Source organism: Heptranchias perlo, chromosome 43 (genome assembly GCF_035084215.1).
Source record: "Heptranchias perlo isolate sHepPer1 chromosome 43, sHepPer1.hap1, whole genome shotgun sequence".
NCBI lineage: Eukaryota > Metazoa > Chordata > Chondrichthyes > Hexanchiformes > Hexanchidae > Heptranchias > Heptranchias perlo.
This window is the reverse complement of record NC_090367.1, coordinates 8,257,388-8,372,569: the sequence shown is the minus strand read 5'-3', so window position 1 is coordinate 8,372,569 and position 115,182 is coordinate 8,257,388. Positions and strand designations below refer to the sequence as shown.

The following is a 115,182-nucleotide window of genomic DNA, read 5'->3' as shown; positions in this document are numbered from 1 at the left end:
TCCCACCTCCTGATCGTTGTCCAGTGTTACTGGTGTGGGTGGGTGTGTGTGTGTGTGTGGATAGGATCGGGCTCAGATGTGAGACCCCCCCCCCCCCCCCCAGTAGTCAAACAGCCTCAGACGTGAAGGAGGGGTGGGAAGAACGGGAAGGGAAGGCTAAGTGGGATGAGGGGAGATTGGAGGAAGCGAGGGGGAGGAGGAGGAGAGAAAATTTGGCAGGGGGAGGGGCACCAGGATTAGAGAGGAGAAACAAGGTTCACAAAGGACTGGGAAAGATGAACAGCATTCGTATAAAGAGTAGTTCAGAAATAGGAGGGATCAGAGAGAGGGGGAAATGCGAGGCAGACGAGGATGGGTTTGGAGTGCTTGCACGTAGCGCGGTAAATAAGGTTGGTGAGCTGCAGGCACAAATTGCCACATGGGATTATGATATGGTCGGAATAACGGAGACCTGGCTCATACAAGGAGGATTGGGCACATAATATTCCTGGCTACAAGGTATTCAGGAAGGGTAGGGAAGGAAGAAAAGAAGAGGGATGGCAGTATTGATCAAAGATACTGTTACATTACTGAAAAGGGATGATTTAGTTGGTTAGAATTAAGAAACAATACAGGAGCTATTACTCTGCTGGGTGTATACTATAGGCCACTAAATAGTGGGAAGGAGATAGAGGAGCAGATTTGGAGGCAAATTTCAGAAAGGTGCAAAAACTATAGCGTGTAGTGATAATGATACAGACTGGGAAGATAACCGTGTTAGGGACAAAGAGAGGGAGAAGTTCATGAAATGTGTACAAGAGAACTTTCCCGATCAGTGTGTTTCCAGCCCAATGAGGAAGGAAGCAGTGCTGGATCTGGTTCTGGAGAATGAAAAGTAGGGCAAGTGGAGTGTGTTTCAATGGGGGGGGGGGAGCATTTGGGAAACAGTGATCACAATATTATTAGGTTTAGAGTAGCTACGGAATAGGATAAGAAACAGTCGAATGAGAAAATACTCAATTAGAAGAGAGCTAATTTCATTGAGTTGGAAGGGGACCTGGCCCAGGTGGATTGGAATCAAAGACTGGCAGGTAAAACAGTAAATGAGCAATGGGAGGCCTTCATGGAGGACATGGTTCGGGTACAAAGTAGACACATTCCTATGAGGGGGGGGAAAGGAAAGGGCATCCAAAGCCAGAGCTCCCTGGATGACTAAAGATATAGAGATTAAAATGAAACAGAAAAAGGAGACTTATAATTAATGTCAAGCTCATAACACAGTAGAGAATGCAGAAAGTACAGAGGACAACTGAAAAAAAGGGAATGAAAGGGGCAAAGGGAGTGTATCAGACTAGATAACTGGGTAACATAAAAGGGAACCCAAAAGCCTTCTATAAACATATAAATAGTAAAGGGATAGTCAAAAGAAGGGTGGGGCTGATTAGGGACATAAAGGGAGATCTTCCTGTGGAGGCAGAGGGCATGGCTGAGGTACTAAATGAATACTTTGCATCTGTCTTCACTAAAGAAGAGGATGCTACCAATGTCACAGGAGGAGGTAGTAGCGATATTGGCTAGGATAAAAATATATAAAGAGGGGGTACTTAAAAGATTGGCAGTGCTCAAAGCGGAAAAGTGACCCGGTCCGGATGGGATGCATCCGAGGTTACCGAGGGAAGTAAGGGTGGGAATTGCGGAGGCTCTGGCCACAATCTTCCAATCCTCCTTAGATATAGGGGAGTGCCAGAAGACTGGAGGATTGCAAATGTTACACCCCTGTTCAAAAAAGGGGAGAGGGATAAACCTGGCAATTACAGGCCAGTCAGTCTAACGTCGGTGGTGGGGAAACTTTTGGAGACAATAATCAGAGACAAAATTAATTGTCACTTGGAAACATATGAGTTAATAAATGACAGCCAGCACGAAATTGTTATAGAAAAATTGTGTTTGACTAACTTGATTGAGTTCTTTGGAGTAACAGAGAGGGTTGATGAGGGTAGTGTGGTTAATGTGCACATGAACCTTCAAAAGGCGTTTGATAAAGTGCCACATAATAGACTTATTAGCAAAAGTAAAGCCCATGGGATTAAAGGGACAGTGGCAGCGTGGATACAAAATTGGCTAAGAGTCAGAAAGCAGAGAGTAGTGGTGAAGGGTTGTTTTTCAGACTGGAGGGAAGTTTACAGTGGTGTTCCCCAGTGGTCAGTATTAGGACCACTGCTCTTTCTGATATACATTAATGACCTGCCTGAAAGGGCGGTGGAAGCAGATTCAATCGTGGCTTTCAAAAAGGAATCGGATAAATACTTGGAGGGAAAAACATTTGCAGGGCTACGGGGAAAGAGCCGGGGAATGGGACTATCTGGATTGCTCTTACAATGAGCCGGCACGGGCTCGATGGGCCAAATGGTCGTCTTCCGTGCTGTAACCATTCTATGATTCTGTGACCTGGACTTAGGAATGCAAGGCATAATTTTGCAGATAACACGAAACTCGGAAATGTAGTAAAGTGAGGATAGTTACAAACTTCAGGAGGACATAGACAGGCTGGTGAAATGGGCAGACACGTGGCAGATGCAATTTAACGCAGAGAAGTGTGAAGTGATGCATTTTGGTAGGAAGAATGAGGAGAGGCAAAATAAACTAAATGGTAAATTTTAAAGGGGGTGCAGGAACAGAGAGACCTGGGGGTGTATGTACACAAATCTTTGAAGGTGGCAGGACAAGTGGAGAAGGCTGTTTAAAAAAGCTTATGGGATCCTGGGTTTTATAAACAGAGGCATAGAGTACAAAAGCAAGGAAGTTATGCTAAACTTTTATAAAACACCGATTAGGCCTCAGCTGGGGTATTGTATCTAATTCTGGGCACCAAACTTTAGGAAGGATGTCAAGGCCTTGGAGACGGTCCAGAGGAGATTTACTAGAATGATCCCAGGGATGAGGGACTTCAGTTATGTGGAGAGACTGGAGAAGCTGGGATTGTTCTCCTTAGAGCAGAGAAGATTAAGGGGAGATTTAATCGAGGTGTTCAAAATCATGAGGGGTTTTGACAGAGTAGATAGGGAGAAACTGTTTCCAGTGGCAGGAGGGTCAGTGACCAGAGATTTAAGGTGATCGGAAAAAGAACCAGAGGGGAGAGATGAGGAGAATTTTTTTTACTCAGCAAGTTGTGATGATCTGGAATGCGCTGCCTGAAAGGGCGGTGGAAGCAGATTCAATAATAACTTTCAAAAGCGAATTGGATAAATACTTGAAGGGGAAAGAATTGCAGGGCTACGGGGAAAGAGCAGGGTAATGGGATTAATTGGAGAGCTCTTTCAGAGAGCCAGCACAGGCACGATGGGCCGAATGGCCTCCTGTGGTGTATCATCCTATGATTCGATGAACATCAGAAGGAAAAAATATCGAGGAGCCCAGCTGGTGTTTCAGGATGTGTTTTATCCAGTAAATCCCGGCCTCGGGGAAGCTGTAAGGGGGCTGTCGGGAGCTGAAAGGTGATGGATGTGCTGTGCGGGTTGACGCAGATCGTGGCTCCAGCAGCTCCGAAGTATCAGAGAAGCAGAGAATCGCGGGCAGTGAGATTTTTTTAAAAATCGATTTACAGAGAGATACTGAGCTACAGCTTTTCTTCTGCTTAAACTAAGAATCTTTCCTCATTTTCTTCGGCCTTTTCTCACTGTAGGAAGCATCCTGTTGGTCCGTTTTCCTCTTTGAATCAGTTCTGCCGGTGACCGTTGCCATCGACTCCCAGATTTCATCCTCTTCCTCATCTTTCATGCTCCCCTCGGCTCTGATTTCTGCATCCTCCTCCTTTTAAAAAGGACAACGGTTTCACAATAAGTATTTAATGCTAAAGAACGAATGAACTCACATTTATAAAATGCCTTTCACTCCCTCACGACATCCCAGAGCTCTTCACGTACACTGAATTACCTTTGAAGTGTCGTCACTGTTGTAATGTCGGAAACGCGGCAGCCAATTGGTGCACAGCAAGATCCCACAAACAGCAATGTGATAATGACCAGATCGTGTGTTTTTTTTTAGTGATGTTGGTTGAGGGATAAATATTGGCCCCAGGACACCGGGGAGAACTCCCCCCCCTGCTCTTCTTCCAATAGTGGCCGTGGGATCTTTTACGTCCACCTGAGAGGGGCAGACGGGGCCTCGGTTTAACGTCTCATCCGAAAGACGGCACCTCCGACAGTGCGGCGCTCCCTCAGCACTGGCACTGGGAGTGTCGGCCTGGATTATGGGGCTCGAGTCTCTGGAATGGGGCTCGAACCCAAGACGCAGGTTAACTTCTTTTTATTCCCCCCCCCCCCCCCCCCCCCCCCCCATCCCTGAACTCCCTATTTCAGACGGGAAGATGCCGACCGGAGGATGTGCTCCTTTGGGAAAGGGGTAGAATTCCCACCCCAGATCTCCCACCCACTCACACTAACGCCACAGTACTCGGTCTCCCGGATACTGCCGATTTAGGTGGGGGGGGGGGGGCTATCCGGGGAGAGGTAACTGCAGGCAGATGGGAGCCAGCTAAACACGCCACCGAACGAGGGGCACAGAGCTCTCAGCGGAGTTCGTGGGTTCAAATCCCACCAGGGCAAGTCGCGAAACTAAATTCAGTCAATCGGGTAATGGCGACGATGAAGCTGTCGGATTGTCGTCAAGACCCAACTACATCGCCAACGTCCTTCGGGGAGGGGAACCTGTCGTCCTTACCCGGGGTCTGGGCCTACACGGGACTCCAGCGGTGGGTCCTGAGGTCTATCAGTGAGGGGATGGGTTCCTCAGGGGTCCAGCAGTACTCTCAGGTGGGCTCCCAATATCGAAGACTAGGAGGGGGCTCCCAACGATCTCGGGTCACGGAGAGAGAGAGAGATCGATCGCAAGGTCTGTAGTTTGGACCCTAGTGCCGGTATCGGACTCCGATATCTGCAGCCGACCCCCCCCGCCACGGCCAGTTTGTCCCCCCACGCCCGGTCCTGTTTTTCCCCCTCCTCCCCCCCCCCCCCCACGCCCAGTTAATACCCTGCGTCGGCTCCTTCAGTTGGTGGGCTTCTTTGCTTTCCTTGTCTTCGAGCGTGTCTTTTTCTTCACTTTCCTGATGATTTTGCATATGCGGGGACGCTTGGTTGTGTCTAGACTTGCGGCCGAGAAATCAGAGGCTCCGGGATCCTCTGCGGGCTGGGCCTCGGTCGGTATGGACGCTTGCGAAGGTGTGGGGGTGACGGGCACGTTTTCGGCCGGTGCGGGCTTGCTTTCCGGGCTCGTTTCGCCAGCGGGCTCTGCAATCAGGGGCAAAGGATGAATTATAACCTAGACGAGCCCTGCACCCATCACCGAGGGGTTTATCCACCCCCCACCCCTCTCCTTCCGCTTGCTGGGTGAGACACGAACCCCCTCTCTTCTCCCCCACCCCCCCCCCCCCCCCCCCGACTCCACGTGTGAGCCCAAGCGGTGAGTGTCGCCTGCTATTCGACTGCGTAGGGCCTCGCAGCTGAGCCTGATCAGCGAGGGAGTCAAAGGATGTGGGGGGGGAAAAGGCGGGAAAGCGGAGTTGAGGTAAAAATCAGATCAGCCGTGATCTCGTTGAATGGCAGAGCAGGCTCGAGGGGCCGAATGGCCTACTCCTGCTCCTATCTCTTATGGTTTTATGGTCTTATGATTCCCCCTCCATGCACTCGCAAGAGTCGGAAACGGGAACCCTGAGCTTGCTCCTTATTCCAGGGGCTTCTCCCCCATCCCGCAACACACTCCCTCCCCTCCTGCTGCCTCCACCCCCCTCCCCCCCCCCCCCCCCCCCCCCACAAATCTTGCTGCCCCTGGCAGAGATCGAGGGGCAGTCTTGGCGCCATTACGTGTGGCTCAGGACCCCATTCACCCATTGAGCTCTCGGGCATCTCACAATGGTCGCTCCCGTCAGCAGTGGGGATTCTAGATAAGGTGGGGGTGGGAGCTTTGCTTTTGAACTTTGGCACCTGTTAAATTCGGGTACTCGTGACCCGGAGCGATGGAGAGTGAGCTAAGTGGGGGTGGTGGGGGGGGCCAGACTGTTGGACTTCACAGCAACCCAGCCTCTGCCCTGCACTCTAAGAATGGAAGACCCTTGCACTCCGCCATTCTAGGGCACAGTCCGAGTGTTCGTCTCTGTCAATCTGCTGGGAACTTCCTTGAGACGCAGTGCTGGCTGCTGTCTCCCTGCCCCTCCGCCAACCGTGGCTCAGTGGGTATCTCTCTCTCTCTCTCGCCTCTGAGTCAGAAGGTCGTGGGTTCGAGCCCCACTCCAGAGACTCGAGCTCCATAATCCAGGCCGACACTCCCAGCGCCGGTACTGAGGGAGTGCTGCACTGTCGGAGGTGCTGCCTTTCGGATGAGACGTTAAACCGAGGCCCCGTCTGCCCCTCTCAAGTGGACATAAAAGATCCCACAGCCACTATTGGAAGAGCAGGGGGGAGTTCTCCCCGGTGTCCTGGCCAATATTTATCCCTCAACCAACATCACTGAAAACAGATTATCTGCTCATTATCACATTGCCGTTCGTGGCACTTTGCTGTGTGCAATTTGGCTGCCGTGTTTTCGACATTATAACGGTGAGTTCTAGGATTTTGACCCAGGGTTGATGAAGGAACGGCCGATATATTTCCAAGTCGGGATGGTGTGTGACTTGGAGGGGAACGTGCAGGTGGTGTTGTTCCCATGTACCTGCTGCTCTTGTCCTTCTAGGTGGTAGAGGTCGCGGGTTTGGGAGGTGCTGTCGAAGAAGCCTTGGCGAGTTGCTGCAGTGCATCCTGTGGACGGTACACACTGCAGCCACTGTGCGCCGGTGGTGAAGGGAGTGAATGTTTAGGGTGGTGGATGGGGTGCCAATCAAGCGGGCTGCTTTGTCCTGGATGGTGTCGAGCTTCTTGAGTGTTGTTGGAGCTGCACTCATCCAGGCAAGTGGAGAGTATTCCATCACACTCCTGACTTGTGCCTTGTAGATGTTGGAGAGGCTTTGGGGAGTCAGGAGGTGAGTCACTCGCCGCAGAATACCCAGCCTCTGACCTGCTCTCGTAGCCACGGCATTTATGTGGCTGGTCCAGCCTGTTACCTAGACTGGGGCTTCAGCCTGGATTGGGGGGAGGTCCAGTGTAAGGTATGGGGTCTTGGTGCTCAGATTGGGGAGTTTAATGCCCAGTTCGGGGGTTTGCGACTCTGATTTGGGGGTTCGATGCATGGTTTTGGGGATTAATACCCGGATTAGGGGTTCAATGCACAGTTTTGGGATTCAATACCTGAATTGGGAGGTTCAGTGAATGGTTTTGGGGGGTCCATACCTGATTTGGGGGTTCAGTGAATGTTTTGGGGGGGTCCATACCTGGTTTGGGGGTTCAGTGAATGTTTTGGAGGGGTCCATACCCGGTTTGGGGGTTCAGTATACAGATTGGGGTTTATTGCTCTGTTTTGGGTTTTGCCTCTGGGTTTGGGGGTTCAGTTGGGACTGGTGGTGCAGGGCACAGTTTGGGGGTTCAGTTGGGACTGGTGGTGCAGGGCACAGTTTGGGGGTTCAGTTGGGACTGGTGGTGCAGGGCACAGTTTGGGGGTTCAGTTGGGACTGGTGGTGCAGGGCACAGTTTGGGGTTCAGTTGGGACTGGTGGTGCAGGGCACAGTTTGGGGGTTCAGTTGGGACTGGTGGTGCAGGGCACAGTTTGGGGGTTCAGTTGGGACTGGTGGTGCAGGGCACAGTTTGGGGGTTCAGTTGGGACTGGTGGTGCAGGGCACAGTTTGGGGGTTCAGTTGGGACTGGTGGTGCAGGGCACAGTTTGGGGGTTCAGTTGGGACTGGTGGTGCAGGGCACAGTTTGGGGGTTCAGTTGGGACTGGTGGTGCAGGGCACAGTTTGGGGGTTCAGTTGGGACTGGTGGTGCAGGGCACAGTTTGGGGGTTCAGTTGGGACTGGTGGTGCAGGGCACAGTTTGGGGGTTCAGTTGGGACTGGTGGTGCAGGGCACAGTTTGGGGGTTCCGTGCCCGGATTTGGGGGTTGAGTACCGGTGTCGGGGTTCGGAGCGGCCGCACCCACCTGGACCCTCAGTCAGCACCTCCTTCTTTGACGCTCCGCAGCCCATCCTCGGTCCGGCCGGAGCGGGTTGTTGAGCCGCTGGTTTGCATTTGAAATGCGGCTCCGGCCGCTGAGCCCGGCCCGGCTCTTGTGACGGGGCAGCGCCGGGAGACGTAACAAACGGAGCGGTGGGAGGACAGGGGGGAACGGGGGAGGGAGAGAGAGAGAGGGAAGGGAGAACTGGGAGAGGGAGAGAGAAGGAAGGGAGAACTGGGAGAGGGAGGGAAGGGAGAACTGGGAGAGGGAGAGAGAAGGAAGGGAGAACTGGGAGAGGGAGAGAGAAGGAAGGGAGAACTGGGAGAGGGAGAGAGAGAGGGAAGGGAGAACTGAGGGAGAGGGAAGGGAGAACGGGAAGGGAGAACTGAGGGAGAGGGAAGGGAGAACTGGGAGAGGGAGGGGGAGAGAAGGGAGAACTGGGAGAGGGAGAGAGAGAGAAAGGAGAACTGGGAGAGGGAAGGGATAACTGGGAGAGAGAGAGGGGAGGGAGAACTGGGAGAGGGGGGAGAGAGAGAGAGGGGAGGGAGAACTGGGAGAGGGGGAGAGAGAGGGAAGGGCGAACTGGGAGGGAGAGAGAGGGAAGGGCGAACTGGGAGGGAGAGAGAGGGAAGGGCGAACTGGGAGGGAGAGAGAGGGAAGGGAGAACTGGGAGGGAGAGAGAGGGAAGGGAGAACTGGGAGATGGAGGGAGAGAGAGGGAAGGGAGAACTGGGAGGGAGAGAGAGAGGGAAGGGAGAACTGGGAGGGAGAGAGAGAGGGAAGGGAGAACTGGGAGGGAGAGAGAGAGGGAAGGGAGAACTGGGAGGGAGAGAGAGAGGGAAGGGAGAACTGGGAGAGAGAGAGGGAGGGAAGGGAGAACTGGGAGAGAGGGAAGGGAGAACTGGGAGAGAGAGGGAGAGAAGGGAGAACTGGGGGGGAGAGAGAGAGAGAGGGAGAGAAGGGAGAACTGGGGGAGAGAGAGAGAGAGGGAGAGAAGGGAGAACTGGGGGAGAGAGAGAGAGAGGGAAGGGAGAACTGGGGGGGAGAGAGAGAGAGGGAAGGGAGAACTGGGGGTGAGAGAGAGAGAGAGAGAAGGGAGAACTGGGAGAGAGAGAGAGGGAAGGGAGAACTGGGAGAGAAAAAGAGGGAAGGGATGGGGCGACAGGGGGAGGGGACGAGGAAGGGAGAGGAAACAAAGACGATTGGAGAGGGGACAGGGCGAGGGGGGAATGGGGACAAGGGGGTGGAGAGAAGGAGGGATAGCCACCATCCTGCTGCCCAAACCATGGACTCACATATAGCAACCCCTGGGGCAGAGGCGCAGAATTTCAGCACCAACCATGGTGGGCACCGCACCCTGGACCTACGAGGCGTGGTCCCATAACCCAGCCTCCAGAGAACACCTTCCACCAGCTGTCACCCCAAGTCTCTGAGTATCCTCTCCAGCTGTTGGACTGACCTTCAGTGTGATGGACAGACCTGCACAGAGCAGCTTGTGCGATGCCAACCATCTAGCAGTCTTTTTTTTTATTCATTCTCGAGATGTGGGCATCACTGGCAAGGCCGTCCTTTATTGCCCATCCCTAGTGTCCCCTTGAGAAGGCGGTGGTGAGCTGCCTTCTCCCTGAACCGCTGCAGTCCAGGTGGTGAAGGTGCTCCCACAGTGCTGTTAGGTCGGGAGTTCCAGGATTTTGACCCAGGGACGATGAAGGATCAGGATATTTCCAAGTCGGGATGGTGTGTGACTTGGAGGGGAACTTGGAGTTGGTGTTGTTCCCATGCACCTTCTAGGTGGTAGAGGTCGCGGGTTTGGGAGGTGCTGTCGAAGAAGCCTTGGCGAGTTGCTGCAGTGCATCCTGTGGATGGTACACACTGCAGCCACTGTACGCCGGTGGTGAAGGGAGTGAATGTTTAGGGTGGTGGATGGGGTGCCAATCAAGCGGGCTGCTTTGTCCTGGATGCTGTCGAGCTTCTTGAGTGTTGTTGGAGCTGCACTCATCCAGGCAAGTGGAGAGTATTCCATCACATTCCTGACTTGTGCCTTGTAGATGTTGGAGAGGCTTTGGGGAGTCAGGAGGTGAGTCACTCGCCGCAGAATACCCAGCCTCTGACCTGCTGTTTTTTTTATTTTTTTATTCGTTCACGGGATGTGGGCGTCGCTGGCAAGGCCGGCATTTATTGCCCATCCCTAATTGCCCTCGAGAAGGTGGTGGTGAGCCGCCTTCTTGAACCGCTGCAGTCCGTGTGGTGACGGTTCTCCCACAGTGCTGTTAGGAAGGGAGTTCCAGGATTTTGACCCAGCGACAATGAAGGAACGGCGATATATTTCCAAGTCGGGATGGTGTGTGACTTGGAGGGAAACGTGCAGGTGGTGTTGTTCCCATACGCCTGCTGCCCTTGTCCTTCTAGGTGGTAGAGGTCGCGGGTTTGGGAGGTGCTGTCGAAGAAGCCTTGGCGAGTTGCTGCAGTGCATCCTGTGGATGGTGCACACTGCAGCCACAGTGCGCCGGTGGTGAAGGGAGTGAATGTTTAGGGTGGTGGATGGGGTGTCAATCAAGCGGGCTGCTTTATCTTGGATGGTGTCGAGCTTCTTGAGTGTTGTTGGAGCTGCACTCATCCAGGCAAGTGGAGAGTATTCCATCACACTCCTGACTTGTGCCTTGTAGATGTTGGAGAGGCTTTGGGGAGTCAGGAGGTGAGTCACTCGCCGCAGAATACCCAGCCTCCGACCTGCTCTTGTAGCCACAGTATTTATATGGCTGGTCCAGTTAAGTTTCTGGTCAATGGTGACCCCCAGGATGTTGATGGTGGGGGATTCGGCGATGGTAATGCCGTTGAATGTCATGGGGAGGTGGTTAGACTCTCTCTTGTTGGAGATGGTCATTGCCTGGCACTTATCTGGCGCGAATGTTACTTACCCCTTATCAGCCCAAGCCTGGGGTGAGGCGGGGGGGTGGGGGTGAAGGGAGAGGATGGAACACTTGGGTGAGGTACTGGAGGGCCGTGAACACCACTGGGGTCAGGAGAGGCTGGAGAGTGGAGGGTGAAAGACTAGGAGCCCCTGCAGGCACTCGAGATAGTTTGTCAGACCCTGAACCCCAAACCCAGCCCACTCTTCTGCGGAGCGCTGGTGAATCACCACCCAGTCTACTGTCCATCGTCCTGCAATAGGTGTCAGCCGTGGCGCCTGAGTCAGAAGGTCATGGGTTCGAGCCCCACTCCAGAGACTCGAGCCCCATAATCCAGGCCACCACTCCCAATGCCGGTACAGAGGGAGTGCCGCACTGTCGGAGGTGCCGTCCTTGCGATGAGACGTTAAACCGAGGCCCCGTCTGCCCCTCTCAGGTGGATGTAAAAGATCCCACGGCCACTATTGGAAGAAGAGCAGGGGGGGGAGTTCTCCCCGGGTGTCCTGGGCCAATATTTATCCCTCAACCAACATCACTAAATGCAGACGATCTGGTCATTATCACATTTCTGTTTGTGGGATCTTGCTGTGCGCAAATCGGCTGCTGCGTTTCCAACAGTGACTACACTTCAAAAGTACTTCATTGGGTCTAAAGCAGTTTGGGACGTCCTACGTCCGTGAAAGGCGCGGCAGAAATGCAAGTTTTTTCTTCAATATTACACACCATTTGATTGCCTTATTAAATATGAACGATTAATTTGAATGAACTGCTCTGGATGGTTTTAAAAACAGTTACAAAGATAGCCATGTATTGACTGAGTCTGGGACCCTTTAAGACATGAAATAAGTCATTTAATACACAAAGAAAACATTAGTTTAAATACGGACACTGAGTTCTAAAAGCTAATGCTGATAGGGTGAGATGAAGTAGGGAGGGAGGAGGCTCGTGTGGAGCATAAACACCAGCACGGACCAGTTGGGCCGAATGGCCTGTTTCTGTGGTGTAAAATTCTATGTAATATGTAACTCTCCACACCTAGGGCCCTCCCTCGCTGGCTAGGGTACAGAGCCTTGCGACTCTCTAATTACAAAGGAGAACAGTGAAAACACACACACATTAGCTGGCTGCCCCTCCTGATTTGATTCAGGGATCGATGCCCTTCTTCACGAGGCTCTAAAGGGTGAATCGTCCTCCCTGAGTTCGAACTCGACGCGTGTTCCTCGCCCTGCGGCCCACCATCAGTCCCGGCCCCGCTTCTCGTTGCGGAAAGGGTTAATCCTCAGCCGCGATCCCGTTGAATGGAACAGGCCTATAATCTCTGGAGTTTAGAAGAATGAGAGGTGATCTCATTGAAACACATAAGATTCTGGGCAGATGCCGAGAGGCTGTTTCCCCTGGCTGGAGAGTCTAGAACTAGGGGGCATAGTCTCAGGATAAGGGGTCAGACATTTAAGACTGAGATGAGGAGGAATTTCTTCACTCAGAGGGTTGTGAATCTTTGGAATTCTCTACCCCAGAGGGCTGTGGATGCTCAGTCGTTGAGTATATTCAAGACTGAGATCAATAGATTTTTGGACTCGAGGGGAATCGAGGGATATGGGGATCGGGCAGGAAAGTGGAGTTGAGGTCAAAGATCAGCCATTATCTGATTGAATGGCGGAGCAGGCTCGAGTGGCCGTATGGCCTACTCCTGCTCCAATTTCTTATGTTCTTATGTTTTTATCTCCTGGTGAACAGTGAGAGACTGCGTCCCCGTTTGCTCCCCAGCCGCTGCCTCAGGACCCACCCCGCCTCCTGCCCCTTCTCCCGCTCGATGAAGTCCAGCATATTCGGGAAACCTCGTGGACTTCAGGCTCCAACTCTCGGACCAGCTTCCGAAACCTGACAGAAAATCCCCAGAAACAAAATATCAATAAATCTCCTTACAACCTGACCGAACACTGTATCTAACCCGTGCTGTACCTTCCCTGGGAGTGTTTGATGGGACAGTGTAGAGGGAGCTTTACTCTGTATCTAACCCGTGCTGTACCTTCCCTGGGAGTGTTTGATGGGACAGTGTAGAGGGAGCTTTACTCTGTATCTAACCCTGTACCTGCCCCGGGAGTGTTTGATGGGACAGTGTAGATGGAGCTTTGCTCTGTATCTAACCCGTGCTGTACCTTCCCTGGGAGTGTTTGATGGGACAGTGTAGAGGGAGCTTTACTCTGTATCTAACCCTGTACCTGCCCTGGGAGTGTTTGATGGGACAGTGTAGAGGGAGCTTTACTCTGTATCTAACCCGTGCTGTACCTGCCCTGGGAGTGTTTGATGGGACGGTGTAGAGGGAGCTTTACTCTGTATCTAACCCGTGCTGTACCTGCCCTGGGAGTGTTTGATGGGACAGTGTAGGGGGAGCTTTGCTCTGTATCTAACCCGTGCTGTACCTGCCCTGGGAGTGTTTGATGGGACGGTGTAGAGGGAACTTTACTCTGTATCTAACCCGTGCTGTACCTGCCCTGGGAGTGTTTGATGGGGACGGTGTAGAGGGAGCTTTACTCTGTATCTAACCCGTGCTGTACCTGCCCTGGGAGTGTTTGATGGGACGGTGTAGAGGGAACTTTACTCTGTATCTAACCCGTGCTGTACCTGCCCTGGGAGTGTTTGATGGGACAGTGTAGAGGGAGCTTTACTCTGTATCTAACCCGTGCTGTACCTGCCCTGGGAGTGTTTGATGGGACAGTGTAGAGGGAACTTTACTCTGTATCTAACCCGTGCTGTACCTGCCCCGGGAGTGTTTGATGGGACAGTGTAGAGGGAGCTTTACTCTGTATCTAACCCGTGCTGTACCTGCCCTGGGAGTGTTTGATGGGGACAGTGTAGAGGGAGCTTCACTCTGTATATAACCATTAAACACTCCTACAGTTTGGTCAGTTATCTCACTGCTGTTTGTGGGATCTTGCTGTGTTCAAATTGGCTGCAGTTGTATCAAACTGTTACCCATCAGTTCAAGGGGAAGTCCCATCACCTTCTCAGGGCAGCAAGTTTTACCTTAGTTACTCAGAAAGGCTTAAAGAGTTGGGTCCATTTACTTTAGAGTAGACATAGAGGCAACCTGATAGATGAAAGGGCTGGATAGCATGCCCATTGGTAGATTATTCCAGTTTAACAGATTGGGGAGGACCAGGTGACAGGAGTTTAGACCAGGAATGGGCTGGACGTTGGGCGGTTCTTCTTTTCCCAGAGAATAGTGAGCCTCTGGAATGTGTTGCCGGCTGGTGTGATGGTTGCTGACTCTCTGCCTTCGAGAGGGAGCTGGACCGGTCCCTGACTGGGGCAGAGATCGCATCGTATAGAAGGCAAGTGTCTTTCTCGATAACACTTGGTCCGTGGACTGGTTTTGATCGCCTGCTGGGGTCAGAGAGGAATTTTTTTCAGGGTATTTTTATTTCTTCTTCTGCCCCTCCCAGGAGGTCACATTGCTGAGGGCGGTGGGATAGGGAGCGTCTCGTCATGATGCTCCAACCTGACTTGATGGATCCGCTGGTCTTTTCATGGCCGTTAGAAGCTCTCCATCACCAAGACCACCTATTTCTACCCCTGTAACATAAATATCTCCGCGCCCCCCCCCCCCCCCCGCCTCAGCTTATCTGCTGCTGAAACCCCCATCCGTGCCTTTGTTACCGCCAGACTCCACTATTCCAATGCTCTCCTGGCCGGCCTCCCATCTCCCACCCTCCGCAAACTCCAGCTCATCCAAAACTCTGCTGCCCCCGTAACCTAACTCGCACCAAGTCCCGTTCACCCATCACCCCCTGTGCTCGCTGACCTACATCAGCTCCCGGTCCAGGAACGCCTCGATTTTAAAATTCTCATCCTTGTTTTCAAATCCCTCCATGGCCCTCGCCCCCCTCCCTATCTCTGTAACCTCCTCCGGCCCCTACAACCCTCCGAGATCTCGGCGCTCCTCCAATTCTGGCCTCTTGTCCATCCCCGATTTTAATCGCTCCCCCATCGGCGGCCGTGCCTTCAGCTGCCTGGGCCCTAAGCTCTGGAATTCCCTCCCTAAACCTCTCCGCCTCTCTCTCCTCCTTTAAGACGCTCCTTAAAACCTACCTCTTTGACCAAGCTTTTGGTCACCTGTCCTAATATCTCCTTATGTGGCTTGGTGTCAAATTTTGTTTGATAATCGCTCCTGTGAAGCACCTTGGGACGTTTTACTACGTTAAAGGTGCTATATAAATGCAAGTAGTTGTTTTCAATGTTGTATGTTTCGTAACCAGGGACAGGCATAACATCTGGCCTTGCCAGCGACACCCACATCTGGAGAATGAATTTAAATATAAAGGGTCAGGGTTGGAGGACGGTTCCGTACCTGAGTGTGACAGGCCCTACATTTGATCTTGGAGCAACATGTCCACCAGTTCCAGTTGCTCCCCCGCTGGGACTGGTACCCAGGCCGGGACTGTGCCCTGAGCAAGGAGTAGTCCACGCCCTGCTCCACCCGCTTGGCGCTGGCTGCGCAGCTTCTCGGCCCGCTTGCGCGGTGCGCTGAGCTCCAGTGTGAGGGTGTCGGTGACTAGCTCACCCCGGGTGCGCGCAATGGTCGTTCCAGCCAAAGGTGGGCGAGAGGAACATAATGAGGGGAAGAGGAGGACTTCAGGACCGAAAAGAAAAGACTTGCATTTATATAGCGCCTTTCAGCACCTCAGGACGTCCCAAAGCGCTTTACAGCCAATGAAGTACTTTTTGAAGCGTAGTCACTTGTAATCATGGAATGATGCAGCACAAAGGAGGCCGTTCAGCCCATCGTGTCTGTGCTGGCTCTTTGAAAGAGCTCTCCAATTAGTCCCACTCCCCTATTCTTTCCCCACAGCCCTGCAAATTTCTCCTTTTTTGTAGGGATATAGGAAACATGGCGGCCAATTTGCACACAGCAAGATCCCACAGACAGCAATGTGAGAATGACCCGATAATCTATTTTTAGATGTTGGTTGAGGAATAAATATTGGCCCAGGACACTGGGGAGAACGCCCCCTGCTCTTCTCACATCCACCTGGGAGGGCAGACGGGGGCCTCGGTTTAACGTCTCATCCGAAAGACGGCACCTCCGACAGTGCAGCACTCCCTCAGTGCTGGCACTGGGAGTGTGGGCCTGGATTATGGGCTCAAGTCTCTGGAGTGGGGCTCGAACCCACAGTCAGAGGTGAGAGAGAGAGACACCCACTGAGCCACGACCGATACCTTTGAATCAGGACAAGGCAAGCGTCAATCGGAGGGGTGCAGACTGGTGTCTGTAACACACACACAAAATTATCCTTTTCAGGTATTTATCCGATGCCCTTTTGAAAGTTATTATTGAATCTGCTTCCACCGCCCTTTCAGGCAGCGCATTCCAGATCATCACAACTCGCTGCGTAATTACCTTAAATCTTAACGGGGGGAGGTGAGGGTATTAAGGGATACGGAAAATGGACGGGGTGTTGGGTTAAAAGAGACAATGGGGTATCAGGCTCGATGGGGCCTACCCTGGTTCCTGTGCAGATAATGTGGGAATGAGGGGATTTGATAGAGTAAATAAGGAGAAATTGTTTCCGCTGGCAGGGGGGTTCGGTAAGCAGAGGACAGTATACAAAATCTCTGACAGAAGCCGGACGAAGTGCCTCTAAAGAGTGAACTGATCGGTTCAGGCATGGCCCTGGGGGAAGTGGTGACTGTTTAATGGCAGGGATTTAATCCAGGAGTCCTTCTCAATCACGCAGCTCTCCGTTTGGTCCTTGGAGCCTTTCTTAACCCAGCTCCTCGGCTCACTGGAGACACCGCCTCAAATTGGAGTACAGTCCACTGATGCTAAATGCCCGACAGCACCTCATTAAATTCACCCACCCGCAGTATAAGGCTCTCAGTTATAACACACTCTCTGTTACACACCCACCCGCAGTATAAGGCTCTCAGTTATAACACACTCTCTGTTACACACCCACTCTCAGTATAATGCTCTCAGTTATAACACACTCTCTGTTACACACCCACTCTCAGTATAATGCTCTCAGTTATAACACACTCTCTGTTACACACCCACTCTCAGTATAATGCTCTGTTATAACACACTCTCTGTTACACACCCACACTCAGTATAAGGCTCTCAGTTATAACACACTCTCTGTTACACAACCACCCTCAGTATAAGGCTCTCAGTTATAACACACTCTCTGTTACACACCCACTCTCAGTATAATGCTCTCAGTTATAACACACTCTCTGTTACACACCCACTCTCAGTATAATGCTCTCAGTTATAACACACTCTCTGTTACACACCCACTCTCAGTATAATGCTCTCAGTTATAACACACTCTCTGTTACACACCCACTCTCAGTATAATGCTCTCAGTTATAACACACTCTCTGTTACACACCCACACTCAGTATAAGGCTCTCAGTTATAACACACTCTCTGTTACACACCCACTCTCAGTATAAGGCTCTCAGTTATAACACACTCTCTCTGTAACACACCCACCCTCAGTATAATGCTCTCAGTTATAACACTCTCTCTCTGTTGCACACCCATCCTCAGTATAATGCTCTCAGTTATAACACACTCTCTGTTACACACCCACACTCAGTATAATGCTCTCAGTTATAACACACTCTCTGTTACACACCCACTCTCAGTATAATGCTCTCAGTTATAACACACTCTCTGTTACACACCCACACTCAGTATAAGGCTCTCAGTTATAACACACTCTCTGTTACACACCCACTCTCAGTATAAGGCTCTCAGTTATAACACACTCTCTCTGTAACACACCAACCCTCAGTATAATGCTCTCAGTTATAACACTCTCTCTCTGTTGCACACCCATCCTCAGTATAATGCTCTCAGTTATAACACACTCTCTGTTACACACCCACCCTCAGTATAATGCTCTCAGTTATAACACACTCTCTCTTACACACCTACCCTCAGTATAAGGCTCTCAGTTATAACACTCTCTCTCTTACACACCCACCCGCAGTATAAGGCTCTCAGTTATAACACTCTCTCTCTTACACACCCACCCGCAGTATAAGGCTCTCAGTTATAACACTCTCTCTCTTACACACCCACCCTCAGTATAAGGCTCTCAGTTATAACACACTCTCTCTGTTACACACCTATCCTAAGTATAAGGCTCTCAGTTATAACACTCTCTCTCTCTCTCTCTCTCTTTCACACCCACCCTCAGTACAGCTACAACACTGGCATCTACCCGACAATGTGGAAAATTGCCCAGATATGTCCTGTCCACAAAAAGCAGGACAAATCCAATCCAGCCAATTACCGTCCCATCAGTCTGCTCTCAATCATCAGCAAAGTGATGGAAGGTGTCATCGACAGTGCTATCAAGCGGCACTTACTCACCAATAACCTGCTCACCGATGCTCAGTTTGGGTTCCGCCAGGACCACTCGGCTCCAGACCTCATTACAGCCTTGGTCCAAACATGGACAAAAGAGCTGAATTCCAGAGGTGAGGTGAGAGTGACTGCCCTTGACACCAAGGCAGCATTTGACCGAGTGTGGCACCAAGGAGCCCAAGTAAAATTGAAGTCAATGGGAATCAGGGGGAAAACTCTCCAGTGGCTGGAGTCATACCTAGCACAGAGGAAGATGGTAGTGGTTGTTGGAGGCCAATCATCTCAGCCCCAGGACATTGCTGCAGGAGTTCCTCAGGGCAGTGTCCTAGGCCCAACCATCTTCAGCTGCTTCATCAATGACCTTCCCTCCATCATAAGGTCAGAAATGGGGATGTTCGCTGATGACTGCACAGTGTTCAGTTCCATTCGCAACCCCTCAAATAATGAAGCAGTCCGAGCCTGGACAACATCCAGGCTTGGGCTCATAAGTGGCAAGTAACATTCGCGCCAGATAAGTGCCTGGCAATGACCATCTCCAACAAGAGAGAGTCTAACCACCTCCCCTTGACATTCAACGGCATTACCATCGCCGAATCCCCCACCATCAACATCCTGGGGGTCACCATTGACCAGAAACTTAACTGGACCAGCCATATCAATACTATGGCTACAAGAGCAGGTCGGAGGCTGGGTATTCTGCGGCGAGTGACTCACCTCCTGACTCCCCAAAGCCTTTCCACCATCTACAAGGCACAAGTCAGGAGTGTGATGGAATACTCTCCACTTGCTTGGATGAGTGCAGCTCCAACAACACTCAAGAAGCTCGACACCATCCAAGATAAAGCAGCCCGCTTGATTGGCACCCCATCCACCACCCTAAACATTCACTCCCTTCACCACCGGTGCACAGTGGCTGCAGAGTGTACCATCCACAGGATGCACTGCAGCAACTCGCCAAGGCTTCTTCGACAGCACCTCCCAAACCCGCGACCTCGACCACCAAGAAGGACAAGAGCAGCAGGCACATGGCAACAACACCACCTGTACGTTCCCCTCCAAGTCACACACCATCCCAACTTGGAAATATATCGCCGTTTCTTCATCGTCGCTGGGTCAAAATCCTGGAACTCCCTTCCTAACAGCACTGTGGGAGAACCGTCACCACACGGACTGCAGCGGTTCAAGAAGGCGGCTCACCACCACCTTCTCAAGGGCAATTAGGGATGGGCAATAAATGCTGGCCTCGCCAACAACGCCCATATCCTGTGAACGAATAAAAAAAAAATAATGCTCTCAGTTATAACACTCTCTCTCTTTCACACCCATCCTCAGTATAAGGCTCTCAGTTATAACACACTCTCTTACACACCTACCCTCAGTATCAGGTTCACAGTTATAACACACTCTCTCTTACACACCCACCCTCAGTATAAGACTCTCAGTTATCACACTCCCTCTGTGACATATCCCACCCTCAGTATAAGACACTCAGTTATAACACACTCTCTCTGTTGCACACCCACTCTCAGTATAATGCTCTCAGTTATAACACTCTCTCTCTGTTACACACCCACTCTCAGTATAATGCTCTCAGTTATAACACACTCTCTCTATTACACACCCACTCTCAGTATAATGCTCTCAGTTATAACACACTCTCTCTGTTACACACCCACTCTCAGTATAATGCTCTCAGTTATAACACTCCCTGTCTTACACACCCACCCTCAGTATAATGCTCTCAGTTATAACACTCCCTCTCTTACACACCCACCCGCAGTATAATGCTCTCAGTTATTCCAGAGCGTAGGGTCCAGGGAGCTGAAGGCACGGCCGCCAATGGTGGAGCGATGGAAATCGGGGATGTGCAAGAGGCCAGACTTGGAGGAGCGCAGAGATCTCGGAGGGTTGTAGGGCTGGTGGAGGTTACAGAGATAGGGAGGGGGGCTAGGGCCATGGAGGGATTTGAAAACAAAGATGAGAATTTTAAAATCGAGGCGTTCCTGGACCGGGAGCCAATGTAGGTCAGCGAGCGCAGGGGGTGATGGGTGAACGGGACTTGGTGCGAGTTAGGATACGGGGGCAGCAGAGTTTTGGATGATCTCAAGGTTACGGAGGGTGGGAGATGGGAGGCCGGGCCAGGACAGCATTGGAATAGTCGAGTCTAGTGGTAACAAAGGCATGGACGAGGGTTTCAGCAGCAGATGAGTGCCATTGTCCTCGTGATAAAATTGCAAGAGCAATTATTTCCTCAAATCTGCAGCTCTATTTACACAATGCTGATGTGGAGACAGCTGGATTCTGCAAACTGTAGATTCAATGTCCCCCCTGCCCCTGGAATTCCACATCTGGCCAGTGCCCTGTCGACATCTCCCCCCACCCCGCTTTCCTACGTACTCCAACATCTGCAGCCCCCTGTGCGAACCCCAATTCCTGAAGACTCACAACTTATACAACCTCACGGAGGTGCGTTCCCCAAAACCAACAAGGGTTCAGGGGGAACTTGAAAACCGGGCCAGGTCGATCGGCAACCGCCGGTGAAGGTCGGCCACAGTGTCGGCACGAACGTTGGTGCCACCGTTTTATTGCCTATCCGTATTGGTGCATGTGTGGTTTTTTTATTCGTTCATGGGATGTGGGCGTCGCTGGCGAGGCCAGCATTTATTGCCCATCGCTAATTGCCCTTGAGAAGGTGGTGGTGAGCCGCCTTCTTGAACCGCTGCAGTCCGTGTGGTGACGGTTCTCCCACAGTGCTGTTAGGAAGGGAGTTCCAGGATTTTGACCCAGCGACGATGAAGGAACGGCCGATATATTTCCAAGTCGGGATGGTGTGTGACTTGGAGGGGAACGTGCAGGTGGTGTTGTTCCCATGTGCCTGCTGCTCTTGTCCTTCTAGGTGGTAGAGGTCGCGGGTTTGGGAGGTGCTGTCGAAGAAGCCTTGGTGAGTTGCTGCAGTGCATCCTGTGGATGGTACACACTGCAGCTATGGTGCGCCAGTGTTGAAGGGAGTGAATGTTTATTGTGGTGGATGGGGTGCCAATCAAGTGGGCTGCTTTGTCCTGGATGGTGTCGAGCTTCTTGAGTGTTGTTGGAGCTGCACTCATCCAGGCAAGTGGAGAGTATTCCATCACACTCCTGACTTGTGCCTTGTAGATGGTGGAAAGGCTTTGGGGAGTCAGGAGGTGAGTCACTCGCTGCAGAATACCCAGCCTCTGACCTGCTCTTGTAGCCACAGTATTTATATGGCTAGTCCAGTTAAGTTTCTGGTCAATAGTGACCCCCAGGATGTTGATGGTGGGGGATTCGGCGATGGTAATGCCGTTGAATGTCAAGGGGAGGTGGTTAGACACTCTCTTGTTGAAGACAGTCATTGCCTGGCACTTGTGCTGGTGCGAATGTTACTTGCCACTTATGAGCCCAAGCCTGGATGTTGTCCAGGTCTTGCTGCATGCGGGCACGGACTGCTTCATTATCTGAGTTTCCTACATTACAACAGTGACTACACTTCAAAAAAGTACTTCATTGGCTGTGAGGCGCTTTGGGACGCCCTCAGGACGAGAAAGGCGCTATATAAATGCAAGCTCTTTTTTTTAAACCTACTCCCAGGTTCAGGGCACGGGTGGGGGCTCGAACCCACGACCTTCTGACAGAGGCGAAAGAGGGAATGCTACCCACTCAGCCACGGCCAAGGTAAGTGGGCTGACACTTTGCATAATGTAACACTGCCGTCTGATAAGGCAGCAAGATCAATGTAAACTCAGTGCTCCGTTACAGAGGGACAAACACCTCTCCACCTACTGTTCATCTACTCTCAGAAATGCACAGAACGCTCCCAACATCACCGGTGCACTCCACACTGCTGCTATCACCATGCGCCCGCCCATGGCCCGCAGAATGTACCAAGCAACACCCTGCCCGCACAAGATACTGCGTGTGCGCCTCTCACCGCCTCAGGACGCCCCAAAGCACTTCACCCAACCAATTAATTACTTTTTTTGAAGCGTACTCACTGTTGTTATGTAGGAAACGCAGCGGCCGATTTGCGCACAGCAAGATCCCACAAACAGCAATGTGAGAATGAGCAGATCATCTGTTTTTTAGTGATGTTGGTTGAGGGATAAATATCGGCCCCCAGGACGCCGGGGAGAACTCCCCCCGCCTGCTCTTCTTCCAATAGCGGCCGTGGGATCTTTTACGTCCACCTGAGAGGGGCAGACGGGGCCTCGGTTTAACGTCTCATCCGAAAGACGGCACCTCCGACATTGCGGCACTCCCTCAGTGCTGGCGCTGGGAGTGTCGAGCCTGGATTACGGGGCTCGAGTCTCTGGAGTGGGGCTCGAACCCACGACCACCTGCCTCAGAGGAAAGAGGGTGAGCCACTGCTGACACCTGGGCGTAAGCTCATGGATACTGGACTCTGAACGACAAGACTAGAAGCCCTCAGCTCTCCTCCATTTGCCATCAGTGATCTCCATCCCCGCAGATAAAAAAAAATGAACATAAACAGCAAACCAAGACTTGACCAGAGTCTTTTATTGAAGAGGAGTAAAAGCACAATGATACAGGAGACAGAGTCTGACATGGGTGTGTACCGAGTCCATTTGACAACATGGTCGATCAAACCAGCATAACAGGTGGGATTGTCTGAGGTCAGACTGTACTAGATATTGCCTCATTACTGATCGCTCCCCTCCCCAACCCTAACCAGCCTTTCCCCAGCACAATCCCATCGCCCCTGCTCTCCCACCGGCTTATCTCTGTCTCGACTTTCGGGAGGCAAACACTGAGAGGCCGGTGACTCGCGGGGATGCGACTGCTCCTCGGATGTTCCTAACCTCTTACTGTCTGCCTCTGTTAGGACGCGAGCTAAATCGGGGTCAAATGCCTAGCTGCCTTTTTGGGTGATTCTCCCCGGGAGGGGGGAGGGGCGGTGCCTGGTCTCCGCTCGCTGTCTCCCTCGTGGCGACCTGACCGAGATAGGGAACTCTCTCTGTGGAGCACGGCGGACTGAAGCCCACGCCCCAGTGCTCTGAGGGGCATGCTCCCTACAGCTCTGTGGCGTTTATACAAGCCCCTCCGTGCTTCATCTGTTATCTCTCGTGGGATGCTGACAGCACAGGAGGAGGCCATTCAGCCCATCGAGCCCGTGCCGGCTCTTTGTAAGAGCAATCCAGTTAGTCCCGTAGCCCTGCAAATTTCTTCCCTTCAAGTATTTATCCAATTCCTTTTTGAAAGCCACAATTAAATCTGTTTCCACCGCCCTTTCAGGCAGCGCATTCCAGATCATCACAACTCGCTGCGTAAAAAAGTTTTCCCTCATGTCGCCTCGGGCTCTTTTGCCAATTGCCTTAAATCTGGCTGCCTCTTTCTGGAGTGAGCCTGGCCAGTGAGTGGGATCAAGGGGCAGCAACCCCGGCGAATATTCCGCCCTCCCTTAGCCCAGCTGAGCAGCTTCACGAATCGTAGCGCCGCCCAGGCCGAGATCAGGCACTCGGCACGGACCTTAGGGCCTTCCCCGGTCCATGAGAACCACACTGGTTGGTGCACCTCCACATTTGTAATAGCCACTGACTCACCTCTCACTCATTCACCCCCCCCCCTCCCACCCCCAATCCCGTCCTGTTCCCCACCCCCCCGAAACACCGAGATCGAACTCCCAACATCTCGACCTCAAGGGGGAATTCACCACTGGGGTCCGCGCCCGGGTGACCCTGGAGAGGGAGCGCGCGGCGTCTGCCGGTACGCTTGAGGCTTTCCGCGACCGGTGGGCACCGCAGGGGCTGGACCGAGATAATAAAATTATAATTTGACACTTATTTTGCGGGGGAATAAAAGAGAAAACCACTTGGGGAACCACAGGTGGGTAACACACGTCCTGTAGCGCCATTAAACAGCATCCCCCAGCTCTTAGCTTCTAATGCCAGTAATTCTGTTCCCACTTCTGATTTATAATGATATGATGTGACAAACTACCTCATATAATTAGCTCCTAAGTATAGTAAATCTTGTATATCAAATGCAATGTAAACATACAACATGCAATGTAAACATACAACATTGCTGCTAAATACTAATGGGTATTTCCTTTTAAAAACCCGCCTTCAGGGCAAAACGCCCACCAGCTTCTAAAAAGCTCGTTTTCAACCCGAGGGGCGCTGGGGTATGGGGGTGCTGCAGGCTGCCAGAGCCCTCCTCTCCCCTCACCAAAGTGGCCGTTCTTTGTACGGGTGGCTAGGCGGTGGGCATCGGCAGGCTGCTCAACCACGGAGGGCGCCACAGCCGAGCCCGATCCTGTCCACACACAGTTTCCGGCCGGTAGGCGGGATCGAGGTGGGGGGCCCACCGGATGGCGATCAGGAACGGGAGCCCCGGTTGAATATCCCTGCCCTCCCACAGCAGTTACGGGTGATTGTAGCAGCGTCTCCCCCCCAGTAGATGGGAGCCAAGGGTCTCACTTGTAGCACCTCCACACCAGGCGGTTTATTTAGGCTCTGAGTCATCGAGGGGGGTGGGGGGCCGTCTTTTGACTCCCACGTCGAATTCCGATTTCGACCCCAGACTGTCACGTATATGACTTCACGGGGAGCTTGGTGCCACTCAGTTATGGGGGGGGGTGTGTGGAGATTGAGCTGAGAAGCTCCAATCAGTGGAGTCGTTCCCCCTCGTCCTGGGATCCGGATTTCTGCTCCCACCTTCTCGTGTGTTGTCGGGATTATCGAGGGAACTGGGTATTTTTTTTTAACCGATCTTCCTCCAGCTCCATCTCCGAGTAAGGTGGCCAGTGTTCGTTTGGACATAAATGCTTAATTACGATTAGTTTTAAGGTCCTTTGTTTCTCCCCCTCCCGTTCTTCCCTTCAGGAAGGCAGCGAGTCTCCGAGTTTCCGTCCGGCTGCGCGCTCTTCATTCCTCAGCCTGGACGCTGAATGTCGACGGGCTGTTCGACTGTGGAAGCCGTCATCGTCTATCACCGAGGGGGAGGAGGGCAATTTTTCTCAGCCCTAGTCCAGGGGTCCTGAAGTTGACTGCAGTATCCTCATTGGTCTCCCCACCCCCCGCCCGAGCTGAGACTGTGTCATTCGGCTGAGAGTGACCCAGGCCAGGGATTGAAGCTGGGGCCTTAATAAGAATTTTTTGTAATTAGTAAAAGGTCCAGAGAGCTCACTGTGTTTGGTAGATGGACCCCCTCACCCACCAACTCACCACATCCCCCAACCCTCACCCACCAACTCACCACATCCCCCAACCCTCACCCACCAACTCACCTCATCTCCTCAACCCCTCACCCACCGACTCACCACATCCCTCAACCCCTCACCCACCAACTCACCACATCCCCCAACCCTCACCCACCAACTCACCTCATCTCCTCAACCCCTCACCCACCGACTCACCACATCTCCTCAACCCTCACCCACCAACTCACCACATCCCCCAACCCTCACCCACCAACTCACCACATCCCCCAACCCTCACCCACCAACTCACCACATCCCCCAACCCCTCACCCACCAACTCACCACATCCCCCAACCCTCACCCACCGACTCACCACATCCCCCAACCCCTCACCCACCAACTCACCACATCCCCCAACCCTCACCCACCAACTCACCACATCTCCTCAACCCCTCACCCACCAACTCACCACATCCCCCAACCCTCACCCACCAACTCACCACATCCCCCAACCCCTCACCCACCAACTCACCACATCCCCCAACCCTCACCCACCGACTCATCACATCCCCCAACCCTCACCCACCGACTCACCACATCCCCCAACCCCTCACCCACCAACTCACCACATCCCCCAACCCTCACCCACCAACTCACCACATCCCCCAACCCTCACCCACCAACTCACCACATCTCCTCAACCCCTCACCCACCAACTCACCTCATCTCCTCAACCCCTCACCCACCAACTCACCACATCCCCCAACCCTCACCCACCGACTCACCACATCCCCCAACCCCTCACCCACCAACTCACCACATCCCCCAACCCTCACCCACCAACTCACCACATCTCCTCAACCCCTCACCCACCAACTCACCTCATCTCCTCAACCCCTCACCCACCAACTCACCACATCCCTCAACCCCTCACCCACCAACTCACCACATCCCCCAACCCTCACCCACCAACTCACCACATCCCCCAACCCTCACCCACCGACTCACCACATCCCCCAACCCTCACCCACCGACTCACCACATCCCCCAACCCCTCACCCACCAACTCACCTCATCTCCTCAACCCTCACCCACCGACTCACCACATCCCCCAACCCCTCACCCACCAACTCACCACATCTCCTCAACCCCTCACCCACCGACTCACCACATCTCCTCAACCCCTCACCCACCGACTCACCACATCCCCCAACCCTCACCCACCAACTCACCACATCCCCCAACCCTCACCCACCAACTCACCACATCCCCCAACCCTCACCCACCAACTCACCACATCCCCCAACCCTCACCCACCAACTCACCACATCCCCCAACCCTCACCCACCAACTCACCACATCCCCCAACCCCTCACCCACCAACTCACCACATCCCCCAACCCTCACCCACCGACTCACCACATCCCCCAACCCTCACCCACCGACTCACCACATCCCCCAACCCCTCACCCACCAACTCACCTCATCTCCTCAACCCTCACCCACCGACTCACCACATCCCCCAACCCCTCACCCACCAACTCACCACATCCCCCAACCCTCACCCACCGACTCACCACATCTCCTCAACCCCTCACCCACCGACTCACCACATCTCCTCAACCCCTCACCCACCAACTCACCACATCCCCCAACCCCTCACCCACCAACTCACCACATCTCCTCAACCCTCACCCACCGACTCACCACATCCCCCAACCCTCACCCACCGACTCACCACATCCCCCAACCCTCACCCACCGACTCACCACATCTCCTCAACCCCTCACCCACCAACTCACCACATCCCCCAACCCTCACCCACCGACTCACCACATCCCCCAACCCTCACCCACCGACTCACCACATCTCCTCAACCCCTCACCCACCAACTCACCACATCCCCCAACCCTCACCCACCGACTCACCACACCCCCCAACCCTCACCCACCGACTCACCACATCCCCCAACCCTCACCCACCGACTCACCACATCTCCTCAACCCCTCACCCACCGACTCACCACATCCCCCAACCCTCAGCCACCGACTCACCACATCTCCTCAACCCCTCACCCACCAACTCACCACATCCCCCAACCCTCACCCACCGACTCACCACATCCCCCAACCCTCACCCACCGACTCACCACATCCCCCAACCCTCACCCACCGACTCACCACATCTCCTCAACCCTCACCCACCGACTCACCACATCCCCCAACCCTCACCCACCGACTCACCACATCCCCCAACCCTCACCCACCGACTCACCACATCTCCTCAACCCCTCACCCACCAACTCACCACATCCCCCAACCCTCACCCACCAACTCACCACATCCCCCAACCCTCACCCACCAACTCACCACATCCCCCAACCCTCACCCACCAACTCACCACATCTCCTCAACCCCTCACCCACCAACTCACCACATCCCCCAACCCCTCACCCACCAACTCACCACATCTCCTCAACCCTCACCCACCGACTCACCACATCCCCCAACCCTCACCCACCGACTCACCACATCCCTCAACCCTCACCCACCAACTCACCACATCTCCTCAACCCCTCACCCACCAACTCACCACATCTCCTCATCCCTCACCCACCGACTCACCACATCTCCTCAACCCCTCACCCACCGACTCACCACATCCCTCAACCCTCACCCACCGACTCACCACATCCCCCAACCCTCACCCACCAACTCACCACATCCCCCAACCCTCACCCACCAACTCACCACATCCCTCAACCCCCTTACCCACCCTCTCACCATAACCCTCAATCCCACCTACCCACCATGTCCCTCAACCCCACCTACCCACCTTCTCTCCACATCCCCCAACCCCACCATAACCCTCAAACCCACCAACCTCCGTCTCACCATATAGGAACAGGAGTGGGCCATTCGGCCCCTCGAGGCTGTTCCGCCATTCAATTAGATCAAGGCCGATCTGTATCCCTACATCCCTCAACCCCTTTCACCTTATCCTTCCTGTGACGAGGTGCCCAGAACTGTACCCAATCCTCGGGATGGGATATATATCTGGGTTTATATCCCTCAGTCACTGTGCTGATGATTCCATAAATCACTTGCTGCAATCCTTTGCTGATTAGCACACTGCACCCCTGTTCCATTTGACATACGTGTCCTCTTTTGCTCTCCGCACCTGCACAAACGATGTTACTCTCACCCATCTGCCACTTGTTCTGCCAGTCAGCCAAAGGATCCAAATCAGATGGCATTAATTAGCCCACATTTATTTTGCGGTCCCCCGCTGGAGACCTTGTGTACGGTCCCTCTTTCCTGACCCGCCTCCCTGGTTTGTGTCCCTCGGTACTGGGGAAAGGGGGGAGAGGCTCAATTTTTTTTCTTCCGATGTTGAGTACTGGTGACTTAACGGGGGAAACTGGTTCGGAGGAGTGACTGAGCCCAGCAGTGTGAGGGGACTGATTTAACACACGCACACCCGGTGACACTATCACCCTCTTGAATGAATCACCGCATCTATAGAGAAAGAGAGAGAGGGGGTAAAACTCCAGGATTCCCTTCTGACGTGAGCGATGACAATACAAGCAGCAGTATAAACGTCACTGCACCGTCGACTCTGGTACCGAGCGTGGTGAGCGTCGGCTGGCTATTTGACTGCAAGAGGCGCCACCGCCACGCTCGACCCTGCCCCTTGCACGAACTGGCCGGGGCATCTGATCAGGGGGGAACCCCGGGTTAATTCATCCCCTTCCTTCGAGCCCGGGGTGCCCTGGATTTACCCACTGGGCCACCAGGAAGGGGGGGGGGGATCGAAACACCTCCCTAACTCTCTCCATCACATGAGGTGGCTCAGTGACTCCCACCCCCTCCTCACGCCCCGGGTCCCCTAGCCAACAGTACTCACCATCATTGTCCGAAGGTCAACAGGGAGGGATGGGGGAGACGGAGGGCGGGGTGCGGGAGAATGTTGCAATTAATCATAATTCCCATTGATGCTTAAAAGGGGTCCTGATTGTGGGGCCCACTGGTCAATGAGCGATTGATGTCCCCTTTTAAGTGATCCATCTTCCACTGGATTCCGCTAGACAGGAATGGCACAGGGAATCTCAGACGTCTTGCTCCACTCATTGATATAACTGAACATGCAGTAGTCTTTCTTCCGCTGCTGCTCCAGGTCCCCTTCCCCGAGTGCTGGAGGGTAGCACAGGGGGTCGGAGGCACACCTCAAGCCCCCTCCGTGTCTCCACCGCCGTTTCTCGCAAGGGTCGTTCTGGTCGGTGAGCCTGGGCGTGTGGAATGCCCAGAAGATAGCGCAGAAGTAGAGGAAGAAGGCGGAAAGGACGACAAACATCAAGGCGAAGGACTGCACGGTGGCCTGGGTCACTATGCTCGGCAGGGTCATTCTGCCTGCCCGAAGGATGGTGCAGAGGTTGGGGGGGGAAGAGACCTTTGTTTGAGCCCCTCCTTCATCCCACCCTCAGCCCTGCATCTGGAAGATTGAAGGCTGGTTCCAGTCCTATTGGATGCTAATACTGGTGCCAATCACTGCAGCCCAAACTGGCATTAACATATGTCAGTCTCTCCCCTCCTACAAACACACACACACACACGCCCATTACACTCCGACTGGGGTTTTAATCTTTAATCTTTTTAAAACCACCCCCTTTTATAAACACAACAGGATTTTTAGAGTGAGGAGGATTTGCAAATCGGCTTGGTTGTTTGAAAATACTCGACATGCCAGTCAAAGGGGCATCTCACTACAATTAAACCCCCCCCCCCCTGTGCAGATACTGACGAGTAGCTCCAGCAATTTCCACCCTTAAAAGAAAGGCATATCTTGAGATGCTCAGTGCTGGCGCGCTCGCCTCTGCATTTATATAGCGCCTTTCACGACCTCAGGGCGTTCCCAAAGCTCTTTGCAGCCGACGGCCTGTTTTCTGACTCCGGAGGCGAGGATGATACCACGGAGCCACGTCAGGAGGTCGTGGGTTCGAGCCCCCGCTCCAGAGACTTGAGCCCCGCATTCCAAGCCGACGCTGCCAGTGCCAGTACCGAGGGAGGTGCCGTCTTTCGGGTGAGACGTTAAACCGAGGCCCCCGTCTGCCCCTCTCAGGTGGATGTAAAAGACCCCACGGCCGCTATTGCAAGAAGAGCAGGGGGGAGTTCTCCCCGGTGTCCTGAGACCAATATTTATCCCTCAACCAACATCACTAAAAAAAACAGATGGCCTGGTCATTATCGCATTGCTGTTTGTGGGATCTTGCTGTGCGCAAATTGGCTGCTGCGTTTTCCCACGTTACATAGGAACAGAAGGAGGCCATTCAGCCCCTTGAGCCTTTTCTGCCATTCAATTAGATCATGGCTGATCTGTACCTCAACTCTATTTACCTGCCTTTGCTCCATATCCCAACAAAAATCTATCTGGGAGAGCAATTGAAAATTTCGGTTGGTCCCCAGCATCCACAGCTTTTTGGGGGAAGAGAGTTCCAGATTCCCACTCCCCTCTGTGTGAAGAAGTGCTTCCTGACATCACCCCTGAACGGCCTGGCTCTAATTTTAAGGTTATGCCCCCTTGTTCTGGACTCCCCCCAACCAGAGGAAATAGTTGTTTTTTTTTTATTCGTTCACGGGATGTGGGCGTCACTGGCGAGGCCGGCATTTATTGCCCATCCCTAATTGCCCTCGAGAAGGTGGTGGTGAGCCGCCTTCTTGAACCGCTGCAGTCCGTGTGGTGACGGTTCTCCCACAGTGCTGTTAGGAAGGGAGTTCCAGGATTTTGACCCAGCGACGATGAAGGAACGGCGATATATTTCCAAGTCGGGATGGTGTGTGACTTGGAGGGGAACGTGCAGGTGGTGTTGTTCCCATGCGCCTGCTGCCCTTGTCCTTCTAGGTGGTAGAGGTCGCGGGTTTGGGAGGTGCTGTCGAAGAAGCCTTGGCGAGTTGCTGCAGTTCATCCTGTGGATGGTACACACTGCTGGCACAGTGCGCCGGTGGTGAAGGGAGTGAATGTTTAGGGTGGTGGATGGGGTGCCAATCAAGCGGGCTGCTTTATCTTGGATGGTGTCGAGCTTCTTGAGTGTTGTTGGAGCTGCACTCATCCAGGCAAGTGGAGAGTATTCCATCACACTCCTGACTTGTGCCTTGTAGATGGTGGAAAGGCTTTGGGGAGTCAGGAGGTGAGTCACTCGCTGCAGAATACCCAGCCTCTGACCTGCTCTTGTAGCCACAGTATTTATATGGCTGGTCCAGTTAAGTTTCTGGTCAATGGTGACCCCCAGGATGTTGATGGTGGGGGATTTGGCGATGGTAATGCCGTTGAATGTCAAGGGGAGGTGGTTAGACTCTCTCTTGTTGGAGATGGTCATTGCCTGGCACTTATCTGGCGCGAATGTTACTTGCCACTTATGAGCCCAAGCCTGGTTGTTGTCCAGGTCTTGCTGCATGCAGGCTCGGACTGCTTCATTATCTGAGGGGTTGAGAATGGAACTGAACACTGCAGTCATCAGCGAACATCCCCATTTCTGACCTTATGATGGAGGGAAGGTCTATCTACCCTATCAAATCCTTTAATCATCTTAAACACCTCGATTAGATCACCCCTTAATCTTCTAAACTCGAGGGAATACAAGACAAGTTTCTGCAAGCTGGCCTCACAATTTAACTCTTTGAGACCTGGTATAATTCTGGTGGGTTTTAAACCGCCCCCAGTCTGGTATGTGATAAATTCTAATACGGAATGACTACTGGCAACAACGACCTGCATTTATATAGCGCCTTTTAACGTAGTAGAAACGTCCCGAGGCGCTTCACAGCAGCGATTATCAAACGCCGAGCCACATAGGGAGATATTAGGACAGAAGCTTGGTCAAAGAGGTGGGTTTTAAGGAGCGTCTTAAAGGAGCAGACGGAGGCGGCGAGGTTTAGGGAGGGAATTCCAGAGCTAGGGGCCCGCCAATGGTGGAGCGATGGAAATCGGGGGACGCGCAAGAGGCATCCCTTTGGATTCAGGGTTCTCAAACTTTTATTCTTAAAATTAACATCACAACTATTATTGCCACGGTCGTTGTGGCGGGACGCGTCCTTCCCAATAAGGGGGAACGCTTTCTGCAGACTGGCATCCGCGGTCCCTTTAAGCAAAGACGTCACAAGAAGGGCATTGTGACCGGGGGGGGGGGGGGGGGGGGGTGAAGCAACGACGTCATCCGCGGGCGGGGAAAGGAGAGAGAGAAAAAAAAACACGTGTAACTCCTCCCCCCTCTCACATTGGCGGGCGCGTTACCCGGCAGATGCGGGATACGCGCGGCCGAGCGGTGGTGGTTACGCGCACGGCACGGTTGACGTCGGGCGACGCGCACGCACGGCACGGCACGCAGGCTAGGCTGGGCGGGCGGATTGTGAGGGAGTGAAGAGCGCGCGCGCGCGAGCGAGCGATCACCTCACGCACTTGAATAGATTTATTATATAAAAAAAATTAAATTTTTATTTTTAATTTTTTTTTGATCGAAAGATATTTAGGAGGGAGGGAGGGGGGGGGGGGGAAGAAATTAGGGCCTGGATCGTATTTAAAGATTGTGGACGATGTCGGAGGACGGGCGACACTACAGCGGTAAGGACGGTTTAACGGTCGTTAAATGGAACGAATTTAAATATTTAAAAGCTTTTTTTTAATTAAAAAAATGGGCGGTTAACGGTCTGGGGGCTGTGAGGGGGTCCCGGGTGGGGAGAAAGAGAGAGAGAGAGAGAGAGGGGGGGGGGGGGAATAAGGCCTTGGGCCTCTTGCAGTCCCCGCCCTCCCTTTTGAATTGTTCCCCATTTAACACTCCCCCCTCCGGGTCGAGAAGCTTCCCGAGGCCGGGGGGGGGGGGGAGGGGAGACGAGACGAGACGAGACGAGGCCTGTGTGCGGCGGGAAGGCCCAGTCTTTGTGTGTGTGTGTGTGTGTGTGTGAGCGCGGTCTGTGTCGCTGTTTTTCCCCCCGGTGTTTAAGGTAGCCTCACTGCCCCCCCCCCCCCCCGGCGCTCGGAATTCGCTCCTCACCTCCTGCCAAACGTGGCTGCCGTCACCCGGGGGGGTTGTAGTTGGTGTTTTTTCCACTGCCCCCCCACCCGGAGTGTGCCGGTGACGGGCCTAGTTGGGCAGGCTTCAGGGCCACAACAATAAAGCTGGTCTGTGAGGGCAGGGTGGGCGGCTCTTCCACTTCAAAGATTCATCTCCCCCTTTCTCAATCTCCCCCTTTCCCATATTCTCTCCTTTCCTTTTCCCTTCTCTCTCTCTTTCCCCCCCCCTCCTTCCTTCCTTCTTTCCTTTCTCTCTCCTTCCTTCCTTTCATCTTCTCTCTCCCCTTTCCTTCTTTTCCCCTTCTCTCACTCTCCCTTTCCCCTCTCTATCTCTCCACCTCCCTCTACCCTTTCCTTCCTTTCCCCTTTTTTCTCTCCCTCCCTCTACCCTTTCCATCCTTTCCCCTTTTTTCTTTCTCTCTCCCTCTACCCTTTCCCCTTTTTCCTCTCTCTCGCCCCTTCCTTTCCCCTTTCCTTTTCCGCTTCTCTCTCTCTCTCCCTTTCCTTCCTTTGCCCTTCTCTCTTTTTTCCTTCCTTTCTCTCTTCCTTTCCCCTTCTTGCTTTCTCGCTCTCTCCTTCCTTTCCCCTTCTTGCTTTCTCGCTCTCTCTTTCCTTCCTTTCCCCTTCTTGCTTTCTCGCTCTCTCTTTCCTTCCTTCCTTTCCCCTTCTTGCTTTCTCGCTCTCTCTTTCCTTCCTTCCTTTCCCCTTCTTGCTTTCTCGCTCTCTCTTTCCTTCCTTCCTTTCCCCTTCTTGCTTTCTCGCTCTCTCTTTCCTTCCTTCCTTTCCCCTTCTTGCTTTCTCGCTCTCTCTTTCCTTCCTTCCTTTCCCCTTCTTGCTTTCTCGCTCTCTCTTTCCTTCCTTCCTTTCCCCTTCTTGCTTTCTCGCTCTCTCTCTCTTTCCTTCCTTCCTTTCCCCTTCTTGCTTTCTCGCTCTCTCTTTCTTTCCTTCCTTCCTTTCCCCTTCTTGCTTTCTCGCTCTCTTTCTTTCCTTCCTTCCTTTCCCCTTCTTGCTTTCTCGCTCTCTTTCTTTCCTTCCTTCCTTTCCCCTTCTTGCTTTCTCGCTCTCTTTCTTTCCTTCCTTCCTTTCCCCTTCTTGCTTTCTCGCTCTCTCTTTCTTTCCTTCCTTCCTTTCCCCTTCTTGCTTTCTCGCTCTCTTTCTTTCTTTCCTTCCTTCCTTTCCCCTTCTTGCTTTCTCGCTCTCTTTCTTTCTTTCCTTCCTTCCTTTCCCCTTCTTGCTTTCTCGCTTTCTTTCTTTCCTTCCTTCCTTTCCCCTTCTTGCTTTCTCGCTCTCTCTCTCTTTCCTTCCTTCCTTTCCCCTTCTTGCTTTCTCGCTCTCTCTTTCTTTCCTTCCTTCCTTTCCCCTTCTTGCTTTCTCGCTCTCTTTCTTTCCTTCCTTCCTTTCCCCTTCTTGCTTTCTCGCTCTCTTTCTTTCCTTCCTTCCTTTCCCCTTCTTGCTTTCTCGCTCTCTTTCTTTCCTTCCTTCCTTTCCCCTTCTTGCTTTCTCGCTCTCTCTTTCTTTCCTTCCTTCCTTTCCCCTTCTTGCTTTCTCGCTCTCTTTCTTTCTTTCCTTCCTTCCTTTCCCCTTCTTGCTTTCTCGCTCTCTTTCTTTCTTTCCTTCCTTCCTTTCCCCTTCTTGCTTTCTCGCTTTCTTTCTTTCCTTCCTTCCTTTCCCCTTCTTGCTTTCTCGCTCTCTCTTTCTTTCCTTCCTTCCTTTCCCCTTCTTGCTTTCTCGCTCTCTCTTTCTTTCCTTCCTTCCTTCCTTTCCCCTTCTTGCTTTCTCGCTCTCTCTTTCTTTCCTTCCTTCCTTTCCCCTTCTTGCTTTCTCGCTCTCTCTTTCTTTCCTTCCTTCCTTCCTTTCCCCTTCTTGCTTTCTCGCTCTCTCTTTCTTTCCTTCCTTCCTTCCTTTCCCCTTCTTGCTTTCTCGCTCTCTCTTTCTTTCCTTCCTTCCTTCCTTTCCCCTTCTTGCTTTCTCGCTCTCTCTTTCCTTCCTTCCTTCCTTTCCCCTTCTTGCTTTCTCGCTCTCTCTTTCTTTCCTTCCTTCCTTTCCCCTTCTTGCTTTCTCGCTCTCTCTTTCTTTCCTTCCTTCCTTCCTTTCCCCTTCTTGCTTTCTCGCTCTCTCTTTCCTTCCTTTCCCCTTCTTGCTTTCTCGCTCTCTCTTTCCTTCCTTTCCCCTTCTTGCTTTCTCGCTCTCTCTTTCCTTCCTTTCCCCTTCTTGCTTTCTCTCCATTCCCCCCCCCTCCAGCTTTCTCTCCATTCCCCCCCCCCCCCCACTCCAGCCAAACAGGTTTTCCTACGGCCACAGTTGGCTGCTTACTTTCATCTAACTTTGTCTCAGCACATTGGAAGTGGCTAGCAGGTTCTGACAATGAAGAGTTTTTAATGTTATTTATATTTAAGAATTAAATATCTGTATATAAGTCTTACAGGAAGTCTACCATCTGCAAGTGTTGCAGTTACTGACCTCCCAAAGCAAAAATCTTGTCAATGCAAGATCATGTTGTCCCTGTCTCACGTTGATAACACTTGTTATGTCCTCTATCTCACAAGCAAAATACTAAACATGCTGGAAATCAGAAATAAAAACAGAAAATGATGTAAATACTCAGCAGGTCAGGCAGCCTCTGTGGCGATAGAAACAGAGTTAATGTTCTTCCATGAGCAATGTGACCAGAGATCTGCTAGTGTTTTTTTTAAATTGACTTAATTAGGGAACTGCATCCAGCAGCATATATCTACACAAGTTTCTGCAACACGTGTTTGAGCCTAACGTGTGTTTAAATAATTTTATACGTTGAAATAATTAGCAAATCAATTCTTTCGAGTCTGTCGTGTCTTATCTGTATCCTTTGATGCCTGCAAAATGGTTGGGGCGAGAATCAAGGCCGGCCAACCTGCAAAATGGTGACCCTGGGGATAGCAAGAGAGCCAGTCGACTTCAAACTTATTTGTCATGTTGGTGATGGAATTGCAGTATTAGTAATTTCACCACCAAAGATGCAAAGTGCAGACATTAATTTTCTGGGGTTGGTGTTGTATGCATCCATATAGTTCAAAATTTGTGAATTCCAATACACTGCAAAGCTCAGTATTTCACATACACAGGAAGTGGGTTAAACCTGTTGATTTTGACAGATTGGAATAATGCATGGAATAGTAGGATGTGCCTGGCAATGCTCAGTTTAGGCCAGTGTGAATGGTAATCAGTCAGGCTGAATATTGGTACAGCGATGCAGTTTAAACTTGTCACCAGTTGTGTGCCCGGAATAAACTAATCTACGTTTTATATCCGAGTATTCCTGCAACTTGCCGTGGGGAAATAAGCATTTATTTACTGTGTGTAGAACTTCCTTGTGAACAACTAAAGGTTATTTTTCTCTTAGAGTACAGTAATGTTTAAGTGGTAGGGTTAACCATTGTGATGTGGATGCATTGTGACGTTTGACACCAAATAAATGCCAGGAAGTGATTTTAAAGCTGCATTGTAATCCGAGGGGTCGAATGACAATTATAACAACACTTTTGGTGACAATTGAACCGTGAGCTCAATTGTTGCCTAATACCTTCTGCCTAAGCCATCCTATGTAAATATACACAGGTGAATTTAGATATGTAATTTACTATCATTTTATTAGGTGGCAAAACATGTTGGAGCTGTGCTGTGAGTGGTGGAATGAAGGATAGTGATTCCAGGCAGTGTGCCCCAAGTCAGGATAGTATTTTTGTGATATTGCTGCTCTTGTCAATCCCAGCAGTAGAGGTTGTGGTCTGGGACGTGCTGTGTATCCTGCAGCCGCTCTGCGCTGGTGGTGGGGGAAGTCCAGAGTCCAGTGACAGTGGTGCTGATCAAGCAGACTGCCTTGTGTTGGATAGTGTTGAACTTTTTGAGTGTTGTAACTGCATCTAAATTGGTGAGTGAAGGCCTGCTGGCCCTTGTTCATAAGGTGGGAGAGAAAATCATTCCAAGACTGCTCAAGTGCTTTCTGATGCTAACCTCTGATCAGTTTGATTGCAGATGATGTGTGAGATGGGAAGAAGAATGAGGATAGAGAGACCTCATTCTAAAATTGGTACCAGAATTCTGCCATGTGATGTAATGTACCTTCAGGTTGTATCATAAAGTTGGTAATTCCCTTTGTTTCCTTCATTTAAATAGTTAAAACATTCTTACGGCATTGTTCCAGGCTTCTTGGTAGTCCTGTGCACTTTATCACTGATGTTTTTTATCCCTGCCCAAAATGTTCATAACTCAAATAACTGTCCAGTATAATCAGTACACTTAATCAGTGTTCTATAATCTAATACACAGCACAGGAATACTGTTCACTGCAGTACAGTATTTTCTACAGTTGTAATTAAATGTCAGAGGTTGGCAACACTTCAAAATTTCTACACTGAGTACAGTGTAATCTTTACAATCTTATGCAACCTGTACTGATTCTACAGAACTCTCACCAGTGTAATTTTTATTAGGCATTTCCTAACTTTTTACAGATTACGTCCACTATAAAGCATTTCATTCTTGTGTCTCACTTTTCTTTCAGCCTCTGTTTTAAACTTTATATCTATACACATATTTTGTTCTTTCTAATGCATCATAAGATGAAACTGTTGAAGCTTCCTGATAACTTCTGGTAAATAATTCATATAAACCATGCAAAGCAGGAAGGATAGTCCTGGTCCGTGATGTAAACCTACCTCGGTTGGAAAGGCAGTGGCCTCAGCAACGGTGGACCAGGAAAGGGACAGTCGAGGTTCCTACTCCTGATCGCTGTCTGATGACCTCTGCTGCAAAGTGCATGTGTGTGGATATGGGTGAGAGCAGGACCGAACCTGACTGATGCATCTTGTAGTCAAATAGCCAATTAGCCCTCACTGTCAAGCTCTCGAGTGTTGAATGACAACATACCAGAGGACTGACAAGCGGCAGGTAACAATTGTGCCATACAAGTGCCAGGTAATGACCATCTCATTGTAACCTACACTGGCACCACTGGGACTAAAAGCTTAACCAGATCAGCCATATTAACCTTGGCTGCAAAAGAAAGGCAGAGGCTGGGACTAAAAGCTTAACCAGATCAGCCATATTAACCTTGGCTACAAAAGAAAGGCAGAGGCTGGATACTCTGCAATCTCTTGACCCACTCCTCCACCTAAAAACCTCTTGGTCATCTACAAAGCTTGAGTTAGAAGAGTGATGGAATTTGCACCACTCACATGGATGGGTGCAGCTTCAATAACAATCTCGAAGCTTGACACTATCCGGGACTAGGCAGTCCACTCAATTGGCAGCACTGCCACTGGACTGTCCAGTTCCTCCACCGCCACTACATTGTGGCTGCATGATATACTCCAAGAACTTGCCAAACTTATTTCAGCAGCATCTCCCAGCCCGGAACTTCTACCACTGAGAATGACGAGCGGCACTATCGTGAGGACGCCATCGTTTCCAAGTTGCACAACATCTTGACTTGCACGTACATTGCCATCAGTTCATTATCATTGGGTCAAAATCCTGGAATTGCCGATCTAGCACCATCGCCAAAAGGACAGTAGCAGTTTGAGGAGAAGGGCCACCACCACGACCACCTCAGGGCAAGTAGGGATGGGCAATAAAGCATTCAGTGTTATCCACATCCCAAGAACAAATTTAAAAAATGTTGATTATGAAACTATTGCCAGCATGAGAGGAGGTTTAAAAAAATAGTTGTATATATGCTACAAAAGATAAGATTGGCAAATTATATGAAGTGCAGTGATCACCTCCAGATAAGTCACAAAGTCATTGGAGGAATGTAGATTATATGAGCCCCAAATAAAGCTCAAAAAATGTATGTACCTTCAGATTGAATTGCAGCATAAATTCACTGGTGTGGGGATATATATCGCACATCTTCACCATTAAAGGAATAGCCTTTCCGATTTAAGGTGTTATATGATGGACTTGAAGCAGCATTGGATTTGTGACGCATCTGCATGGAATGATACTAATCCAGTATTTGTAAATTAAAACATTGAAGGGATATTCCAGGATAGACTCCCAAAAATCAGATTGTATTCTTTTCGAAGAAATGTGTTGCTCAGGATCTACAACTGTGTTCAACACAGACCAGAGATGAAATCTGGGAGCTTTCTTGTCTGTATGGCTCAGTTTCACATTGGCCACTGCATTTACCAACTGGGGCAACCCATTTGTGTGTTCCATGTTATGAATTACAGATGACAGAAAAGTAAATGAAAGGTTCCTTTGTACAGCCCAAGCAAGATATTTAACTGAAGCGGATATGTTTAGATGATGTCAGCCAGGAGGTTGCTGGCAGAATCTGCTGCCTGTGGCTGACTTGAGCATAATTAATCTCTTTCCAGATTGGATGGGAGCTCTGGTTTTATTTGTATTATTTCTGTGGTTAGCAAAAACTCTTAAATTCTCAGCTGAAAAAACACCTGCAAATTTCAGACAATGCTAGCAATACATGGAAAATCTGTAAAGAGAAAAGGCAGGTTAATGTTTGAAGCATAGCCCCCTTCATCCAAACTGATGGTTTCTGTTTGCCTGTTAGAATAAGGGGGCCATATACTGCTTGGAAAATAAGAGTCTAAATGGGATAGAGGAGCAGAGGAATCTGGGGGTACAGATACACAAATCACTAAAAGTAATGACGCAGGTTAATAAGGCCATTTTTTATAAACAAAAGGAAACCAAGCACCGGGGTTCATTTCTAGAGGGATAGAATTGAAAAGCAGAGAAGTTACATTAAACTTGTATAGAACCTTGGTTAGAGCACACTTGGAGTATTGTGCACAGTTCTGGTCTCCATATTCTGCCCTCCAAGGAGCAATCTAGAGTAAAAATACTTAATTGGTGGAGGGCCAATTTCAGTGGGTTGAGAATGGATGTAGCCCAGGTAAATTGGAATCAAAGATTGGCAGGCAAAACTAATCGAACAATGGGCGGCCTTTAAAAAGATGATGGTTTGGGTACAGTCTAGGTACATTCCCACGAAGGGGAAAGGTAGGGTAACCAAAGCCAGAGCTCCCTGGATGACGGAAAAGTACGGACTTGGTTAGGAAGTTGGCTGAGCGAAAGGCGACAGAGAGTGGGGATAATGGGTAGGTATTCACATTGGCAGGATGTGACCAGTGGAGTCCCGCAGGGATCTGTCTTGGGGCCTCAATTATTCACAATATTTATTAACGACTTAAATGAAGGCATAGAAAGTCTCATATCTAAGTTTGCCGACGACACAAAGATTGGTGGCATTGTAAGCAGTGTCGATGGAAACATAAAATTACAAAGCGATAATGATAGATTAGGTGAATGGGCAAAACTGTGGCAAATGGAATTCAATGTAGAGAAATGTGAGGTCATCCACTTTGGATCAAAAAAGGATAGAACAGGGTACTTTCTAAATGGTAAAAAGTTAAAAACAGTGGATGTCCAAAGGGACTTAGGGATTCAGATACATCGATCATTGAAGCGTCATGAACAGGTGCAGAAAATAATCAAGAAGGCTAATGGAATGCTGGCCTTTATATTTAGAGTACAAGCGGGCAGAAGTTATGCTGCAGCTATACAAAACCATGGTTAGACCGCACCTGAAGTACTGTGAGCAGTTCTGGGCACCGCACCTTCGGAAGGACATATTGGCCTTGGAGTGCAGCGTAGGTTTACTAGAATGATACCTGGACTTCAAGGATTAAGTTACAAGGAGAGATTACACAAATTGGGGTTATATTCTCTAGAGTTTTGAAGGTTAAGGGGTGATCTGATCGAAGTTTATAAGATATTAAGGGGAACAGGTAGGGTGGATAGAGAGAAACTATTTCCGCTGGTTGGGGATTCTAGGAGTAGGGGGCACAGTCTAAAAATTAGAGCCAGACCTTTCAGGAGTGAGATTAGAAAACATTTCTACACACAAAGGGTGGTAGAAGTTTGGAACTCTCTTCCACAAACGGCAATTGATACTAGCTCAATTGCTAAATTTAAATGTGAGATAGATAGCTTTTTGGCAACCAAAGGTATTAAGGGATATGGAGCTAGATCACAGATCAGCCATGATCTTATCAAATGGCGGAGCAAGCATGAGGGGCTGAATGGCCTACTCCTGTTCCTATGTTTCCTAGGAGATTAGAGAGTAAGATTAAGCAGAAAAAGGGGGCGTATGACAGTCAAACTGACAGTAAAAGCTTCTACAAGTATATAAAAAGGAAGAGGATAGCTAAAGTAACCATTAGTCCCTTAGAGCATGAGACTGGGGAAATAATAATGGAAAGCAAGGAAATGACAGAGGAATTGAACAGTTATGTTGTATCTGTCTTCACAGTAGAAAACACCAATAACATACCAATAATAGTAGATAATCAAGGGGCAAAGGGGAGGGAGGAACTAAAACTATCACTAGAGGAAAAAGTACTAGGTAAACTGATGGGTCTGAAGGCTGACAAGACCCCTGGACCTGATGGCTTGCATCCGAGGGTCTTAAACAAAGTGGCTGCAGAGATAGGGGATGCATTGGTTGTAGAATTCACTAGATTGGAAAACCGCAAACGTAACACCCCTATTCAAGAAGGGAGTGAGACAGAAAGCAGGTAACAATAGACCAGTTAGCCTAACATCTGTCATTGGGAAAATGCTAGAATCCATTATTAAGGAAGCAGCAGCAGGACATTTGGAGACTCATAATACAATCGAGGAGAGTCAACATGGTTTTATGAAGGGGCAGTCGTGTCTGACAAATTTATTCGAGTTCTTTGAGGAAGTAACGGGCAGGGTGGATAAAGGGGAACCAATTGATGCAGTATATTTGGATTTCCAAAAGGCATTCGATAAGGTGCCACATAAAAGGTTACTGCACAAGATAAGAGCTCATAGTGTTGGGAGTAATATACTGCATGGATAGAGGATTGGCTAACTAACAAAACAAAGAGTCGGGATAAAAGGGTCATTTTCAAAATGGTAATCTGTAACTAGTGGGGTGCCTCAACTATTTCCAATATATATCAATGACTTGGATGAAGGAACAGAGTGTATTTGGCCAAATTTGCTGCTGATACGAAGATAGGTGGAAAAGCAAGTTGTGAGGACGACACAAAGTGTCTGCAAAGGGATATTGACCGGTTAAGCGAATGGGCAAAAATTTGGCAGATGGAATATAATGTGGGAAAATGTGAAGTCATCCACTTTGGGAGGATAAAAAAGCAAAATATTATTTGAATGGAGAAATAGTACAAAATACTGCAGTACAGAGGGATCTGGGTGTCCTCGTACATGAAAAACAAAAAGTCAACATAAAGGTGCAACAGGTAATCCAGAAGGCAAATGGAATATTGGCCTTTATTTCTAGGGGGAGGGAGTATAAAAGCAGGGAAGTCAATGCTACAACTGTTTCTGGGTGCTGGTGAGACCACACCTGGAGTACTGCCCTTATTTAAGGAAGGATATACTTGCATTGGAGGCAGTTCAGAGAAGGAAGGGTTGTCTTATGAGGAACGATTGAACAGGTTGGGTCTATACTCATTGGAGTTTAGAAGAATGAGCGGAGACCTTATTGAAACATACAAGATTCTGAGGGGACTCAATAGGGTAGATGCTGAGAGGATGTTACCCCTGATGGGGGAATCTAAAACTAGGGGGTATAGTCTCAGAATAAGGGGTCGCCCGTTTAAGATGGAAATGAGGTGGAATTTCTTCTCCCAGAGGGTCGTGAATCTTTGGAATTCTTTACCCCAAAAAGCTGTGGAGGCTGAGTCATTGAATACATTCAAGACAAATTTTTGATCAGCAAGGGAGTCAAAGGATATGGGGAAAAATCAGATCAGCCGTGATCTAATTAAATGGCGGAGCAGGCTCGCAGGGCCAAATGGCCTATTCCTGCTCCTATCTCTTTTATGGTCTTATGACAGGTTGATAATACAAGTGAGAACCAAGCTGAATATAGAAAGTACAGAGGAGAAGTGAAAAAGGAAATAAGAGGGAGTATGAGAATAGACTGGCAGCTAACAAAAGGGAATCCAAAAGTCTCCTATAGGCACATAGATAGTAAACATGTAGTAAGAGGAGGGGTGGGGCCAATTGGGACCAAAAAGGAGATTATGCATGGAGGCAGAGGACATGGCTGAGGTAATAAATGAGTACTTTGAATCTGTCTTTACCAAGGAAGAAGAGGCTGCCAAAGTCACAGTAAAAGGAGAGGTAGTTGAGATACTAGATGGGGTGAAAACTGATAGAAAGGCTGGCTGTGCTTAAAGTAGATGTGAGACCTGGTCCGGATGGGATGCATCCTAGATTGCTGAGGGAAGTAAGGGTGGAAATTGCAGAGGTGCTGGCCTTCATCTTCCAATCATCCTTAGATACGGGGGTGGTGCCAGAGGACTGGAGAATTGCAAATGTTACACCCTTGTTCAAAAAAGGGTGTAAGGATAAACCTGGCAACTACAGGCCAATCAGTTTAATCTTGATGGTGGGGAAGCTTTTAGAAATGATAATCTGGGACAAAATTAATAGTCACTTGGACAAGTGTGGATTGATTAGGGAAAGCCAGCACAGATTTGTTAAAGGCAAATCGTGTTTAACTAACCTGATTGAGTTTTTTGATATAGAGGGTTGATGAGGGCAATACAGTTGATGTGTATATAGACTTTCAAAAGGCGTTTGATAAAGTGCCGCATAATAGGATTGTCAACAAAGTTGAAGCCCATGGAATAAAAGGGGCAGTGGCAGCAATAATACGAAATTGGCTAATTGACAGGAAACAGGGTGAACAGTTGTTTTTTATACTGGAGGAAGGTATACAGTGGTGTTCTTCAGGGGTCGGTACTAGCACCACTGCTTTTATGGTACATATTAATGACTTGGACTTGAATGTACAGGGCACAATTTCAAAATTTGCAGATGACATAAAACTTGGAAGTGTAGCAAACAGTGAGGAGGATAGTAATAGACTTCAAGAGGATATGGACAGGCTGATGGAATGGGCAGACACATGGCAGATGAAATTTAATGCAGAGAAATGCGAAATGATACATTTTGGTAGGAAGAACGAGGGGAGGCAATATAAACTAAATGGTACAATTCTAAAGGGGGTGCAGGAATAGAGAGACCTGGGGGTATATGTGCACAAGTCTTGGAAGGTGGCAGGACTGGTTGAGAAAGTGGTTAAAAAAGCATACGGGATCCTGGGCTTTATAAATAGAGGCTTAGAGTGCAAAAGCAAGGAAGTTATGATGAACCTTTATAAAACACTGGTTCGGCCACAAATGGTGTATTGTGTCCAATTCTGGGCACTGCACTTTAGGAAGGATGTGAAGGCCTTGGAGAGGGTGCAGAAAAGATTTACTGGAATGATTCCAGGGACGAGGGACTTCAATTACGCGGATAGACTGGAGAAGCTGGGGTTATTCTCCTTAGAGCAGAGAAGGTTGAGAGGAGATTTGATAGTGTTCAAAATCATGACTGGTTTAGATAAAGTAAATAAATAAAGAGAAACAGTTCCAATTGGCAGAAGGGTTGATAGCCAGAGGACTCAGATTTAAGTTGATTGGCAAAAGAACCAAAGGCAACATGAGGAAATTTTTTTAATGCAGCAAGTAGTTATGATCTGGAATTCGCTGCCTGAAAGGGTGGTGGATGCAGATTCAATCATGGCTTTCAAAAAGGAATTGGATAAATACTTGAAGGGAAAAAATTTGCAGGGCTACAGGGAGATGGGGGAGACCAGACTAGGGGCCATAAATATAAAACTTGGAAGTGTAGCAAACAGTGAGGAGGATAGTAATAGACTTCAAGAGGATATGGACAGGCTGATGGGAATCCAATAGGGAATTCAGGAGAAACTTATAAATCCGGAGAGTGGTGAGAATGTGGAACTTGCAACCACATGAAGTAGTTGAGGTGACTAGTATAGATGCATTTAAGGGGAAGCTAGATAAACACACGAGGGAGAAAGGAATAGAAGGATATGCTGATAGGTGAAGGAGGAGGCTCGTGTGAAGCATAAACACCAGCCTTGACCTGTTGGGCTGAATGGCCTGTTTCTGTGCTGTACGTTCTATGTAATGTAAAACACCCTACTTAATCCCTGAGAGCTTTGGTGTGGGTTGGCAGGGCCAAGTCTTCGGGGCCCTCAAGTGTGTATATGGCTGCTGCTGGAGTTCAACCAGCTAAACCGTATAGTGTGCCAGTACAGTGCACCAGTTAGCTTCTTGTCCAGCCAGGGCACTCCTACCCGTTAATGTTATTTGGAGTCCTACCTAATACAGGAAGGATGAACAATTCTTCTGTAATTCACCATCCAAGGCAAGTCAGAATGCTTGAGATCCCACGTTGCAGCACAATATTCTTCAAAGCTCTAACTGACTATGTCAAAGCGTTTTTAAAAAAAATTGTACTATATTTATTTAAAAAAAAACACTGGCCCTATATTGTATTCTGTAACTGGTGCTCTATATTTGTGTTTTGTTTGGGCTTAGCTGATTCACTTTTTTTACAAGGGGTTGCAGGGTGTCGTGGGAGGTTGGGATTCCCTGGTCTCAATTGTAGTCAGTTACCAATTCGAGACTATCAGAGGAAAATCACCCCAAACCAGGGAAGATTAGTTTTTTTTATATATGGTTTTGCCCATGGATAATCTGGTCTGCAGTTCGGTTGTGATGTTTAGCATGTCCCTTTTAAGGCCACTGATCAGGTGCTTCTGTGGGGATAATTGCTGTGAAAATGTCTATAAAATGGCAGCTACTTGCTGCTCTCCTGTGGACGGGATTGCTTGTTCAAGGTCGGGAATAAAAGCAGGAAAGGGCTGGTCAATTGTGATTTGTTGGTGTTTCATACAAAGTGTGATGGGTACATTAGCTGCAATATGTAGAGATTAAATGTCCCCGTAACCTTCAAATTCAACCAAGCATGATGAAATCATTACCAGGCAGCTACATACTCCCCATCTTAACATGTTCCCTTGATGGTCATTTTATTTTTATATTCCCTACAGATTTATATTCATGCATTTATTCTAAGCAGGATTTTCTACACTTGATTTGAATAGAGAAATCTAACAAACTTCTTGTAGCTGCTTAGGAACAGAAAGATCTTCCTAATTTATACAACATAAACATTATGAAGATGTTTCCCACAGTTTGTTGCTGACATTGGGTGACAAAAATTGAGGGGAAAGTGTTCTATTGCGCAGCACTGACATCTTACAGCGTGAAGAAATGTCTCTGAACTGAGGAATACAGAACTCGCTTAGGTTGGCTAAATCAGACTTGATTTACAAATTGGATTTTATTTCCAATAATGGTCACTTAGTAAACGGGGTAGGCTTGAATTGTGATCTAGTGTTGGTGGCCATACAGGGTGAGTCTTATCAGTACCTTTTTTCTTTTCAAATTGATTTAAAAGTTTTTAAACTTGCCCCAATTTAAAAAGAACGATTATGTTTCTGCACATGGAAATCTTTTTATCTTAAGTTGGATTCTGTCTTGTCAGAGTTGATCTTAAGTGGGTTTCACTGTAATGTGCATCCAGCGTGTACTGCAAGGTCAAAGATGGTTATTTCAATACACGTATCTCAACTCTGAATCGGATTGCATGTTTTAAAATAAGCTCATGGTCAGTTTGCAGGAGGTCTGCATTAAAGCCTTCCTTCATAGTAGGTAGGTCCCATTCAAGCCTGAACCGAACCTGAACTATTTGACACTAAATTGCTTCCCTGACTCTGTTCAGCCCCCCAGAGATCAGGGATCGTGCATAATGGATTCCGGGGGGAAGGAAGGAAGAAATGGAGACGGAAATGGAGACTGAAAAAAAGAGACAGCTATGGAGGTAAGAGGGAGAGAAAGGCAGAAAATCAAATGAAAGAGGTTAGGAGGGGTTATAAACCCTGTTGGTTTACACAGCTTGCCACCTCCACCACACTCATCCTGTAATGGACTGATTTCTTGTTCTTCCCTTGAGACTTGAACTATGGGGCTGAAAATTTCCACTCACTGGTTAGGATGAGCGATATGCCCACTTTCTGAGAGCTGAAAAGCAAAATAGCTTGAATTTGTTCCTCTAACTCCATACTTAACTCTGCATCTTCTGCATCAAAGTCTGTTGGTCTATTATAACTCTATCTACCAAACTGACTCACTTCTTGTCTACACTAAAAGTGTATTTTATTTTGTTCACAAATTTCCTCAAGCGACTTTTTTTGATCCAGAAAACTTGATTGATTTTTTTTTAAAGTGCTACTCGGCAAGGGATATAAAACCTTTATAGTGCCATGTGACAAAATTTGGTCTTGACCTAGCAGTTAAATAATGCATTTCATTGTGATGAACCTCCAATTACCACAGAATCTTACATATTGCCTAATTCAGTCTAAAGCATTTTTAAACTCAGTTGGGCTCTGTCCTCCATCTTGCTCATGCCTCCTCAGTTTGGAGCAGCTTTATTGATGAGCAGTGTTGTTGGCTGTCTTCCTGCCCCTCCAACAACCACTCCTGGCACCTTGCCAAAGTCGTGTCTCAACTTTATCAATCCTTTCCAGCCTTCTAAAGTCCAATGGTACATTTGAAAAAATGAGTAGAATGGGCCTATACTGTCTGGAGTTTAGAAGAATGAGAGATGATCTCGTTGAAACATATAAGATTCTGAGGAGGCTTGACAGGGTAGATGCTGAAAGGATGTTTCCCCTGGCTGGAGAGTTTAGAACGAGGAGACATAGTCTCAGGATAAGGGGTCGGACATTTAGGACTGAGATGAGGAGGAATTTCTTCACTGAGGGTTGTGAATATTTGGAATTCTCTACCCCAGAGGGCTGTGCATGCTCAGTCGTTGAGTATATTCAAGGCTGAGATCGATAGATTTTTAGACTCTAGGGGAATCAAGGGATATGGGAAAGTGGAGTTGAGGTCGATGATCAGCCATGATCTTAATGAATGGTGGAGCAGGCTCGAGTGGCCGTATGGCCTACTCCTGCTCCTATTTCTTATGTTTCTTATTTACTAGCTCCCCCAAAAGGAAAAGACCTTTCTTGTTCACTTTTCTTTCTAAACTCTTGATCTTGATCTGAAAGGATGAGATTAAATAGTGTGAAGAGCCTATCTTCTGATCATGATAACCTTCATCTGTTGCTCAGTTCTATTCTACCATTATGACTGAGATCGTGTTTTATTCCTGCTATGTGTATTGGATCCTGGGCTCAAATAAAATCTCTGGTCCCAAAGGTATCCCTCATCGCACTTTTAGGTATGGGTCGCTGAACTTATTCCCTGTATTTCTTGCACCAGTCCACCTTTTCTTTTTGGATATATGAAAGTTGTGGGAGCTGGGATTCAACAGTTGCTGATCATCATAGCAGAGAGTTAAAGTAACTCTTGTTACCATTGGCAACAAACAGAATTCTGGGCTCCCCCAATGGCTCAGTTGGTAAAGGCAACATGCAGCTAGGCCACACACAGCAAAAGTTCCCTGATTGCATCACTGCTGTCTACTTATCTGAGCCAAAGTAGCAGTAGAACCAGTCCAATGGTTAAGGATGAGGAAAATCAGCACTGTTCCTGACTGCAGTCCAGTAATCTCTGCTGGGAAGCCACGTTTATGGATGTCGGATGAAGTCAGGACTGGACTTGGTTGTGGTGTTGCCCACAGCCAAATAGCCCACCAACATGGACTCACAGACTTACGGTAATTGTCAAAAGAACCAAGAGGAGACATTTTTTTACTCAACGAGTTATGATGCTCTGAAATGCGCTGCCTGAGAGGGCGGTGGAGGCAGATTCAATAGTAACTTTCAAAAGGCAATTGGATAAATACTTGGAAAGGAAAAAGTTGCAGGGCTATGGCGAAAGGGCAGGAGAGTGGAGGAATAGCTCTTTCAAAGAGCTGGCACAGGCACAATGGTCCGAATGGCCTCCTTCTGTGCTGTTCTATGATTCTATGAAGAAAGGCTACTTGGGGAAGAGCAACTGGTGGTTGTGGATCAGTACTCGAGCAAGGGAGGAGGAGAGAAGAAAATTGTCCAGAATAAATAAAACCTAAAGCTCTAATTCGAATCGAATCAAACCACACCTCTCAACTTTGCATAGCCTGGCTTCTAACCAGCAGAGAAATACTTTTATATATATATTTTGCCAGCTGGGCTTTAAACAAAACACACAGAGGAGGCAAGGTAAAATGGCACTGCTGCCCTCAAGCTGATGAGCTTGCCCTTTCCACACAGACCAGTAATTCAGTTTTATAGTAGGTAGCCACTTAAAAATAACTGGACGTGTGGTATAATAGAGCAAATTCCAATTCTACAACACCTGTTCCATATTATGGGAAACCAGAGTCTTTTTGCTCCAGTTTTGACCCTTGCTCCAACTCCCTTGAAGGTGCTAAGTCATGCTGGAGCGCTGATCCTTAAGCACTGGCAACTCATTACTGCATTGCCCAGTAAGCTGTTCTTCCTCTCTGGACTCTAGACTGTGAGTGTTGGCGGTTATTCAGCTGTAAGGGACAGCACACAAACATACTCACCATCCTTGCCTAGTGCCCACAAACATTTCCTTCCAGCATGGTCCATTGGGTAGTAATAAGGACCCTTTGTTGTTTTGTTCTAATTCCCCCCGGCCCCAACTCATTATAGACCAGGCATTGAATCTAACCACCTCCCCTTGACATTCAACGGCATTACCATCGTCGAATCCCCCACCATCAACATCCTGGGGGTCACCATTGACCAGAAACTCAACTGGACCAGCCATATAAATACTGTGGCTACAACAGCAGGTCAGAGGCTGGGTATTCTGCTGCGAGTGACTCACCTCCTGACTCCCCAAAGCCTTTCCACCATCTACAAGGCACAAGTCAGGAGTGTGATGGAATACTCTCCAATTGCCTGGATGAGTGCAGCTCCAACAACACAAGACGCTTGATTGGCACCCTATCCACCATCCTAAACGTTCACTCCCTTCACCACTGGCACACTGTGTGGCTGCAGTGTGTACCATCCACAGGATGCACTGCAGCAACTCACCAAAGCTTCTTCAACAGCACCTCCCAAACCCACGACCTCTACCACCTAGTAGGACAAGAGCAGCAGGTACATGGGAATAACACCACCTGCACAGTCTCCCTCCAAGTCACACACCATCCCAACTTCGAAATATATCGGCCGTTCCTTCATCGTCGCTGGGTCAAAATCCTGGAACTCCCTGCCTAACAGCACTGTGGGAGAACCTTCACACAGACTGCAGCAGTTCAAGAAGGCGGCTCACCACCACCGTCTCGAGGGCAATTAGGGATGGGCAATAAATGCTGGCCTTGCCAGTGACACCCACAACCCATGAACGAATAAAAAAAAGAACCTGGTGTATTGCTGTTTTCAATAGCTTGATGTCATGCTGAGTAGCGCATTTACACATTGAGCCATTAAGGGAGGATGGGGATATTTCTAATTTTAAAAATATGGCCCTACTTTCTCTCTTGTCTGCATGTGTTGTGATTCTATTCTGAGCCAATACTGACCGCAACAATGATACGTCAGGTTAGAGGTGTCCCTCTTCTAACCCCTCCCCCATATCTCAGGCCTGGCTCCACTTTCTTTCACACCTCTGTGTTGCAACCTCTTCCACATGACCTGTCTGACCCCAATTACCAACCCTGACCCTGCACATGATTGGTGTCATCTTACGTCATCTGAGCTTAAAAAGGGAGAAGTTACAAGTTAAATAAATCAGTAAAGGAATATCTGTGAGAAGCGTAGAGACGGTGGAAAGTTTGCAGGGATAACGGAAACAAGGCAGGAGATGTTTACAGAAAGAGAGAAGGGGTGGGATCATTCAGACAAACCGAGTAAACAAGAGAAAGTAGGTGAGTTGCATGCAGAGAAAGAGGGAAACAGGAGGAATTACAACATGGGAGAGAAACGGAAACAGTTACAGGAAGTGAGAATTTTTTTTTGTCTAAACAATATTGTGGCTGATCTAGTTTTTATGCCTGTTTTACTGTATGTACAGTATCTGTACGCCCTTCTGAATCTCTAAACTGCCCACGGTATGGCAAAATAACCAAAAGATCTTGGCGTAGTGTAGTGTGTATGATTTGCTTCAGAGTGAGTACAAGCTACAGAAGTAGGTTATTAGTAAGTATGGCATTGAAGCTGGTAGAACCTTTTCATATGGTTTAACCAGACTGCAGTGCCTTCCTACGTGGTCCAGTTCTGTTTCTGTCCCAGTACTTCGCTCTTCCTTCTCCCCCCTCAAGGGGCTGCTGCCACTGTCACTGTCCTGCAAATTGCAATTGGTAATAAGTCAGCTCTTTCAAAGCACCAGACTTGAAACCTATCTTTTAGTAAAGAAAGAACAAACTTGCATTTATATAGCACCTTTTCACATCCTCAGGACTACCCAAAGCTCTTCACAGCCAATTAAGTACTTTTGAAGTGTAGCCACTATTGCACTGTAGGGAAATGCAACAGCCAATTTGCAAACAGCAGTGAGTTAAATGACTAGATGGTGTTGGTTGAGGGATAAATATTGTCTGGAACTCCAGGAGAAATCCCCTGCTTCTCATCGTATAGTATTAAGGGATCCTTTTATGTCTACCTGATGAAGGTGGACAGGGCCTTGGTTTAACGTGTCATCCGAAAGACGGCACGTCCAACAGTGCAGTACTCCCTCAGTACAGTACCGCACTGAACTGACAGCCCAGATAATGTGTCCTAATCTCTGGAGTGAGGCTTGAACCCACAACCTTGTGATTCAGCGGGGAGAGTGCAACGTCTAAGCCCAGGCTGACTCTCCCACCTAAAAAGTGCAGTCCTCTGAATAAACCTTGCTGATGTGTATTTGAAAAGAATGAAGGTGTATGGTGTTAATTTTGAGGATTGACTTTTACAGTATATAGACATCTGTTCACTTCAGTCAGCTCCATAATTGTTCAAGTAAAGTTTTTACCCTGTTTAATTTTCTTTACTGTGACCGACTTGTGACGTCACAATGAAAATGCCATATATGGTTTGCAGATTTTCTTTGTCGGAATTGGTAGCTCCCCCAAACGTAAAATATTGACCCTAAATGTCTGTTTTGCTCTTTAAATCTCCCCACACAAAATCTTTCTTTGACTGCAAGTGTGGTGTGGAGAACTCCCTGCAGGCCTCAATAATACCCTGTGGCTGCTTTTATATTGTGCTAAGACCCATGCTAGTTTTTCCAGGTCTTTCCAGCCACTGGTCTTGAATCCAAACAGGTTTTATTTTTTGGCTGCAGCCTTTGCACCAGATCCAGGTGTTGATGGCTGCTGGTACTAGCACTGGTCTTAGCACAATTTAAAAACAGTGTATAACTAGTTGGTGGAATGCATAAGAACTGCTGGGAGTGACTGACCTCTGCTGGGCACTTCTGCAGGAATCGGGATCACAAAACTGGCTGTGCGCATAAACCGATGTCTCCCATCCCCTGATGCAGCATGTTGGCTAATCAAAATGCTATGCCACTGTATTTATAACATTTTTGCAATCAATTATACTTCACCACTGGTGTCACTCGACCTGTTTAGTGTATCGGTACTTAAACTAATATGATTTAATGTGTGTTGCACTTTTTGTGTGCTAGTCTTCCTGAACCACATTCACCTCTTCCTCTCATGAAAGCTTTCTAACTCCTGACTGGATTTTAGTTCCATGAATACTTTCTAGTACCAAGTGGCTATTTTTCATATGTAAACCCAGACAGGGTCGCACTGATCACAGCCAAGCTCGTTCCTAATGTCCACACTAATGTCCACACAAAATGCATTTTCTAGCAGTCGTTGGCTAACGATCAGGAGCAGGAACCTGCTTGATTTTCCCCTCCTTAACCTAAAGAGAGACACTGATGCCAGTTGTAGAATCTGGTACACTGCCCCAGCCGAGATCAGCTATTCAACACAGACTAGGAACTGAGCCTGTGACTTTTGGGGTCTGTACGGCCTTTAATCAGTGGGCCATCAGGGGAGCTGCAATTAACTTTTTTTTAATGTTATATTATACTTGAGGGTGTTGAGTGCTGACTTTTCGGAGTGACTATTGCCACCGACTAGTGCATGTGCACTCAGGCCCCTGCCTTTCAGGAGAAATTTTATTAAATGAGCACTGAAATGGTTACTCCTAAAGTGACTTGATTAGAAATAATTCTTCCTAATTAGTGGAACCTAAACTTCCTGAGACTAATGATTTTTCGTGGTCCTCTCGTCTGATTCTTATTTAAATGTTTAACGCGGACCCTGGTGTGTGTGTTTTCTTTCAGAACACGATGACCGAGTTGGGGGTGGTTTTCCCATTCGAAAAAAGAAAGGGCGTGGTCCATTCCGGGGGAAGATGTACAGTGAGGGAAATCACAAATCGAGGAATCGAGGCAGTGGAGGGCCCAATCCACGCACAAGGTTTGAGGATGAAGATGGCGACGTGGCTATGAATGATCACGAGTCACCGAGACCACGATTGTAAGTAGCAACCTGCCGACTGTTACGCAGTTAATGATCCATGGGAGAAAAAGAATTGTCTTCGGCTTAGTATTAACGCTGGAAGCGTTTTACTTTGTAGAATTTCACTAGACTTTGTTTTTTGTCCGTGTGAGGACTAAGAAGCTGTGGTTTATTTGTGGTGATTTATCTTTGTACTGGGATTATTTTGAGGTTCATGTATTAACAGACATTCCTCACAACTTCTGGTACCGTAATGAAATGAAATCTAAAATTCCAATCCTACCAAAATCTCTCTCATAAATTAGTGGTACACCTTTGTTCCATTCCCTCTGTGTTTCATTCTTTGTCTCTTGCTCTCCTGCCTTACATCAATCTCTGCACAGCGCAAATGTAGCACAGTTTTGGGGGGTGGTTTTTGTCCCAATTTTCTTCCTGTCTCTTCTCCCCTGCAGGTGTTCACTCTTGCTAGAATATGGTTCCACAAATCCTGGCAGTTCTCCAGTGTCCCACCCAAGTAGCCAGCCTTCATGAGGGGCCTAGACAGGCTATATGATAGGTTGGGGGTGGAGGCATCAAATGAAGCCCAACCCTGTCCTTGCCTGCCGTCCACATGTGCCTACTTTCCAGAGACCATCACTGGGGACATCCGGACTGATTTTGTTCCTTCCGTGGCCAAGCCATGAAGAAGCCAATTAACACACCCCTACTGACACCTCAGCACAGTCTGAGGATCGCACTTGGGACCATCCTTAATGGCACTAGGCTACTTAGGAGTGAAAACAGGAAGCACTTTTTCACACGCAGGCTGTGGATGCTGGCAGACAATTGAAATTTTCAAGACTGACATCGATGGATTTTTGTCGGTTAAAGGTATCAAGGGATGTGGAACAAAGGCTGGCAAACTGAATTGAGGTACAGATCAGCCATGATCTGATTAAATGGGGCAACAAGTTCAAGGGGCTGAATGGTCTACCCCAGTTCCTATGCTCCTGATCTGTATGCTTCAGTTCTAACATTGGGCAGTACTGTCAGGGTAGTAGTGCCTGCAGAAACCATTTATTCTGGTGGATTTCAAAACCAAATACTTTGTTTACCTTGCTGCCACCAAACTCAGGCTGTTGTTGATGCCACTGCAGGAAAGGAAATGTAGGATCAAGTCTCTACATTGTTTACTTGTAGATTGTCCATCTAAATGCCAACTGTTTGTATATTCACTGATCTTGATAGTTTTGAGCCAAGTTACATGTATAACAGAAATGTACTCTGCTATGTAAAGGCAATACGATTCAGAAATCTTTCTGACTTCTAGACTATTGTGTTAATGGTAATAATTGGGAACAATGGCTGATTTAAATAGCATGAGATTGCAGGAAACGAGGTGTTAATGTGAACAGATTGCATTTTAAATGGGATGATTTTAAAGAACAATAGAAGATTCGGTAAGTACGGAGGGTCTGATCTTCATGAGTCATGGGTGACTCGTCAGTGCATCACGGCCCTTGGAGATTGCTGATTTTGACAGAAAAATGAACAATTTAACAGCAGCTAGAACTTAAAGGATACACTTTGCTATGCTGCTTAATTCGCCACATCAGTGACTGCACTTCAAATGTAATGCATTGGCTAACAATGCTTCAGGGTGACCTGAGGTGCTAAATAAATCCCAAGTTTTTTTTTCTCTCTTGCAACAAACTGTTACTATTTAAGTGGTGAAGAAACGGTACACAAATGGGAATGGTGCCGGAGGACTGGAGGACTGCAAATGTTACACCCCTGTTCAAAAAAGGGAGAGAGGGATAAACCCGGCAGTGGGGAAACTTTTAGAGACAATAATCGGTCAAAATTAATTGGCGCTTGGAAAGGTATATGCGAATAACTGAAAGTCAGTGCGGATTTGTTAAAGGAAAATCATGTTTGACTAACTTGATTGAGTACTTCGATGAAGTAATGGAGAGGGTTGATGAGGGTAGTGCGGTTGACGTTGTGTATATGGACTTTCAAAAGGCATTTGATAAAGTACCACATAATAGACTTGTAAGGAAAATTTAAGGACTAAAGATAAAGGATTAAAGGGACAGTGGCAGCGTGGTACAAAATTGGCTAGGGAACAGAAAGCAGAGAGTAGTGGTGAACGGTTGTTTTTCAGACTGAAGGAAAATCTACATTGGTGTTCCCCAGGGGTCAGTATTAGGACCACTGCTCTTTTTGATATATAGTAACAACCTGGACTTGGGTATAGAGGGCATAATTTCAAAGTTTGCAGATGACACAAAACTCTGACATGTAGTAAACAATGTGGAGGATAGTAACAGACTTCAGAAGAACGTAGACAGACTGGTGAAATGGGCAGACGCTTGGCAGATGTAATTCAACGCAGAGAAGTGTGAAGTGATACATTTTGATAGGAAAAATGAGGAGAGGCAAAATAAACTAAATGGTAAATTTTAAAGGGGGTGCAGGAACAGAGAGACCTGGGGGTGTATGTACACAAATCTTTGAAAGTGGCAGGACAAGTTGAGAAGGCTATTAAAAAAGCATATGCATTCCTGGGCTTTATTAATAGAGGCATAGAGTACAACAGCAAGGAAGTTATGCTAAACCTTTATAAATCACTGGTTAGGCGTCAGCTGGAGTATTGTGTCCAATTCTGGGCTTTAGGAAGGATATCAAGGCCTTGTATAGGCTAGAGAAGAGATTTACTAGAATGAAGTCCCTCATCCCTGGCTCCAGTTATGTGGAGAAGCTGGGGTTGTTCTCCTTAGAGCAGAGAAGGTTAAGGGGAGATTTTGACAATAAATAAGGAGAAACTGTTTCCAGTGACCGAAGGGTCGGTAACCAGAGGACACAGATTTAGGGTGATCATCAAAAGAGCCAGAAGCGACATGAGGAAGCTTTTTTTACGCAGCGAGTTGTAATGATCTAGAATGCACTGCCTGAAAGGGTGGTGGAAACAAATTCAATAGTAACTTTCAAATGGGCATTTGATAAATACTTGAAGGGAAAGAGCGGGGAATGGGACTAATTGGATAGCTCTTTCAGCACAGGCACGATGGGCCGAATGGCTTCCTCCTGTGCTGTACTTACTATGATACTGTGATCTTCACTCACAGTCTCTTTTGTCCAAATTGGATGGGGACATGGTAAGATAGAATTGATATCCTTAAAACATTGATTTATTATTAAATAGAAATTCTTTTGATTTTTAAAAAAAATCTTACTTTTAAGCCTTTGGGCCTCAGAAGGCACTGTGTCTTTTTGCAAAAAATTTGCATGGGTAAACGGAGTGCTAGAGGCGCAGCTAGTTCTGGAGCACAAGTCTTCAGCACTACAGCCGGGATGTTGTCGGGCCCATAGCCTTTGCTGTATCCAGTGCACTCAGCCGTTTCTTGATATCACATGGAGTGAATCGAATTGGCTGAAGACTGGCATCTGTGATGGTGAGGATCTCGGGAGGAGGCCGAGATGGATCATCCACTCAGCACTTCTGGCTGAAAATGGTTGCAAACACTCCAGCCTTGTCTTTTGCACTCATGCACTGGACTCTGCCATCATTGAGGATGGGGATGTTCACGGAGCCTCCTCCTCCTGTTAGTTGTTTAATTGTCCACCACAGTTCACGACTGGATGTGGCAGGACTGCAGAGCTTTGATCTGATCCGTTGGTTGTGGAATCACTTAGCTCTGTCTATAAGATGTTGCTTCTGCTGTTTAGCATGCATGTAGTCCTGAGTTGTAGCTTCACCAGGTTGGCACCTCATTTTTACATATGCCTGTGCTGCTTCTGGCATGCTCTTCTACACTCCTCATTGAACCAGGGTTGATCCCCTGGCTTGTTGGTAATGGCAGAGTGAAGAATATGCCAGGCCATGAGGTTACAGATTGTGCTGGAATACAATTCTGCTGCTGCTGATGGCCCACAGCGCCTCATGGATGCCCAGTTTTGAGCTGCTAGATCTGTTCTGAATCTATCCCATTTAGCATGGTGGTAGTGCCACACAACATGTTGGATGGTGTCCTCAGTGTGAAGACAGGACTTCGTCTCCACGGGGACTGTGCGGTGGTCACTCCTACCAATACTGTCTTGGACAGATGCATTTGCGATAGGTAGATTGGTGAGGACGAGGTCAAGTAAGTTTTTCCCTCGTGTTGGTTCGCTCACCACCTGCCGCAGGCCCAGTCTGGCAGCTATGTCCTTCAGGACTCGGTCAGTAGTGGTGCTACCGAGCCACTCTTGGTGATGGACATTGAAGTCCCCCACCTAGAGTACATTCTGTGCCCTCATCTCCACACGAGCTTCCTCCCACCTTACTTCATCTCACCCTATCAGCCTATCCTTCTATTCCTTCTTCCCTCATGTACTTATCTAGCTTCCCTTTAAATGTATCTATGCTATTATTTGTCTTACGTCCTATCTGCAACTTTGTTTTGTGTCTTATTCTTGGTTTGTCTTTTTCCAGTTCTCAGTCCATCTGCTGCTGAAGCCCTCATCCATACTTTTGCCACCTCCAGACCCATCTCTTCCGCTGGCCTCCCATCCTCCACCCTCCAAAAACTTCAGCTCATGCAAAACTATGCTGTCCGTATCCTAACCCGCACCAAGTCCCGTTCACCCATCACCCCATGTTCGCTGACCTACATTGGCTCCCAGTCCCCCAACACCTCAAATTTAAAATTCTTAATACTTCTGTTTAAACCCCTCCATGGCCTCACCCCTCCCTATCTCTGTAACCTTCTCCAGCCTTAGAATCCTCTGAGAACTCTATGTTCCTCCAGCTCTGGCTCTTGTGCATCCCCCACTCCCTTTGTCCCACCATTGGCGGCCGTGCCTTCAGCCATCTAGCCCCTAAGCTCTGGAATTCCCTCTTTAAACCTGTCTCTCCACCTTCCTGTCCTCCTTTAAAACCCTTCATAAAACCCACCTCCTTGACCAAGCATTTAGTCACCTGTCGCAATATCTCCTTTGGCTCGGCATCAATTTTTGTTTTCCTGATCATGGTTTTGTGAAGCGCCTTACAACATTTTTCTCTGTTAATTACGGCTCTCCTAGTTGTGCTATTTGCTGGGGCCCCAGCTCTCCATACTTGCAGTGATCATAGCCAGCACAGTCAGTTCAGCAGTGAGGACAAAATCCACATAATACCTCCTGTTGGCATCTGCCTGTCATGCAATGATGAAAGTGAGTGGCACCCCTGCTCCTTCTCACTCCACAGAAGGGGAATTTTTTAAAAAAACTTTCCCTACCATTTCTTTAGCGACCTCCAGTTCTTTAGGCCGCCATAGAACTGGAAAAACTAGTTGCTCCTCCTAGTTTTCCACGCATTTTGCAGAAGTGTCCTAAAACAGGCGCAGGACTCTGCAAATTTAAATTGATCCAACGCTGATTTCAGGCAACTGCCAGGGATGCCTAAAAAGTGAGCACCAATATGGCGACGACACAGATAAATGGTCAATACAATCTGAAATTGGTATACACGGCACCCATTTTACGCCCAAACAATGGGCAAAACGCATACCAATTTCTACCCCAGTGTATCCAAATAACTTTTGCTGAATATGGCCCACGTCAAGATGTCAGATCAGGTTCACCATGTAAATTGAGTTCGACACCCCTGGTTTAATGTTCCATCTGAAAGACGACACCTCCGACAATGCCGCACTCCCTCAGTACTCCACTGGGAGTGTCAGCCTGGATTATGTGCGCAAGTCTCTGGAGTAGGACTTGAACCCGCGACCTTATGACTCTGAAGCGAGTGTGCTACCCACTTAGCCAGGGAGAACGCACTAACAGTGCACAACTAATATCAATACGTTCTCTGGTACAGTGAGCATGTTTCAGCACCTGGCTGCCAGTGCTTTGATTCTTACCAGTGTTATCCTGCTGTGAATTGTAATATAAACAGAGCGGCTCAGAGTTCATCTGTAACCGATTGAGTACTGCAGGGTGATCATTTTCCCTATTTCCTGGAGCTTTCTGTATCCGTGTAATGTGTGCAATGGTATTGTGATACAGTAATCAATCTCCTACACAGTTGATTTTTAACTGTTTAACCCTGCACGTTGTGACTGTTTGTTTGTTTTTTCTTTTTTTAATCCTCAGTATGCCCTATGGTTCGAGACCATCTCGACGCCCAGACAGCTGGCACGATCGTGATGGAGGGCCCTCTAGCATTCAGGTTACCGTGAAGCAAAACGCAGAGAGGAGTGCAAGTAGCAACACCAACACACGGAAAAACTGGTTTAAAATCACTGTAGGTCTTTATTTAGGAAGTGCTGTTTTGTTGTGTACATTTGAAAGATAGCTGCCATGTTTTGTGCAAATATGAAAATCTGGGCGAACTGATATCTTTTGTTGTTAATCTCCTACCTTTTGAGAAGTTGACATGTAGCAATTTTGATCTTTCAGGGGAGAATTTTCTCTCTTTCTTCTCCCCTTGCAGGCTGCTTGCTCCCATGCATCCTTCTTGAGTTACACTATTGCATCATTGTGACCAACTTACAGCCTGTAGTTTGCTTCTGGGGCCAGTTGAGTTAAAATTTGAGGGAAAAATTTGCAGAGCTATGGGGAATGGGACTAATTGAAATAGCTCTTTCCAAGCGCCGACACGGGCACGATGGGCTGAATGGCCTCCTGTGCTGTATCATTCTGTGGAGCCAGCAAAGTTCAGTCCTTGCAGCCCTGGAATTCAAGCCATTTTATCTTGCGTCTGGTGGGCAAGTACTGTAAAGCTTGCACTACTGGACCTGCTGAATTGTACCAAAATATGGGTGGTAACATTTTCTGAATGTCATCCCCTCCCTTCCTAAAGATGGCAAACTTGCGCTGGGGTGTAGTGTGCGCAACACCATCAGACTTCTGACCCTTTGTGCAAGTGACCATTTTTCATTTTTATAGGTACGGTAGTGTAGTGGTTCTGCTACTGGACTAGTAATCCGGAGGCCTGGACTAATAATGCAGAGCATGCGAGTTCAGATCCCACCGTGGCGGTTTGAAAATTTAAATTTGGTTTTAAAAATCTGGAAATAAAAAGCTGGCATCAGTATAAGTGACCATGAAGCTGTCAGGTTGTCTATATGTGACTACAGACCCACATCAAGTTGTGGTTGACTCTTAACTGCCCTCTGTTGCATGAAACACTCTCTCAGGGCTACTAGGGATAGGCAATGAATGCCAGCGATGCCTACCTGTTGAGAATTAATTAAAATAAATAGTGTGACCTGGGTTTGATCCTGCTCTGACTTAGCATCCACACATATTAAGTACCAGTCACTGGATAACAATCAGAAGTGGGAATCCTGCATGATTTCCTGCCCCACCCCCCCAAGCCCGTGACACCAATCCATTGTTGCACCCCATGCTGTGACCGTGGACCATGACCAGCTAATGCAGCACAGACCAGGGTTGAAACTTGGATCCTTTGTGCATACAATTTACAAACATACGAAATTGATGGATAGGAAAAAACTAGCTGGTGCGTCAAGCCTGCCCCACACTTGTGATGGCTGGAGCAACACACCATGCAATCTCCTGGGAGAGGCAAAAAAAAAACCCAGGGCCAGAAAGGGAAAAAATACTCTGGAAAATTCCTCTCAGGTGATTGAAATCAGGGCAGGAGATCACACGGACCGAGTGTTATCTAGAAAGACACTTGCCTTCCATATGATGCGATCTCTGCCCCAGTCCCCGGAACCGGTCCAGCTCCCTCTTGAAGGCAGAGAGTCAGCACCCATCACACCAGCCAGCAACACATTCCAGAGGCTCACTATTCTCTGGGAAAAGAAGAATTGCCCAACGTCCAGTCTACTCCTACTCTTCCATGGTTTAAACTCCTGTCCCCTGGTCCTTGAGCTTATGAGTAGCTGAGGTTCTTTATGCTAGGAATCACCTTTTGTAGCTCTCCTCTGGACTTTTTCCAAGGCCACTATATCACCCACCATGTGGGGGGACCAAAACTGGACACAGTCCTCTAGGAGCAGCCTGACCAGTGAGCTACATAATGTCAAAATGGTGTCCTTTGATTTATACTGAGTGGTTCTGTTAATACTACCCAATACCCTGTTAGCTTTAGCTACAATTTTTCTACATTGGTCATGAACCTTCAATGATCTGTGTACAATAACACCGAGATCTTTTTCTCACTCAACCTCTTTCAGTATTGTTCTCTGCAAACGATAACGTGTATTCTATGTTGACACTACCAACATGTGTGACACCACATTGATCTGGATTAAACTCAGTTTTCCATTGTGTAGCCCATTTCCCTAGCACATCTAAATCTTTTTGCATTTGATTGTGCTCCCCTACTGTCTTAACCCTTGCACAGATTTTGGTGTCATCTGCAAACTTACTGACCATACTCCCAACACCACTAATAAAGACAATGAAGAGTCGCGGCCCTCGGACCGATCCCTGGGGGACAGCACTAGTAACCTGCCTCCAGGCTGTTAACTACAACTTTTTGGCTGTGGGATTGGAGCCAATTCCTAATCCAGTGTTTCAAATCCCTACTGATACCACAAGATTCTATCTTGTGAAGTAACCTAGTGAGAGATACCTTATCAAAGGCTTTCTGAAAGTCCAGATAGACAATGCCTACCAATTTCCCTCATCCACTACCCTAGTGACGTCCTCAAAAAACTCTCTCAAATTTGTTAGGCATGATTTATTTTTTCGGAAGCTATGTTGTGAATTTCTAATTGCCCGTTCCCCTTCCCAGTGATCATAAAGAGCATCTCTTACAATCCCTTCTAGCATCTTCCCAACAATGGATGTCAGGCTGATAGGCCTGTAGTTCCCTGGCTCTGATTTGTCCCCTTTTTTTGAAAATAGGAACTCCATGAGCTAGCTTCCAGTCTAAGGGGACAATCCCTGACTCTATTGAACAATTGAAGATATGGGGAAGGGGCACAGAGCACCTGTCCCATCTCTTTTTAATTACCCTTGGATGAATATTATCTGGACCTGGAGCCCCATCAGTTTTGAGCTTTCCTAATCTATCCAAGATGATATTACTATCTATTTTAATAATAATGCTATTCAATGCAGAGTACACCCCCCCCCCCCCCAAAAAAAAATCACATAAGTATCATCTACAGGAGTATAGTATGTCATTATGCAGTGCATTTACGCAGTCAGTCATCAGAGAATTGACTCATAACCTTACATTTCATTCCACATTTAATTAGTTGATGTTTTAAGTAAAGTTTAATCTTTGGCATTACAACAATCTGTTTTAAGTGTTTGTGCCATTTTACAGTTATATTTATGCAAGTAATCATTAATTTAAAGAGGTTTGACAATTATTGTAAATTCACATTGTAAAATTTAAGAAGTGTTGATTGGTTAAATATTTTCGCTCTCTCGTCAGATTCCCTTCGGAAAGAAATATGACAAGTCCTGGCTTTTGCAAAACTTGCATGCTTTGTGCAGTGTTTCCTTTACTCCTGTCCAGGTAGGAATCGTGGCAGCTGCGATTTTATAGGACAAGCTAGAGTATCAAGAAAATAGTCCCAGATTTTTCAGGGTTCAATTAGGTACATTTAAAACCCAGAGGCAGGAATGGGAAATATCATGCAGTTTCTGCTCCTGATCACTGCTCAGTGAATTCCTGCTGGAAACTGTATGGTTTGGAATTCTGGGCAGGTCATGGATTGAGCTTGGCTGTGATCCCTACATGGTTGAACAGCCTGCCAACACGCTGAGGTACCTGTCAACGTCCACTGCCTATGGTTTCCCAGCAAGAGTCAGTGCCTTCAGGAGAGGGAAAGTTGGAGAGGGGCAGGCAGCATATTGTGCAGAGTGTTTGACTGCAGTCCATACAATGTAGACCATTTGGTCACTGAGTAATTAACACAGCAGCAGCTATTTGTTTTCAGTCAGGTTATTGGATTTGAAGTGCATGATCCAATTAGGCTGCATTTTGGGTTGAGATCTGTTGATCCATGTTAAATTCTAGTGCTAATCAAAAAAGAATAAAACTGCCTCATGTAGAATATCCCTTCGGGGGCAACTTAATTGGATAGCTGCAAATGAATGACTTCAGAATGGACTTCGAGCTCCACCTCACTGCCAGCATTGATTAATGTCAACAACGATGGGGAAAGACAGAATCTGAATTACTACTAAAGATAACGGGTCCGGGGAAAGGCCGTGGAGTGAGACTAGAGTAGTGTTGAAGAGCTATAAATTGGGTAATTTAACGCTTCCACCAAGAAAACCACCAAAACTTTGTTTTTAAACTGTCCGGCCAAGAGTGTTCCATTTTTTTCAAAAGCTCACAATTATATTTTGGGTTTTTAATGTGGGGGGGCTATGGGGGAAAAAGCAAAGGGAGTGGGACTAATTGGATAGCTCTTTCAAAGAGCCGGTACAGACACGATTGGCTGAATGGCCTCCCTCTGTGCTGTATGATTCTATGATATTTATGACTCATTTACTTTCTACTCTCTTCTGCACTTGAGGAAGTGAGACTTGTTTGAGCTTGACCAGTAGCAGGCAGTAATTGAATCTTTTCTTTCGACAGTTCCATCATGATGGTAATAAGGCAGTGTTTTATGTAGAAGATTCTACCACTGCAAATGCTTTGAAGCAAGTATCAAGAAGATTTGTTGACAAAGAATTGTACCGGGTACATGCCTTTTATATATTTCTTACAGTAGAATGGAGTATTGTGTTTTACCCCTGGTTTTTTTTAAAAGTCCCTTCTGACAGGATAGAAACAAGCTTACTCTATTGTCTGAAGTGAGCTTGGCAGATCCCAACTTAATTTCTTCTTGTGGACGCACAGCAGAAAAGCCCATGATTTGGCACTGAACTGAGCACCCTCCTCTCCAGGAGGCGCTCACTTTCACTGGGGTGCATTTTCACCTTGCCCAGGTGGCCGTGCGTGGGTCCAAAACAGTGAGTGTCAGTAGGCTAGTCAACCATGGCGGTCATGGCATCCGTGTCCTGTCCTGCCCTGCCCTCCACCCACCTCGCTAGATAGCAGCCGGGAGCCGATGCAGCTGGCTGCCTTTCCTTCCATCCGGCCAAGGATCCCGAAGCCACTTGCAGCTTCCTGAATACTGCCGTGGCTGAGCTGAGTCGACTCGGCACACTCAGGGAGGAACCAGCTTCCATTCCCAATCTCCGTACTGCACTGAGTGATCTGTTTTCTCACTCAGCCATTCTGAGAACTCCTTATTTTCCATTTACTTTGCCATTACACGCTGCACTGCACTCCCAAATCGTAAAATTGATTGGTGTGAATAAATGTTTTCGTTTCTCACAGGTGGCAATCATCATAAACGCCTCACTGCCGCCATCTTCTGTTTTAAATGAGCTCAAATTAGAGGAAATTGAGCACATAAAGGTAAGAATGCATAGGTTGCTGAGGAATCCACACACAATTTACAGTGTATCGCTCTGACATTATCCACAAATAGGCTGCTCTCGGAAATCTATAATCAAAGTGATAAGGAAGTTATTGTAAACATTTATAAATCACTGGTTAGGCCCCAGCTGGAGTATTGTGTCGAATTCTGAGCCCCACACTTTAGGAAGGATGTCAAGGCCTCGGAGAGGAGATTTACTAGAATGGTTCCAGGGATGAGGGACTTCAGTTATGTGGAGAAGCTGGAATTGTTCTCCTTTAAAGCAGAGAAGGTTAACGGAAAATTTAATAGAGGCGTTCAGAATTATGAGGGGCTTTGACAGAGTAGATAGGGAGCAACTGTTTCCAGTGGCAGAAGTGTCGGTAACCAGAGGACACAGATTTAAGGTAATTGGCAAAAAAATCCAGTGGGGAATGAGGACAAATTGATACCAATCAGCCATGATCTAATTGAATGGTGGAATAGGCTGGAGGGGCTGAATAGTCTACTCCTGATCCTATGGCAAGTGACGTTCTATTAGATTTTTGTTTAAAAATACATTTCAGCTCTTGCTAGAAACCAGTCAAGTTGTTGCTGAGAGAGAGATAAATTTACAGTTTCTGTCGGAAGAGTTCCCCTTTTTTTTGAACTTGGCAAACCCACCCCACAAACGGAGGAAGGTTTTTTTTTTAAGTGGGATAAAAATGCAACTATGAGCGACGAGTACAGCTGGCAGACGAGACTGGGAGGAGCGGCAAAGATCTGATGTAGCAGAAAGTGACAGATAAAGTAAAAAGCTCTCATTTGTATAGTGCCTTTCACGTCCTTCAAAGCACGTCGCAGCCGATGAATTATTTTTGAAGTGTAACTCTTTTTTGTAGGCAAACGTGGCAGCTAATTTGTAGACAAACAGCAGTGAGGTGAATGTGTAGTTAATCTGTATTTGGTTGAGGGATACACATTGGCAGGACACCAGGCGAACTCCCCATCGCCTCTTTGCATGGTGGCATGGTGTCTTTTAATGTCCTTGAGAGGGAAGTTTGGTTTAGTGCCTCATCCAAAAGTCAGCACCTCTGACAATGTTGCATCCCTCATTACTGCATTAGAGAGTCAACTTGGATTATAGGTTCATTCCTGCAGTGGCGCTATGACCTATGACCTTCTGACTTGGAGACTGGAGTGCTGCCACTTAGCCAAGGCTAACACTTTTGGAGGAAAAGCTTGTAGCTTTGCTTTCCAACTCAGCCAGAGCTGGACAGTAACTCTTGCTTGGCCATTTCTACAGAAGTCTCTAGTGTTACTTTAATTAGGCAGAATTTGAAGTGGGCAACAAGTTATCACTTTGACAGACATCAGTCACTGCTCCTTCATTTTACCTGAAAGATCTCCCTTTATCTTCCAGCAATGCATGAGTAAGCGTTATGATGGATCACAGCAGGCCCTGGACTTAAATAGCATACGCAGTGACCCAGGTACGGATTTGGGATTTCTTTTACCCAGTCTGTTCAATGTTTTCACATTTTGAGACTTCATGACTAGTTTACGTAATTAGAAGTAAATATTCATAAATTACGCTTGAAATGTACCCAGTTTTCTTCCCCTGCAAGTCGCATTTCACTCTTTCCCCCTCCTCCCCACCTCAGTCCTGACTTTTTTTGGGTTACAGTTCCACCGGTTCCTTTATTTGTGAACCCAGAGACTTGGGCGCCGATAATAATGGGGAGGGGTGAGGGCTAGATTTAGCGTCCGGGAAACCTGGAGAACCGGGTTTGCCGCAAGTCCTGCTGAATTTAATGGCAGGATCTGTACTTACATTTTTCAGATTGGTTTCCCGCCAGATTGAGAGCCTGACATCTGGGATTGGGGTGGGGGGGGTCCAATGTCGGGAGGAGGAGATTTTGGGGGGGGTCCGACATTGGGGACCAACCGATCGAGGGGATCCGATTGCCGGGAAGGAAGCAGCTAAGCTTGCTGGGCTGGGAGGAAGCACTCCTGCTCCTCCTGGCTCACAAGCAGTACTGGGAAGGCATTTGCCTGTTCCATTCAGCCGCTCCCGCCTCCCTTCAGCTGCCGGTTTCCCGAGGCCCAGAAAACCCGGCCCCCAGGAGTTAAATGGAAACAGGTTAAATTTGAAGCAAGCAGCCTCTTTAAAATATTTTTTAAGGTCAGACCCACTTCTGGAGAGCAGGTTAGTTGCCCACCCCACAACCTGCCTCTGTTAAAACCACAAGTGGGCGGGTTGGGGTCGGGCTTCTGATTTTTATTATTTTTAACCCCCACCCCACCCCCGGAGGGGTTAAAATTACCCCCATTGTGTTTGCAGGCTATTTGACCATGGCGGGTACCACAACTCTGTCTGACCCTGTCCTTATTTGATGTCCACCCCTCCTGCACATTCCTGCAAGGGGTCACTGGATGAAGATCGGGAGCAGGCACCCTGGCTGATTTTTCACTTTCCCACTTTGTGCCAGGGCACTGAGGGCTGTTTGTTGAACCACTAATGCTGTGCAGGTTGAGATCAGCCAACTCTGCACAGACCCGGGATTGAACCTACGACCTCCTGGTTGTATGGCTCAGTACCATACTGGACTGTGCAGTTACCCACTCATTTGCACCCCCCCCCCCCAGTTTAATAGGGAGCTTTATTGCACATTGACCACAGATAAGTAGTAATTACTGCTTCTGAATCTTAGCAACTATTCTCTTTTGTTGTTCAGACCTCGTCTCCCAGAATATCGATGTGGTGTTAAACAGAAGGAATTCTATGAATGCGGTCGTCAAAATAATAGAAGAAAATATTCCAGAGGTACGCAAGGTGCAGATACATTTTGAGAGGAGGGATTCTTATGTCTTAAATTTTCTATGACCATGGAAAGGTTTAAGCAGCCAGTTTCTGGAATTTAGTCGTCTTGTGAAGGAGATCTTTGCAGGGTTGTGTACCTTAAAAGCACGGCAGCAGCATTTGTAACAGTTTTAACAAGGAAGTCTAGTAATACTGTAATGTCTTTTACAGAACTAACAGGGGTTGAGTGTGCAGGCTGCTGCTGCTGATTTTATTAAAACTGTTGTCTTTTACAAGTGATGTGGGGGCCTGTCAGCCCCCCTATTTGGAATGCTGTTGGTGTCTCACTGTCTCAGATGATTATAACTGGCTAATGAATGGCATTGTGACTCGTGTACTGTTTTTGCAGTTGCTCTCTCTCAACCTGGGCAATAACAGGCTGTACAAGCTGGATGACCTGGCAGACCTGGTTTCCAAAGCTCCCAATTTGAAAATTTTGAATCTTTCCAGGAACGAGGTGAGTGTGCAGTAACGGCCAAGAGCTTAGTTATGTATCTTGTGCGGTCGGTGTCAGTTGTCCTTTGCAAAATACCTAGACCAGAGATTCCCGAACATTTTTGGCTGAGCACCCGCCCCCATCCCAAATCAATGGTTCATGTCCCATGTGTGCCCCCCCACCCACCCCGTTTCCAAGAGAGTTTTTTTGTGCATAGAAGAGGATTTTATTTTGTCAGCTAACATAACCTATTGCTTATGACAGAAAGCAACATAAATAGCACAGCACCGCTACCATTCTGCTGAATGAACTTGAACATAAGAGAACGCTTGATGTCTCACCTTTGCCTTCGTGAGTTGGATACGCCCTCTTTGTGGAATTTGATTTCCAGAGAGTTTCAGCCAGCCTCTACGTTCAAGAAGCTTCTAATACTTGTTTTCGATGTAAATAAGCAAGAAAAACCAACTGCACACGTGCACTGAGGCAAAGCACGCAGGTATTTTTATGGCTCTTTGGGACAATTCGGAGAGCTGTTTATGAATTGAGAGCCAAAACTTATCTCTCGAGTCACCGGCCACGTCGACCAGATTCACTCTTGTCCTTTGCTGCAAAGTCCTCTGAAAATGGATTCCAACCCCAGCTGAAATCCTGCAGTTCATTAGCCTCTCTTTTTTGGGTGAAAAATATTGGCTGGATTTTGTGCAACGATGAGAGATTCGCATCCAGAATTACACCTTAAACTTCCAGGCCTGACATTTGACATTTCGCAGTCCACAATGATGGAAACATAGCTACATTATCTTGCAGCACATGGCTACTCCACAGGAAAAGGTTTTCGGGCAAAACTCTGTACATTTTGTGCACAATGACAATATTACAGTTCAAAGCTTGCAAAGAAAGGTTAAATTCATTGATCTTGTCAAATATGTCAGCCAATTAGCCCAGTAAAACCTTAGCTACGTTTTTGCAGTTTTGTTTACTAATCCAATAATCAATACCTACTTCAATGATCTAGAAGTTTCTCCCCACTCTCTCTAGTGTCCTGCCTTTAACATTTTCTCCAGAACGTCGCAATCAGTTCTAACCCTGCGGTTGCGCACTGTCGCAAAGACCTGCAGAAATTGGAGAGATCAGAATGAAGCCTGGGTAATGTTTTCAGTAGACTGTGTCCTGCACTCTGACCCTTCCTAGTTGGCACCTCCGTTCCATGAAGGGCTTGCTGGAGACAATATTTTAAACGTCATTTGGCACAATGGTGCAACTGTGAGAGGGAACCAGACACGAGCTGTTGTATGGGTAAAGAACTCAATAGTTGCATAGCAGAAGACCAACGTAGCACCAGAAGAGGACCAGCATGAAAAAGTACAAATAGATTGGGCAAACCAAATTAGCACTACTACTATAGAGGATGAATTCCTGGAATGTATATGAGATGGTTTTCTAGATCAGTATTTTGAGGAACCACCTAGGGAACAGGCTATTTTAGATCTAGTATTGTGCAGTGAGAGGGTTAATTAATATACTTGTTGTAAAGGAGTCCTTAGGGAAGAGTGACCATAATATGATAGAATTCTTCATTAAGTTTGAAAGTGATGTAGTTCAATCCGAAACTAAATCTAAACAAAGGAAACTATGAAGGTATGAGGCGCAAGTTGGCTGTGGTTGATCGGGGAACTACATTAAAAGGTATGACGGTAGACAGGCAATGGCTAGCATTTAAAGAATTAATACATATTTTGCAACGAATATATATTCCTTTTAAGGCACGAAAACCCAACAGGAAGAGTGGTCCAACCGTGGCTAACGAGAAATTAAAGATAGTATTAAATCAAAGAAAGAGGCATATAAAGTTGCCAGAATAAGCAGTAAGCCCGAGGATTGGGAGTGTTTTAGAATTCAGCAAAGGAGGACCAAGAAACTGATAGAGAGGGAAAATAGCACATGAGAGTAAACTAGTGAGAAACATAAAAACGGACTGAAAAAGCTTCTATAGGTATGTAAAAAGGAAAAGACAGGCGAAGGCAAATGTGGGTCCCTTACAGACAGAGATGGGAGAATTTATAATGGGGAATAAGGAAATGGCAGAGAAATTAAACAAATACTTTGTGTCTGTCTTCACAGAAAAAGACACAAAAAACCTCCCAGAAATACTAGAGAACCAAGGATCTGGCAAGAATGAGGAACTGAAGGAAATTAGTATTAGTAAAAAAAAAAATAGTACTAGAGAAATTAATGGGATGGAAAGTTGATAAATCCCAAGGACCTGATGATCTACATCCCAGGGTTTTGAAAGAGGTGGCTGTAGAGATAGTGGATGCACTGGTTGTCATCTTCCAAAATTCTATAGATCCTGGAACAGTTCCTGCAGATTGGAGGGTAGCAAATATAATCCCACTATTTGAGAAAGGAGGGAGAGAGAAAACAGGGAACTACAGACCTGTTAGCCTGATATCAGTAGTAAGGAAAATGCTAGAATCTATTATAAAGGATGTGATAACAGGACACTTAGAAAATAATAATAGGATTTGGCAGAGTCAACATGGATTTATGGAAGGGAAATCATGTTTGACAAACCTATTGGAGTTCTTTGAGTATGTAACTAGTAGAATAGATAAGGGGGAACCAGTGAATGTGGTGTATTTGGATTTTCAGAATACTTTCGATAAGGTCCCACACAGGTGGTTGGTGAACAAAGTTAGAGGAATTGGGGGTAATATTGATTGAGAATTGGTTAACAGACAGAAAACAGAAAATAGCAATAAATGGGTCTTTTTCAGGTTGACAGACTGTGACTAGTGGGGTACTGCAGGGACTGGTGCTTGGGCCCCATAGCTACAATCTATATGAATGATTTGGATGAGGGGACCAAATGTAATATTTCCAAGTTTGCTGATGATACAAAACTAGGTGGGAATGTGAGTTGTGTGGAGGATGCAAAGAGGCTTCAAGGGGATATAGACAGGCTAAGTGAGTGGGCAAGAACATGATATTTGGAATATAATGTGGAAAAATGTGAAGTTACCCACTTTGGTAGGAAAAACAGAAATGCAAAGTATTTTTTAAAATGGTGACAGATTGGGAAATGTTGATGTTCAAAGGGACCTGGGTGTCCTTGTTCATGAGTCACTGAAAGCTAACATGCAGGTGCAGCAAGCAATTAGGAAGGCAAATGGTATGTTGGCCTTTATTGCAAGAGGATTTGAGTACAGGAGTAAAGATGTCTTACTGCAATTATATGGGGCCTTGGTGAGACCACACCTGGAGTATTGTGTACAATTTTGGTCTCCTTACCTAAGAAAGGATAAACTTGCCATAGAGGGAGTGCAACGAAGGTTCACCAGACTGATTCCTGGGATGGTGGGATTGTCGTATGAGGCGAGATTGAGTAGATTAGGCCTGTATTCTCGGGAGCTTAGAAGAATGAGAGGTGATCTCATTGAAACATACAAAATCTTTACAGGGCTCGACAGGGAGGATGTTTCCCCTGGCTGAGGAATCCAGTATCAGGGGTCACAGTCTCAGAATAAGGGGTAGGCCATTTAGGGCTGAGAGGAGGAGGAATTTCTTCACTCGGAGGGTGGTGAATCTTTGGAATTCTCTTCCCCAGAGGGCTGTGGAGGCTCAGTCATTGATTATATTCAAAACAGAGATCGATTGATTTCTAGATATTCAAGGCATCAAGGGATATGGGGATGGTGCAGGAAAATGGCGTTGAGGTAGAAGATCAGCCATGATCTTGTTAAATGGTTTTCTTAATGTTCTTAGGAAAATCAGGAATATAAAAGATAAACAGAAAAGTGGAGAATATCAAAATCAGTTACGGGAAGAGCCGCTTCATTTATCAGGGTTAGAATCCAATGAGGAGTTGTGGAGAAAATGTTAAAAACTGGACACTAGAGAGTGGGGAGAAACTTCTAGATGGGTACTCATTGAACTTAGTGTTTTGGAATTCGGGAGGTGCAGATATAGAGGACACTTAGTTTGTATCTTCCACAGTTCTTGTGAAGTTTTACTAACAACTGTATCAAAGAAGGTCTCTCCATCAGAACCCCTCTTCAAAGTCAACAGTTAACATGATTAACGTTATGGTTAACATTCAAGATCCTTTTTTAAAAAATATTTTAAAAAGGAGAGGACGGAACAAAGGTGTTCATGATAATTGCAGTTACTTGTGATTAAGTTTTAAACCGAATGCTGTTGCTGAGATGTCAGCCTGGACTTTATGACCATGTTATTTTAACACAATTGTAAAGCTCCACTGTTTAAAATAACGCCAATCAGAAAATGCAGGCTGTTTATACACGCACCCAGTACAAGTTCTTCAGCTTTCATTTATTGAAAACTAGCCCCTTGAGTACAACCAAAGCTATTATCCAACTGTCATGGCTTTGCGTACCTTTCAGAGTATCACCTAAAACCTAGTCTGTCGTGCCAAATAACTAACTCCCTCAAACTCTCGTGCTAAGCTGATGCTGGCTGGGCTGGGGGCTGCTCGCAGCGTCGCTAAGAGGAAGAACACCAGGGACGTGATGCTGGAGGAGACTGAGCAGGTGGACATTGGCGCTTTGCTCTTATTCCAACTCCTCCTCCCCGTGCCCCCGATAACCTTGTTGTGGCGTTTTCCCCCCCCCCACCCAACCTCGGTGGGTGCGCCGCCCAGTTTGAGAACCTCTGATCTAGACTGATAAGGCACGTGGAGCTCCGCCACAAGAGTTGGGCTACAGACGACATCTTGCAAAGATCAAAGAACTCTGAAGTAAAAAATACAGCATAGCTGCTCCCTGATGGTTAATACAGTCTACAGCTGAGCCACACAGACAGGAATGTCACAACTTGGTTCACAGGTCTGTTCCAAGTTAGCTGATCTCAGTTGGCAACAGCAGTAGGGGCACTACGATGGACCCCACTGCTCCTTGACTAGAAGGGGTAAAATCTAATCGCTCTCCAGTGACTCCTGCTGGTAAGTGCACGTGTGTGGGTGGCTGTTGAGAGCAGGGTTGGCTCTGGTTGTGATGACTGTAGTTGAATAGCCTGCCAACACTGTTCAGGCTCATGCATGAGGAATGGGCATGGTAACAGTGGACTGCTGACACTGGCAATGTACCCAAGTGTAAGTCAAGGTAGCGGTTGGGAAGGAGTAAATTTATAGTTCGAATATTAGCCCAGCGTGTTAGGTTAATAATATGTATTCACTTCAATTTCTAGTAAGCAGCATTGGTCTCGTGCTACAAAGGTGCTGAATCTGAAATTGTAGCTTGTGTAATCCTTCCAAAAATGCATTGATTCAAGAGAAATAAGTGACGTCACTGAAGGATGACGTTCGGTGACAACAGCCCATGGGACAACTTAATCCCGTACTTCCACTGGTGTTCTCAACTCCTTCTTTTGAAGGAATACACGTTCCACAGAGAGACGTTCCCACAAATGTACAAATACTGCCTTTGCTGCCAACTCCCACAGCACTTCGGTTATCAGTGGGCCTCTAGAAATTTGCTGTTTAATAACTAACTTTGCATTGTGATGGACAAACTTAAAGCAACACCTGGTCCATCTCTTATACTTTAAATTCCTGATCCTCAAACACACCGCGACAGTTTTGAAGTTTGTTTGCTATTGGTTTTAACCATTGCCTTTTATTGCGGTTATTATATTATTTGCGGTTATTTTAATGACTGAGGTTGTGTTGCTGAAACGTACGAAACTGATAAAAAAGACATTGAGTTTTTCTAAATGTGCAATGCAAGATAAAGTATACACTGGATTGCACACGGGAGCAGTTGTACAGTTATCACGCACAGCATTTATGGGAACATACATTGATTTAATGTCTGTCGCTATTGCCGTGCACTGTGGAATAGTAATGTTACATACTTCGAGAAAGGATTTTTGATTGAGTAACATGCATTGTCTAGCCTTCGATTTTAACAGATATATTTATTCTTTGGAAAACCTTACCTGGCAGAGGCTGCCAGTAGCATAATTTTGACCTCTTAAATTGAAGAAATTTCAAGTGAGTGGGTAGCACAGGTATTTGAGTGCTGTGCCTAGAAGCAGAGGTAGTGGCTTATTTTATTTTAGTTTAAATAATTGCGGTCTCCTAAAAGAACAATGCAAAATAAATCTCTATTTAGCTCAAATCCGAAAGAGATCTGGACAAAATAAAAGGCTTCAAGCTGGAAGAGCTATGGTTGGATGGGAACACTCTTTGTGACAGCTTCCGGGATCAGGCTACGTACGTCAGGTCAGTGGAAGGACCCCTTGCTCTGGTTTTGTTCCAGGATGCCTCACAAATGGCGCACAATATATTTTTCCCTAACTTAATCAGTTCTGGTGCTAACTTATTTCAATTTATAAGTAATTCAATTTTTTCACTAATTTCTTTACATTGGAATTTTAGTAATATTTGTGAAACTTCAGAATTATTTCCCATGTAGTTAATTTATATGTGCTATTGGTGTTTTATGTATAAATGCATAACCTAAGCAGTTATGTACCCTTTTTATTTCCAAAGTGAATATTTTTCTCAGCAGGTCTGGTGTGCAGGCTGTTAAACTTTTTTTTTAGTGTTTTTAATTTAACTACTTTTTCAAAAAATGTAGGGCTAAATCTGTTACTGGTGGAAAAACTATGGATTAATCCCTAATAGATCTCTCCTTTTGGGGCTCAGAATGGGGTGGGGGGGGTCGAAGCTGACTGCAGTCCAAAGAAGCCCTAGTTATGTTTTCTTTCCTGTTCAACTTTATAACCAGTAAATTGAAGTGTTTTTTATGTTGTAGTCACAGAGGTTGCAAAATGTTAAGTGCCTTAAGACTCATGGAGCGATCGTTTAGCCAAAAGATTCTTAGCAAACGTCTCCTCACATTCCCAAAAGCTTTGAATGATCTCAAAAGCCAATGATTACACAAATAAGCCAACTCTTCTGTAACTTTGCCTCAGAGATTGAATTGCAAGCCTGCGACAACAATTGCACGTTGCCGAATTTTTAAAACAAGAAGACTTGAACCATCGCCTGTGTCTGTCCTTGCGTCTGTGAAGTGGGTCCACGGTTTTTCCTTTTTGGCCAGTGAAGAAGGCTGGTTAGCCAGTGACGGGTAAGATTCCTCAGGAGAGGAACAACCTAAGACAGGCACAGCCGTGCATTGGCCTCCAGAATAGTAGCGTGGTCATGTGGCTTTGGCACATTCCTGGCTTTTGCATCTGACTTGGGAGAGTTTGACTAGTCGAAGAGTTTTGCCTGGCAAAGCAACTTGATGGGAGAAAATTATGCAGCTTGCACATTGTATGCAACCTCATGTTATTTTTTGACAACAGTTTTGAAAAAGATTGATGTGACAAAATTGTCAGTGCCAAGTTTGTGAGCATGCTAAAGAGCAGTCTTTTGGAGACGACTTTGAAAACAAATCTGCCTTTGGGAGGGAGGAAGAACTCATTGAGGCATACCACATTTAATTTGGCACAAAATCAGTAACTGCTTATATAAAAACATTTTGATATAATTTAATATGGGCAATACTAACAGGTAATTGGTTAACTAGATGTTCTTTGGACAGCAGTTCTCTTTGTTCTACCCTCTGTCCTCTTTCACTGTCTTTATCCTCGTGTTCTCATGCTTTCGCTATCTTTTTTCTTTCTTTCACTTTTTTTCTTCCTCGTTCTTTTCTTTTTTTAATCTTTTTTTTCCTTGTTCTCTCACTCTGTCCCTTTTTGAGGCCCTTTTTGTCTTTTTAAATTTAGATTCACCAACCAATTTTTATTAATTGTTCACTCCCCATGTACAATAATCATTTGGGCGGAGTTAGTAACTAGCACCTCAGTGCAGTCACATTGGCTTAATCCTTCTCCCCACCCAATCTTAACTAACCATAGTGTTGGTGTCTCTTTTTCCATCATTGATCCTGTTAACTATCGCCTCTGTGCAGGTGAGTGATAGCTTGGTAAGTAAACAGAACCTGAATATGTTTGCGATTGAGGGCAGTGTTGCTTTTAGTTGGCCTAATTAGGCTGCATTTCAAACTTTTAAAGATTAAATGCACCCAAGACTGAATTTTACTATTATTATTCATCTGAACTGATGACTCCCAAGCTAGTTTGTTGTGTCTTCATTTATCCAGGCTCTTGTGTTCTTTGTAGCCGCTGGGCTGGGATTTGTGATTGTATGTGGAATTGCTCCAAGTTAGAGTAAATTCTCTATCATTTAAAATCGGCAATATTTAATTATTTCATGCACTTGTAAAAACCAATTAGTCTGCTACACTAAGTATCCAGAGCCAGATGGAAGTAGTGGGATTTAATGTAGCACAAATGTGTTGTGTACTGGACCGGAAGGTAATTTTGCCCCTAACTCTGAAAGTTTGCAAGTGTGCATAAAGAGATTTTTCTTTTCTTCTCCGCGCCCAGGAGCATATTTATGTCGACAGTGTAATATAAATTTCTTGGTGGATTTGAGATTTTTGAAGTCTTTTTAATATGGCCAAAATAGACCAACGAAAAGCTTACTGTCACGGCAGGCTTAATTGTTGATTTTAAAACTTTTAATGGGTAATTTTTGAAGTATTAAAATACATTCTGATTTTGATAGATGATGCATTGTACGAAATTTTGTGTTTTTAAAAAAATTTATATGATGATGGATGTCCAGACCCAAAGCAGCAGAATCATTTCCAATAACACTCCCCAGACCCTGTCTATTCCTCCCAAACATTGTCCCTGTGCGCTCTAACTTGCAGCCTGCCACTGTGAAAAAGAAAATCAGTCTTCTGATCGGATAGTTTGTGAATAATCTCCGCTCCAAATGAAATAGTTTGCATATTCCACGCAACTTCACTTAAATGTGCAAAATAGTGCTGTCAAAAGAATATGAAGCAGCCAGTACACTGGCTAAACGCAGCCATGGGGGAAACAACAATTTGCATTTACACAGCACCTTTAACCTAGTAAAACATCCCAAGGCGCTTCACAGGAGCGCTTTCAAACAAAGTTTGACACTGAACAACATAAGGAGATATTAGGGTAGGCGGCCAAAAGCTTGGTCAATGAGGTAGGTTTGAAGGAGCGTCTTAAAGGAGGAGAGAGAGGCGGAGAGGTTTAGGGAGGGAATTCCGGAGCTTAGGGCCCAGGCAGCTGAAGGCACGGCGCCAATGGCGGAGCGATGAAAATCGGGGATGCACAAGAGGCCAGAATTGGAGAAGCGCAGAGATCTCGGAGGGTTGTAGGGGCCGGAGGAGGTTGGAGAGATAGGGAGGGACGAGGCCATGGAGGGATTTGAAAACAAGGATGAGAATTTTAAAATCGAGCCATTTCCGGACCGGGAACCACTCCAGTTGTGAATGGATACTTTGATGGAACAGTCTGGGACCTGCTATTTGGATGACTGACAGTGTTATGTTCAAATAATTAACTGTAGCTGACTGGACTGTTTCACGCTGTCAGGCTAACCTGTTACAGGATGTGACGCAGGAACCGGCCCTTTACACGTGGAAGTAGAAAGTGGTTTTCGGATTTTATCACAAGAGACCCAGCGATTCAAATGGCCTTTATTTTAACACTAATAAACGCCCTCCTGAGAAATAAGGGGTCCTATCCGTTTTAAAGGCAGCACAAATCAAGATTTTAAAATCTTTGTTAGTTTGGTGGATCTATTTTAATTCTGCTAGTCCCAAACACGTTGGAGTGAGCCCAGGGTTGACTGGTAAGATCACATGTACTGGGGAGATCTCTGTAGCTCAATTTGATGCAAGGGGCATTCTTCACATGCTATTTTAAAATAGTTTGTCTGGGTTAATCAAAAAAGATTCTGCCTTTTATTGAGGTGCCTTTCCTGATTGAGGAACTGGTCCATAAATCTCCCAGCTGGGAAAGGAACTTCTACGGTCTTGAGCATCCACGTTTAACATTTGTTAGTTCAGTAAAGGTTTGAAAAGAGACTGGTTTTGTTTGAGTCACTCAGCATCCAGTGGGTGAAAGTGACTCGGGGGTTCTGCGGGGCCACTCTTGTGTATTGGCCATGCTTCGGTAGAAGTTTTCTCACTGTGTTACTTTTTGTTTGTTTCACTTCTCTCCCTCTTTGCAATATTTGACAGTGCTATCAGGGAAAAATTTCCAAAGCTGCTCAGACTGGTAAGTACATCACACATGGGTTTCTCTATACTGACGCAGGGTTTAAAAAGTCAAAAGTTGAAGGATGTTTATGTTTGCTCTGTTTGTTTCCACTGGCAGGAGGACTGGAAACCAGGGGACACATTTAAAATTATTGGCAAAAAACCCAGGGGGGAGATGAGAATTTTTTTTACTCAGAGTTATGTTTGGCTGTAAGGGCGGTGGAAGCAGATTCAATAGTAACACTCAAAAGGGAATTGGACAAATACTTGGAAAGGAAAAAGTTGCAGGGCTGTGGGGAAAGAGCAGGGGGGAGCGGGACTAATTGGATAGCTCTTTCAGAGAACAGGCATGAAGGGCCGAATGGCAGCCTCCTGTGATTTTACTATAATATAATGGGGTGATTTTCATGCCCCAGTTGAACTTTTACTCTGGATATTTATACTTCAGCCACTTACGTTATTGGTCCAATTCAGTAATGTTGGACTGTAATTATATTTTTAAGTTCAGTGGTTCAGTCAACATCAAAGTCTTTTGTCCATGTTTTTGTTTATCTTTGGCTGGGTTGGCAATGGATGGGGTTATTTAAAGCGCTCGGTGCTGGGTTATCTGCTAGCTCAGATTCTCCTGACTCGCACCTGGTTTTCTACCCATAGGACGGCCATGAGCTCCCTCCTCCAATTTCCTTTGACGTTGAGACACCAACCACACTTCCTTCATGCAAGGTACAGTATGATCAGACTGCTTTGATAGAGATAGATGGCACACGTTACTAGTTATCTTCTGCTAAAGTGTGCTTGGTGCTGCAGAAGAGCAGGGGGATTTGGTGGGGGAGAGAGGTTCACAACGTGAAGAGGCAGCACCTTAGATTGATGAGACTGTAAAACAAAACAATGTTGGAATTCTAGGTTTTATCGTGGCTATAATCTATAAAAGCCCAGAGGTAATGATGAGCTATAAGACCTCAGTTAGAGTACTCTGTGCAGTATTAGATTCCACGCTATGAGAAAGATATTGAGGCTTTAGGGAAGATACAATGCAATTTCACCAGGTTGTTACCTGGTGTGAGGAAATACAAATATATGAAGAAAGACTTGAAAATTAAGGCCTTTTTCATTAGAATAATGCAGATTGTGGGACGATATGATAGACGTGATTAAAATTATGAAAGGATGAAACGTGGCAGATAGAAGCAGATTGTTTCCAGTAGGCTAGAACGAGGGACCATAGATACAAGATTAAATGGAAGATATTTAGAACAGAGGGCAGGAGAAACTTAAGGCTCTGGAGTTCACTTCCAGGGTTAGTGGTTGAGGAAGAAACTGTCAGCAGTCAAGATTAGACTGGATAAGGGGATGAGGAGTATTGGATCAGGGTGGGTAAATATGATTGGGACTGTTTGCTTACATGGAGGTTAAACACTGACACTGACACGGACTGTTTGGGCTGAATGGCCTGTTTTGTAACTTCTATGTATTTCTGTAAGTTCTTCCAATAACCTGTGTCTTAAAATGTTCTGAGTTTTCATGGAATCCAGAGTTCGAACCAGTACTGAGGGAGTGCTGCACTGTCAGAAGTGCCGTCTTTTGGATGAGACGTTAAACCGAGGCCCCGTCTGCCCCTCTCAGGTGGATGTAAAAGATCCCACGGCCACTATTGGAAGAAGAGCAGGGGGAGTTCTCCCCGGTGTCCTGGGGCCAATATTTATCCCTCAACCAATGCCATCAAAAACAGATCAGTTGGTCATTTGTGGCTTGTGGGATCTTGCTGTGTGCAAGTTGGCTGCCTTATTTGCTTTCACAACAACCGTACACTTAAGAAGTAATACATGGGTTGTAAAGCACTTTGGGACACGCTATAAATATAAGCTGCCATGTTAATGCAAGTTCTTTTTCTTTCAAGCAAGGTGTCTTCAAAACACAGATGTCAGTACGGTAGCATAGTGGTTATGTTACTAGGCTAGTAATCCAGAGGCCTGGACTAAAATCCAGAGTCATGAGTTCAAATCCCGCCACGGCAGCTGGCGAATTTAAATTCAATTAATTAAATTAAATTAATTAATTAAATAAAAAAATCTGGAATTAAAATACTAGTATCAGTAATGATGGCCATGAAACTACCGGATTGTCGTAAAAACCCATCTGGTTCACTAATGTCCTTTAGGGAAGGAAGCCTGCCGCCCTTACCCGGTCTGGCCTATATGTGACTCCAGACCCACAGCAATGTGGTTGATTCTTAATTGCCCTCTGAAATGGCCGAGCAAGCCACTCAGTTGTAAAATCTCACTACGAAAAGTCATAATAAGAATAAAACCGGACGGACCACCTGGCATTGGACCACTAGGCACCGGACACGACAACGGCAAAACACCAAGCCCAGTCGACCCTGCAAGGTCCTCCTTACTAACATCTGGGGACTTGTGCCAAAGTTGGGAGAGCTGTCCCACAGACTAGTCAAGCAACAGCCTGACATAGCCATACTCACAGAATCATATCTTTCAGCCAACGTCCCAGACTCTTCCATCACCATCCCTGGGTATGTCCTGTCCCACCGGCAGGACAGACCCACCAGAGGTGGCGGTACAGTGATATACAGTCAGGAGGGAGTGGCCCTGGGAGTCCTCAACATTGACTCTGGACCCCATGAAATCTCATGGCATCAGGTCAAACATGGGCAAGGAAACCTCCTGCTGATTACCACCTACCGTCCTCCCTCAGCTGATGAATCAGTCCTCCTCCATGTTGAGCACCACTTGGAGGAAGCACTGAGGGTAGCAAGGGCACAAAATGTACTCTGGGTGGGGGACTTCAATGTCCATCACCAAGAGTGGCTCGGCAGCACCACTACTGACCGAGCTGGCCGAGTCCTGAAGGACATAGCTGCCAGACTGGGCCTGCGGCAGGTGGTGAGCGAACCAACACGAGGGAAAAACTTACTTGACCTCGTCCTCACCAATCTACCTGTCGCAAATGCATCTGTCCATGACAGTATTGGTAGGAGTGACCACCGCACAGTCCTCGTAGAGATGAAATCCCGTCTTCGCACTGAGGACACCATCCAACGTGTTGTGTGGCACTACTTCTGTGCTAAATGGGATAGATTCAGAACAGATCTAGCAGCTCAAAACTGGGCATCCATGAGGCGCTGTGGGCCATCAGCAGCAGCAGAATTGTATTCCAGCACAATCTGTAACCTCATGGCCCGGCATATTCCTCACTCTACCATTACCAACAAGCCAGGGGATCAACCCTGGTTCAATGAGGAGTGTAGAAGAGCATGCCAGGAACAGCACCAGGCGTACCTAAAAATGAGGTGCCAACCTGGTGAAGCTACAACTCAGGACTACATGCATGCTAAACAGCGGAAGCAACATGCTATAGACAGAGCTAAGCGATTCCACAACCAACGGATCAGATCAAAGCTCTGCAGTCCTGCCACATCCAGTCGTGAATGGTGGTGGACAATTAAACAACTAACAGGAGGAGGAGGCTCCGTGAACATCCCCATTCTCAATGATGGCGGAGTCCAGCACGTGAGTGCAAAAGACAAGGCTGAAGCGTTTGCAACCATCTTCAGCCAGAAGTGCCGAGTGGATAATCCATCTCCGCCTCCTCCCGGTATCCCCACCATCACGGAAGCCAGTCTTCGGCCAATTCGATTCACTCCACGTGATATCAAGAAACGGCTGAGTGCACTGGATACAGCAAAGGCTATGGGCCCCGACAACATCCCAGCTGTAGTGCTGAAGACTTGTGCTCCAGAACTAGCTGCGCCTCTAGCCAAGCTGTTCCAGTACAGCTACAACACTGGCATCCACCCGACAATGTGGAAAATTGCCCAGGTATGTCCTGTCCACAAAAAGCAGGACAAATCCAATCCGGCCAATTACCGCCCCATCAGTCTACTCTCAATCATCAGCAAAGTGATGGAAGGTGTCGTCGATAGTGCTATCAAGCGGCACTTACTCACCAATAACCTGCTCACCGATGCTCAGTTTGGGTTCCGCCAGGACCACTCGGCTCCAGACCTCATTACAGCCTTGGTCCAAACATGGACAAAAGAGCTGAATTCCAGAGGTGAGGTGAGAGTGACTGCCCTTGACATCAAGGCAGCATTTGACCGAGTGTGGCACCAAGGAGCCCTAGTAAAATTGAAGTCAATGGGAATCAGGGGGAAAACTCTCCAGTGGCTGGAGTCATACCTAGCACAAAGGAAGATGGTAGTGGTTGTTGGAGGCCAATCATCTCAGCCCCAGGGCATTGCTGCAGGAGTTCCTCAGGGCAGTGTCCTAGGCCCAACCATCTTCAGCTGCTTCATCAATGACCTTCCCTCCATCATAAGGTCAGAAATGGGGATGTTCACTGATGACTGCACAGTGTTCAGTTCCATTCGCAACCCCTCAGATAATGAAGCAGTCCGAGCCTGCATGCAGCAAGACCTGGACAACATCCAGGCTTGGGCTCATAAGTGGCAAGTAACATTCGCGCCAGATAAGTGCCAGGCAATGACCATCTCCAACAAGAGAGAGTCTAACCACCTCCCCTTGACATTCAACGGCATTACCATCGCCGAATCCCCCACCATCAACATCCTGGGGGTCACCATTGACCAGAAACTTAACTGGACCAGCCATATAAATACTGTGGCTACGAGAGCAGGTCAGAGGCTGGGTATTCTGCGGCGAGTGACTCACCTCCTGACTCCCCAAAGCCTTTCCACCATCTACAAGGCACAAGTCAGGAGTGTGATGGAATACTCTCCACTTGCCTGGATGAGTGCAGCTCCAACAACACTCAAGAAGCTCGACACCATCCAAGATAAAGCAGCCCGCTTGATTGGCACCCCATCCACCACCCTAAACATTCACTCCCTTCACCACCGGCGCACTGTGGCTGCAGTGTGCACCATCCACAGGATGCACTGCAGCAACTCGCCAAGGCTTCTTCGACAGCACCTCCCAAACCCGCGACCTCTACCACCTAGAAGGACAAGGGCAGCAGGCGCATGGGAACAACACCACCTGCACATTCCCCTCCAAGTCACACACCATCCCGACTTGGAAATATATCGCCGTTCCTTCATTGTCGCTGGGTCAAAATCCTGGAACTCCCTTCCTAACAGCACTGTGGGCGAACCGTCACCACACGGACTGCAGCGGTTCAAGAAGGCGGCTCACCACCACCTTCTCGAGGGCAATTAGGGGATGGGCAATAAATGCCGGCCTTGCCAGCGACGCCCACGTCCCGTGAACGAATAAAAAAAAGAGTCTCAGTGGTTTCTAGCGCTAGGCAAAGTTTCGATGTGGTTTTTAAGCTGCTGTTTGTTTTCCTTTAACAGGCTAGTTACTTTGGTACAGATGAAATCAAGGTGCTCATATCACGTTTCATTCAGCAGTAAGTACCCGTGGTCGTGCCAGAAATGGGACTTTTGTGTTCAGATACCTATGGGTGGTAAATTTTGATGTGCATTAATCTCATTGAAACATACAAGATTCTGAGAGGGCTTGACAGGGTAGATGTTGAGAGGCTGTTTTCCCCTGGCTGGAGAGTCTAGAACTAGTGGGTGTAGTCTCAGGATAAGGGGTCGGACATTTGAGACTGAGATGAGGAGGCACTTCTTCACTCAGAGGGTGGTGAATTCTCTACCCCAGAGGGCCGTGGATGCTCAGTCGTTGAGTATATTCAAGACAGATCGATAGATTTTTGGACACTAAGGGATTCGAGCAATATGGGGATCGGGCGGGAAAGTGGAGTTGAGGTCGAAGATCAGCCATGATCTTATTGAACGGCGGAGCAGGCTCGATGGGCCGTATGGCCTACTCCTGCTCCTATTTCTTATCTTATGAACAGGAACATTTATCAAATGTTTTTAATGCCAAATACATTCATAATTCTATTAGCAAACTTAGGCCAGGTGTTGCCTTCTCTGATTTGAACTGGGTAGAGTGGTACATTAAAAATTATATTGAAGCTGTTCCATCTTGTTCTAGGAGCCAGGTTTAAACGCAAGCAGATGAAAGTCATTTTAAAAACTGGCTAGAAATCTGAAATAAAAACAGCAATGGTTTAACCGTGTTATCTGTTTGTGTGTGCTTTGTATTTCCATCCTTTTTTGTTCTACCTTCTGTAGCAAGCTATTTGTCCCTCTGACTCTTGAAAATCTGTGGTGATATTTCTGAACCAAAGTGCAACCAGATTTCATTCTAACCATGTGCTCTGGGAGTTGCTGACTCCGCATATTTTCTACCTCGGCACATGCTGCAGGCTTGTGCCTGGAGTTTTCCTCCTTCAGCCTGGGCCTCCGAGAGGAGCCAAGGCGGTAATGTTAAAGGTCTGGCCAACCCAGCTTGCTCTTCAATACTTCCCAGTGGTCAATTACAAGTTGGCGCATTTTGCCCAGTCCATGCCTGCTTCCACCTCCATAACATCGCCCGTCTCAGCCCCTGCATCAGCTCATCTGCTGCTGAAACCCTCATCCATGCCTTTGTTACCTCTAGACTTGACTATTCCAATGCTCTCCAGGCCGACCTCTCTTCTTTGCCCCCGCCCCGTAAACTTGAGCTCATCCAAAACTCTGCTGCCTGGATCCTAATCAAACCAAGTCCCATTCACCCATCACCCCCTGTGCTCGCTGACCTACATTGGCTCCCAGTCCAACAATGCCATGATTTTAAAATTCTCATCCTTGTTTTCAAATCCCCTCCATGGCCCTCGCCCCTCCCCATCCCTCTAACCTCCTCCAGCCCCTACAACCCTCCGAGATCTCTGCGCTCCTCCAATTCTGGCCTCTTGTGCATCCCCGATTTTAATCGCTCCTCCATTGGCGGCCGTGCCTTTAGCTCCCTAGGCCCTAAGCTCTGGAATTCCCTCCCTAAACCTCTCCTCCTTTTAAGACGCTCCTTAAAACCTACCTCTTTGCCCAAGCTTTTGGTCACCTGTCCTAATATCTCCTTACGTGGCTCGGAGTCAAATTTCGTTTGATTATCACCTTGGGACGTATAAATGCAAGTTGTTCTCCAAAACCAGGGGTGGGGAGGTGGTGGGAGCCCTTGTTTTAAAAGAAAACAAAGTGCAGACTCCAACAAAATACAGCAGTCAAAAACTAGCTTTTTGCTCTGGAAAATTACTGAGCAATCACTGCCAAAGTACTGTTGAGTACAAAGCTGGATGTGAGGTCGCCTGTGCACTAGAAAAAGCTTCAGCAGATGGTCTGTCTTTCCCTTTTGTGGAAGTAATAGGGGATTAAATCTTCACAGAAGAAGAGGTTTTTTTAAAAAAAAGAGACGGCATTTTTTTGATTTATTTCTAATTCATAAACATTGTTCGAAATGTACCATAGATGTTTGCAGTCGAGAAGCTGGTTGTAATTTGAAAGCTGAAAAGGTGCTTCTGTACCTAAACAGTTATTGAAGTTGATTGGTCTCTGTTTAAAAAGTCTCAGTCAAGCTCCCAGTGTAAAGGAGTCTGCAGACCAAGACTGCCTCATGTTTGTCCATTAATTTAACATCCTCACTTTAGACCAAGAACGGGTGAGGCAGCAAATAATATGGACCTTTCAGAGTAGTTTTGGGGTAACCCTAGGCCTGCAGCCTCATTCCCCACCCTAGAGAGGCCCTCGTTTCCCCTCACCCTGATTTTGTTGTTCTCACTTTGCAGGTACTATTTGGTTTATGATTCGACAGACAGGCAAGGACTGCTGGATGCCTATCACGATGCAGCCTGCTGCTCGCTCAGTATTCCCTTTTCTGCACAGAACCCTGCCAGGTTTGTTACCTTCAAGCAAAATGTTTCCCCCCCCCCCCCCCCTCAATGATACGGGGCTGAATTTGAACATATTGTGCTGGGCCATGCCGTAGGAAGAGGGAGGGCCTGTGACGCCACCACTCACGCACTCAGTTCCCGATCTCGGACATACAACCCCGGGCAGATGTCGATCAAAGGCCTGGTACCTCCTTATATTGCGGGGGGAGAACAGGCCGAGCATCTCCTCACCAGTGGGAGGGGAGAGGTCAAGCATTTCCACACAGTGGGTGGACATGGAAGAGGAAGGAAAAGCGGGGGGGGGGGTGGGGGAGAGGCCAAGCATCCCTCACTTGGGAGAGGAAGAGTGTCGTATATTTTTACAGTGAACTTAGGGCAAGTTTATGTAATCTAGCGTGAGCTGCACTTCAGTCTCCTAAAAAATATTGTGTTGTGTCCAAACAGGAGCAGTCTGGGCGAGTATTTCAAAGAGAGCAGGAATGTGAAGAAACTGAAGGACCCAAGTAAGAGAAATGCTGCTTTTGTCTCAAATTTACTGGTGCCTGTTGAAACCCCCCCACTGCTGGCCGGTGGAGTGCCCCGGCCCCATTGCTGCTGCCGCTGTTGAAAAGTGATGTACAAATTGATTAGTGTCAGAAGAACCTCCTGAGTTTCGAATCCATTTTGGTTTGCGATTTTTAAATGAACTAAACAATCCTCGAGGATCAGTTTTGAACTACTCTAGCAAAGAGCTGACACAGATATGATGGGCTGAATGGTTGTAAGCACCCATGCTGCCATTCATCACCAAACTTTTGGTTTTTAGGGGATCAGCAATGGCCCTTTTTGAACCAGGAGGAAGTTCTGGTTTAGATCCCTGACCCTGATTATGTGGCTAATGTAGAAATGGAGTTGTAAACAAATTAACACATCAAAAAAGAACTTAATGTCAACTTAGCCTCATGTCTTGTTTCGATGTTTGATTTTCTTTTTGAGTCATTCAGCTTCAAAGCACCTAGAGCGTCAAGACAAGAAAATTATAAAATCCAGCACATGGATGCAAATGCCTATTGTATGGAATGTCTGTCCACTTGTACTTACTCTAAACCTGGGTTTCATATTAACTGCTTTATCTCTCATCACTTTCCAAACCCTGCCTCTGTGTATTTTTGAAACGGTGCATTGTTTTTGATGGAATCTGTGCCTTACAGGATATGTTTGTACACTATTAACGGCAATCTTATCTGCCTTTTCTACCCATGATCGAATGATCTATCCTTTGATAATGGAGCGGTTGAGAAAAGCTTCCATGCTTACCTCCCCTCCACCTCCCTGGAAGGTGCTGACTCGGACTGGTCTTTGCTTCCAGCTGCCCTCTGGTATCTCACCAAAGTGGCTGTTCTTGTGGGAATGTTGCAGGCTCTTCTACCATGAGGGCATCATAGTCCTTTCCTTATCCGGGATCCACGCAGGCACTTTGCAGTCAGGGCCGCTGAACAGCGATGAGCAGTGAGAACCCTGGTGGCTCTCGTTTCTCTGCCACCTTGCTGCGGGGCAGTGAGGCCAGTTGTAGCATCTGTACCACACCCCTGGATAGGATCAGCTAACTCCATACAGGTTGGGGGATGGTGTGGTGGGGGCACTACATTTAGTTTAGGGAGGGGCAATTTAGCCTGGTTTCCAATCGACTAGTGAGCCCAGCTTGTGTGGGATAAAGGTAGGAGCAGGCTCCAATGTCACCGACTCTTCTCCCCCCCCCCCCCCCCCCCCCACACTGTTCAATGGCCCGTCAGCACTTGCTTAAAACAGCAGCTTATCCTTGTATGGTGCTGTCAACATACACGTTTTGCCAATGCATTTTACAAAGTAGCAGTAAGAGGGACAGAATGCTGAGCCAGGGTGGAGAGTTTCGGAGGGGGTGTCTGATGGTTTGGGTGAAAAGAAAGGATTTGAGGTTTTTAAAGTGGGAGAGAGGAGGGAGTTGGAGGGGTTTAGGGAAGGAATTCTAGACAGCAGGCGACCGGAAGCTCTGCTGCCAATAATGGTGGAGGAAAGAGATTCACCGGAGGCCAGAATCAGAAGATCAAAGGATGTGGCAGAGGAAACAAGTCCAGAGAGGCTGCAAAAGTGTAGGCGTGGGGAGAATAGAGGAAGATCTTAAATTGGATGCATTGATAGACGGGCATTACACTGGAGTAATGAAGGATACTAGTGCCTCTTGAGCTGCATCCGAGCACGGTCAATGTCTGTCTGGCGGGACAAGAGAAATAGGTGGAATAGAAAAGTTGAAGTATTTCTACCCCTTTCTTTCACTGCCCTAAGCTGAGAAGCTGGGTGGATGACTACTCTCACTCTCTAACCTTCCCCTTTACCGGTGCGAAATCAGCCTTCAGCAACAGCCCAGGGTGATCCTCCTTTCTAATCCTTCCATTCCTTGCTGTGAAGAGCACCTGCTCGTCCCCCCGGACGCGCTCCGCTGGGCACCTGCTCGTCCCCCCGGACGCGCTCCGCTGGGCACCTGCTCGTCCCCCCGGACGCGCTCCGCTGGGACGACTGAGCCTAGAGAATTCAGCTTGTTTGATCTCAGGCCAGAAACCTCTAGTCTACCCCTCCATTAGCACAGTGCATTGGGACTCCATTGTGTTGTACTGCTATATCTCAGTTATTTTAAATCACAATACCACTACTCCATTTAGAAATAAAAACCTGGCAGAGAATTCTGAATTAGCTTTAACAATATTATTTTGCTCATGAATATTATTGTTTAAAGAGTGGCTGCTTACATCATCAGAGTTGCCCAGTCTCACATTGTAAGGTCACTGAATAAATATCGGTGGAGGTAAAATCATTAACCTCCAGCTAAACATCTTTGTCTGTTAATTTTCCTCTCATTGCGCCATTGGGCTTGTCGTCTTTTCCAGCCAATCCCCCCATATGATGCAACATAACAGCTCCTTGCAGAGTTACTGGGTCAAAGTCCTTCAGACTCGAGTCTTGAAAGCAAATAAGCAGACTGCAGCTGCAGGCCTTTTTTATACAGATGGTTTCTGCAAACTGCCTTGTGTGTCTACAGTCAAGCTGCAGTGGTTTGTTTTACTGACAAGCCGAGGGACTTTCTCCCCACATCCTTTAATGACAAAGTAATGAACCAGTTCTGACGAAGGGTCATCGACCTGAAATATTAACTCTTTCTTTCTCCACAGATGCTGCCTGACTTGCTGAGTATTTCCAGCATTTTCTGTTTTTATTTCAGATTTCCAGCATCTGCAATATTTTGCTTTTTCGTTTATAACAGTGGTGTTCGGATCGGTTATTGGTGGTGCTCACACCTGGTGTACTGGGTACTGTTCTGGTCATTGTACTACTGCAAGGATATCCAGGCATTGGGGGCAGGGTAGGGCAGGAAAGAGAAACCAAACTGATGCCTAGCTTAAGGTGTCTGAGCTCTGAGGAGGTGAAGAGCCCGGTTTACTCTGGAGATGACAAGGCTGGAGAGCTAATCAAGTATTCAAGATCCATAAAGGGATCAATAAATTGCACCCCAGCAATATGTTTGAGTTGCCACAGGCTCTAGAACCACGTTCCGTGGGCTCACACTTAAGTGCACAGACTGTTTAGATTTAAGTACTTCATGAGAGGATGATGAAGGCGTGGAATGGACTGTTAGAGAAGGAGGTAGAGGCGGATGGAGTGGGCAGGCTTACCGGAGGGTTAGATATCTGACAGCTGAGTTTTTGGGAGCGGCTGGGTGCACTGCAAAGTTTTTTTTTTTTTCCCCTGGTCTGTACTTTCCTATGTGCTGTTTTGGAACAAGTTCCCATTTGCTGCGGCCTCTCACCCCCAGAGTCGTGCAGAAATTAAGGATGTCGTTCTCATTGAAAGTAACTGGCCAAGGCCGTCCTGTGCTTTGACGTTATGCAGGTGTGTGCCACCCATCTGATTTCGCTGTCACACCAGAAGCACTTTCTCAGTAGCCTTTCTCTTAACTTAGAATGGTACTTAGAAAGGATCTCCTCTTTGCAGCAGTGGAGAGTGTGAGATACTTGTCCTCGGATGTGGTGGTGCAGCCTCTGATCCTATCTTGTGTGAGCCTCCTCTGACTGAATAATCTACATCCTATAAATCTTGATTGGAAAGCAATCTCCATATGTACACAGCTGCACCACGCTGTGTTAACGGTGACTTCATGCTGTTACACTCCCCTGTATGCTGAAATCCTGATTGTAGCCATGCACCGTGTATAAGCTGGGGCAGTGCCCTATTTTTTTTTTATTGCTCTCTTCCAGTGCCAATCCAAGTATGGGTGTTACTTTTTTATAAATGCAAGTTCCCCTTTTTTAAATAAGTAAAATATAGTTTTCTGGGGAAGTGTTTGCCCCACCGGGAGAGTCAGCAGAAAGGAGATGTTTTTTAAAAACTTCATTTTAAAACCCAAAACAACACTCCTACTTTAATGAAAGCAGAGTGAATTGTGCTGATTTTGTACCCATTTCTGCTTCCTTACTTTCGAGTTCACTATAAACGTTTGCACGCTGACACAAGCTGTGTGCTTTCGCTGGAATACGTGGCAGAGTCCTACTTGATACAGAAGCGTAACTGTAAACCTTGGAGGCTGAGTGTCTGCACAAAATACATCTTAGACCAAGTGTGACATGCATAACTCAGGAATTGGCCCACATTATTTTGTAGTTCCAGTTGGACCCCTCCTTCGGGGATAACTGACTGTAGGCTGGGTATAGGTGTATGGTAACTTTTTTTTAAGCTTTCAACTAATTTTCTCTACCCTCCCTTTTTTTTTGGTTCCTAGCACTTCGGGCAAAGTTGCTGAAGCACACCAGGCTAAATGTTGTAGCCTTTCTCAATGAGCTTCCAAAGACACAACATGACATAGCCTCCTTCGTGGTGGATGTAAGCATGCAAACGGTAAGTGAAGAGCTGCTTGTTCTGCATAACTGTCCCATTTGATTCAGTTCCCTGTACAATGTTTAACCTGTTCACTGGCATTACATAGAATGTACAGCACAGAAGCAGGCCATTCAGCCCAACAGGTCCATGCTGGTGTTTACGCTCCAAACGAGCCTACTTCATCTAATCCCATCAACATATCCTTCTGTTCCTTTCTCCCTCGTGTTTATCTAACTTCCCCTTAAATGCATCCATGCTAGTTGCCTCAACTGCTCCTTGTAGCGAGTTCCACATTCCCGGTAGAAGCAATAACCGGAACGACCCCTCACAAACCGGCCATTGCTTGTTCTTCATTGTTGTCAACCCGCATCGTACTTTAAAAAAAAATTAATTCTCTGGATGTGGGCGTCACTGGCAAGGCCGGCATTTATTGGCCACCCCTAGTGGCCCGTTGAGAAGGTGGTGGACCTTCTTGTACTGCTGCAGTCCGTGTGGTGAAGGTGCTCCCACAGTGTGCTGTTAGGTCGGGAGTTCCAGGATTTTGACCCAGCGACGATGAAGGAATTACTGTGTGACTTAGCGGTAGTGTACACTGTGTCTCCTCTTTGGGTTTTTTTCTTATTCTTCTGTCTCCTTTGCATGTCTTTCTTCCTTGTTTCCCTTTGCTTGCCTCTTCCTTATCCTTGCGAGTTTAGTGTGTGTGTGTGTGCGCCTTTTTAAGTTTATGATGAGCTGTGCATTTTATTATACTCTCTCTGAGGAGGGGACAGGTCACCATGTATTTTGTTACAGGCAATGAGAGTGGCATAGATGTTTCGATTAGAGATACATGGCATGGTTTACGGTGCAGTAGGCCAGTGGCGTTATTTTCTAAACTCTCCGCTCTGTACAGAACGACTGTGTAATTTGCAGGTGCGAGCCTGTCCAGCCCAGGTATCACTCAGCCTGCCGATATGCTCCCCTTCCAGCAGGGTGTAACCATCCGACATGGGAACCTTGGCTGAATGTTTAGCTTCCGTAGCCTGGGGGCGCTGATGCCGATTGTAACCTACCCCATCAAAACCACCATCCTGGCTGAGATTTGCCAACTCGCCAGAGACAGAGTCAAACCTGGAACTGTCCAATACTACACTATGTAGAATTACAGCACAGAAACAGGTCATTCTGTTCAACTGCTCCATGCCGGTGTTTATGCTCCACATGAGCCTCCTTCCACCCTACTTTATCTCACTCTATCAGCATATCCTTCTATTCCTTTCTCCCTCACGTGCTTACCTAGCTTTCCCCTTAAATGCACCGGTGCATTTTACCTCTCTCCTCCACTCAGATCAATTAGGCTGCTCTCTATTACATTGAATTACAGTGTTCAGTACTCTAAATGCTGCGTATATAATATAAGCTTTGGTTTCTATTTCAGAATACACTGCTCTGTTTTACTGTACATGGAGTTTTCAAAGAAGGTGTGTAAATTTAATAAGTTTATGTTTTAAGTTCAATTTAAAAAGAAAACTTTTTTAAATTCAAGTTGTTGGAGAGTAAACTTTCTTCAAAACCGTTCATTCTCCCTCAGCCGATGGTAAATCCAGGGAGTCTGTGAGGGCCTTCTCAAGAGCGTTCATCGCAGTGCCTGCTGGGAATGCAGGGTAAGTTTTTTTTTAACCTGCACAATTGCATCCTCTGGGCTAGCACATGTTTACTTAACTCGGGGTAGAATCAGCTTAAAAGGGCAGAAGCAGCTCACAAATAAAAGCAGAATGTGCTGGAAATACACAGCAGGTCGGTGAGCTGGTGAGAAAAGACAGGTTAACGCTTCAGGTGGTATTACCTTCATTAGAAGTGAGTACTCCACCCAGAATATGAATCTCACCTCTTCCAGCTGCTAATGTTGTTGTGTTTCCACTATTTTATGTTTTTTTTAAATTTGATTTCCAATACTTATGCTTTTAATCGTGGAGGATTTGCAGATTGCTGAGTCGACAATACACCGCTTTCTAGGATTGGCACTAACTTGGTTGTTTCCACCCCTCCTCCCTTTTAAGCAGGCTGTGCATTGTGAACGACCAGCTGTTCATCAGGAACGCCACCACCGAGGAGATCCGCAAGGCCTTTGTGACCCCAGCGCCCACTCCATCGAGCAGTCCGGTGCCCACCCTCACCGCTCCGCAGCAGGAAATGCTGCAGGCTTTCTCGCAACAATCGGGCATGAACATAGAGTGGTCACAAAAGTGAGTGTTACCGATCGCAGGGGAACTCCAGACCCTTCCGTCCGTTTGGTTTCTCCTTTTTGTTTTTTTTAAAAAAGCACCTGTTTTAAGATCTGCCCATTGCACAACATCAGTTTAAACCTTTTTCCTTTTAACATTTCTTTGTCAAATAGTTTTCACGTGCGTGTTATCGTTCCTTCTGCAGGTGTTTGCACCTCTGTCCAATGTCATCAAATAGCTGTGTTTGTGCTTAACCCCAGTGCCCAGTGTTAATCTCGTGGTTGCCAGATTAATGGAGTGTGAGAGGCAGAAGCACTTGGGGTGCACGGTGGATATTGCCTGTGCCGCAGGAAGGGGAATGTGCCAGGGGTTGGGACGTGGGTCATTAATGCTGCGACGCATCTGAATGATCACTGACAGGAGACCTGAGCCCGAGGTGGGTCTGACTGGCTTCTGTGCCGAGAGCAGGTTATCCAGCTTCAGACTGTCTCCGGCAATGAATGTTTTATTAATGTCCTCAAAATGATACTTGCTGCACAGAGACTGTCGGTGGGTTTGCTTTCACCCGTCTCGGCCCTCCTCTCTGGAGCGCTCTCCCTAAATGCTGATTATAAGTGCACGGTGTTTTACACATTTCCTCTTGAATGTTTGAGCTGGCAACATGGAAGTGATTGTAAGGCGAAATGCTTGAGTGGCTGTAACCAGAATGAGATCCCATTCTCACTCACTCACAGCGAGGCTATCGCGACACTTGTTGGAACGTGCAATCAGGAGTGGCAACTCTAGGCAGATGTTTTTACTCCCTTGGGCCTGTGGTGGCATGTCTGCCCCCACTGGGTTAAGATCTGCTAACTTGGCACAGCCTGGGGATCAAACCTGATCCCTTCCTGTTCAGTTTGACTTGGCATTACTTCATAATGCCCACAGAGACACTGTGGGAGGTGTCGGTCAATATCTGTATCTCATGATTCAGGGTTTTGCAGCAGTGACGACTATTTAAATCCGGGCTCCAGTTATCATGCTCTGCAATACTGTCATTTGCACATCCTGTTTCTGTAGCAGACAGGGCTAATCCCTTGAAGTACCGCTGTGCAGAGGTGTAAATTGCACCATTTAGGACAAATGACACCTACAACCACTGTCTAGTACACTTCACTGAACCAGGAGACAAAAGTAAACGACTTTGCTGTATTATTTTTAGTGTAGAGTTAGGAGCGGCTAGCACAGTGATTTCCAGTAGCAGTGTTATTGTATTGTTATAAATTGTCCTTTTCAATCGGACAGGAGAAGGAAACACATTTTAAAGCTTTGGAATTTGTCAGCGCCCTCCAGGTTTCTGTTGTCGGAGAGTTCCCTGCTACAGGAGTGATGTGGAGATGCCGGTGATGGACTGGGCTGGACAAATGTAAGGAATCTTACAACACCAGGTTATAGTCCAACAGTTTTATTTGAAAATCACAAGCTTTTGGAGCTTACCTCCTTCGTCGGGTCACTCACCTGACGAAGGAGAAAGCCTCCGAAAGCTTGTGATTTTCAAATAAAACTGTTGGACTATAACCTGGTGATATAAGATTCCCTACATTTGCTGCAGGAGTGTTCATGCTTATTGTCTTAGACATACCATTGGTCACGTATAAAGTTTAAACCAATGTTCTCATTAATCGAATCGGGCCAGGACCTACTCCGTTAATGGTAGGGCGTTGGGGAGAGTTATAGAACAAAGAGATCTAGGAGTACAGGTTCATAGCTCCTTGAAAGTGGAGTCACAGGTGGATAGGGTGGTGAAGAAGGCATTCGGCATGCTTGGTTTCATTGGTCAGAACATTGAATGCAGGAGTTGGGATGTCTTGTTGAAGTTGTACAGGGCATTGGTGAGGCCACACTTGGAGTACTGTGTACAGTTCTGGTCACCCTATTATAGAAAGGATATTATTAAACTAGAAAGAGTGCAGAAAAGATTTACTAGGATGCTACCGGGACTTGATGGTTTGACATATAGGGAGAGGTTAGACAGACTGGGACTTTTTTCCCTGGAGAGTAGGAGGTTAAGGGGTGATCTTATAGAAGTCTATAAAATAATGAGGGGCATAGATAAGGTTGATAGTCAAAATCTTTTCCCAAAGGTAGGGGAGTCTCTCACGAGGGGGCATAGATTTAAGGTGAGAAGGAAGAGATACAAAAGGGTCCAGAGGGGCAATTTTTTCACTCAAAGGGTGGTGAGTGTCTGGAACGAGCTGCCAGAGGCAGTAGTAGAGGCGGGTACAATTTTGTCTTTTAAAAAGCATTTGGACAGTTACATGGGTAAGATGGGTATAGAGGGATATGGGCCAAGTGCAGGCAATTGGGACTAGCTTAGTGGTATAAACTGGGCGACATGGACATGTTGGGCCGAAGGGCCTGTTTCCATGTTGTAACTTCTATGATTCTATGAATTCAGGACTGTCTGAAGCCGTGGAGAATAACCAGTCTTGGTGTTCTGATTTAACATTTATCCAAGAATGAGGCAACAGCATTAACCGTCTTTTCCAAACCTCCAGGCCCATAAAATTCAAACAGAACAAGCCAGCAAGAAAGAAATCCTAGCACATATAGAGCTGGTCTGCCTGGGCGTGGTGCTCGGCGTCAGTGGGCTGGGAATGACCCACCCACCGACCGGCCGGCCAGCCTTTGCCCTAACCATGGCGACAGTGTTCACGCGCGTGAGTCTCCAGCAGACAGTGTGGATTGGGAGCTTGCTGCTGCAAGTCTTTATGCTCCTAAATGGAGAGGAGCAGGCCTTGTGCCCAGGCCAATGTAGAATGGTCAACATCAGGAAGCGATAAAAAGAATGAGACCAATCGTAAACCTATTTAAAGCGTATGAGGCTCTGCTTATCTTTGAGTGAGATCCATCAAAATAGATGACATTTTTAAGCTGAAACAAATGAGGCTTAATATGTCTAATAATTTACAGAGTGTAAAATCAGCCAAGATCTGACCTCCAATTGCCACTATAAAGTCTTTGAAGTACGAGTTCAGAATCGGCACCAACATGAATGAGACCCAGCTCGATGGTATCTCTGCAGCTGATAGATGCTGGGTTTTGTGTTTGCTGCTGCTTGTACCTCCCTGTTTACCTAAGCTTATCACCTGTGTGACTCTCGTAGGCTTTTTTATACCTCAGCTGATCCCCCAACCGTATCCACACATCCACCTGATTCCACTAAGGGCTGTAGAATCTGGTCAGCTGGATGTCAGTACGGGCTATTAGATCTCCAACAGCCTTGCTTGCAGGCTGAGGGTGGGGCTGGACTAGGTTTGTGCCCAGAGTGCTGAAAGCCAGGGCATGGAATCACTACATACCAGGCTGGGAGGGAGTTAATAACCCTGGAGCAGAGCGGAGGGGAGGGGAGGGGAGAGGAGAAGGAGCAGATCGTGTATGGGAAGGCCAGGGCATGTGGGATGGACACCCCAATGGGGACTTGAGCTGGAGACAGGTTGGGGTAAAGATGGAAAGCAGTTACCATCACCGAGGGAAGATAAATCCAGCAACCATCAGGAAAGACCAAACAGGCTGCGGCTACTTTCTCTAGGAAAGGGAAGACTGAGGGGTGACCTGATAGAGGTCTTTAAGATTATGAAGGGGTTCGATAGGGTAGACGTAGATGTTTCCACTTGTGGGGGAGACCAGAACTAGAGGCCATGAATATAAGATAGTCACTAATGAATCCAAAAGGGATTCAGGAGAAACTTCTTTACCCAGAGAGTGGTGAGAATGTGGAACTCACTCCCACATGGCGTAGTCGAGGTAAATAGTACAGATGCATTTAAGGGGATGGTAGATAAACACATGAGGAGGAAGAAAGGAATAGAGGGATATGCAGATAGGGCGAGATGAAGTAGGGTAGGAGGAGGCTCGTGTGGAGCATAAATACTGGCATAGACCAGTTGGGCCGAATGGCCTGTTTCTGTGCTGTAAAATCCCTGAAGGTGGCACTGGTTTAAAACTCAGTGCTTTGAATAATATAGATAGATATTTAGTGGAGCTGAGCTTTCTGTTAATATAAAGGGACTTTTTTTTTTTGTGCAATGGAATTCAGAGGCTGGATTTAAGGTGTCTGGTAATAGTGAAGGTGTTTAGATCACCAAAGAGCAGGTTTTGCAGTGGAGAGAATTGATCACTTCCCGTTTGCCCCGTATACTGTTAGTAAAGCTGCAGCTGGCCAGCAGCTGTGTCTTGAGACACATCCATGTGTTTTCTCCACTCCTGCTCCCTCCTCATTCTGTAACCAGACCGCAAAATCAGGTTTGATCATTTCCTGTCTTCTAGGTGCCTGCAAGACAACGAATGGGACTTCAGTCAAGCTGCACAAATCTTCACACAGCTTAAGGTAAGTTTATTAAAATGTTTGAGCACCCAGAATTGGAGACCAAAAACTGAAAAGATCCTCTCATCCAATGGATTAATCCTGTTGAGCCAGTTTGAAGGTAAAACCCAGGGTTTAGTTTAGCCAGCCCCATGCCTGAAATAAGTTCCCTCTCTCTGAATTTGTAAGAATGGATGAGTTAACTGCTCCTCTCCTTGTCTCCTATGCCATGTGTTTGAAATCTAGCTCTGTGCGGAGCAGTGATTTTGCCTTAAAGATCATTTAGGGTGACCTCCTTACTGATCCTTAAAACCGTGCACTGCTTCTCAGGGTCTCGAGCACAGGCCATGGGGAAGGCTGCTTCTCACCTGCAGCAGTGCCCAGTCCTCAAAGGTCATTTCCCACGTTCTGTGGCAAGCCACTGGGTCACCTGGGAGCAGGCAGCTTGTAATGGCGTGGTGTTGCACACGGCGCAATGCATTACCTGTCAGCTAGTCAACGGGGCAGAAGACTGTTAACTCCCTCCTGGCTGAGAACGAAAGAGGCACTGGGAAGCACCAGAGAGCAATAGAAAATAAGAGCCAATTCTTAAGCCGCTGTATGATTGTGACGCTGTTTCTCTGAGCAGTGACACCTGTGAACAGTCTCTTCAATTACCCTTTACACTCTTCTTTGTGGTTTGAACTGTGGTTTTTTTCAGGCCGGAGGAAAAATTCCCGAAATAGCGTTTGTGAAACAGCTATGAAGAAGGCAAGCATTACACTACCCTTTCAGATCCGAGGCTTTAAACATGGAGCCGGGAGTCTGGACTTTTTTTTTAAAAAAAGCTAAATGCTGGTATAAATTATATTTGAGAAGCATAATGTGAACTATCTTACCATCAAGACTCGTGATTTTTAAAACTAATGCACCGCAGTTAGCATTTCGAAGTCAGGCTATATAGATGTCGTTAAAGTCCTGTGTAGTTTTTTTTTTTTTGATTGTGTATAGTCTGTGTTGTGTCAGTGTACTCTCAACATATTTTTTAGGTGGGGTGGGGTGGGGGGATAGTTTTGTTGAACTTTGTGAGTAATACGGAAGTATAAATCTTCCAGTATAAATCTTCCATGTCACCGAAGATCAGGCTTTTCCCGTGCTGGTTCATCCAGTGTCTCTGGTGAGTGGAGGTGAGCAGATGAACGCAGTGCCCGTTCCCGGTTTCAGTCAAACTACAGCTCTTTGGGCTTTACCTAAAATGGGGCTGCTGCCCCCGGTCCAAAGACTTCTTTTTTCCTTTTTTTTTAAGGCAGCCATTGAAAGCTGCACTCTTGGCGTCCGGTTCTCCATTGTGAAAATCACTGGGCTGCCCAGCTTCAAACCAAAGCGGGTGGTCCTCTTTTTAACCTGAAGTGCCGAGCAATCTCTGGTCGGTTTGAACCCGTGCACAAGGTGGAGAGGAAATCCGTCGCGTTGACAAAGCAACGCAGCATCTTAACGTTAGACTGGTTGTAGTCTCCGGCGTAATTCAGCAGGCTCTTGTGTAGACATGCTGCCGATATTTGTAACTTTTACTCACTCGGAGCAGTAGATGATAGCCTGCCCGTACAGTTTCCCCAAAGTATGTTTTTAAAAAGGTTTTTGAGTATTTACTTACTTTCTAAGCTTTAAATCCAGACTCCTCCTCCTCATCAGTGTTCCATTCCAGGACAAGTGGGCTCTCAGCCCAGATTCAGTAGGATAGTCGGGCATTAGCAAGGTTTTTATTTAGTGTGCGGACTGAGAGTCGCATAAAATCCAGGGCACCCCAAACGTCAGATCTGTTGTGTGGGAGGGAGTTACGGTGGGCACTGAACAAGCAGCAGCTCGTCACACCCAGTGATCGGAATATTTACTTTTACTTTTATTTATCTTTTACCTTGTTTTTTTTTTCCTTTTCCCCCGCCCCCTTTGTTCACAACAATGTGAAAGTTTTCAAACACCAGGTTACCATCCTTCAGGCTCACTTTTGCAAGTAGCATCCTTGTTCTGGTCCTGGCTAGAACTGGTTCAAACCTCCAGCATTTAGTCACGTCCCATCACTGATCAGGCGGTGCGACACGCACCCCAGGCCGAGGAGAGAACAAGATGGGGAGCTTAAACTGATGTTTGACCCATCTGTAAAAGGACCCATCATAAATTAAACTTGTAACAAGTTGGACAGTTTTTTCTCTCCTTTCTCCAATCCCTCCCACTCTCTGACCACTTTTTTTTTGAGTTGGGGATGGTGGTGGGGGGTGTCCTTTGACTCATTGAACAAGCCGGATACCCTGGCTCAGACCAGGAACTCAGTGTTATATCTCAGGCCAGACCAAACTCTGCTTCTCAGACCCTGCCCAGTGCATTTCTTACCCCCATCGTCCCTGACACGACCAAGCCATTCTAAGGCGGTATCTTGATGCGTATTGCACCATCAAGCAGTGACACCTCCTCTCCATTGCACTTTAGTGCATCTGGAGACAATTTGCTGCCGAGGCCCCCTCCTGTTCAATGATTTGGTGGAATGGGCTTTTAAGTTACCAGTTGAATCCAGATCAGTACTATGGAAGCTGGCACATTCCATAATTCTAGTGCATCTGTTGGCGCAGGTTTGCAGATCATACCTCTCTACTCTAGTGAATCTCATGGGGTCGGGTGCCATCCCAAACAGCGTGGAGGTTGGGGCGCTTTTTAGAACAATCTCTGCCCCTTGATTTCCCCACTTGAGCTGAGCTCCTGTTCTCGAGCAAAAAGCCGGCATTTCCTGACCTGGGAAGGAGAACGCAAACCCTGTGAACCTGCCCACTTTGGACTGTGGCTTCCCTCGATAGCCCAGTGGGTATAGACAGCACCTGGTGTCGCACTAAGCCATTCAGAGCAGGAAGATCCCCGGTATATGTAGAGTTAGCTGGTCCCAACCGGGGTTCCAGTGGGGGCACTGCAATTGGCCTCAGTGCCCTGGGGTTTGTTGTGGGGGAGGTGGGGTGGGTGATTGCTATCCAGTTACCCCTGCAAAGTGTGGACATCAAGTGAGAGCAGGGCTGGGCTTGGCAGCTCCAGTGCCTCCCCCAACTCCGGTCCCTACTGACATTCACCATCCAGGGATAGCAGGCAATTTGTTTCAGGGACCAGTATCAGTCCCAGAGGGCTGCCGGCCCCTGTGGGATTGAACCTCAGCAGCGTCAGGAGATGGAAGTTGGGGGTGGGGGGTGGGGGGTGGGTGTTGGGGAGATTGGCAGAGAACCCACATACAAAACTAAATGGGCTTAGAATGAAACCTCTAATCGGAGCGAGCTTGAACTGCACCCGAGGAGTGGAGCGAACACAAGTCAGGAGCAGCTCCAGCATAACGGTACAACCGGTGCGTTATCAAACTGCACAGCGTCTCGCAGCAGCTGTTGTTCCAAGAACTATCGGCAGGGATCGCTGTCTCTGCAGCTCTCAACGTATCATTTCCATCGCCTGACTGCGGTTTGGTTGTGGAAATTCTGTTAACGTATCGAGTTGTGAAACAATTTGTGTGTGTGTGTGTGAGAGATTGACTGCCACATTCTCTGTTACTTGGGGTACTGTGCTGCTGATGAACATGGCAAGGTTCCTTTATTTGTAAAGGCCTTTTCATGCTTGTGAAAAACATGTGGAATGCATCATCCCCGGATGCAGTACAGTGCATTTCTGCATTCTCCTCGCACTGCCGATAGTTAGTGGGTCAGTGGTGCCATTTTCCTTTTGTATCAGCCCTGAAAATCTAAAATGACATGTTTTGGTTGAAAGTTTGTTAACAAATCCCATGACTTTTGACATTTATCCATGAAGTGGTTTGTTTGTTCCTGTTGACCTATTTCCAAATGAAAATGCTCTTCTGAAAGGCACACTTGCTGTAATAACCGAATCCTTTTCACGCACTACCCTCGAGAGTGAAGGGAATGTTGTACTTGTTGAACCATGTCTCAGATGGATTATCTATCTCCGGGAGAACCAGGAATGAGAGAGCTCGCCCGTGTACAGGCCGTTACGTTCGCAGCTGACTTTCCTATGCAGGCACAGAGGTTAAAGGCCTACTTTTTGATCTGCTCTGACACAGTGGTCAACCATCTCTTGCAAATAGTATTCGAAAACCACCAGCCACTGCTTGCTCAGAACTCAACACTGCAGACAAAATATGTTTTTATCAACACGCGATCCTCTGGGTGGTAATGTGATCGCGTTATCCAACCGAGGAAGTAGAAACACAAGAGCCGTACGTTTCACGCTGTACGCAGTCTGCACCCAGCTGGACAGAAGAGCAGTTTGCCATGTGTGCGCTAGATTGTGTTCTCAACCTCCACAAAACGGATAGAGCCTGTCTCGCAAGATCTACTCGGCATGGTGCACAAAGTTCGGAGCTTTTGTATTGTGATTGGCACAACCCAGTTTCTGTTGGGTTGCCCACTGCAAGGTTGATGCTTTGCGTGAAACGTACACCAAATTTAAAAAAAAAAGTCTCTCTGAACCAAGCTCCCTCGTTGGTTCAGAGTGGGTCCTTGTCGCCTGTGAGCCAAGAATCGGGGAACACATGGACCACGACATTTCCATTTTGGTGCAAACTCTGAGAATGACAAACCATTGGCTGTCTTGATTGTAGCTATTGTGTGTGTTCCCTCCTGTTGGCTAAATGGTTATTGTGATATTTGATAATTGGCCAGGGAGAAAAGGCCCGTATTCAAGCATTTGTGATTTGCTTCCTTTGCCCTTTGCCCACCCCCCGCCCCTTGCAATGTAGATATTTACCCTCAGACTGCTGAGTCCCCCTGAGTGGGGAGCTCACTTCCTTTCTGCTATCACGATTGCAAAGAACAAAAGGCTCCTTTTTTAAAAAAAATCGATGGTTAGTGACTTCACGCCATCTGTTATACATGGTTTTAATAAGGCAGTGTGGTTTCTTCTTGTCATAACTGTGCCTCAAGTGGGAAGAGTAGGACTGCAACGTTATATCTTAAATCCTCTCCCGAAGGTTTCCACTGAATCTTCTTCAGTGGTCGAAGGACGACGTTAACCCTCAGCTACTAGACTCAGCCCTTGCCCATTGACGGGGCCAAGATAGTCGTGTTCGCCTATAAACAGAAGAAAACTAAGAAGTGACACCATCCTCTTCTTGCAGAGAATCCTCTTCAGATGTAACATCCACCACGTGTAATTTATTACCTCCTGTTGGCACCAGAGGTGATTGGAAGTCTAGGAAATGGTCTGCAAATTGGAATGGTTCTTGGTCAGGGCCAGAGTGTGCAAACACTGGGATCTTGTACCCGTCTACCCTGACCGCAAGCCCAACGCAACAGGAAGTAGCACTATATCTCAAAGCAGCCTTTTTTTTATTTGTTAGCGTGGAGTCTTTCTCGTAAACTAGTGCACCGTACATTTACTGTGTCACTTCTCTTCCTACATCAGTCCTCCACTAGACTGTCTCGTCAGCCAGTGGTCTCCACCGTCGTTGGCAGACGTTAGATGGCCGTCACCAGTGGGCTGGTGTCCCCGCTTAGACGTGTGTTGGTGCCTGCGATTCTGCCGTGCGCCAACTTTGCCGTCTCTAACGGGGTGGTGTGCCGGGCCAGAGCGGTGGGGGGAAAACGTGGGGGCGCCGGCGCCTTCCCCCTCTCCCTCCCTCACCTGGTCACAGAGCGCGATGGGCAGAAGCCTGGGAGCAGGTTTCCTGCCCGCCCCCCGACTTTGATCAGTGAGGCGTGCACAGCACGGAGTGATTTCAAAAAGAGGCAACTTAAAATGGTGGGGGGTGGGGGTGGGGGGCAGAGAGAAAGACAAAGATTAAACCAAACTTTTGGTGTCCGAGTTGGCCAACAGAATGGAACAGATTGTACTTGTTTTTGTGTGCTGTGTAGCTGACATACATTGGACTGTTGCGTGATTTATATCTTTTTCCATGGAGTGGTGGGAGGTGGGATTGGCATTAAGCTTCTCATTTATTTCTATTTTATTTTTCTCCTGCCTGGCCTGACATCTTACAGCTCAGAGGGCAGCACCAGACTGCTCCTTGTGCCACTTGGGGCACTGACTGGAAAGGTGCCAGGGACTGATCCAGGCATGCGATACCCCCCAGCTCCCACTGTCCCTTACACTGGGCAGATGCCACAGCCTCTGCTTGGTGTCTCGCAGTGTGACCTGGCTCAGATAGGGAGCTTAAATGGAGGTTGGCTTCGACCTGCCCTGTCTCTCTACATGCCGATGCTCTAATGCATTGTACAGCTGCACCGCCTCTGGTTTGCTCTCACTCCAGAGCGGAGGAAAGTTGCTGCAGGAGTCTTGTGACACAGCTGGGTTCAGCTCCAAGCATCTCGGTCTGCTGGTTTTCTCATTTCCAATGTGTATGCTTCTCTTCTCTTTCCCTCCCCCTCTCTTTATTCCCCCCCGGGCCCGCAAAAAAAAAACAAAGGATAGATGCAAGGTTCGTTGAATGCGTTTTCTTAAATATGGAAGGTGGACAGTTACTGGGAGCAGAGGCTGGAATTACATCCCTGGGGCGGGGGGGCATGATCAGCACAGTGCAACAGTAGGCACAGGAACAGCCTTGTACAAGTGGCTGCTTAACCCAGTCAAGTCCCGTGACTTTTTAATCAACTTCCAGGTTTTGCAGACTGAATTTTGGATCTTAACTCCTTCCCAATGACTCGAAGGTTGAAGATGATGTGTTTTGAGTGCTGTGTGTAATTATCCACTTGGACCCTTCATTGTCCATCCTTGGCTCCTTTTAAAACCATTTATTTATTTATCTGCCTGAAGTTGGCCCTCTGACCAGGACCTGGCTGGCGTGGGAATTTGGGAGTTGCCTGAGTAGTGATTCCTCGCAAAGCACGGCTGTGCCTTCAGTAACATCTTCCTGAACACGCCACCTACGTTCTGTGATAATCCTGTAAAGGGAGCTTCTTGCCGTTCATCTGCCATCACCGGTTTGCTGCTAAGTCCCCTACGGTGTGTGACAGGTGCTCCCCAGTTTCAGAGCCCAGTGCAAGAGAAATTTCCCCCCTCCTGCAGCAAGTGAGTTTTGCTGAAATATCGCAGACCCCCCCCCCCCCCCCTTCTTTGAATTGCCAGACTGAAAATGCAGTCTTTAACATAACAGTCCAGTGTGTGTATATTTGTATTTGAGCATTTTGATGTGAAATGTTAATTGTTGGATGGTTTAATGGGAATATCATTCTGTGACTCGGCTCCTTGCCCCATTGATGACCAGCTCTCTCTCCATTGCCACCTTCTGTAAAACTTCACTTTACTCCATTGTAATTTTCTCCTGACTTTGGAAGGCAAATATTAACGATAATCGGCTTGTAAATAAAAGTTTTTTTGTGACATTACTTAAGACTGGATTTTTTTTTTTTGCATAATCTTTTGGGGATCTCGCAAGCCTGATGGTACGGAGTTAATATCAGGAGAGACCTGGGAGGCTGAGTGGTATGGTGGGTACAGCATGGTCCTTGCGAGCAGATTGGGTAACATGGTGGGTACAACACAGTCCTATAGTTGATTGGGTGGCCTATCGAGCTGTCGTTTCTTGGAGCTGAATTTAAACTCTTGTCACCCTTACCAGCTGAAAGTGCCAGCGCTGGTTGCAAGAGACCTAAATGAGTCTGAATTCGGGCCCTAGCTGGGCATGGGTCCACAGCACAGTACGGCCCACTCTTCACCTCAAATTGACAATGCCAGAGGCCATAAGAAAAACCAAACTGACTGCAGATTGGAAGCCCGACCCCAGGTCCTTCAAGAACTCACATTTATAAAGCACCTTTAACGTTGAATAAAAGCCTGCGAGTGCTTCACAGGGATTTTTATTATTCGTTCATGGGATGTGGGCACCGCTGGCGAGGCCTGCATTTATTGCCCATCCCTAATTGCCCTTGAGAAGGTGGTGGTGAGCCGCCGCCTTGAACCACTGCAGTCCGTGTGGTGAAGGTTCTCCCACAGTGCTGTTAGGAAGGGAGTTCCAGGATTTTGACCCAGCGACGATGAAGGAACGGCGATATATTTCCAAGTCGGGATGGTGTGTGACTTGGAGGGGAATGTGCAGGTGATGGTGTTCCCATGTGCCTGCTGCCTTTGTCCTGCTCGGGGGTGAGAGGTGGCGGTTGGAGGGGATGTGCAGAGTTGCTGGCGAGGTGCTGGCGAGACCTTGGCGAGTGCTGGCAGCATCCTGTGGTGTACACACTGGCAGCCACAGTGTGCCGGTGGTGTGAAGGGAGTGAATGTTTAGGTGATGATGGGGTGCCAATCAAGCGGGCTGCTTTGTCCTGGATGGTGTCGAGCTTCTTGAGTGTTGTTGGAGCTGCACTCATCCAGGCAAGTGGAGAGTATTCCATCACACTCCTGACTTGTGCCTTGTAGATCGTGGAAAGGCTTTGGGGAGTCAGGAGGTGAGTCACTCGCCACAGAATATCCAGTCTCTGACCTGCTCTTGTAGCCACAATATTTATGAGGCTGGTCCAGTTAAGTTTCTGGTCAATGGTGACCCCCCAGGATGTTGATGGTGGGGGATTCGGCGATGGTAATGCCGTTGAATGTCGAGGGGAGGTGGTTAGACTCTTGTTGGAGATGATCTTGTCTGGCATGAATGTTACTTGCCACTGATCAGCCCAAGATGTAATCAAAACAATGGGACGCAGAACCAAAGGAGATACTGGGAGCGGTGACTAAGGGCTTGGTGAAAGAGGTGGGTTTTAAGGAGGGTCTTGAAAGAAGAGTGGTAGATGGAGAGGTTTAGGGAAGGAATTCCAGAGGGTGGAGCCGAGGCCACTGAAGGCACAGCCGCCATTGGTGGGGTGCTGGAAGGAGGAGGGTCAGAGTCAGAGGAACTGAGTTGAATTGGGGGATGCAACATAGGTCAGTGAGGATGGGTGATGAGTGACTAGGACTTGGTGTGGGCTCGGTTACGGGCAGCAGAATTTTGGATGAGCTGAAGTTTATGAATGGTGGAGGATGGGAGACTGACCAGGAGAACATTGGAATCATTGAGTGTGGAGGTGACAAAAGGCAAGTATGAGGGTTGCAGCAGCAGAAAGATGGAGACTGGCAATGTTTGTGATGGAGAGAATGAGAGGTTGGAAGCTCAGGAGTGAGACTGTACCTGAAGAGAAGGAAGCAGATACAATGTCAGCTGGAATGGGTACCAGGAGAGGATGTTTGGGTGGTCAGCAGTTTAGTGTGAATGGGTTGAAGGGATCAGGAGGCATAGATGCGATGATCTTGTAGATTATGGGGGGGGGGGGTGGGTTGGGGAGAAACGAGAGTGATTCGGGCTGGGAGAAGGTTTTGCTTGGTGGGCAAAGGAATTGGAGGAAGCAGCTGAACGGATGGTCTCAATCTTGATGTCCATGAACTCCTGACACTTAGAGGTGAGGGGGGGGGGTGCTGGGGTTTAAGGAGACATTTGGTAGTAGAGACGAGAATCTGGTGGTTATCTTTTCTCCAGGGTGATCCTGGAGTAGTGGGTGGTTTTGGCAGAGGAGAGTGAGGTCGTCCTTGATGAGGTCCCGATCTGGCAATGGGATGGCTGTGCCAAATATGCTCAAATCTGCGTTCCTTGGACTAGAGGGAGCGAAGATGAGGGCCGTGCCAAGGGAATGATTGACTGGGCAGAGTAATGGTTTTGCTGGGGACTGGGGGGGGGGGCATCAAAGCTGGAGGTGAGGGGGTGATTGAGCAAATTGACAGCTGCAGAAATATCGTGAATGGTGAACCAAAGGTAAGGCAGCTGGGTGTTTGAAAGTTGCAGTTGTAAGTGACTTGGGAGCCATGAGGATGGGTGGGAGAGTTTACATGGAGGCAGAGGTTTAGAGAGGACAGGAGGGTGGTGAATTCAGAGGAGAGAAGAGCTGAGATGGAGATTGAAATCACAGAGGTAGAGGGAGGAAAGGAGGGACTATAACTTGGTGGGGGATGGAACTGATTACCTTAAACTTGAAGAGGTTGAACAGCAGAGAAGTGTCATGGCAGCCGAGTCATCCAGCAGAGCAATGCAGTCCTGATGGCAGAGGTGTCCAAGAAATCAAACGTGAGCAAAGTCCACTAAACCTCCCATCGAAGCCCATCCCTCTAGTCCCCAAACTCTCCCATCGAAGCCCATCCCTCTAGTCCCCAAACTCTCTCATCGAAGCCCATCCCTCCAGTCCCCTAACTCTCCCATCGAAGCCCATCCCTCTAGTCCCCAAACTCTCTCATCGAAGCCCATCTCTCTAGTCCTCCAACTCTCCCATCGAAGCCCATCCCTCCAGTCCCCAAACTCTCTCATCGAAGCCCATCTCTCTAGTCCTCCAACTCTCCCATCGAAGCCCATCCCTCTAGTCCCCAAACTCTCTCATCGAAGCCCATCTCTCCAGTCCCCTAACTCTCCCATCGAAGCCCATCCCTCCAGTCCTCCAACTCTCCCATCGAAGCCCATCTCTCTAGTCCCCTAACTCTCCCATCGAAGCCCATCCCTCTAGTGCCCGAACTCTCCCATCGAAGCCCATCTCTCTAGTCCCCTAACTCTCCCATCGAAGCCCATCCCTCCAGTCCCCTAACTCTCCCATCGAAGCCCATCTCTCTAGTCCCCTAACTCTCCCATCGAAGCCCATCCCTCTAGTGCCCTAACTCTCCCATCGAAGCCCATCCCTCCAGTCCTCCAACTCTCCCATCGAAGCCCATCCCTCCAGTCCCCTAACTCTCCCATCGAAGCCCATCCCTCCAGTCCCCTAACTCTCCCATCGAAGCCCATCCCTCCAGTCCCCTAACCCTCCCATCGAATCCCATCCCTCTAGTCCCCTAACTCTCCCATCGAAGCCCATCCCTCCAGTCCCCTAACTCTCCCATCGAAGCCCATCCCCCTAGTCCCCTAACTCTCCCATCGAAGCCCATCCCTCTGGTCCCCTAACTCTCCCATCGAAGCCCATCCCCCTAGTCCCCTAACTCTCCCATCGAAGCCCATCCCTCTAGTCCTCCAACTCTCCCATCGAAGCCCATCCCCCTAGTCCCCGAACTCTCCCATCGAAGCCCATCCCTCTGGTCCCCTAACTCTCCCATCGAAGCCCATCCCTCCAGTCCCCTAACTCTCCCATCGAAGCCCATCCCTCTAGTCCTCCAACTCTCCCATCGAAGCCCATCCCCCTAGTCCCCTAACTCTCCCATCGAAGCCCATCCCTCTAGTCCCCTAACTCTCCCATCGAAGCCCATCCCTCCAGTCCCCTAACTCTCCCATCGAAGCCCATCCCTCTGGTCCCCTAACTCTCCCATCGAAGCCCATCCCTCTAGTCCCCTAACTCTCCCATCGAAGCCCATCCCTCTGGTCCCCTAACTCTCCCATCGAAGCCCATCCCTCTAGTCCCCTAACTCTCCCATCGAAGCCCATCCCTCTAGTCCCCTAACTCTCCCATCGAAGCCCATCCCTCTAGTCCCCTAACTCTCCCATCGAAGCCCATCCCTCTAGTCCCCTAACCCTCCCATCGAAGCCCATCCCTCCAGTCCCCTAACTCTCCCATCGAAGCCCATCCCTCCAGTCCCCTAACTCTCCCATCGAAGCCCATCCCTCTAGTCCCCTAACTCTCCCATCGAAGCCCGTCCCTCTAGTCCCCTAACTCTCCCATCGAAGCCCATCCCTCCAGTCCCCTAACTCTCCCATCGAAGCCCATCCCTCCAGTCCCCTAACTCTCCCATCGAAGCCCATCCCTCTAGTCCCCTAACTCTCCCATCGAAGCCCATCCCTCTAGTCCCCTAACTCTCCCATCGAAGCCCATCCCTCTAGTCCCCTAACTCTCCCATCGAAGCCCATCCCTCCAGTCCCCTAACTCTCCCATCGAAGCCCATCCCTCCTGTCTCCTAACTCTCCCATCGAAGCCCATCCCTCCAGTCCCCTAACTCTCCCATCGAAGCCCATCCCTCCTGTCCCCTAACTCTCCCATCGAAGCCCATCCCTCTCGTCCCCTAGCTCTCCCATCGAAGCCCATCCCTCCAGTCCCCTAACGCTCCCATCGAAGCCCATCCCTCTAGTCCCCTAACTCTCCCATCGAAGCCCATCCCTCCAGTCCCCTAACTCTCCCATCGAAGCCCATCCCTCCAGTCCCCTAACTCTCCCATCGACGCCCATCCCTCTAGTCCCCTAACTCTCCCATCGAAGCCCATCCCTCCAGTCCCCTAACTCTCCCATCGAAGCCCATCCCTCCAGTCCCCTAACTCCCCCATCGAAGCCCATCCCTCTAGTCCCCTAACTCTCCCATCGAAGCCCATCCCTCCAGTCCCCTAACTCTCCCATCGACGCCCATCCCTCCAGTCCCCTAACTCTCCCATCGAAGCCCATCCCTCCAGTCCCCTAACTCTCCCATCGAATCCCATCCCTCCAGTCCCCTAAGTCTCCCATCGAAGCCCATCCCTCCTGTCTCCTAACTCTCCCATCGAAGCCCATCCCTCCTGTCCCCTAACTCTCCCATCAAAGCCCATCCCTCTAGTCCCCTAACTCTCCCATCGAAGCCCATCCCTCCAGTCCCCTAACTCCCCCATCGAAGCCCATCCCTCTAGTCCCCTAACTCTCCCATCGAAGCCCATCCCTCCAGTCCCCTAACTCTCCCATCGAAGCCCATCCCTCCAGTCTCCTAACTCTCCCATCGAAGCCCATCCCTCCTGTCCCCGAACTCTCCCATCGAAGCCCATCCCTCTAGTCCCCTAACTCTCCCATCGAAGCCCATCCCCCAGTCCCCTAACTCTCCCATCGAAGCCCATCCCTCCAGTCCCCTAACTCTCCCATCGAAGCCCATCCCTCCAGTCCCCTAACTCTCCCATCGAAGCCCATCCCTCCAGTCCCCTAACTCTCCCATCGAAGCCCATCCCTCCAGTCCCCTAACTCTCCCATCGAAGCCCATCCCCCAGTCCCCTAACTCTCCCATCGAAGCCCATCCCTCCAGTCCCCCTAACTCTCCCATCGACGCCCATCCCCCAGTCCCCTAACTCTCCCATCGAAGCCCATCCCTCTAGTCCTCCAACTCTCCCATCGAAGCCCATCCCTCTCGTCCCCTAACTCTCCCATCGAAGCCCATCCCTCTAGTCCCCTAACTCTCCCATCGACGCCCATCCCCCAGTCCCCTAACTCTCCCATCGAAGCCCATCCCTCCAGTCCCCTAAGTCTCCCATCGAAGCCCATCCCTCCTGTCTCCTAACTCTCCCATCGAAGCCCATCTCTCTAGTCCTCCAACTCTCCCATCGAAGCCCATCCCTCGAGTCCCCGAACTCTCCCATCGAAGCCCATCCCTCTAGTCCTCCAACTCTCCCATCGAAGCCCATCCCTCTCGTCCCCTAACTCTCCCATCGAAGCCCATCCCTCCCGTCCCCTAACTCTCCCATCGAAGCCCATCCCTCTAGTCCCCTAACTCTCCCATCGAAGCCCATCCCCCAGTCCCCTAACTCTCCCATCGAAGCCCATCCCTCCAGTCCCCTAACTCTCCCATCGAAGCCCATCCCTCCAGTCCCCTAACTCTCCCATCGAAGCCCATCCCTCCAGTCCCCTAACTCTCCCATCGAAGCCCATCCCTCCAGTCCCCTAACTCTCCCATCGAAGCCCATCCCTCTAGTCCCCTAACTCTCCCATCGAAGCCCATCCCTCCAGTCCCCTAACTCTCCCATCGAAGCCCATCCCTCTAGTCCCCTAACTCTCCCATCGAAGCCCATCCCTCCAGTCCCCTAACTCTCCCATCGAAGCCCATCCCCCAGCCCCCTAACTCTCCCATCGAAGCCCATCCCTCTCGTCCCCTAACTCTCCCATCGAAGCCCATCCCTCCAGTCCCCTAACTCTCCCATCGAAGCCCATCCCTCTAGTCCCCTAACTCTCCCATCGAAGCCCATCCCTCTAGTCCTCCAACTCTCCCATCGAAGCCCATCCCTCCAGTCCTCCAACTCTCCCATCGAAGCCCATCCCTCCAGTCCTCCAACTCTCCCATCGAAGCCCATCCCTCCTGTCTCCTAACTCTCCCATCGAAGCCCATCCCTCCAGTCCCCTAACTCTCCCATCGAAGCCCATCCCTCTAGTCCCCTAACTCTCCCATCGAAGCCCATCCCTCTAGTCCCCTAACTCTCCCATCGAAGCCCATCCCTCCAGTCCCCTAACTCTCCCATCGAAGCCCATCCCTCCAGTCCCCTAACTCTCCCATCGAAGCCCATCCCTCCTGTCTCCTAACTCTCCCATCGAAGCCCATCCCTCCAGTTCCCTAACTCTCCCATCGAAGCCCATCCCTCCAGTCCCCTAACTCTCCCATCGAAGCCCATCCCTCCTGTCTCCTAACTCTCCCATCGAAGCCCATCCCTCCAGTCCCCTAACTCTCCCATCGAAGCCCATCCCTCCAGTTCCCTAACTCTCCCATCGAAGCCCATCCCTCCAGTCCCCTAACTCTCCCATCGAAGCCCATCCCTCCAGTCCCCTAACTCTCCCATCGAAGCCCATCCTTCCAGTCCCCTAACTCTCCCATCGAAGCCCATCCCTCCAGTCCCCTAACTCTCCCATCGAAGCCCATCCCTCTAGTCCCCTAACTCTCCCATCGAAGCCCATCCCTCTAGTCCTCCAACTCTCCCATCGAAGCCCATCCCTCCAGTCCTCCAACTCTCCCATCGAAGCCCATCCCTCTAGTCCCCTAACTCTCCCATCGAAGCCCATCCCTCCTGTCTCCTAACTCTCCCATCGAAGCCCATCCCTCCAGTTCCCTAACTCTCCCATCGAAGCCCATCCCTCCAGTCCCCTAACTCTCCCATCGAAGCCCATCCCTCTAGTCCCCTAACTCTCCCATCGAAGCCCATCCCTCCAGTCCCCTAACACTCCCATCGAAGCCCATCCCTCCAGTCCCCTAACTCTCCCATCGAAGCCCATCCCTCTAGTCCCCTAACTCTCCCATCGAAGCCCATCCCTCCAGTCCCCTAACTCTCCCATCGAAGCCCATCCCTCTAGTCCCCTAACTCTCCCATCGAAGCCCATCCCTCCAGTCCCCTAACTCTCCCATCGAAGCCCATCCCTCTAGTCCCCTAACTCTCCCATCGAAGCCCATCCCTCCAGTCCCCTAACTCTCCCATCGAAGCCCATCCCTCTAGTCCCCTAACTCTCCCATCGAAGCCCATCCCTCTAGTCCCCTAACTCTCCCATTAACATTTAGCTACATGTTAAATGCTCCTGATGTTCTTGTCTCCACTATCCTACCTGGCAAATTATCCCAAGCACAAAAGTTTTCCTAAATTCTATTTAAATTTTACTGATATTAAGGCTGATTGAGAGGAACGTCGACCTCACACTCTCACAGCAGGCATTCATCTGATGACATTGTCCGAGCCCTGTTCTGTGCTGACTTCGCCCTTCTCAGCTATGTTGGCCTCAGTGCCCCTGACGAGAGGGGAGTAAATAGACCGGGAAAACCCTACTCACGTGCATGAACACTGTGCAGGCGAGACTGGCCTCAGGCTCGTCTCATGCCTCCCATGGTCAAATAGCTTGTCAAAGGCTCCCCGCTGTGGCTTGGTGAGTTGACCCAGTGAATAGCCGAGGCATCCCGAGCAGGGAGGGCCCAGTCTGTGCTGAGTTGGCTGATCGCAGTCAGGGTGGGAAGCTAAAATAGGGCTCTCGGCCCCCTGGGTCAGGGAGGGGAAAGTCGGCCAGGGTTGTCCACACCTGTTGGAGAGAAAGAACAAATTATATATCGCCTTTCACGACCTCAAGAGCTTTACAGTGTACTTTTGAAGTGCATTCACTGTTGTGATGTCGGAAACGTGGCAGGCTAATTTGCGCACAGCAAGATCCCACAAACAGCAATGTGATAATGACCAGATAATTTTTTTTAGTGATGTTGGTTGAGGGATAAATATTGGCCCCAGGGAGAACTCCCCCCTGCTCTTCTTCCAATAGTGGCCGTGGAATCTTTTACATCTACCAGAAAGGGGCAGACGGGGCCTCGGTTTAACATCTCATCTGGAAAGACGGCACCTCTGACAGTGCAGCACTCCCTCGGTACTGGTATTGGGAGTGTTGGCCTGGATGATGGGGCTCAAGTCTCTGGAGTGGGGTTCGAACCCATGACTTTCTAACTCGGAGGCGAGAGAGATATCGCTGAGCCACTGCTTTTAACCTACCGCATGCCTGTTGGATGTGGTCAGAATGGGGCCCAATTTCCAGCAAGGATTAATGGACAGTGATCAGTAGCAGGAGCCCTGGTTGATTTCTTAAATTTTCCACTCGACCAAGAGAACTTAGGCTTGTTGTCACACCCCAAATGCTAATCATACGACAACCTGCATTTATATAGCGCCTTTAACGTAGTAAAACGTCCCAAGGCGCTTCACAGGAGCGATTATCAAACAAAATTTGACACCGAGCCACATAAGGAGATATTAGGACAGGTGACCAAAAGCTTGGTCAAGGAGGTTTTAAGGAGCGTCTTAAAGGAGGAGAGAGAGGGAATTCCAGAGCTTGGGGCCCAGGCAGCTGAAGGCACGGCCGCCAATGGCGGGGGCGATTAAAATCGGGGGATGCGCAAGAGGCCAGAATTGGAGGAGCGCAGAGATCTCGGAGGGCCGTGGGGCAGGAGGAGGTTACAGAAATAGGGAGGCGGAGGGCGAGGCCACGGAGGGATTTAAACGCGAGGGTGGGACTCTTCAAGTTGACTGGAAGCAAACGTAGTTCAGCGGGCGAACGGGACATGGTGCGAGTTAGGACACGGGGGGCAGCAGAGTTCTGGGTGAGCTCAAGTTTACGGTGGGACCGTGTAACATAAGACAGTCAGAGATTCGACTCAGGGCACCACTGAATATCCATCACTTTGAAGAACGCAGTAGACGTCTAAAAAAGTGAGTCAGAAATATTCCTTACAGTCTACTTGCTGCTGCAATGCAGGAGAGATTGTGTGGCTGTAATCATTAACTGATGTAGTTAACAGCAGATTAGCTGCTGAGGATGTCTACATTTGCATCTGCATTGGGATTTCTTTCTCTGTTGGTTTTGTGCTGGAGATCTCATTGTTCTCCACAGACTCGTGCTTCAAAGACCCATTCACACCTCCTTGTGTTTTTTTGAGACTTGTTGACATTGGAATCTGGGACTCGAGACTCCACTTTCTGATTTACGCTGTGTAGTTGAGTTTTCAAAGCCAAGAAGAGGAGGTGGGGGAGTCGGAGGGTGGAGGCCAAACATGTCTGGGCAAAAAAGGGCCCCTTTTACCTTAGTCAGCTCGGGCTAACGGGCGGGGAAAACTTGGCTCTTGTACCCTTCGGTACCTTGCCATATGAACATAGG

At 48.0% G+C, this 115,182-nt stretch overlaps 1 protein-coding gene across 3 annotated transcripts; it reads left to right on the top strand.

Annotated features, from left to right (window-relative positions):
* Positions 1-33,054: 33,054 nt before the first annotated feature.
* Positions 33,055-105,259, top strand: LOC137306482 (nuclear RNA export factor 1-like). Of its 3 annotated transcripts, none has more exons than XM_067975741.1 (22): positions 33,061-33,134; positions 47,298-47,396; positions 53,828-54,023; positions 60,102-60,252; positions 63,370-63,453; positions 64,525-64,629; positions 65,272-65,352; positions 66,756-66,825; positions 68,071-68,159; positions 68,545-68,652; positions 74,763-74,872; positions 78,711-78,747; positions 79,383-79,451; positions 84,064-84,119; positions 86,382-86,489; positions 86,931-86,989; positions 91,273-91,388; positions 92,788-92,830; positions 92,941-93,013; positions 93,413-93,595; positions 97,883-97,943; positions 98,620-105,259. In XM_067975741.1, the coding sequence occupies exons 1-22, from the start codon at positions 33,107-33,109 to the stop codon at positions 98,662-98,664; spliced, it is 1,971 nt and encodes a 656-aa protein (XP_067831842.1). In that variant the 5' UTR covers positions 33,061-33,106; the 3' UTR covers positions 98,665-105,259. The 3 variants fall into 3 exon arrangements, with proteins under 3 accessions (XP_067831843.1, XP_067831842.1, XP_067831841.1); XM_067975740.1 differs by having other exon boundaries at positions 93,410-93,595; XM_067975742.1 differs by lacking the exon at positions 47,298-47,396 and having other exon boundaries at positions 33,055-33,134; positions 93,410-93,595.
* Positions 105,260-115,182: the final 9,923 nt, after the last annotated feature.

What these genes read in the sequence shown, in the direction of transcription:
- LOC137306482 (XM_067975740.1), top strand. Translation starts at nt 33,107, where the DNA reads ATGTCGGAGGACGGGCGACACTACAGCG. An exon ending in GATCAGGCTACGTACGTCAG is followed by an intron (nt 74,873 to 78,710) that starts GTCAGTGGAAGG and finishes AATATTTGACAG; the next exon opens with TGCTATCAGGGAAAAATTTC. An exon ending in ATATCACGTTTCATTCAGCA is followed by an intron (nt 84,120 to 86,381) that starts GTAAGTACCCGT and finishes CTCACTTTGCAG; the next exon opens with GTACTATTTGGTTTATGATT.